This window comes from Calonectris borealis, chromosome 7 (genome assembly GCF_964195595.1).
Source record: "Calonectris borealis chromosome 7, bCalBor7.hap1.2, whole genome shotgun sequence".
NCBI lineage: Eukaryota > Metazoa > Chordata > Aves > Procellariiformes > Procellariidae > Calonectris > Calonectris borealis.
The window spans coordinates 32933798-33054561 of NC_134318.1; the positions used below are offsets into that span (position 1 = coordinate 32933798).

At 42.2% G+C, this 120764-nt stretch overlaps 3 protein-coding genes across 14 annotated transcripts; 2 read left to right on the plus strand and 1 right to left on the minus strand.

Annotated features, from left to right (window-relative positions):
- Positions 1–54586: 54586 nt before the first annotated feature.
- RBM20 (RNA binding motif protein 20) lies at positions 54587–84922 on the plus strand. The gene is made up of 14 exons (XM_075155033.1): positions 54587–54645; positions 60785–61967; positions 63605–63666; positions 63823–63914; positions 64246–64337; positions 68637–68780; positions 69525–69656; positions 71519–71598; positions 72423–73110; positions 75011–75109; positions 76548–77217; positions 79648–79767; positions 80521–80642; positions 84605–84922. Exons 1-14 carry the CDS (start codon positions 54587–54589, stop codon positions 84713–84715), a joined length of 3654 nt encoding a protein of 1217 aa, XP_075011134.1. The 3' UTR covers positions 84716–84922.
- Positions 84923–99362: 14440 nt separating this feature from the next.
- Positions 99363–119288, plus strand: PDCD4 (programmed cell death 4). Of its 8 annotated transcripts, none has more exons than XM_075155039.1 (13): positions 99363–99532; positions 103808–103955; positions 105140–105235; positions 108614–108913; positions 109480–109574; positions 111336–111449; positions 111724–111945; positions 112218–112315; positions 113842–113956; positions 114752–114859; positions 115994–116104; positions 117095–117234; positions 118555–119288. In XM_075155039.1, exons 3-13 carry the CDS (start codon positions 105196–105198, stop codon positions 118613–118615), a joined length of 1404 nt encoding a protein of 467 aa, XP_075011140.1. In that variant the 5' UTR covers positions 99363–99532; positions 103808–103955; positions 105140–105195; the 3' UTR covers positions 118616–119288. The 8 variants fall into 8 exon arrangements, with proteins under 8 accessions (XP_075011140.1, XP_075011142.1, XP_075011136.1 ...); XM_075155035.1 differs by lacking the exon at positions 99363–99532 and adding an exon at positions 102307–102407; XM_075155040.1 differs by lacking the exon at positions 99363–99532 and adding an exon at positions 102418–102490.
- On the minus strand, positions 110438–120362 carry BBIP1 (BBSome interacting protein 1). Of its 5 annotated transcripts, XR_012674352.1 has the most exons (4): positions 120281–120362; positions 119982–120201; positions 119446–119825; positions 110438–111046 (listed from the first exon to the last, which is right to left on the minus strand). XR_012674352.1 is itself a non-coding variant. In XM_075155043.1 (2 exons), the coding sequence occupies exons 1-2, from the start codon at positions 120324–120326 to the stop codon at positions 120047–120049; spliced, it is 201 nt and encodes a 66-aa protein (XP_075011144.1). In that variant the 5' UTR covers positions 120327–120362; the 3' UTR covers positions 119936–120046. The 5 variants fall into 5 exon arrangements, 1 of the variants encoding a protein (XP_075011144.1); XR_012674354.1 differs by lacking the exon at positions 119446–119825 and having other exon boundaries at positions 110438–110853; XR_012674351.1 differs by lacking the exon at positions 119446–119825.
- Between the last annotated feature and the right edge of the window lie 402 nt (positions 120363–120764).

The window sequence follows — 120764 nt, forward strand, 5'->3', positions numbered from 1 at the left end:
TGCTAACCAGTCACTGGGGTGACAAATCACCTTGCTGGTCCTGGAGAGCTGTGTCCCAGTATGGTTTCCATGAGCTAACTAATCCACCACAAGAATGGATTTAGCAGGACAATTTATCAGTGGCGATTTGCGTCGGTATATAATTGGTTAAGGATATAAGCTGAAATTCAAATTTGTACTTAGATATGGTTTTTATTTAAAACAATATCCTACTTAGGATTTCAGTAACATTTTTTACAAATCACTCTTCAGTTGCTCTTTCTGGAGCTCAAATGGTTACGTTATAAATGAAGAACGGATTCAGGAGGTTTCACAGTATTAGTGATTATCTTGTAATGTTTTCCAGATGGCAGAACATGATGTAATCCATACTGCCCAGTTTGTTTCACTGCACTGTATACTCTGCCATACCCAATAAGTAACCAAGAGACTTTAAGAAGCTCATCAGGCTGTTATGACGATAGCTGGTTAATCGAAATGTTCTTTATTACGTTATGAAAACTGCAGATTAACAAATCACTTGTTGGTGAATGCAAGAAGATTGATTGCTACTCAAAGCTCTGTGAGAACTAGATATGCAACTCGGATTATCTTAGCTCAAACTACACTTCGGTGAATGAATTCCATTTTCCTCAGGGCTATGAAGTAGTTTACATCAGTTATAAATGTCTCTAGCAGCACTTTGATTCTTCTTCTTGGAGAAGTGATGGGAATGTTTATTTGTTGTTGTTTGCGTTGACCTGAAAACCACAGCACTAGCATCACTGGTTGTGTGGGTATGGTGGCTAAGGTCAAATTAATTGCAGCTTGCAGTTGCTCATAATTCTGTCAGTGTTCATGCAATAACGTTGTTTACTAACTGGTGCTTTTATTAGGCTGACAGACCATCATTTGAATGGCAAACCCATCAAATTTAAGTAGGCACTTAGCTCAGGATTTTCTCAGCATTAATTGAAGGCGCCAGGGGTACTGCGTTGGGACAGGTGCAGTCTTGCTGTGAAGAGGCAGGATTTGAGGAGTACATGGGGAACGAAAGCTCCCTGAGCATCCTGACATCCAGCTGTGTAGGGTTTCTTACTTGAACCCACGTCCAAGAAGTCTTCAAGGGAGATTAGGGCTGGGGTAGGAGGTTTCAATCTACTGGCAGTTGTCCTGTAGAGTGGGTTTTGTAGGCACTTCTTTAGGCTATCCTACCCTTTGGTTAAGTCCAGAAAAATGGGATGGAGAGAAGAATAACAAAAGAGACATAAATACATGGTATTAACTAGCTTCTGGAAAGGAGAAGAAAATTTCCTGAGTGGGTTTAGTATCTTGTGATTGTCTCATCATCCATGGAGCAGCTGCCCATAGGTTGCCATTGGTAGGACACGGATCTCCGGGCTGGTTATCTGATCTGGCATGGCGGTTTCTACCCTGTCTGTATGCGTTCAGGCAAGGAGAGTTGGACCAGGAGCCGAGACACACTGGAAAGAAGAGCAGTTTCCAACACAGTTATGGTTTTGATGGTTGTGCCATGTTTGCTTGTGTTGCTGTTTTACCCAGCAACTTCCTCATCTGGTTTTTATCAGGCATGGCATTGCTGGGCTGGTAGCTGTTTTTATTTTTCCTTTATCATGTCTCTGGGGAATTCCACAGTTCAGTGTCAAAACATCTCCTTGGAGGGGAGGAGAGAAAGAGGAGAGGTTTACATATGCACCTGTCTCATTTTACAGTTTCCTGATGATCTTCAGTTTGGCTGCTTGTAAGGAGCATTTGTTGTTCGTAGTCACTCAGACCGGGCTCGTTTATTGACTCAAGCTGTCTTTGCTCACTGCGGTATTGCTGGTGATTGATGTGCTTTGCCGTTCTGATTTCTCTGGCTTGTCCTGTGAAACAAAATTAATGACAGTGGCTTTTGGAAATTGAAGAGTAGCAGAGAGCTAATTACATTTTTCATTAAATATTCCTCTGAGTCCAGGGGAAGGGCTGTGATGCTCAGTTTTACACAGCCTCTTTGCCTCTTTCTCTGCGTCTTTTGCAAAGAGTATGTGGCAAATGGGTTCACCAGTGAAATAAGGCCTGGGAGAGGCGACAGAGGAGGGGAAAGAGTCCTGAAAGGATGGTGTTTTCATGCCCTTCTTCCACAGCCCTTCTCCCTTTCCTCTCCTACTCCTCAGCAACTTTTTCTTCAGGTCTTCTCCCAGACAAAATCTTTCTAATCTTCCCGATGCCCTGTCACATCCTGATCTGCCAGATCCCTAGTTTCTTCTCTACCAAACCTTCTTTGGTTTTAACCTTTTTGTGTAAGAATTGGCTAAATCTTGTGTATAAAGCACAAAGAAGAAATATCCATTGCTTTTTCCTGTTTGCAAGAAATACCGTAGAGAATCACAGCAGATTTGACACCTGGAAAGGTTTTTGCTCAAAAATCCAGCCCACTGACTTGGTTTAAGACGGTGGGAATGGAAATTCAGTATTTGTTTGTCTGAGAGAGGCCAGAGATTTTCAGAGTTGATAGAAAGAGAAAACTTTATGTTCTAGAGATGTGACATTTATCAGAGGTCTGAAAATGCGCTATTAACAGTGGCTTTCTAACACTAAAAGGTCTCTACTCCAAAAAAATTTGACTTTGTTGATAGAGGAGGGAGCGACTGTAAAAGACTGTAAAACCTTCCTGGGGAGGAGTAGGGAGCCCTTTCCTGTATTTTAATGAAACTATAAAACGAGTCAAAATCCTGCCTCGAAGCATTTTTGGCGTGCAGAGCACTGCTGTAAGTATGGATTTTGTGTTGGCTCAGCACACAGACCGCAGATCTCGTAGCCGTAAGCGCGAAAGGTCAGGATTGCGTTTAGCCCATAAATATCAACGCTATGATACACTATTAGTCATAGAAACTTGACAAATTTGTTAAGATATTTTGATATATTGGGACAGCTTTTAAAATTCCATCATAGTTTAAAGTGGTACTGCCAGTAGGAAAGTCAGTTGATCAAAATACAGTGTTTTTAAAAGATTTTACTCCTCTTATGCTTTTTGAAAATTTACAGTCCTCTTCTAATTTTAAGAGAAAAAAGTTATCTGTAAGTGCAAAAGCTGGCTATCTAAAAGTAAATTCTTTATGCATAATATGGTTAAAATACTTTCATGTAACTTTTCAGTTGCAGGAGTATTACAAGATCATTTTAGCAGCAATAGGTTAAAAAAATTATTCAGATACAAGTAAGATTTTTTTTTAATGTTGCAAATGTTCCTTTAAAATTCTTAGTTATGTTTTTCTTCAGCCCCCAATTTCTAATGAATCCCAATTAGGCAATTTTTGTTAATCAGTAGTGCAGTACTGTATTTTGTCATTGTTTCCTAGGAGCTAAATCAGCTATGTCAAACTGTAACTTTTATAGGAAAGCTACAGAGGAAACCATAAACCACTTCTCTGGTGTAAATCACTTATTTTGGTCTTTAAATGTCAGGTTGTACATATTAACCTTGCCCTTTTTCTTTTTAAAGGTGGAGGTTTTTATGAAGCAGTCATGTGACATGGTCTGTTCAGCCTTTTGTTCTACTTACAGAAAAAAGAATTTTTGCAGAAATCATAGAACAGGGTATCAAACTGTATTGCTCATTTTTTCCCCATTGATAATAGATAAGATCAAACTGCTAACCACCCAGAAGTCTTGTTCTATGCAGAGCCTCTTTTGAGTAGGTTAGGGGGGAGTGATGGGACACTGCAATGTGGGTGGGAGTCCACACTGCAAAACGGATAATCCACATTGCAAAATGAATAATCACTCATGTTTATCCATCAATCAACAGTAACATACTGTGGCACATCAGACAATTTTACTGTAATTAAATATTTTCTATTTAGATACATTAAACAAAAGTGTCTCACATTTGTTCATATTATAGCTCATTCTTGCTTAGCATATCAGTGTATTTCTGCTCTCAAAGGTGATTGCAAATGGGACAAAATGTCCCATTTTTGTGCTTATTCCTTAGATATGTTGAGCATAGAAATTTAAATCATTAGCTCAAGAAGCTATTACTTTCCAAGAGGTACTGGCTTGTTCTTATTTTAAATTGTTTCACATTCTTGTATATATATGTAGTGCAGAAGGAAAATACATGCTTTCGTCTGTATCCCATCAAGAGGATTGTGTGTCATTGAAAAAACCCTTTTCCAAAAGCAGGAGTTTGTTTTTCTGGCGAAGGAAGTACCTTTGGGCTTAGAATCCCAGATTGGAGACTGGCGGGTCAAATTCTTTATCACTTCTAAACTAAACATATATAATGTGAAAGCTATTTAAGCATGTCTGAATCTCCATGGTGCTATTTTGAATTATGTTTCAGAGCACATATAGGAAAAACCTTGAAAATTTTTTTACATTCAATGATTTTTTTTTTTTTTAAATCAGGCTTGGAAATAATTCATTATTTAAAGTTGTGAATACAAATCTTTTAAATAAGAGGGAATGCACATCCAGGAACAGATTTTATGAAATAATGCTAATTTCATCTGGTTTAGTAGGGATTTTTGTGCTATTCTATATGCTGATACTTTGTCAGATGCGACTAGTTAAGTACTACTGAATAATACCTGTCCTTTCAGTTACTACATACAGATGATTTTCCCGCTTGATTTAATGAAATTTTTGATCTCTCTGCAACTGTTCGATATCTTAGAAACCCACTATACCTGAAGGTTTTGAAAGTCAAATATTAATTATTTTCTAAAGTTTTCTGTTAAATATCAAGGTTATTGGTAGAATTTTCTTTTAGTAAAAATTCTGAGTAAAATGCAAATGGAAAATTTTTTTCTTTTACAATTTTAAAAATCATCCTTCGATAATTCTTATAATGAAAACGTCTTTATGCAACAGTGCGATCTAGTCACGATGCAGAATTCCTAAACTATTACAACTTTGGAAGGTGTTTTTAAAACTTGGTTTCTGATCTTGAATTTAAAAAACATTATAGAAATTTGTGTTATTGTATAGTCTTGAAAAGTCTATCAGTAGTCAGTTTATAGAATCTAGAATATACTATTTTTAAATAAAAGCAAACATTTTCCTTAAAAAAAAAAAAGATAAAGGTTTCTTATGCAAGACAGCCTTGATATGGAAAAAGCTTTGTTCTGCGGTTTTGCAAAGAAATCTGCATGTCTCAGCTAAAAAGCAGACCACCTTTTTATTAATTAAATTGCATATCTCAGAAACAGGTTTATTTAATTTTGTAACGAAATTATAAAACTCTGCGGTGGAGAAAGTGTGGCTCCAGTACCTGCCTATTTGAAATAGATCAAATGAATTGATTAGTAATTGGTAACATCTAGTGGAACCTGGGAGATGATCTTTTTGTCAATGTATTTACTTGATTGTTAATCTACAAACTATAACATAACATCAACTTACAGACTGTCCTGGCCTTAAGTTCTGTTTCAAGCACCCTGTTCCCTTTCAAAAGATAAACTTTCCATAGGCCAGTGCTTATCTGCCTGGCCTCCCGCCTGACGGAGATTTAAGCTATACTGGCTTGGTCAACACATGCAGTTGAATCTTGCTAACTTATGTGAGTGCTCAGCAAGAACATGGGGAATTACTGAACTTCCGTCAGTAAGAGGAAAAGCTCAAAAGCAAAGATAATGAATCAGAAGAGGTAGCGTATTCATTTAACTTGATGCTATTGGTTTGTTATAATTTAAGAGTTAATGATATTTCTTTCCTAGGTCCACAAAAAGGAAGAGAACGTAGGGTTTCGTACTACTCAATCTTTTGTTAGAAGCATTTGTGCCTCCAATGTGTAATATTATTGTGTTGATTAGCAAAGGCAGATGAAGGTCTATGTGTTTTTGTTTTAATTCTTATTGTGAATGGGATGGTGGTGGCATTTGTAAAGAAGACGTCTACTTCTATTGAAAGCATAATGCACAGACACAAGAGAAAGGACTTCAAGGTAGGATTTATTTTTCTTAATTGTTCCTATTGCCCTTGACAAACATGCTTTTTCTCAAACATGATTCAGAGTTGTTGTTCCCAAATGAGTTAAAGCAGATACGGATACCGTTATATGAAGTGCTTAACGTGGTTTGCAAAACAACTAACAATGAGATAACTGTGGAAATGTCCTCTACTGCTTTCAGATGCAGACAGTCTATTTTTGACCTGGAGACCAATATCAAGCCCTGGGTTTTGTCACGTCAGGGGGTGGGCAACGGAGACCTTATCTCTTTTTTTCCTTTGTCGACAACATATCCTTATCCTTCCTGGGTCCTGGGGTGACTGCTTGATAGTGCTGGTATTTAAAACACCTAGATAGGAGAAGTCACGAACTTCTTTTTCTATTTTTAAGGATGCTCATTAAAGTTGCTAGCAAGGCTCAGTGAGCCGCCGGCGTGGGGGACGAGACTGGGGGAGAACGCTGCTAGTGAGACCAGGAAGCCATAGAAAAGCATGCCACCTTCAACAGTGCTTTGTTAAACAGAGTAGTATTAAAAGCATAAATTAGTGTTACATAAGCATAAACAATTTGCAAGTATTAAATGTTTTATACAGTTCTTCATTGATTTATTTATTGTTTTTATTTAATAGGTGTACTTTCAGGAAAAGTGTATTTTTCTAGTGCATTTGGGAAATTTTTAATTAAACAGTTAATTTTTTTGTTTGTTTTTAAGGAGGACCATTGGAATTACATAGTGTTTTATTTAAGGAAAAGTTACTTATGTGCATTTTTTTTTTAAGATTTACTGTTAGATAAGCAGCGAAAACTCAATTATATGCCTTCATAAAGGTAAGGAATTGAAGGAAGCTTCAAAATAGCGAATAGAAGGAGCACATCAAATTCTGTGCAAACCGTTAGAACGTGTAAAGGAGTGCTTAGTCTCTGTTGGAGTCTGGTAGTAGCCAGATTCACTCATGTTATGTTAAATGAACTTTTTGTTTAACCATTTAGTGTCTTGGCTCGACATTGCTCCCTTGCCCCAAGTTCTTGGACCCTGCAGTGTTGAAAGAGCAAAGCAGTTTAACTGCTGAGTTACTATTCTGTCTCTGTTTGTGGGTTAATAATAATGAATTACATAAGTAAGAAACGATATGTTTTAATTGGCTTTATTTATATTGGGATTTAAAACTAGAACAAAGTAATGTTAACAAACTGTAACTCTGTGAAAATTTAAGAAATCTGCAGCTATAAATAATGCACAGTTTTCCAGAAGAAATGATGAGTATTGACTCAAAAGAAAAAAAATCTCGTAAGAGGTTGTGTATAGCTTCTTATTGTTACAGTAATGCTACAGATAAGTATTGGTGGTTTTGGCAAAATGGTAGTTTTTCCTCTGCTTTCAGTCTCTTTCATATAATAAGAACTCTTCCTTTACTGGAGGGGGCAAAGGGAAAGAGAAGAAATGATTTATTCAATATAGGCATTTAACTGGTAAATGGTTCCCTATCTAAAGACACACTTACAAAATTTAAGCAGGACTTTGAAGGAGAAAGTGAAAATGCATGAACTTATGTGTTAACAGAAAAATGAATGCTCTTTAGTGTATTCAGAATGTATAAAAATGTAATTATTAACAATCGTTAAGTTGCCTCTGTCTCTTCAACTTAATCGTACCATGGAAAATATATTACAGGAATATTTTCCTCATGGAAAATATGGAATTTTCTTTTTGTTCAGTGGTTACTGAGGTTTTTTTATGCCATTTGTTGGCATGCTTACTGACATGAACAATCATTGTGTAATCAGCAATAGTGGTGAATTATACCTGAAAAACAAAATTACGGTGGCAAATAATATGTGTTTGAACTTGCGTTAGTGAAGCCTGACAGAAGCTAGTATTTAACACCTGCATCTATATAATCTTATTAGGCAATGGATGCAAATCTCTGAATGAGGAGGAAATACTGCTTTGAACAAAGGAAAACTGAAATTCTTTTGTCCTTCAGTATAAACTCTTAATTGGAAAAAACATGGTTATCACAGTCGCAGTTCACACAGTCCAGTAGCTCATTTATGAGGTCTTCCCTGGACATCTTCAATGTGTTGACTGCTGTATGTCTAAATATTAGACAATATCAGTCTCGTGGGGTTTTGTGTGAACTGATTTAAAATGATTGGAAGGAGTTTTGACTAATGGTAATCTGACTCAGAATATTTCTGTAGCGAATGAAAACAAGTGCTACATGTTGGTATTGAGTAAGATTAAAAAGTAGTTAGAAGAGCTGAACAGACACTCCTTGATAACGTACTTCTTATTTATATCAGTATAGATAATTTCTCAGTTACAGTCTCAGGTGACAAACAGGAATTAAGTTAAAAACACAGAATAAATCACAGCTTAATTATGCCCCTGTTTTTTCTGTAGTGACAAACATCTTCATATCCTTTAGGAAAATGTTGACAGTGTATCTTATTATTTACTCTTATGGTAAACTGTTTCTGTTGCAGTTATCCCCATGAGTGCCACTCCTGTATTAACTACATACGGTCCTAGTGTTAACACGGTTGCGTTAACTAAAAAATCCAAATAGCACACCTCAGTCAGGCCTTGTCCTGGGAGTTTGTAATTCCGGCTACATGGATTTGTTAAATGCTCTTATAAAAATTTTAACTTTAGCAGTATAGACTGCTCTGAAGCGCTGTCTAATCCTATAGATTTCAAGTGTAGATTAATCCCCAGTGACTCCCAGGAATAGATGAGTAGATACGAAAATGTTTACCTGTTAAAAAGTGTACAATCTGTTTTTCAGTGGATTGTATGTGGTTTCTGGTTAGAGATTGGTAGAGTTGCCATATGGAAGTGTTTATCTTTTTTAGTGTCATTCACCTGTCTTGAAACTGTCACAAAAAAAGAAAAAAAGCTTAGAGGGAAAAAGGAAGAAAAAAGAACTATAGTTAAGAATGAGCTGCTTTGGTCCCAGCCAGATCCTCTCTACCTCTCCAGTTAGAGAGTTGGGATTTCTTCTTTCAGTCACTTATCTTCAAGGATTTAAACAGCAAAAATGTTTTATTTGGGTAGTAGAAATGGCTTAACATCTGCAACATATTGGTATTTTCTATGTTAAAATTTGTCATGGTGACTTTTTAAATTTCCCAAAACCCAGCTTTCAGGCTCTTCATGTATCAAACAGGTAATACAGGTCAGCAGAGTATTAGAACTGTGCTGAACATAATAGATTCCTTCAGTGGTATTTTGCTGTCCTTTCACTCGGAGTTTTTTTTCTAAAGCAATGGCCCGTTTTTTCTACTTTTATTTTAGCTGGAGTGAAAGCTATACAAGTTTCTTTTCAGCGGATTTTACCGCTAATCTTCAATGTGGTTTGAGTGTAACGTTTCCCAGTAAATGGAGTGGCAAAGAAAATCTAATAATCTTGTTGCTGATGCAGCATTGTATGTCCGGAGATTGGAGTTGCTAAATTATGAGCTAAACTTTCTAGTGCTGGCAGCGACCTGCTGTAAGCAAACCTGTGAAGGAGTTTAAGCTGCAAATTACTCATTTGCACAATATATCAAATAGCACCTTGATGGGACATGAGGTTTATTTATCTTTTAAAAATACTCTGAAGCCATTGTTAAGGTACACTAATAAAATCAGGAAGGAATTATATTCCTTAGGAATAACTAGCTGTGGAACAGTTCTTTACATGTACCTTTTTACTCTGTGCATGTACATTATAGGCATATAACTAAGCAAATCGTGCAGTTTTAGAAATTCTATTATACCAATAAATATATTCCATCTTATTACCCCCAAAGAACAGCAGGGAGCATGAACTCTTTCCAGGAACATGCGAATACATTTTATATTCCTTTCTGTCTCTTCCATCATATATCACAGTGAGCTTTTACTAAAAATTAATATTTTAGAGACTCCTGTTCAACTCTCTCAGAATTGTACTTGCATGCAAAGTTGCCAAAGGCAGTTGGTTTGGGGTTTTCTGTTTGTTATTTGATAGTCCTGCTGGAGCTTGAAAATTTCCTTTTTAAAATCAGCAGTTCTTTTTCTGAATCTTTGCTTGAGGAAACACGCCAGGGAATCCTCCACATGCTCTCTGATATCTAAGCAAAATAAATGTTAATGTCCAGTATTAAGCTTTGTTAAACAGCCCACAGAATGAATAAACCCTGAATTTCTCAATAAAATGACTAAAGAAAGAATGGGAATCTTGGCTTTGTTGAGCGGGAAAATAATCTCATTGCATTCAGCTAGTGATTTCAAATACTCCTTTATGAGTAACTGACGTGGGGCAATTTGAAGCCCAAGCCCAATTAATTCTCATCGATGGATCTTAAATCTTAGAGCTGTCACATTCATGGAAATTTGTTCACTTATATTTTGGGGCTTGAGAGAAAAACAAAACAAAAATGACCTTGAAATAAACCAACCGACAAACCTGTGGAGGTGTTGGTAACCTTGGCCACTCTCATTGAAAAGTGCCCCCTAAAGAGCCCATGGAATTAGTGATTTTTTTCCTTTGTAGCACAACTGGGACACAGAAACCCCGTTTTCTTTAGCAAGAATGCTTGGACGCCCTCCAATCGAGTGGGAACAAAGAGTTGTCTGTCAGGGTCCCGGGAGCCCCCACATCTGCTTTTTAAAACAGGATGTGGGGAAGGGTAAAAATCCTCTCCATCTGTGACGCTAACATGGCTTTGAGAACACCTGGAATTACTAGACCCGGCATTTGAAGCTTATCGCTGGAGCTGATTTCTGATAGACTAAATGCCTTTAGGGGCCGAGTTTCCGTGTCGCATGGGAGCTTAGTGTTAGGGCAGATTTTCCGCTGGAGGATCTGGACCCTAAAATCTGAACCCAGTCCTCCTTTGGAAAATTGTAAAATAATTTCAACAAATAACTTCTGGGAGACTGTTTAGCCTGTTTTTAGCTTTTACTAAAAAAAAAAAATCAAACAACAACAACAGAAAAAATCCTTTGAGTAATTTTTAGTGCATTTCACTATCCACTCAGAATTTTGTAAGCAAACACATCAAATTTATGCCTTTATTTTTGTTAACTGCTTTCTGTTTAAGTTGATTTCACTTGTGTGAATGTCCAGCAAAGCAGAGAACATTCAGCACACAACCAGGTTCTTTAAGGGAAGTTCCTTATGTGCTCAAGAGAGTATTAAAAAATAGCTGTGCATTTTCAGTAGAGCCTGAAAGCATTTTCTCTGATCAATGTGCAGCGAAAACAGCCCAAGTACGTCATATTATCAGTCAGCTTTTAACAGAATGTAATTCAACAGTTACTCAGATAATTGGCCAGCTGATAAAAAGAAGAAAAAATATTATGTTGGACAATTTCTGGAAGGAAAATGGTTTCTAGACTTCTTCATATTAATTATTCATCTGTCTCTGTTTTCAACTAAAGATACTGTTGGTGAATTCTGCCAACAATTTCAAATAAGTAGTGATGCTTAATTTGATTAAAGCTGTCTTAGGTCTCTGTGTATCATGTCAAAAAGATTTGTTGGGTTTCTATTTTTTTGTTCGTTTCATTTGCAATGGGGAAACAATAATGGGCCACCATGTCCTGGCTCTAACACTTCTAGATTTCAGGAATAGCAATAATATAACTTGTCTGGGCAACCTATAAAAGCTCTGCTTTCTATTTCAAAGATTGTTCGTTTAAATCAGTGGCCTAATTAGCTGCATATTAATAAGTCTAGAATTTCTTAATATAAAAATAAAGAATCTGGTTCAGAATACATGTTACAATATATTTTAAAAGGTAGTCATAATAAAAAAAAAGTGGTTACAGTCATCTTTATTTCTGGAATTTTAAAGTTTGCAGGAAAACCCTGAGATGGGAAGGTTGACAGCCATAATTGTAATTATGTGTTCTTGAAACTAGTAGGTGAGTATGTTAATGACTGCTTTTTGTATTCACTACTCATCATTTATGATAGCACATAATCTTAAAAGTTCATAAACTTGTGTTTGATGTTTTTAATACTGAAAAAAACCCTGCCTGTTAAGGAGGAGATGCAGTACAGATTGAGAGGCAACTGCGTGTGTTAATTCTTGTTTCTTTTTTATGCTAAAATCCCAAATGTTAAGGATGCTCATGGCTTTTTGGGTCAGCTGAGTTTCTACTGTTTTTCTTGAGTACAATTCTGAATGACTTTAAATGTTTTAAAATGTGATTATTTTGGAAGTCAGCTTCGGTTACTAAGAATTTAATCTCTTGTATAATTGTCTTCTTAAAAGAAAATCTTTAAATTGCCTACAAACTACAATAGAGTTAACGTGTCAGCTGGGTTGGTTACATCCTTCTTCACAGAGAAGCCTGCGAAATACTGAAAATATAGCACTGGACATATCTTTATCTGAACTTATGAAGTAGATAATGATAAGATTGTTTGAAGGATTATTTTTAAATTTAAGAAATAGAGAATATTTTAAATGGAAAAACCCTATGAAATTAGGTGGTGGGAGGAAAATCCTGATGACAGAGCATTTGTGTTAATCTGGCTCACAGCTTGCCTTCATTCTTTCTTCTGACAGTCTTAATGCTGTGTAATCCTCCATAATCTAAAACTGGGTATGGACTGCTTTTTCTGTGAAATAAAATATCAGCTAGAGGCTTAAAAAAAAAAAGAAAGAGTAACAGTTAAAAACAAAAAACCCTGTATATAACAGAGGTTTTTCTAATTACTTGGGAGAAAGTATCATCGTTGCTATAACTTTTAGAATAATTTTCCATTACTGTACTGCTGGCAATCTATTTAACATGTAAGAAATTCGTATTTCTGTATTGCTGTTCTGAGAGGTTTGAGTTGCACATACAGCTAGAAGCTGCTGTGCTGTTGACTTGTTGGAAAAAAGGTACAATGAAAATTTCCCTAGACGTTGGCTGTTATAATAGAAACATCTTGTTTAAAAGCCATCTCATTCTTTATGAATGCTCTGAAAGTGAATTGTTTATGTTAGAAACTTGTTTTTAAAAAATAGTAACACCTGGCTTGAATTGACACTTTTTTATCCTTTTCAGTCAAATATTTTCAAAGTAATTTTTTTAGTAATTTTAAAGTATATTTCTGTATATTTCTAAGAGGCACAGTATAACAAAAGTATAGCAAAGATGAAGGATCGTTGAATGGTGGTAAGGAAAAACAATGAATCTCTTGAATAAGGCATTTCATCAATATGTGAGAGTAATTAAAATGTTACATAATTTCTGTTTCTTTGAAGTTAATATATTCATACTAAGGCTGGCAATGAAGTAAATTTTCTTGAAATCCTCGCTGAGCTCAGTAAGTCGTGTTCTGTGCTGTCCAGAGGGTTCAGGGAGCAATTGCAAAAGCATTTTGATGTTATAATTAAATGTCAGTATACTACAATGGTTGAAATGAGCTTTGCATGTCACTCAGACAATTTTTTGATGTGTTTGGCATTAAGATTTTTTTGGGATATATAAAAGGTATATTACATAAATATTGTTAATTACCATTAATCCATATATTATAATACAGAAGTCAACTAATGATTATGTTTAACTATTACAGTGTTTTTAATGTTGCATTTTAAAATATTTAAGGATAGAAACTTTGTTTTCCTTTGCATGCATTTAAATATCTTGAAAGGATTTTAATTTTCTTTCAGTTGTATAGCTGTACTTTTCCTTTATGGAGCCAGTTTTGTTCTTCTAGCTTAGGGGAAAGTGTTCGTCATACAAAAATACTGTAGCGTGTTACCCGTACCCTTTAAAATGGAATGGAAATACAGAGCCATTGCATATATCATGAATTCCCTGTCTAGACACACACACATATCGTACAATCTCTTCTTTCTTCTGTATATGGTGATTTTTTTTTTTTTTTTGGAGATGAGTTTAGGAGGCTTGAACCTAGCTGGCTTTTTTGAAAAATAGAGTTTGTGTTAGATTCCTTTTGATTTTTATATCCAAACCAATTATCAATGCTTTCTTTTCAAGTACTTTTAAGGGATATGCAAAACAAAAATACCTGGGAAATATCTGGTAACTCCTGTAAGATCTGTGAAGAATAATGACTGGAATATAGAGAGGATGAAATTACAGACAATGCAATAATCTACCGTTACACTGCAATAACTAATTAAAAATGTAGTAACTAAGTAAAAGAATGAGGACGTTATCTTTCCCACGATATTTAGGGCAGGAACAGTCTGTCGGTGCTAGGAAAAGAGTGGGCAGTTGCAGTAAACCTGCGGTATTACCCACCTGGCCATAGGCACGTGGCGGGGGACTGCTCGCCCCTGGCTCCGCGGTGGCATCACTCGTGAGGCTGCCGGCGGGGCGGGCAGGCGTCCCACGGCGCGCAGGGCTGCGCCGACAGCCTCATAGCTGGAGCTCTCGCCCTCGGTATTGCTACGGCTGATTGTGTGGGGGCTGAGAGGTCTCGGTGCCGTTCCCATAGGCGCTGTGCACCTCTAACAGGAGGGGTTGCCTTTTTCCTCAAAGACTTTGTTAAGGATTAAAGGGCTTTAGCAAGGATTGTGTGGTTTCGTTGCTCCGCGCGTTGGAAAATGCACTCGTGGCTTACGCGGGTAGTCTGGTTTGAAAGATGAGCTACAAGAGGTTTCCATAATACCGTGAATTAAATAATGCAAGTTGAAGCACAGCAGAGAAATCATAAACACGGAGAGAACAAAGGAGAGGAATAACACCGACAAGTGAACTAGGCACACAGACTAGTTCTGGGAGCACTCAGGTTGCCTTGAGACAATAGTAAACAATTTAATAGTAATTTGCCAATATATATTTGGCCACTGGTAAGGTTCTGCAGTATCTTGCATCCTTTTTCGTTTACATATTGATTAAAAATAGAACATATTACACTCTCTCATGTGAGTGAACTGGGATACTCCCTGAGTGCAGTTTAAAAGATCAGTATTATAATTTAAACCATAGAAAACACAGGTGCAGAGAACATAAATAAGAGTGCACATGCTTTAGCCATTCCATATCATGAACTGCTTAATTATCCTTCTTTGCTTGTAACTGAATATAGCCAAACCAGGCTTGTGTTTATGAACAGCAATGGGTGATATTTCTTACGAGATTCCTTGACGAGATTGCTATATTAGCTGAGACTCTTGCCTGAAAGTAATTTTCTTACCTCCTAGCCAGTCGAGAGCAGTAGACTTTTTTTTTTTTTTTAACAGTCTGATGATAGATGAGACTAGTGTGCTGCACACGGGAATCTTCTTTGTGCTAAGATGTAAATAAATGAGTTGTATAGCAGAGAGTGAAGAAGGCTTGCGCCTTTTTATTTTAAATGAGCATGAAGAGCATTGATGTGGGTCCTTAATGGTAATAGTCAATTCTAAGGAAAAGGCACCTGCCTGGATGCTTCGTGGGGATAGAGAAAGGCCGTCTGTGTTCAGGCCACAGTTTTGAGTGTAAAGCCCTGTTGGTAGTATCTGAAGTTGGTCATTTTTGTTAATTCCTGCACAGCAAACCGATAGGTCTGATTTGGATTCCTAGTGAATAAGCATCTGTATCACAAAGCCTGGTTATTGGTCTCTGCAAAGAGAGACTGCGTTACTTCAACCTCTGGAAGGAGTCAACATTCTCCATCGTATGGGAGCTGCTTGAGTTTACTTTATCCGTTCCTGGCTATGTTGCTGCTATTTGGTGCGTCAGCAGGATCGTGGTGGCCAGTCTATTTCCCAGTAGAGCGAGGACCTCTCTATTTCACCCTTTCTAGACAACCAGGATTTACATGTGGGTTTCAGTGGTCTTCTCAAGATGCTAAAATGGCAGCGTTTTGTCCTGACATGTTGCCCATCTCAGCCAGTCGCAATTGGGGGTTCTCCATAATTCATATAGAATGTGTTGGAAAGACAGGAAATACGAAAGAGGGATGAAAGCCCTGTTGAAACCAGTGGACTTCTGAAGTCAGTGTCAGAATTGCAGTCAACTTGCCTATTAGTAATTAAGAGTGACATTTGAGAAATAACCCCCCCTGCCATCCCAAAAAAGAAGAGAAACATCACCTTTTCTGGAGGTTCACTATGTGGAAGCAACTTACAGGCTTTTACATACTTTTTTCAATTTGGGGAGGAGCTAGGTTTATTCAGGCCAATGTTGTGCTGGAGAGAGGTTTGTAAAGAGGTCACCAAGCTGTTGGGAGAATTACTGTGACATCACTGCGGTTAGTGGATTTGTCACCTCAGGGCACTGGAATGACAATGTGGCTGGTTGATCTCTTCCAGAAGCCTCTGGACTCCAGGAATAAGTTTAAAGGTGGTTGTAGTATGTCATATCATTTACATAACTTATCTATCAGTAACACTTCCCATATTGTCAAATGTGTGTGTGTTTATATATATGTCTGCTGAAAGGGTCAGGTTCAAAGGATAAACTCTGACAGCGATGTGGACTCAATTTGACCTTGTAAAAAGGTAAGTACCTCCACCTTGGTTGTACTGCTTTTCATAAAAGCAAAAGGAAACACATCAGCCATTTCTTCTTCCACTATGCAGGCTGTGCAGGACTTTTCTTGTAAGAAAAAGGAGCAAATCTGATTATATCCCTTGACTTAAGCTTTTGACAACAATCTGTTTTGGTTTTTGTTTGTAAGCATTTTCTGTTGTTAAAAGACTTGACTCACAGTTAGGATAAATGGCTGGAATAACAAGGATTTGGGTCACTGTTGATAGTCAGCAATGTCCGTAAGTGTGGCTTTTCACCAGGCTTCATGCCATATTAATCACAAAGTTTGAGAGCAGTGGTGGGACCTGTCTCCTCGCTGTCGGTCCCCGCAGTCTGTGCGCTGGATGTGTCAGCACAATGCCGCTGGCAGATGGAAGAGTTGCAGTAAATATGCACGGTTATGGTTTAAGTGAAAAAGCTGTGGGAAAGGAAATACATTAATCCATTGCTGCTGTTTTTTCTTTTAAGTAAGCCTCTGTAATAAATTGCAAGTTTTTCCTGGGCTTATCCTTTATATTTCTAGATTCCTTTCTTGAGTGGGGGATGGAGTGGAATAGAAATTGAACTGAAGCATAAAAAAATATTAAAATACAGAAGCAACTGAAAATTAAATTAGGTCGTGCATGTGGAAAGAAATCCTCTCCCATATGGTCTCTTTCATGAACACGCTTCGGGAAATCCTGGTCTAGCAGATCATAAAATATGCACTATGTACATGAGTGCATCGTTTGTTTAGGTGGTGTTGTGGAGGCGATGTTTAGGGAGTGCTTTAAAGCCAGAAAAAAATGGATCCTGGAATCTGGGAAGAGCTAAACTTGATGAGCAATTGAGTAGAGGCTTGCTCTTTGAAAGTATACTAAACATTTGGTCTTTTAATTCTTTGGGTTCTAGATACTTTCTTCCTAGTTAATCAGGAATTTCATGTCTGACCCTCTTTGATTTTTACAGTTTTAAGAACATTTAGCGTATATTTACTCTGACCAAAAAGGAGGGGATGTTGAATATTTTACAAAACTTTTTTTTTAAATTCAAAACTATTAGTATGATTTTGAAAATCCTTTTTTTTCTCAGATGCCTAATTTTCATTTTGATTCTTATGTCATCATTTTGCTATTTTTCCAGTTGTTACAATTTTTATATCCTACAAGGACCAGATATACTAAGAAGGCAATTTCCTGTGCTATACCGATGTGGAGAAAAATCATGTATTTTTCTCTCCCATTTCCCCTTCTCCTTTAGTTGTAAATCATCTTTGAGGTGCATGAAAACTTTCCTCCTTACTTTTAAAAATACGGCGACCCCTGCTCAGTGAGGCAGCGATGCAGGATGCCCGCTGTTCCAGTGCGGTGTCTCCATACAGCTCTGTATTGTCTCCATAGGGTTACGAGGGAGGGGTTTAAGCTCCTGCTCTCTGCGGATGCCACAGCTGCTGTTGGGGTATGTGGCACAGCTGATTTGCCCGTTTGATGTTGATGCGGGTGTTGCTACAAGGGCTGGTGACAAGTGCTGTGCACTGAGGACATGGGTAGCAGGAGTCTAAACTTTCTCTGCAAAAGGGCTGTTAAAACGGAATAAAATGCCTGCTCAAAGATGGGGTGGGAGCGACAGAGCTGCACACAAAGCAGAGCTCAGAGGTAGGCATTGATCCAAGCCTAACCTATCTGCAAACTGTGCCAGTTGCTTTTGGTCCTTGTTGGGATAGATGAAGCCATGGCAGAGCTCTGTGTTGTTACATCTCAACTCATTTCTTGTGCTCAAGCCAGTTTATTTTAAGCTAGCTTAAAATATCCCTGTGCTGCACCGTAGTGGGCAATGTATGCAAAGTCACGTATTTCAGTGGTATCGTTGCAAATTACTTTTCTGTCACATGGAAGCTTTTCAGTGAAAAAAAGATAAATAGAAGTAAATAGTGTAAAACTCTAGCTAAACTGTTGCTGACTCTTAAATACTGGTCTCTTGCTTTCCAGAAATTTTGTGGAAGCTGGAAATACTCTAGGAAAAGGTGGCCAGCTAAGGACACTTGGCTGAATTAAGTCATGGCCTGTGTGGGTTCTGTTGTGTCAGTAATTTCATATCCTCCTAAGAGCTTGCTGATCTTCTTACAAGGGTTTGATGTGAACAAAGTCGGGGCAGAAGCTGATGCAAAATATGTATTACACAGCCAAGTCACGCACAGCGAAATGGGTAAACCCACATGCATTTGTCCTGCGGGTGCCTGCTCATTAGTTAAATGTTATTTTTGTCAGGTCTGTCTTGGTACTTATATATGCATGATCGGTTTTGTTCACCTTCTGGTGGCTCTCCACCATTGAAAATACATTGAAAAAGTGCAAATATTGCCTTAATAAGCTAGCATTCAGAAAAACTGTAGCAGAGCTGATTTTTTTCTTTTTTCCTTTTTTCTTTTTCCTTTTTTAAAATTTTTAATTTTTTTATTTTAATGTCACTGAAGTACATTGTGAGCAGAATAGCTTCAAGTCAACTCTCAAAGCAGCTTTTGTCCCTAAAGAAAAATGCCTTCCAGAGGAAAACTGTGCGCTGGCTAGTGCTAGCTCTAATGCGGGTGGGGCACCTAATTCCCTTGTGAAGGAGAATTTGTAGCTATGTAAACAGGAGGAAATGCAGATGTTTTCCTTGTTCAGATCCGCGCCTCAGATAATGCTGTACTGTGCACCATGTGTGCACTGTGCCATGTGGATCCTGCAATACTCAGAGGGGCTTTCTTTAAATTTTTCAATACGCTGCAGCATTCCAGAGCTGTGGCGACATGGATGCCCATCACAACCTTTCTCCTTCATGCGTCTTTTCTGGTGCTTTACCCGTACCAGATACATAAGCATCTTAGGAACGAAGCTTTTACAGACTAATTTCCCCTGCTGCTTATTTTCTCATGTAGATTTTATTCCTTTTTCTTGCGTGAGTTGTGTTTGTCCGTTGTTAGATAAGAGGTGCAATTTCTTGTGAGCAACCAAGGGACTGCAATATGAAGTTTCATTAATGTTCGTGCAGCTTTCTGCCCCAGTGCATTTTGAGATACAAAATGTGAAGCTCTTCTACTCCACAAGCTAATGGGTTACGTTTCTTCTTAAGTGTTTAATTGTTCTGTTGCTCGTCAAAGTGAGATAGCCCAGATATCTCCCCCCCTACCAGAGTAGGGGAGAAGTTTCCTTGACCTCAAGAAAACAGACTCCTGTTTCTCTCAAGAAAAAGCCTAATGTTTTAGTGGGGCAGTAAACCTTGATTCTGGCCTTTTGGCAGAGTGCTTTGTGAGCAGCGTACCTCATGGAAATGTCTGCTGGCATACATGGAGATTGAGAGGAAAGATAATACTATGTTTCTGAGGCTATTTTAGCATAAGGGGAACAACTTCATCAGCTGGGGGAAAAAAAATCCTCATTCTACTGAATTTTGGAAAATTAGCTTCAACTTAATTACTTAAAAACATTTTTAAAGTACCTTCTGTTGCATCAGGGGAAGAGAACATAGCAATCTTATACCAGCTGTCTTTTTGATAAATGTCCCTACATAGACCAACAGAGGCTGTGACATTCCTCCTACCCCCTCTTGATAATCTGAAAATCTTCTGTGCTGGAGCATCTGCTCCAGGGCAGTAACGTAGGAACGTCAGATAAATTCTGTGTTTCATTCCCTGGTGGATACGTTAGCCAGCAAGTTATACAATAAGCCTGTGTGGAAAAAAGGGGTTACACCAAAACCTAATGGGATATCTTCCCTGGGAATCAGAAAATTAGGAATATATTAATGGCAGTGCGGAAAGATATTGATGACTAGAAGAAATGGGACTGACTCATGACATGATTGCATTATCTAAGAAGGAAATCTTATACTAATCTTCAGAAAGAGTATTGTAAGCCCCCTGCTTAATCCCTGTGTATTGTATCAGAGCCCTACCTCTGCTGCAGTTGAGCTGGAGAACTCCAATCTGCTGGGTGTTCAGTTGTCTGAGGACTCTAAAATCAGTAGCTTTTCTTGAGCTGTCCTGAAATCGGGGGCCTCGTTGCATGAGAGGATTAACCCATCTAAGTTTGGGGATCTTATGCTGTCGCGTTTCCCAGAATACAGCATGTCTCCACCATAGAAGTTTTTATTTCAGCAGATTTTACTGCTTTTTTTATATGAACATGTGGGAATAGCACTATCGTTCTGATCACACCCCAAAAGCAGCAGGAGCTCTGCACGTTCACCTGCATAGCGCGGGACCCCCTTCATCTTTACCAGAGCAAAACTGAACGCTTGAAAATGAGTTTGGGGGACAACAGAGGCAGGAATTTGACATACAGGAGATACAGATTACCCTACAAGTGCAAAGATCATACTGCCAAAAGGGCTTTTAGTCTCTCAGACATCATGAGAGCAGGATAGTCCAAGGAGACGTACAGCAGCCAGTTGAACATCATTTTTAACCAGCCAATTTCAGTTCTTTACTATTGGACTTGTTGATGTGTTTTAGCATGGTCATCAGAGGGCTGTGATGAAGGCTTTTAGCCTTCCTCTGAAGAACTGACCCCTGTTGACAAATATGACGGAAGATTTGTTCATCAGTAAGTGAATGCTCATTGTAATAAATGAAATTCATTATGCTGATTAAGTAGTAGTTGCACCGATCAGTAAGTTCTAACAAAATTAGCACAAAGTGCCCTATTTTTTCCCTTGATGAATCTGATCTGTGAAAGCCTGTTAGCACTCAATCTCTTTCTTATGAGTTACCTCTGCTTTTTTGTAAAGACGTACCTCAGGGCATCAGTGACATCTTGTCCTTGTTCACCTCCCTTGTGCTCTGTTAGTGTTAAGAAGCTCTATAGAGCTCGTGGCATTGCTCTTCAGCTGATTGTTTAAGTGTGCTGGAATGCAAAGTGACCTTCGCTCTTAACTAATGCTATGGAGATCAGTGGAAATGCAGCAGCATATCCCAGCAGTAAATCTGGCATCCTTAATTTCAATTACATGTATTTTTCTAAATCACTTGTGCAACCAGGCTGAAGTTTGGGTTGCATGTGGCTCGATAGTGCAAGTTAATTCTAAAATTATGAACAAATCTTATTTTTCAAAGTCTCCTTCAATTCAAACTGGGTTGACAGGAACACGGATTTTGAAGATATTTAACTGTATCAATAAGCAATTGAATGCAACAGCCCACAAATTAATTAACTTAAAAGATTTTTTTTTTTAACAAACTTGAGACCTGGCACAAGACCTCCATAGCACAAAAGTATGTGAGAATGATGCATAATTATGTTTTTGCACAATACAAAGTGCTTGCCAAGGAGTAGAGAACTATAATCTTCACAGAAGAGGGAGACAGTAAGCTGTTAATGTATTTATTGTCCCAGCTACTAATATGTGCAAACATCAGATTATTTTGAGAGGTACATCCGTATGTGAATGTATGTAATAAATAATTTCTCCCACGTTCCATTCCAGGACAAGATTATTATAATATACTGCATTTGGCACAGAACATGAGATCATTTAAAAGGTAAAGCCAATGCAGAATGTGTCAGCTTGTTTCTTTAAGCAGCGTCCCGTTACGAAAAAACACAGCCTATAATGTGCCATCTGAGCTAACGGGCTTTTTGCTTGCAAACATTTCAGATGTAAAATTTCTGACTGGTCATTTTTTCCTCTCAAACGATCCAAGGGGGAGCTCCCTTCTTGAAAGAGGCGCTGCCTCTGCATCCTCAGCTGCGCTGCAGCTGAGATCTTTGAGTTGCTTTGGCCCTTTTGCTCAGGAGGCTGAGGGTGGAGGAGGTCTCTGCAGAGAAGCCGCAGTTCCTGATGGCTTCAGCAGCACGTGCCTGGGTTCCCAGGGCATCCGGCCTCCAGCTGCAGAGCCAGGAGCCGAGCCAGTGCTTCCACAAATGCGAGACTCGGTCACGCGTTGCCCAGCTCTTTGCTGAAGAGTCAGCAGACCGGCCCCGATAGCCTACCTGCAGCCAGCTCTCCCAGCTTGCCAGATTTGCTGCTTGGTAGTAGAGAACCAGAAGCCTAACCTTGGAGACTGAAGACTACCGTAGTCTGGCAGGAAACCCCAGGAGACCTGCCAGCGTCATCATGCCCAGTACTTTTGCACAGAATATTTTGATTGCAAATGAATTAAGGACTCAGACATCACAGACAACACTTTTAAAGGCATGAGTGTATGATTAAGAGACTTGATTATTTGCCATGGAAATAAATAGAAATCTTGGCTTCAGCAAGTTTTGGAATAACATCAGGATAGTGGTTTTTAATTGCCCTGAGTATCCTAAGGGATGAAGTTGAGGAGGTCGTCGTAATTATTTACATAGTAGATACTAATTCACTGTGTAAAATTATTGACATTAGTATTCATCTAAGCATGACAAGTGATACAGACATTAATTGCTGAAGAATTGTGTCCACCCAAATTACAAATGAGAATGCATCAAGAATAATCTACATGGTGAACTGGAGTTGGTGAGGAACAAGGTGATCATTCTGTTTTGGAAGTCAGATTTCAGATTTGTTTTCTGTGCTTAGAGAATGGATTCCAGGCGAGGCTGTGTACCTGGTTTAGACACAAGATGATCTATGCTTTATTTAACATTAATTCATTATGAAGGGAAGAAAAACAGTAATCTAACTGTTTTGTCTTCAGAAGCTCAAATTCTGTTCGTTAGGCTTATAAAGAAAAGACCAAACTTGTTTTTATTTCTTGTGGTAATTAGTCATAGAGAAATGTTACATTGTTCCCAATCTAGACAATCCAAAATCCAAATTATAACCTTCACCTGTCTTTACTTGTTGACCATCAACTTTATCTATTGACTATAAAGGAAACCAAGGCTAACTATGAATCTAGGCTTATCATATTTGTAGTGTGGTAGGCAATATAATAATGCGGTATTCCCAGGGATTTGAAAAAACCTTGATTTGAAAAAACATGCATTTCCTTCCTCTATCCTTCGTATTATTACTAGATTGAACCATAGAGCAGCTCTTCTGGGCTGAAATGCAGTCACTGTTTAATAGAGCAGAAAAGACCCATCATAAAGCAATTGAACCCTGATTCTGTAAATCACCACCTATGATCAAATTCTTATTGCCCAAACCTTGTTTCCCTTTACAGCTTCCCTCAGCCTCCTACCCAAAGCAGTCAGCAAGGGAGAGGTGGGCCAGGAGACTTCTTCAGGAAGTTCTTTGTGAGTTTGCAGTAGAGACATTGGGAGATGGTCATGGACAGCAGGAAACGAATACAAACATAATGGGTAATAAAGGCAGTAGAGGAGATACTTGAAAATACTGTGCAAAATAAATGGCTTTGCATTTCGTATCTGAATATTTTACAGGGATTTAAAATTATTTGCAGGGTTAATTTGAGGTGAAATAGTACTGAAATTGATAAAACATGAAGTGGTGGATATTCAGTAATGTATTCAGTTCTCAGGTCTGGGTTCTGGACTTCTTTCCACTATCTCTGCAGATGGGCTTGCTTTGTTTTCTGGATAATTTATCTGCTGTCTTTGGGAGGTTTCCTGGGGGGTTTTGGCTCTGCGTGTCTAATTGGCACTTCCCATTTGAAGACCTGAGCAGCATGGAAATCTTGTAAATCTGAGGTCAGCAATTCCCCTGTATGGTTCTGTAGGCACAAGGATTAAACACCACAAAGGTCACTGCTGTGCTGTTCGCTCAGGAGCTTTATGACTGTTAGAGAAGGGTTAAATTTATTTGCCTGTTGGAAAGTAATAAACAGTTGTCACTGATAATAAATTATCTAAACTGCAGGTGGTCTTTGGTAATGGCAAATGCAGACTCTGTGACCTATGTTCAAGGTAGTAAACACTTCAGTACACCTCTGTGCTAGCTGGGCTAAAAATAGCTCCTAACCCCAATGAAATCTACTTCAAGGATTTCTGTACTTAAATAATACTTGTGTTTTACTCTCTGCACTGCAATAGAGAATGAGTAAGATGGGAAGATCAAAATAGGTAAAATCATTATGGACAATAAGAAAAGCCTAGGAGAGGAGTGATTGCAGCAGCTGTGTGCGAAGGCTGATGGGAAGATTTGTATATATTTGTATCTTAGAATTACAGCAGTGCTAGAAGCAAGGAAGCAATTTCCCTGTAACCTCTGTAAAATCTCAATCAGCAAGCCTGTCATTTGCTTTAAATTATTTCTCAGTGTTTAGATTATTTTTATGCTGCAGGATAATTATTTTTATGTGATCATGATTCCAATTAACTGTTAGAAATCTTAGAACTTCTGCATATGGTTATTAACTGTAACTGCAAAACAAAGAAATGCAACAAGCCTTGGAATAGGCAAGCAGTCCTCATTTCCTGGGACATTTCTAGAAGTTGCAGTTATCTGACTTCTGCATTGTTTCAATCTGTATCTAGATTCCCCAGGGCTCAGTTTTGGGGCCGGTCCTGTTCAATATCTTTATCAATGACCTGGATGAGGGGATTCAGTGCTCCCTCAGTAAGTTTGCAGATGACACCAAGTTGGGCGGGAGTGTTGATCTGCTCCTGCAGAGGGACCTGGACAGGCTGGATCGATGGGCCGAGGCCAACTGTATGAGGTTCAACAAGGCCAAGTGCTGGGTCCTGCACTTCGGCCACAACAACCCCAGGCAACGCTACAGGCTTGGGGAAGGGTGGCTGGAAAGCTGCCCAGAGGAAAAGGACCTGGGGGTGCTGGTTGACAGCCGGCTGAACATGAGCCGGCAGTGTGCCCAGGTGGCCAAGAAGGCCAATGGCATCCTGGTCTTTATCAGAAATAGTGTGGCCAGCAGGAGTAGGGAGGTGATCGTGCCCCTGTACTCGGCACTGGTGAGGCCGCACCTCGAATACTGTGTTCAGTTTTGGGCCCCTCGCTAGAAGAAGGACATGGAGGTGCTGGAGCGTGACCAGAGAGGAGGTTGTAGCGAGGTGGGTGTTGGTCTCTTCTCTCAAGTAACAAGCGATAGGACAAGAGGAAATGGCCTCAAGTTGCGCCAGGGGAGGTTTAGATTGGACATCAGGAGAATTTTCTTTGCTGAAAGAGTGGTCAGGCCTTGGAACAGGCTGCCCAGGGAAGTGGTGGAGTCACCATCCCTGGAAGTATTTAAAAGACGTGTAGATGTGGTGCTTAGGGACATGGTTTAGTGGGCATGGTGTGTTGGGTTGATGGTTGGACTTGATGATCTTAGAGGTCTTTTCCAATCTTAATGATTCTATGATTCTGTGATTCTAGATAAGCTTGAATGAGCAATGGACACCTTTGCTTCAGAGCGCTATTTATTTAACTTGTGGAAGGCTTCCTGAAGTCCTGTGGGTACACCTCCTATGCGTGCTAACCCGATTTGTTTAAGAAAATGCCAGTGTCATGGTCCTGCTTATGGCAGATTCGCTCGATTTCTGTGCCTTCCCTCTCTTTGCTCACCTGTAAAAAGTACATTACACTCAATAGTTGACAATCCAAAACTGTAAAACATAATTAAGCAAAATTACTAAAGCACCTTGGAGTTCTTGAATAACGAAAAGACTTTGCAGACGATTGAAACACAAAGGTTAATTTTGGGGAGGCAAGACCAGCAATACAAATCTTTAATGTGGGAAATCCAGACTGAAGTGATTACTCACTCTCTTATGATGTTGCAAGGCAGAGAGGAGCGGGACAGCAAGAAGTTAGTTCTGTGTATGTTTGCATAAGACCTACCAAAACCTCTACGTTTTGCTGTGGCTGCTAGGCACTAAGGGAGGATGAAATATTTTGCCTGGAATCTGTTTTATTATTTCACTGGAAAGTGAAATGCAAGCAAGGATGTTTGCAGAAGGGGTGGGATTCAGTTGCATCTTTCTTCAGCAACATGCTGAGGCTGTCGTTCATCCCCTGGTGGGAGTGGGAAGGAAGAAGGAAAGTTTCTGAAACTCAGCGTGCGGAAGTGCTGACAGTATTTCCAAACAGTGTTTTTTATTTCATCTACATTCTCTATTATGAATTAAAATTTACCGAAGTGTTTGGCCTAACAGACAGGTTTGTCTACTCACAACTCCTTATTCTGAAGGCTCTCTAGCTGCTAGATTGACACTGTGCTCATTCCAGTGCCCAGAAGTGCGTCCACACTGTCCCTTTTAATGAACGGTATAGGATGCCAATAGTTGCTGACAGGTATGTGGTCCCGTGCCCTGTGGATCTCAGTAATCCATGCCTGCATTTATCTACAGAGCTAAGTCATTATATTACAAAAGCAGAAGACACAATAAATGTTAGTTTGTATAGTGTTAATTTAACTTAATTTGGGTCACGTATGCTTTATTATGCCCTGTTCTGAAAGCTTGTATGCACATTTGCTCCAACAAGGACCTGTAAGACAGGTTGTGGGAATAAAATTATTCCTGTGCTTTTATCTCTGCAGGATCAGGCTCTAGGTGTTGAAGTACTCACAAATGGGTTTAAAATAACCCAAAGGGAAGAGGGGAGGTATACTTTTTCTATTGTAAGGTTGACTACGGAGAAGTTTTGATAAGGGTTACTTAAATTATAGTGCTCAGAATAATTTCTCTTCCTGTAACTACTTTGAATAGGGGAATGGAGAGAAAGAAAAAGGTTCCTTACATTCTTTCTTGGATTTATGCTTTTTCAGTGTACCGAGTTAACTTCTTTGCTATGCTCTGCAGCTTGTAACAATCATCTGCTGCCCTTCTTGTGGGAATGTGCAATCCAGTTCTGCTAGCTCTGTCTTGACTCCTGGGAAGCTAAAAACAGCTTGCCCATCCACGTGTAAATGTTACACACTGTGAATTGCCCAGGGGCAAGTGAATCCCTTTTTGCATCTGTTTCTGTGAAAGGTTTGATGTTCCAGGTTATTTATATCCTGGAGTTATTGCCAAATATATGATGTAATTTCCTAACTTGCAGCCTCATGACTACTTGCTGATGTTATTCCATTTCACAAATAGCATGAATGAAATACAAACTTCATACACCTAAAAGAAAACTTGTCTCGTCTGCTTCTCCCACCTGTTGTCTCTCTGTACCCACAGACGATGCTGCTGCCATTGCTGGCTTGAGAGATCACATGGTGAACTGCTCCTCCAAGGACAGTATATATCAGGCTGTAAGAAATATGAAATACCTTTTCTATTTTCTGTTTATATATGTTGTAGGTTCAGGGTGTGGTTACATCCCCCGATGCTGGCACACATAATTTTATCCTTTTCCACATGTATTTCTCTTTGTCCAATGGTCCTGTGTTTCTTGAATTGGCGGGGTCGGGCAATTTTAAATCCACTGCCCTTGTAAAAACAACGATTTTATGGTTTATAGCTGTGTGGCGTGTGCACAGTAGGCTAAGCTGATTGGTAACACCAGGGTTTCCCGTGAAGCTGGTGGGATTGACAGCCACAGCTTGATGATGAAGACAGATGGAAATCTGCTGTGTCTGCAGGCGGTCATGCCCAGCAGGTTTTAAGGCTGCAGCTATGTGAACACCAGTCACACAGCGAAGTCAAGGCCCCAAAGCCCCGGTCCCTGGAACTGGTGGGATACGGAGGAATGAAAACAGCTTTGCCTAAATGCCTTTTATTGTTAAGCTTCTTGGGTTGCTGCTCTGGAGAGCTAATGCAGAGATGCTGATATTAAGACAAGCTGCAATTAGTGCAGTAATCTCATTGAGGTGAGGAGTGAAGTCTAGATATATTTCTCCTTCTTTCCCCAGTGCAGGTTTAACCTGCATCTACTTCACTTCTGTTGTTGACTCATTTGGTGACGACCCATCAGGAAAAACTGCTGTCACTTGACATTGCTTGTCAGGGACGATTGTTACCTCCTCCTATGGGCTGGGCTGGGGCAGGCAGCAGCCGGGGTTAGTCAGTGGTTGTATTTGGTGGTGTATCGTGGTTGTCTCTTCTGAGGCTCTGGGACCTGAATGCCAGTTTTAATCAACATGAAGAAAGTTTCCCTTATTACTCTGTGTCTTTTAAGACAGATAACCAGAAGCGACACTTTTCCCACTGAAGAAGAGGAAAAATTTTGTTTCATACCCATCTCTCATCTGCAAGAACATTTAAAAAAAACCCATTATTCTCATTTTCCTTTACATTTCATATATTTTGTTCAATTCTTCCTTTCCACCAATTTTAAATTAAAAAACTAACCAGGAAAATGTATGTTTAATTTTTTTATATTCGCCTCCTTTTTTAACATACAGATGCACTCACTCTAAGTATGTGACAGTGTGATACAATTAAGTTATTCACCTTTACACATTAACATCCATCCCTTAGTTCCGGTAGCCAGCTTTAGTCTCTCTATCATCATCTAATTTTAGGATTGCAGATTGGGCCTTCTTACCTTTCTACTCCTATCTACACAGGATGTCTGTAGGTGTAGCTAAGAAAAAAATCCTGTTGTTCTTCTTGGTTCTGATCTATAACCAAAAGATAATTGTCAGGAGAAAGGAAAAAAAATATGCAGCAGCTTATAAACTGTTTCCTTAGAAGCCAAAAAAATTCATCCTGATAGTAGAGCCCAAGTACAACTTTGGGCCACATTCCAGGGAGATGCAGAGCGCTCAGCCTGTACCTCAGAAACTGGAAGGCAAAGCCTGTCTGGATGTTATAAGAAGCAAATATGAATTAACATTTAATTTACAAGATTGTGTGCTGTCGCTAAGGCAAATGTTCAAACTGAGCTCAGCTTGCGGTGAACAAATTGATCCCCTATTACAAAACATGTGAGAGAGAAATTGCTCACATGGCACTGACGGGCTGTGGAAGACCAGCAGGAAGGAACTGATATTCTCAGTGATTTTAAGAAATGCATATTGCTGAAACCTTGGGCAACTATTTGTGTGACTAGGGTCGTAGAACTCATGGGATACTTCAACGGCTGAACCAGTGCCCGGTCAGGTTATCTTGACTGAACAGTGGCACTGAGCACTAGATGCAACTCTTGCAAGGAAGCTTGCCCAGCCCCGATGGAAGCAAATTTACATCTGCCTAAGCTAGGGCTCTGTCATCATGCTTTCTGGTCCTTGCCTTGCCATGTGGTGCCCATTCATTTCTCATACTTTCAATTGCACTGCTGGTTACTCATTAAAGAATTAATGAGTAACTCATATCCACTGAGTTTTGACTGCATAAGGACTAGCTTGATAACCAAGTTCTGGAAAAGAATCCATTAAATAAAACCAGAGACCGGTGGGAACTAGTCCGTTGTATGGCAGTGTGTGGGAGGAGAAGGGAAACATATGGAATATTTAAAAATGGGCCATTCAACATACCGGAGATCTGATGCAGCCAATAGTAGCACACTTAGCATTGCTAAAAACAGATAATAATCTTTTAATGCAAAAAACACAGCACACAATACCAGCTGAATCCATTTCAGACGTCACGAACAGGGATGCAGATGAATTGATCAAGGGAGTGAGATTTGGTGGTTGCCTAAGGACCAGTGAACGTGACCTTCTTCCCGTCAAAGGGGTATATGCTGGTTTGTATGGGTAACATGCTGATTTGGTGTTTCGGAAAGGTTGAATTTCATCACTGTGGAAAAAATGTTAGAGCAAAGTTGATTGAGAAGAAAAAAATTAGAAAAGTATAAATTAAATTGGGATTTTGTTAAGAAGTGCTTGCAAAATATCTACTGCACTACTCCCACTCAAATAACAAAAAAAACCCAACTGGGGCGTTCTGGATGGGAAGTTAAAAATAAAACAATAAAATCCATGGTTGATGGAAGAATGTACATGTTTCAGGAGAATGATGCTAGAAAGGAGGGAGACCCAGTACCAGATAAGAACTGTAAAGGGGCTAGCATTGATGCAAAAAAAGGCAGAACTGTTCAATAAATATCTCAATTTCTAATAAATACTTCATTTTCTATTTGGAAAGGAACAGGATAACCTAGTTGTATTGAATGAGGCTGATACAGTACTCTGAAGTCAATACTTAATGAGGATATGGTAATGTTTTTCCTAGTAGAAGTGCACTAAAAATCAATCCGTCTGGTTAGCTGCACCAAAGAATCCGAAGAGTTGGATCTGGAAGTTCCCTGAGATTTTTGTCCTGAGAGGTTAAAAAATCATGGAATATGGGAATAAATCCAGCCTGGTGAAGAAGGCCTAACCATTGAAAAATGATGACTGGGGTGGTCTGTGTAGCTGTAGTGTGGTTAGTCTGATACAAGTAAGGGGCAGTATTACAGGAATTTTTAAGGTGAATACAATTGACAAAGACTAAACCAACAAAAGCTCAGAGGGTAGAATATAATTATTTTGGTCAGCATAATCTTCTGTTGAAAGGAGTTTGCCGAATATTTTTTTCTTTAAGGTTTTTAGTTTTGTTTGATAAGGGTAGATAAACAGATAATAAGATTTCATGTCTGTATTTTGCTTCATACCTCCCAGTCTTTTGATTTTTAGGAAAAAAAACATATTATCAGTATAGCAACTCCTAACTGGATTAAAAAACCCAAAACTTAAAAAACGTCTCAGAACCATTGGCAGTAGTGAATTTCCTTCAAATAGGGATCTTTTCAGGGTGATACCATAGAGACTTGGAAACAGTCTTATTCAGCATTTTCACCAACAGTTTGGAGTAAGTATAGATGCTGTTCACTAGAGGCGTGAAGATTACTGCAGTTTTAAATAATAGGACTGTAACCTCAGTTTGTGTAGCAAGCTGGGTCCTTGTTAACACATTTTAATGCCAAATCCAAAGCAGTAAGTTCAGAAACAGATATTTAAATTGGAATAAAATTCCATTTTAATAGTAAGGGTAATTAGCCACTGCAGCATATCAAAAGGAGACAAAAACCCAAGCAATTCTCCCTCTCTTGACTAACTTAGAGCAAGACTGTGGTGTTCTGCAGGAAGTCTTGCTTTCAGGCAACTGCATGTTACTGGGATAGCTGGGTGAAGCGTCCTAGGCTGTGGCACACAGGGTAATGCAGGGTGGCCCAGCGGCATGTCCAGCCTTGAACTTTACAAAACTGTGATTTTGTGCAGCATTATGAGAGGAGGAGTGGAAAAGGCAGATGAGGCACAGGGTCAGGATTGAACCAAAGCTTGCAAAAGGAGGAAAAGCTTGAGCAAGCATTTTCCAGGTAGAGACAGGAAACTTGAATTGCATTTATGCAGCAGGGAGGCAGTGAAAAGATTAGAAAGGGAGAAGTGGTAAAAAGTAGTATAAATCTCTCATCATCCCCAACTGCTTTGCTCCTTTCTCTACTTTGATTTCTGGCTCATGAGTAAAGATTTTCACTAAAATCCTATTTCTGTTCCTTTTAGAGTCATGGGAACAGCTTCATCACCAGTAGTCAGCACTGAATGCTGGCTCCTCATGCCATGGCATCATATCCTTTTGTGTTGCCCATATCCGTGTCAGAACTAAAACTAAGACAGGTTGGGGATGACCCCATTTGTCTGTCTCGCTAGAGCAAAACAAGCACCGGCTGAGGAATGCTGAGATGTTTGATGGTTCAGGTATGCCGGTCTCCAGGCTCTCAGACAGGGGCTAACTTGCAGTGATTTGTTGTTGCCATAAATAGGGTTGTCCACACGCTAGTGAGCTGCCTGCGATGGGGTGTAATTACAAAGGTCACAAGTCTGTGAGTCTGTCTGGATTTTGTGTGTTCGCTGTTGCAATATCGGAGACTTGTCTATAGTTTCCTCTCGGGCCGAACATCTTTAGGTTCTGTAAAAGCATTTGTATTGGACAAGTGGACGTCACATAAATATTGTGTATGACTCAGCTGTCGTATGTTGTCTTTGATATGGAGGAGACTCATAACTTAATGGAGTGTGAAGAGATGCTTATCTAGCTCATTTTGCTCATACTGAAAGATTAGCTCCTCTGAAGTGAGAGTGTGTACATGTCACCGCTAGGATTTTTGCTTTCTTTTCCTGAACACTTTATCCTACAGTAAGGGTGGAGCAAATGCTCCTCTGGAGTAAATGTGTAAATAGAATACCATACCACAGAGCTTCATTAACTTGTAGTGACTGGGGCCTAAATCCACCAAAGAATTTCAGTATTGCTTATACTGGAAGCAATAGAAGTGGTTATTTGAGTTATTCCACTGGCTTAAACCCGTCAGTAGCCCATTGAACGCTAAACACATGCTTCAGTGGCCTGGAGGAATTAGTGGGTAAGCCAATAACCACACAATTTTAAAATTTTTTTAATTAAAGTGTATTACAGCTTTTTCTTTGGCAAGTTTTCAGCTCTAACCATGGGTGGTAATGCCACTTCAAAGATACTGGAATGTCTTGTGAGGGGATTTTATAAAAAATTGACACAATCTTAAGTTTGTGGGCCTATTAGGGTGTTCAATTCAGCATTTGGGAAGGGAGATACATCTTTGTAAGCTGTGAAACATGAGATCAAAATTAGCAAGGTTCCTCTGTGCTTCACCTAAAGCAAGTTACATTGAGTTGAATGGGAGTCTTGGACTGAAATTACTCCAGTGGTGCAGAGGAGCCTGTGCTTTTGTTGAGGATGTAGATGTTGTGAAGCAGTGGGCTTTGCCCAGGGGCCGGGAGGTGACGCATTTGCTATTGGTAGACCAAACAGGTAAGTTTTAATTCAGAGCTCTTCCTCTTTCTTCTTTTGACAATGCTATGAACATCTAAAGGAAGAAAAGAAGGCATGGGTATGAGTGGCTTAGACGGTAAGTTGGGCAGGCTTAGATGGTGAAACTGCAAGTCCCCTGACCTTCAGAGAACATCACAATTTTACAGAGCACTGCCCCTCAAAACAGGTGAAGCTATCTAGGAGGACCAAGGCAGCCAGTGCTATGTGGTCTGCAGCTACACCAAGTCATAAAAATCATTGTGAGAATGTAGTCTTCTTAATGTATTTTGTGTATGTGTCTCTTAATGTGTGTATTGTATCTGTAGTTGTTTATATTTACATGAAGACATCCATGCCGTCTTTTCTTCCTTTAGATGTTCATAGCATTGTCAAAAGTATTAAGAACCCTGCACCCTTAAAATAACTTCCAGTATTTAAAACTTTGTCTATATAGAACATTTCTGGAGTTCACTTTATCTGCACGCATATTACTGATGTCAACTTTAAGTGGGCTCAGCACTTTCACCGCTCCAAAGATAGACTTCTTGTTACGACAGCTTCAGCAGTTGTTGCCTTTGCTGACATCAGGTGAGTTGTCAAAATGTACTGTTTTTCCCTGTCACTCAATAATTTCCTCTTAACTTTTTTCCTGGGTTCAAGCAAATGAAACTTGACCAGATACTACATTGCATCCAGCTCATCTGCATGGCAGCTGATATTCTAGTGTTAATAGATAGCTTTTTCTTTCCCAGTAAAATGGGTTTCTGCAGTAAATGGCTGCTAGGCCTCCCTGGTGGGTCTTTTAAAAAGTAGAAAAGGTCAAATATGTGTACAGAGTACTTCAAAATTACAAGAGAAATGAATCTACAACATTATTCAGTTGAAGAGAAGTTGTATTGTTTCTAAGCACTTTCACTCACTGCATGCAAGTCCCACGCTGGAACAGAGACGGCACAAGGGCAGTATTGTTTGTGAGTCCTGGTGTAAATCTCTGTCCTTGCTGCCCCAACACCCTGCAGCAACGCAGAGGCAATTGCAATGCTGCAGGCAAATTGCTTTTTGCAAGCAATTCAACTGCTGCTCATGAGAAACAGAACTGCAGTAGCGGTTTGACTGACTTTCATACAAATGAAGCGTGGTCAGAAGACGTTTCTGGTGGGGTTTTGAGTCCCGATGATTTCACACTTCCGCACCACCCTGTGCAGATGCCAGGGTACTGATCTTGAATGCTAGCCCAAAATTCCCAGAGGGCCAGTGCTCGAGTGCTGGATGCAAGTTGTGAGACTTCTGCAGATGGTTGCAAGGTGGTTTTTAAGGCACTTTTGGGAATGTGAGAGCTGGCACCAAAATTGTTTTGGAATGCAGCCCGTCAGAAAGATGTGATATAAAACAGATTTCTGTGTGCTGTTGCAAGTTAGTACAATATTAATCTGGTTTAATTAGTATCATCCAATGTAAAGAGAGATTGTTTTGTGGTTTCTCACTGCTTTTTATGAAAGTCTCTGAAACACAACAAGGCATAACAGTATGTTTGGAGATGAGCTTGATTCATATGCTGTACAGTGTGTGAAGAGAAGGCACTTAAAGGGCTGCCTTCCTCACTGGCATGAATAGTACAATTTCTCTGGAATTACGGCCACTTAACTGACAGTAAACTTGATCAAAAGGCTGGTCTAGCAAACCTTCGTTCATTTTGGGCCTGATCCAAGGACCAGGCAGAGAACTGGAAATACTTCTAGGTGTTCTGGGTCAAACCCTCTATGAAAACCATTTTCTTAGCTCAATTTTTGTGGCTTCATGTGTCTTGTAAACTACTAGGAGCTGACATCCATAGGTGTAAAATGATTTAGCAAATGCACCTTTTGAGAACTGGGACAGGGAGCATTTTAAAGTTTGAAACGGCATCTTTGGTAGAACGGGTTAAATGATCAGCATTTGAGAACTTAAGTGAGATTCAGAGCTTCGCAAAGGCTTGGCAGGAAGAGGATGCCTTTCTGTGGCAGAAAATCTAAATTGAGATAAAATTCTGTGTCCCAGAGTGTCGTCCAAATCACATGCTGCAGCTTGCTTCTCTTTCTGGTAATGCTATTTGACATACTGTCAGCAACACCGAGTATGTTTTTTCCCTTCCTCACCCTGTATGTGTCAACACATTTACAGCTGTGATTAAGAATCCGCTGTTTTACATTTCATATGTTTTTGTATTATATGACACCGAAATAAGCCAGTCTTCATCTGATAGTGCTAAACTGCACGTACATCCCATTGCTTTTCCATAGTAAAAGAGCTCTGAGAATGAACCGTGTGTGAAATGATAGAATCATGTATGTGCACACCTAGGGAAAAGGTTGATGAGAAAGCTGAAGACGAGTGTAGCTGAGCAGGAGTTTACTCCTACAGTATGTTGAAAAATGCCATAAATGTATTCACAAATTCTTTCAAATCTGGAGGGAGGCCGGAGGGTCTCTAACGTGCCAAGTGAAGATTTACTGCCATCTACTGTGCAGCTGAACACTGGTTATGCCTAACATATTTAAAAAAAAATAATAAATCGGGTTAGTGTATGTTTTTTTGAAGGGGGATATGGGTTAGGATTTAAGTTATTATCCCAAACAGGCAGTGGGGTTTGAATTTCTGCTTCAGCGATGGCAGGGCGATGGTGCAGGGCAGAAGCCGGTGCATTAATTTTCAGGCCGTGTGCGTGACAAGCGGCCGGGTACAACCCTGGGCTCTCCCAAACGGGGTTACAGCTACAGATGCCAGGGGTTTCTTTAAAGATGTTGTCCTTCAAGTGCTAGAAGAACCCACAGCTGTTTGTCATGGATCTGACTTTCATTATCTTCATAAGGTAGGTAATTAATCTTAAAAAACCTACTGCAGGTGTTCTCTCTTAGCAGATTTGTTACTAAAAAGACTCTTTCCCAAAGGTAGGGATTCCTTCAAATTTCTGCATGTTTGTTAAGGTAAACGGCAAAACACTGAGTGGGAAATAGTTAGAAAGTGTCTCAGTGCCATGGCAGGGAGGGGAAACCTAGAAAGTAGATTCTTGTGAGTTACTGCCCTCCTACGTGTAACGGGGAGCCTTTTGAACTTCTCTCACACACGTTTTGCCACGGTACGTGACTTGTTACTGCAACATAATTCTCTACTTAGTACATAACTGAACAGGCTTCTGAGCACTTGCATCCTCCAACTGGGGCCACAGGTCCCTTCACACGGGCCAGGAACACAGCCCTTCGGATTACCGAATTCCTGTGCCGCTCCCAGGCCAGCTGCCTCCCTCCTTAAACCTGCTTCAGGCTCTGCCCTGCTTCCTGTCAATGCAGGCTTGTTCCAAAATTTGGAAGATGCAGCGGCCGGTTAGGGTGCCTGTGCCAACTGCTGAATCCATACCAGCTCGCTGCAGTGGCCGGGCAGCAGAGAGAAGCAAGCAGGTGTTCGGATGCGGATGCTGCCATTCAGACTTTCCTTCATTGTGCTTCAAACTTTTGCTAGACAGGTTCTTTGTAATCTAAGAAATGGTCCTCCAGTATTAATGCATCTTTTCTTTACATCAAAACCATGCATTTCTTTTAAGAATTAATGGGGAGGTTGCAGTGAAATGATCAAGGAACTCAGGGTATTGTGAAATCCTTTTCTCTCCCAGGCACAGAAGCCCCCAGTCTTCTTTTCACGTCTTCACCTATTTAGGTGCAATGTGATTTGGGATCAAAACTTAAAACCTAGTTTAATATATAGAAAAAAACCCCATAGGTTTAGATTCTTGCAGTGGAAGGGCAAGAATCATTTACGGAAGAATCAGGAAGGGTTTTTCTACCTTCTGCTTCTTGCAGGATTGTAGTTTCTTCTGAAAAATTCTTATACGTAGGCTTGCAAACGACTCGGTGTAGTGTCTTGCAGCCTTTTGGCAGAGTGAGGAGTTTTAATTTTCTGCTGTTTAATATTCTTCTGCTGTATAGGATCTGTGGTGCTGGTCTTACTACAACTGTGTTCTAGTACAGCTCTATTGCATATAGTTTTTACTGTAAAGGTGCAGTAAATTCTGATAGTAATAATGCTAGTTATATCAGGAAGGAAAACAAACAGTGCTGGCATTAGAGAGGAGTCCTTTTTCATACTTCCAAGACACCATTACAGAGAAGTGAAATTTCTTATTAAACTGTCTGAAAAAAATTGCATCTCTCTCCTCTTACCCTTTCTACCATGTTGCGTAATCATCTATTTATCATCATTTATCTAGCAGTTTGCTACAATTAGAGAAGATTTCCACAAGGATAAAAATGTCTGGTTTCTAACTGAGGCTGTTCCCATCTTTTATAGAGTGTTGTATGATGTGGGTGTGCTCTTTGTAGTCTGGGAAAAATCTGATGGATACTTGTGTGTGCGTGACAGTTGTTAGTTTAATTTCTCCTAATTAATTTATCTGAATGAGGCCTGTATATAGAGCATGTTAAAAAAAAAACACCACTGTTTCTAGAAAACAGATCCTGGGAGACTAATGAAGTATTCAGATCATCATGAAGGATGGTGTGGAAGGATGGATTTTCTGGCTTGCTTTTAAGAGTTCTACTCAGCTTTATCATACTTAAGGCTTTTCACTGAGGTATTGGAGTTCAGTGTGAAAGTAAACAGTAACTATTATGTTATTAATACAGTTTGCTCCTAATCTGTCAAAGGAACATCTCAGGGTGCCTACTGTAAATGAGTTCCTAAGATAATAGTAGGGCTCATGCATTTTCAGGTTATAAGTGAACAAGCTGTACTAGAAATACCACTGTATAATTTTTGCTGGACTACTTAAAATTGTGCTACTTAAAATGGTGCTACTTAAAATTGATGGATATTTTTAACGGCGTTTTGGGTTTTCACATTCGAAACACAGTAGTGTGGAATTCATTCATTTGGGGGGAGGGATCTTGCAGCATCTGCTCATCTTTTCTCCCTCGCTGTGCACCCTGCTGCTCTGAAACCTGTGGTTCCCCGGAGCATATTGGGGTTGCAAGATCCAGATGTAGAAGAGGGACAAGGATTCTTTCCCCAGTGGAATTTGGCTTTTTGGCAAGCGCTATAGGCAGACAGGTGTGGGCAACTTTGGAGCTGGCTTTAGGTCTGTCACTCGATAGGGCTGCTAATGAGCTGTTTTATGCTTCCTTGCTGTAGTGGATGATGTTGTAATTCCGAGGATGGTCTCGGGTTTCCTTTTGGGAGTATTGTCCACAGCTCCTCAAGAGATCGCTGCACAGGATCTTTCATGGAGCTGTAGTTAAATCTTTTCTGATGCTCACATATAGTTACTCTTTTAATAAATCGGAGTGCCCACCCAGATACTGGTATGCTCAAGCATAATGTGCTGAATTATTTTCTTCATGCCTGATGGGAGGGAATTCCACAGCATAATTGGCTGCACAGAACACTGAGCAGGACCAGAGCGCGGGGCAACGCTGTGCCTTGCAAATGGCAAAATGCTCCTTTACAGTCAGATGCACGGTGTGTGAGAGTCTGTAATGAGCCCGTCTGAACGTTTACCAGTGCGAATGTATGGAAGTTTTAGAATTGCAGCCAGTGCCTGTAGTTGAAAACAAGCTAGGGGAGCAATTTAAGGCATCCCAACTGGGTCTTGATCAGTTCATGCAGTGACCTTGTCTTGCAATTTATTTTGAATATGTGTTTGAGAAGCGGTTAAAATGAGGTCTTTCTTTATGTAAATATATTTTTAATTATATTGAAAAATTTTATTCTATCACTGTGGTGTGACATGTTGATCTGCAAATTTTGGACTAAATCTTGTATTGTAAATGCACTGAGGCTCCCATGTGAACATCAACAGCATCTTCTCAGATGTCAAATATGTTACAGCAAATTCCCAGTGGAGGCTAAGTCTGTACTGCTAAGATCAATAAATATTTTATCTTTGGTCGAGATGAACGGTAGATCAAGAATACAGCCTGCAGTGATTTCTGTATTTACCTTTACTTTCCGGTAAGTTGAAAGCCATGACAAAACATACTGGACATTAACTATTTCTTTTTCTCAGAGTTTGAAAACCCGACCAAATATGTGTCATCTCTGAAACGCGGCTTTAGAAATAAATCCAAGATTTTGCACATTAAGTTGAGGGAAACTTTTTTAAATAACCATTTTTCTTAGTTTTTTACCATTTTTCACTCTTACACAACAGTGTTTTAAAGCAGATGCCCAGCTACTTTCAAAGCAATAAACAGTGGTGTTTTGTTTGTAATTTTTTACCTTGGGACAAAGAAAAACAATCAATGAAAAGTTTAAAAGACTTGATGTCTTTTTTAGTGTGTGCAAATATCAGTTAGAAAGTTTTTATGTGAGTAGATAGTTTTCAGCTGGAAAAAAAGGAGAATCCAGTTTATTTGAAATACCCCCAGATCTATCTGTATTTCTAACAGTGTTCCCCAGGTGTCTTCTGTGGGCTTGTTCTTAAGCGTACGAAAAGCTGCTGTGAACTTCTCACGTGCTTTTTCAAATAAAGTAATTATGTTCAGATATGTATTGTTCCTGCATATGATTGTCTGCATCTAACGGGAAGGTGTAATCAGATTCTCTTGCAATTACAAGCTGAGACCAACAGTATGTAAAGGTGAGCACACAGAAGGAGTCTGGCTTCTCTTGATATATACTACAATTTTTAAATGACGTATGAAATATTTTAAGTATCTCTGAGTAGTTGCCCACTGTTCTACTTCTCTGTGATTGTTTGGCCACTTGCTTTTACGGGAGAAGGGAAATACTAGAAGAGGGGATTTGAAGATGGAGGGAAAAGGGGCCTTAGATTTCAACGCAGAGGGCATTGCACTCATGAGGAGGAAGAGGGACAAGTGAGCAAGCGGGCCCCAAAGCTGGCAAAGTGGGAAAGAAAAGAGCATTACCAGTGCTGTGAAGAGTTTGAAAGTGAGGACTAAGAACATAGCCTTCATGCTCCAGGACCTACAGAACCATTTGAAGAGTGGGAACGTATGTGCAGGAGCTCTGTTATGGGTTGAAGGGGTGGGGGCCATGCAAATATTATGAAGAGGTGGGTGTCCCATTAATTGAGATGGGAGATGCATGTTGAAGTTCTAGCTGTAACCTGAATGGAAAAAGACATGGATAGAGAAGCAGCAAAATTTGATCACCAGATGCTGGAGGGGAGAGGAGAGGACCCATAAGGTTAGCAGGGTGGAAAAGAGGACAAGCAGACAAGAGGAGGACCAAGAGCAGGTGAAGCCACAGAAGATCCCTTGTCAGACAAGAGAGATGGTCAGAAGTGTGAGAAGCCGCCAGGAGGTCAGGGGAGATGCACCAGCAGTTTGGTCTTGTCCAGATATTTATTGAAACTATTTTCAGGTCAATTTGGGAATATGCATATAGACCTGATACCGTTTTCTACCTGTTTTCTCTCATACTGTTTATCTCTCTCTTGCACATTATGAATCAATTCATTGGTCTTTCACTCGATCCAGAGAAAGACAAGGAGAAGGCAAGTGCTTGGGCTTTCCACCCCTTCCTTCTCTCCCCCCATTTCCCCCCCTCTTCCCCCCTTCTTTTCCCCTCTTTTTCCCTCTTTCCTTCTTTTTCTTAATACTCTGGAAAAGCTTTATCGCAGAGGGTGACTGAGGCTCCTCTTGGGTTTGTTACATTCTGAAGCCAGACATCCCCATCTAGTGGTTATTCCACCTTCGCTCACCGAGTACCAGTTTGGGGAGAAGGATGCCTTGCACACATGCACAGCAGTAAGACCAGTTGTAGCCCCCCTGTTATCTCAGTGTTTTCCTTGTGGATGTCTTAAACTGCTGTGAGTACAGAATAAAGTACTTACAAACTTTTTCCAAAAGGAAAATTTTTTTACTACTTATAATTTGCATGTGGAAAATAATTTGCTGCTATATTGAGAGGAATTGTTTTACTACTGCTTCTGACACAGCAAATGCACATGAAAATGTTTGTCATTATAACTCTATGTAGAGTGAGAAAACAAAGCAGGGTCAGGTTTGTTTGTTAACAACAAAATGACAAAAAGAATTGGTAACTAGACAGTACTTTGTGAATGAAATTATTTCGTTAAAGTAAAATCATTGGGACCTTGTAGCACGTATAATAACGCAGAATCATATTTCTGCTGCACGTAGCCCTTTGTGCCCTTTCAGAGAGAAACGCTTCTTTTTCTTGTTGGAGTCCTGCTCCCTACAGGTTTCGCCGTAACTCACTGGGTCTTGTCCCATGTTGCTGATGGGCGTTTGGCTGTCAGTCAGGAGCAGTTCAAGGCTGCTGTTTGTCTCAGATTTGTCCTGGTGAGGGCCGTCGTGCAGCCGTACGGCCCTCCCTGGCTGCGAGGGAAATAGTGCCAACAAACGCGGCCAGGCTGTCATGACCTAAGACGGGGAGACATTTTTAGGACCACTTGGGAGTGGAGAGGGAAACAAGAAGGGAAACCCCCCTGTTACGCAAAGGCAAGCTCAAGGCGTGCGCCAGGTTGGTGATGACAAACCCCCGGCTCCTTCCTCGCGGGAAGCTTTATAATGCTTTCTCCACCGTGGGGTCCCCTCCACTCATGGGCAAAGAAGTCTCTCGTGGACTTGACTGCAGGAATGGAGCCAGAGTTTTCTCTCTCTCCTCAGTCTTGGCCTTTTAATTCCTTTTGCTTCTTTTCTTGAAGGCCCTTTTGCTTTCTCTACATAGATACCTATTCAGAGATCACAAGATAACTTGTTGGATCCCTCTCCCTCCCCTGAATTAAAAACTCTCGAGGGCCAGTCGGTATTTGCTTTATGTCAGGTAGGGATAAAGTGTAGCCAGGCTTAGAGCTGCCTGCAGAGTTTTTTGGGGGTACTATGCACAAAGCTTCCCCCATCCGATGCCCAGCGCCTGTCACAGCACCTGGGAATAAGTATTTTCTTGCTGTGTAAACTGAGCGCTGAGTTTCTCCCTCTGAAAATCTGGGTTGGTTCTTAAATGTCTGGGAGAAAATTGCCCGGAGGCAGCTCCTGTTACTGATCAGGGACTGGGGCACAAGGGGAAGGAGAAAGCGGCTGTTTGTCCCTTCTTCTGCTGTGGGGGAACCTCTTCAGAAGGGCCTGGCAGAATACTGGGTGCAGGAGCTGGTATCCGTGCGAGTTGAATCGCTCACCCGTGTTTATTGCTGGAGATGATAGTAAGAGTATTCAGCTGAAATTCTGAGAACTTGCTCCATTTCCACCTTCCTCAAATGAGTATTTTTAACGTGTATTTTATATAGTCATTTTTCATAAGATCTCTTTAGTGGAAGTGTCCTACCCAGGCACTTTCTGTTCCCATAGCAGAAGCAGAACTGGTTCCACATTACATCTGCTTTTTTTTTTTTTTTTTTTTTTAGGCTGTTAATGACTAAAAAGCCATTGGGTGGCAGTATCAGCTAGTGAGCATCTCAATTAGTTGCTGTGCTAAATGCAAAAGTCTGGGTAGGAGAGATTAGAAATGGCAAATTTCTTTAGACGGAAAAAATACATCGGTTTGTATTTGAAGAGGCTGTGTTTAACTCCACACCATACATGTTTTGAAAAATCTTTTAACAATTATAACTACTGAAAAGATATAATGGATTACAACAGGTTTGTAGTTGTAGGTAAGACTTTTCAACCTGAAGTTCTTCTTTTCTGTGCACAAGTTCAACCAGAAAGCGAAGATGTCTCTCTCTGATTTTATGGTCTAAATGCAGTGAAATACCAAAAAACCCAACCAAACAAAAACCCCACCAATAAGAAAATAATGAACTTTCTGATTATATCAGATATAGGAAGGTAGTTACTACCCCTGCAATTACTACCAAGACAGGTGAGTTTTTTTGAAGGACTTGGCAATGAAGAGTTGGCTGGTGTCATTGCTTTGTTGTTGTTAAAGGAATTATTCTGATGCCCAGAGCTCTGACCTGGCCACCTGTTTTTAACCAGGATGGTGACCTTTTTGCTCTAATTTCTTCAAAAGCAGAAGTCTTAATTTGTAATCTCGAGAATTTTTTTTTTTAAAGTCCTTACGAATTGAGAAAAAAATTAATCACATGCTAAGGATAAGAGGAGCCGCCATGCAGGAGCTCTGGGCAGGGCACTGTGAGCCTTTAGGGTGCTTGCACAGGGGCATAAGTGCTGTTTGAGCTTGGTGTTCCTGAGCTGTGCGCACACATCAGGATAACAGTATCTGGGCTTCACATCGTATATTTATTTTCATTTTCCTTTTATTCAGTTAATACAAAGTTCACTTATGTGTTCAGCTTCATGACTGGAAAATAGTATTTGTGATGACCCTCTATTTAATTCTACATTTGGAAGCAGCAGACTTTAAATATCAATGTATTTGTAATGATGTAAAACTTCCAAAACTGACTAAGAGTGCCCTCTTTAGGCTCTATTTCTAGATAAGGTTGTGTTTTCTGTAATAGGAATCGTAGTTATTTTTGTCATGGTATATGGTGAAAGCTCAATTATAGGCATTTTCACAGAACTACTATTCTTTACGTTCATATTGTTAACTCTCAGCACTCAGAATCTTCTAAGTTCAGGCTGGCAAGATTATGAAAGCCGCAGGCAAATTTTAACTTGTTCGTAATATCCTTCACTTCACAAACCCGATCCAAACAGGAACATTTTGTGTAGTACGAAAAAAAGCCTCACGATCACGTTGTTCACATCTTGCTTTCAAATGCACCAGATAATGCCACTTGTTTAAGCTTAGTCACGTCTGGGGGAATGTCAGAAGTCTGCATCACATGAGCTGCTCCTCAGATTTCCCAGCCCGTATCAGCATGTTTTCCTGGGGAGAAGCAGAGTGGAGATGTTATTAAAATGGCTCATCCTGTATGTTAGTATTGATATTTAAATCTCAGGCTTATTCCTGTGATTTTCATGCAGCGTTTCACATTTACATTCACTCTTTTCTTAAGGTGTATGTATCAGACAGAAGAACATATATATCCTAACTAACCACCCTGCTTGCGTTCTTGTTGACATTTTCATTTTCTGCTCAGCCCCCAGACTTACCACTTAGGGCAGCTTTGAGACTGCCTTTAGCTTAATTTTAAATACTTCTATCCTTTCCACTGCATGATGTTTATAGACCTGGTGTTGCTTGTCCTGCTTCCCTCCATGTAGATCAGGAGGCCGGGAGGGCCGTTGGCATGTCCTCACTCGTGCTCCGGGTCAGCAGCCATCCCCTGAGCAAACGTGGCATGCACAGGGGAAGCGCCCGATACAACCTGGCTTTGTTCCCTATTGTCTTCTGCCTTTGTGGTGCTGGTGATAAATGCACCACATACAGAACCTGGAGGTGCTCCGAATTGGGCAGATCATTGAACCTTTCCTTCTCGGCATCAGTTTCTGATGCTCAAGTGCCGCAGTACTCACCATGCCAGCTGTCCAAAAACCTAGAGAGAATGAGAGATGAGGAACCAAAAAGGCTGGCAGCCCCGAAGCTCTGGGCTGTCTTACGCCTTGCTATTGGGAGACTTTTATTCACGACAAAATCTACTCAGCATGTCTGACGCTGCCCCAGGGAAAGGTGCTGGCTCTGTTCCCAGGGACTCTGATCCCATTTCAAGAGTCAAATTGATTGGCGTTGCTTCCCAAGGCCTCAAGTGTCTGCTTTGTCCGTCCCGTCCCCCCAGTCCCTCCCCCGTGGCGCGTATGGAATTGGACGCCCCACATGTGCCCATGTAGAGGAGGGTGTAACTATCTTGTTGACGTTGGCTAATCCAGCCAGGCATGCACAGGGACAGCAGAGTCTGATGCTCACATGTAGCTTGGCAGATGGCACTTGGGACTGGCTGTCTCCATCACACCCCCCAGGGCTGACACACAAGACAGGGAAAGAGCTTTTTTGGGTACCTCTGCATGCTCCCGACAAAACTACTGAAGAGCTGGGCTGTTGTAGCCCCATGTATTGAGCCACACTCATTCCTAGAGCAGAAAATTATGAATCTTTCCTGTGCTGCAAATTAATGACAGCTCTGCAATTTGTACAAAGTTTGTGTGTTGTATTAGGTGAAAATAGCTGAGCAGGTACAAGAGGTGTTGCAGTAAACACCATCCTGCATTGGTGAAGGTCTGGCTGACCATGTCCTTCTTTTCCAGATCTATGGCCAAATGGGACAAAACCCAACTAAATGCTTTGTTACTGAGTTTTCATCAATGACATCTAGGTAGCCCTCTTTAAGTTATCCGTGTCCTAATGCTGGAGTGGGCAGCAGAGCTTATTGTGTGAATTATTCTCTTTCGAACTCCAATGATGCAAAGGAACCCACTCCAGGAATGGAGATACCGGCCTTCAATAGACCTTCAAATCAGGGGGCAAAAGCATCTGAGAGTATTGCTGACACAGAGACCACAGGCCAGGTCACAGCCAGAAGACCCGACTGAAGGCTTACTAAATCTGATGAAAGACTTCAAGACTAACCTGTTATGCTGGACGATTTTAGGTAATCCAATTAGATAATTCAAATCAAGGCACCTATGGAAACTTCTCAAGATCTCATTATAATTGTGCTTAACGCTTCACTGTCTTCAGCTGCTGTCCCATCCACCAGATTGTTTCCCTATGTGATAATGAACCACTGTATTCACTATGGACTACAACAGAAAACCCAGTAGGAATGACAGAAAAGTAGGAAAAACAACATTAAAGCAGGTAACCATCCTCTGCCTGTAGATGGGAACTGTCTGGCAGTAGCGTGGGAGGCCAGCGTTTCTCTGCAGTGAAAGGTCTTTAGCCCCCATTGCACGCATGGGCGACTGGGGATTTACTGTTTCTGTTTAAAATCTAACTATTTTCTCTGCTAAATCATATTTTCTACGGAGCTAAAATACTTGTGTTAAAGTATTTGATTAGCACAGTAGTTGAACCAGCTACAGAGCAAGCGTGGATGGTGGACACACGAGCAAATCCTGCACGCACATGTGAAGTTTTCTGCATGAACTGTAAAGACAGCTTCTTTATCTCTTCTTTCCTGAGGGAAGAAAACACTGCTCTGTTTTACTGCATATGTCATCATAAAAGTTGAGAAGGATGTAGCAAACTCCTCTAAAAGAATTTATTTGATTGTTAGAGAAATGCAGGAATTCTTACAGCAGATCCAACCACAATTCTGTCTGTCTGCCAGCGTTTCGTTTCTTCGGGTATTGTAGAAAGCATAACTATAAAGCTTTGTGGGATATGGAGATAAGCTTCTTCCAACCCCCACCCTGTAGATGGTGGGGTGTAGATGGTTTATGCCAGGAGATTTTCAGGCTCATGTTCCATCCAGACATCAGGATGCGTTGTTTATTCAATAATCTTCTCTGAGTGGGGATGCTCCCATATCTGGAGATCTCTGTCCTTTCTTTTGTTAATTCTGCTGTTTAAATATCTAAATTGATCCGTCACATCCCTGCTTGGCTTGCATTGATGCATTTGACTTTTCAGGATGTTTTCCAAACGACATACTGATGTTTTTTGTAACAGTAATACTATGATCCAGAAGCTCCAGAGATATGGGCAGAATCTGAATTTTTTTGTGCTTGCTGTAATAAAAAGAGATTTTTAATGCATTGAGAGATATCAGAGTCCATAGATTACGCTGGGCAATTTATATGAAAAGATTGACCTCTGCATTAGAAAGTCTTCCCTAAACAATCTCCAAGTAGAGTGTTAGAGAGCAAAATTTCCTGAAAAGCTGCACCACAGGACTTACAGCTCCTCATCAGATGTATTGTTGCCTTTGACTCAATGATTTCTCTCCACGTGTGCCAACTGCTCAGTTAAAATTTGTTCTCAGCTGCATTACTTCGTCTTTGCCTTTTTTTTTTGTTGTTGTGATACAAGTGGTCTGAATGATTTTTTTTTTTTCCTTACCCCTACTAGTACTCAAATACTGCCAGTGAGCCTTTCTAGTCTCACCAGCCCCTGGAAGCATCACACTACCTTAGCAGAGGGCGTCAGGGGGTTGGGAGACCTTGCATGTGCCTGCAAGGTGGGTATTGAGACTAGCACATCGTTCCGACCTGAAAACAATGGAGGGGCTCCCAGCTGAACTTCAAGCAGCTGAGAGGCTTCACTCTCTCTCTCTCAAGTGGATTTACTTTCAAAAGTAACATTATTTTTGGTCGCTTTTAATTAAGGTGGCAAAAAAGCCTGGAAAGGCGCATTATAGCAAATGTTAGCTGTTTTATTCTGAATGGCAGGTCTTTCCTTGGGGGAAAAAGGACTAGCTGCTGATTTGTTTCTCTTTTTTTTTTTTTTTTTTTCCTTTTTGGTTTTTTTTTCCCCCAGCTCAGCAGATAGATGAGGCGAGGACATGCCACAGGAATGAGATGTGCCAGATTGCCTGGAACGCTGTCGTTTTGGGGCAAGTTCTTTCCCTGGGTGTGAAGTGAAACACAAGTATCTGATGACAGATGAAAATGCAGGTTAGGGAAAACCGTAGAGCTGAGAGAGTGAATCTTTTCCCTCTCCAGAGAGATCAGCGAGCGGACAGCCTGCATGCTAGGTAGCGTTTTCTGAAATCAAATCGCCCGTGTTACTTGCCTCGCTTTCCTTCATCATTGGCCCGCTCAGGCTCGGTGGAAAAAATGCAACTCCATCTGCTGACACAGCCCAGTTGGCCGCCCTGCCCGAGCCGCCCGTTGGGCTGGCAGCTGCAGGCAGGGAGGACCCTGCAGCGCTCCGTCGCAAGCCATATGCGGGCAGTGGTGAGGATTAGCTCTGCTCCTGGCCGGAAAGGTCCCAACGTGGTTCCCAGGCTGAACTTGCCATATGCGTCTCACGTGATTTCCTGAGGGTGACATGAAATGGAGAGTTCAGATTCGAGTGAAAGTTGGTTTGTGTTTCTTCATCCTGTTTAATGTAATGCAGGTGCAGAGGAGAGCGTGAGGGCGTCTGTGCCGGGGGGAGATGTGACAGGCTGTAGAAAAGCCCCGTAGGTTTTACTAATTCCTTCTCCTTCCCCTGAATTTTCTGCTGTTTCCTGATGGGAGCTGCATGTGTGAAGGAACACCCTTGGACCGCCTGTTAGGCGCCTTTACCTTTTCAGTCACAGTCTTTGCCATCTCTTAAAGATAGGGCTTTTTTGTTTGGAGAAAAGCCAGAAACTTGAACAGTAGTTTTCTCGTTTGGAGAGGTGGGGGGAGCACTCTGATGTGACACGTAAAGAAGGGAAGAAGGCAAGAAAGAAAATTAGAAAACCTGGATGGAGACCCCTCCGGGCTCCACTTTGTGTGAAGTATTCCAGAATTACGATTTTTTTTTAAAGGTATGAGGTGCGTATTCCCAGGGCAATTTAGTTTGTGGTTTGTCTTAGTGCAAAGTAATTTTGGAAACAGCATCTTCCATAGAAGGAGCATGTCACATATAGAATGCCACTGCTACTGCAGAAGATTTCAGATTAATGCTGTTAACTGCAAAAAGAAAGTTTAACAAGCTCTTGCTGTGTCCCAGGAGGTTAGTAGAGTGGCCAGCTAAACAGCTGTAAGGAGAGTGGTCTGATGGGCTGAAGGGGCTAATGTACCCTAGGCAAAAATAGGAATATTTGGCTTATTTTGATCTCTGGATATGGGAGAACAGCTCATTTATTTCTAAACTGACGTATACTCTGTGGTATGTTAGAAGCAGGGACAGGAAAATAGCATTTTTTGTGTCTATGTTAATTTTTGAGTAATGTGACACATGGGAAGGATCAATAATTTTGACATCCAGATGTAAAATATTTTGGTCTAGGAAGGTGCAAAACTTGGTCTTGAAAAGCTTTGGTTTAACGGGGATGGGTCATCAACCAAGGGAGACCTGCTGAGGTAACTCATCAAATACCGCGTTAAGGATGCGCAGGTTTTGCACTGCCTCTTGCCCTTGCTTCAGAGTCCCAGCAGAGCCGGTGGTGCAGTCAGCGCTCGTATGCATTTGGGGCAGTGGGTTAGCGCTGGACGATGAATTTCCTTTCTGTTGACCATTTCTGAGAAGACTTTAGCAATAACATTAGCCCAAATAACAACAGTGTCTTTCCTCAAAACCTCAACTGTCCTTGGAAGGCAGCAAGTCTGAACGCGGACGAATTGCTCAGGGGTTAAAACATGACGTATTTGAGTGCGCGTTTTAAGAAATTGTTAAAACTTTAGCTGGGTAATGCTTGTTTCCTTCCAGAGCAAGTGTTCAATCTGTAAAAGTCCCTCTCAATCTTCGTTAGTGTGCCGCATTTTTTCCACAGTTTGCCTAATTAGACTGTGACCCTCTCCCCAGTAGGATCCCGTGGCATTACACTCTGCAGAAACAGGACTTTGGTGCCGATACGTGAAGAGACCAAAAACATATGGTGTAAATATCAACCGGTATTGTTTGCCATCCACACTTGCTGCGTGTAATGCAACAAGACCGGCTCCCGGCAGCCACGTGATCCGCCTTCCAGTCCTCCATTTGGGGTGGGGTGGTGTGGGGTTTTTTTCATTCCTAAAGTTGTGACTTTCTGGAAGGAAGCTTGTAAATAGTCGGGGCGCAGAGAGCAGGTAGAATGTCAGTGGGCTGTTACCGGGAGGCATGTACGCAACGCTGACATCGGCTCCTGGCCGCGCTTCCTCCGCACCAGCTCGCTGCTCCCGGCAGCCCTATATGTTGCAAGAAGGTAGGATCGCGTCGTGCCACCCGCGTCCTCCCACCGTCGTGCTGAAATGCCTGTCTACCCCGACTCCAGCAAGGAGGGACGCTAATCTGCCAAGCGGACTATCTTAGCGATCTTTAAAATTTAATTTTAAAGTACAGCTCCTTCGGTAGCGAAGGGAAAAGGCAGGCATGCGCAGCTCTGGCGGTAACAGCTAACTGGGATTTCAAATTAATGATACGATCTGGTTTGTGCAGTGGCTTCTTATAGTGCTTAGCTTTTTTGTAATACCAGGGCTTTTATACTTTAAAAGACATTCCATACCGAATTGTATCCTATTGATTTGCCATGGTTAACCACCCTGTAATAAGCCTCATAGTCCGTGTGAGTAGACACAAAGCAGAATTATATTAGTGTTGTTTACAACTAGTGGGCACAGAATTATTTGCAAAACGTGAAAGAAGTCAAAATACCAAAATATTTCAAAGACGGTTGAATTTGGAAATGCTTTCATTAGACTATGAATAGCGTTCCTTGGAATAAAAAAAAAGAATCGGAGCAACATTATTAGGGTTTTTTGTTTTGTCTGTTTGTTTGTTTGGGTTTTTTTTTTCATAGCTGATATTTTATACTTCAAGACAGCTTTTTATTTCAGAAGTAAAGCCTGGGAAATGAATAAGTTAATTTTAAAGAAAATAATTATATATTTTTTTGAAGAACCAATAGCGGTCACAACTTTCTTAGACATCTTTTCACACAGAGAACTGAATCTGAGTCCCAGCGTGTTTCAAGATTAAAAGATACATCAGTAACACAAGGTGTAGCACCTATTATGCAGGCCAGCGGAATGAATTACAACCTATTTTTCCTTAGTTGCATAAGCTACTTAGACATATAGACCACAGCTACTGAGCAGGGCATGTGCATTATAGTAAAAATGAACACAACCAGCAAGCAAAAATTAAGAGGAAATAACGCATTGCTTAACCAAAAAGTAGTGGCCAGCCGTCTGCATTGCCAGTTTTGTCAGCCAGGACTGGGCAAATGCCCAGCTGAGTGTCGTGGATGGGTTAATATCTTCACACTTTTTCCTTCCTCACAGCTGCCACATGCAGTGCTCTGAAACTTGATATTTTTCATCAAAAACTGATTCTTATTTTCAGTCTTAGTATACTAATCAATTTTACCATGCAGAGCTTGGAGCATATTAACTGCCAGTTACTCCTAATTAATACTGAAGGCAGACAAAAAGGGAGAATAAAATAATTGATGTTATTTAATATAAAATGCCTCTCCCAGTTTTGTTTCCTTTGTGGAAAACTTTTTTGGTCCCTGTTCAAGATTTAAGCACTGGCCTGTTTTATGTTTTATTTCACAAGGTTGATTGAATGGCAGTTTATTATTCAAGACAACAAATTAAACTTCTCAAAGCCAAAGAGTTCCAGCAGTTCTGGCACAGGCTGTTTTCTGCCAGAAGGAACACGCTCAGGTCTGATTCATACCAACTGTTGCCCTTTAACATAAGAAAAATAAATAAAACCTCCTATATATCTTTCAAGATTCACATTAAAATTTCTTTAGCATAGAAATTGGGATGCATTAAAGAAAAAAGTGAGCAACATTCGTTGCAAAATAGATAATGAAAGCGTCTAGGCCAAAATATACTGTGTATTACTTCCATGTAACACTACGAATATTATGGCCTAGTATTAAAAGCTGATTTCAAAGAGATCATGAAAAGAGAGCAGTCGTCTTTGATGTTTTGTGTTTAAATTAAATATAACTGAAGAGGGATACAGGAGCACTGCTTTTGCTACAGTGAGATCAGGAAAGGCTTTGCAGCACGCTTCAGTAACGGCTGAATTAGATCTAGGCTTCATAAGATTCGTGTATAATTTATGTATACCAGTAATCTGTGTGGGTATGTAAACAATAGGAATTTATGACATTTATGTGCTTTTAAAATATACATAAAAGGAAAACTGAAAAATAGGCGTAAGCATATAGTTATGTAATATATATCTTAGGAAATCTGCAGAGGTTCTGGTTTTCTATCAGAAAGCTGATTAAAAAATAAGTGAAGCTTGCTTTTTTTTTTTAAAAATTTATTACTTCAAATTGCCTACTTTTAAATATCAGCGGTAAAGAGAAAGCAAATCATATTGGCCACTTTAGATAGGAGCTATTCCAGTGTTTCTCCTTGTGCACTCTTGTGCTATGGTGATTGGTAACACATAGCGTTTAAACGGCTTTTAGAGGTGGTGGTGATACTACATTAATTATGAATTATGAAACGTCCTGGGTGACGTTGAGTCGCAAGCCATCGCTTTTCAGCTGACCTAGGGTACAAACAGAAGAGCTCACATTTGCGCGCGATTTCTGTAGCCTTGTGCTATTACGATTATGAATGCTGACTAGTTTTCTCATGGAGACTTAACTTGCTAATATGCTTTTTCATTAAACTTTTCAAATATATCATTGGGACTAATATTTAAAAATAAAAGGATAAAAAAGGTGAGTTTAATATTTTTGGTTTTTCTCCACAATGGCAATCCTTTGTTTGAGCACAAATGAAGCTACTTAGAAATAAAAATCCATCTTAGTACTTTACCCTTTCCACAGTTATATGTCATTTTCTTGTCTACAAACTGAAGATATTACCTTTGTAAAAAGGCTTGTATATTGTCTTATATTACTGTGAAATAGGAATGGTTTATTCAAATGAGGAATTATCTGCCTACCACATTATGCTTCCTACTTTCAACACACAAATGAAAACGGCTGTGCCTCCAGGCAGTGCGAGATATTGATACACTCAAACTTACTGTTTTTGTAGTGGTTAACAATACCATGCGGAAAACACATTAGCAGAAGGTGCGTGAGATATTACTGTAATATCTTTTCTAGTAAGTACTATATGCCAGGGATTATTTTTCAATTGGGCATTTGTCTATGTGCTCGTGTAAAAAGCCTTTGAAGGGTTTCTGACTTTTTTTTTTTTTTAAAGCTGCATTTTCTTTTTTTCCTTAAGTTATAATAAGCTTTCCTTTCTCCCCAGATTTCTTTTCTTTTCAAGGGGAGGCTGGGAGCAGCGCTGCAAGCACCGAGCCGTGCGGCAGAGCAGCAGACACTGTCCCTGAAGCAGGGGTGCATTTGCTGGAGCCGCTCGCCCCGTTCCCGCCGGGGTTACCTAGCTCTGCCAACGCTAATCCCAGCCTCTTCGCTCACCCTATGGATTTACATTACCGTGCACACCACCTTTTCCCCTTCTCTTCCCCTCCCAAAAGGCTTCCTGTGCTCCTCTGCCTCCAGGCAAGCCCCAGGGCTGTGCCCTTCTCCGCCTGGGGCAGGAGCAGGAGGGGGCTCCGGGCATGACAGCGCTGTCGTCTGCACAGGGTCCGCGATGACGAGGGATGATGAGGTTATTGCGGACCCCCAACATCCCTTCGTACAGGAGCCCTGCTGGGGCGCTGGTTGGCAGGGATAATGTGGCCTGGGAGCTTTGCACCCTAAAGGGTATTTGAAGCCTAGATGATAAGAGCTGTTGCAGGAAGGGTGCTGGGGAGGCAGGCGCGGGCAGCGTCGCGCTGCCAGATGTCACGGCATGCCCTGAAAGCTCAAAAAAACTATGACACAATTTCTGTGCTAATTTAGATCTTTGCAACATGTTGCAGAGGGCACTGATCTGGCGCTATAGCTATTTCTGACAGTTTTTAGCATACATTTAAAAAACAGTTTTTTAAATACATTTCTTTAACTTCAGTAAATAAAGAATTACGTTTCCTTGGGAAGCAGTTGCAGATAGATGGTTGCAGTATAGCTAAAGGAATTTATATGGCTGCCTATTGAAATGTAAAATGTAGACCAGTGTTCCTGTGTGCACGATAATCCTCAGAGACCTCCTTGACATGTGTGGCACATCATCAAAACCAAACAACATTTAAATGTCACAGAACAACACAATAACTTTCCCACCTTCTGAAAATCATTACCTATAACCTTGGTTTTAGGTGGTATGTTCGCTAAACTACATCCCTTATTTGAAAGGAGTGGAACTTCGCCAAATTAAATATTTATGGAGAGATGCGTTGCATGAGGGAAGGCAGAAATAAGCCCAGTATACAATCTGGCGTTCCATGCAATATAAGAAACATATTTCCAGGGTGAAATGTACACTGAATAACAGGGGGAGGAAGTGTGATGGCCAGTGCAGGCTTTGGCGGTACCTGGTTTTGTTGTTCTCACGCTGTAAATGCAGGTTGTTGTCTATGGCACTGGATTCAGCATTTGAAAGTGGCTAAAGCAAAGAGAAGCAAATGTTGCTGTAAAGAAACCAGAACATATAGTTGATTTTAAGCAACAATCCAAAACAACTCTCCCAGAACTATAGAGCAAGAGTTGTTAATAAGAAATCAGTCTCACCGGAGATGATCCACCCTTTTATTCTTGCAACTGCGAATAGGACAGTTGCTTTTTTTTAGCAGAAGTGACTGTCAGGGAGGAAAGCGTGGTCTCTTCAGCACGCAAAGCAGAGCTGCGAGGTGGATAAAATGTCCTTGAATTACTAGTGTTTGGAGAGAAAATGGAAGGTGCATCGCGCTTCCCTTCTTGGGAACAGTCTTCAGTCTATTTGACACTTTCATTGATGACTGGGGTGAACAAAGCATCCATTAAATCTGCAGCTAGTGCCAAGAGGAGAGGATTTACAAGTGCTCTGGAGCCAGCACAGGAATCCAGAGTAATCCTGACAAACCGGATCTGACATAACCTGGATGCAATATTGTTGAGGACAATATGAAATGGTGATATGAGGAATCCATTGGATAGTCAAAAGGAGAAAGGACTGAGCTAGCCTTTCCTGTCTGGGAAGTCAGACCAGCTGAGCTCCAGAGATCCCTCCCAACCAATGTCTCCGGGCAGTAGCTCTTCAGGAAAGGGGCTGGGTTAACAGGGGACCACGGGGCTGGGCTGTTATGAAGAAAAGCAATCATACTGGGCATTACGAACAAATGCAACACAACGTTGTGTTGCAACACATTACGAACAAATGCAACAAAATGTGCAGAGAAAGGAGCTCGGATGGTTGTAGAGAAGATTTGATAGCAGCTGCAGGAAGGTAAGAGAAACACTTCTCGGTGTACGTGGGAAGACTGGTTTATGCTGTTAGCAGAGAGCCACCATAGGCTTTAAGAGGAGCTTTATAAGACTAAGGGGAGTTGAGCAATTAATTGTCCCTGGAGGTCGTGAAATCTCCACCAAAGAAGGTTCCTCAGAGCAGATTAAATAAATATGTCAGGAGTGGTTGAGTTCAGCTTGGTCCCACTTCAGGAGCTGGTCTAACCATCCTCCTAACATCACTTCCAATTTTATTTCTGTGATCACAGCCATTATCCAAGACATTGTGTTCGCCCATTTATCTTGTCCCTTTCCCAGTGGAAATTGTCTGACTTCTCTGCATATAAACAAAGGCAGAGAACATTTTGGCTAAAAGTTTCAAATGAGCAAAAAGGACTCTCGGTAGGAGGCAGGCACTTAACTCCTCTCAGCTTTGTAAACCTCGAGTTTAGCAGCTCTGTGGTAACATTTTACGTTTCATCTTCCAGCTTACTGTTAGGTTGGATGATTGTCCGGATAATAGAGTTCACCATTGCCAAACGTATGCAAAACTCACTTGGCAAACCACGTGTGTACATTGGCTGATGTTTTATTTTACTCCCTCAATAGTATAATGGAGGGCTTTAGAAATCATTATTTGGGATAAGAAGGGTTTTACTTGCAGCTTATAAACGTATTAAAGTAGCTTAAGGTTTGTAGTGCTCCCCATCATTAACTGAACTTACTGTGAAACATGATCTCTTTTTTTATCAATTCTAACCAGAACTGAGCAAAAAAAGTGCTCAGCAGCAGATGATTTCAGAGCTTAAATTATAAAGGTGGAGGGGTTTTCTCCTTTCAGCAGACTTTCCAAGCTTTTCTGACCAAGAAAGTAATTTCACTAAAACCCAAAGAAAATACTTTGTGGAGCTGAAGAGAAAGAAAACAGTTATTTCGATTCGGCCAGATGCAGTCTAGAGTATAGGAAAAAGTTCCCGGGTCCATTTTTTAACCAAGGCACCAGTCTTTATTGACGTAAGTGCTGGGTTTATTCGACAAGCAAAAATGAACGTAAACCCTGTATTCTTAATGGGATCAGCAAAACAGCATAACATAAAATACTGTTATAATAATTAATTATTCTGATAATTAATACACATTGTTGAGATTGCTGAACTTTGTCTTTACTTCTACCAGTGTTTGAAATACGACTTTGCAGTTCCCTTGAATTCAAGAGGCCGAATTGTGTCCTCACATAAAAACATGTAATCTCACTGAACTACTGTCAAATGGTGCATTTTTATTTGAAGACTAGGTTTACCCCTAATATCTTATCAACTTCATCTATGTAACATTTGATTTGTTTATTTTAAAGGTTGTTTTATTTGCTCTTTTAGTACAGCAGCAATTGTTTTGGATGAGTTTAGAGAAGGCAGCCCCATGTGTTTTGAATAGATGATACATTACAGGGAAGGGATGTTCACACTACTGCATAACAGAATATAGTTGATTTTGTGCTTGGATAATTAGGAAATGGTTCTCTTTGATGTGTTCAAGAGTCCTGAATTTAACGTTTGCTAACTGTTAGAAAAATTGGTTCAGAAACAGCTTTAATGGATGAAAAAACAGCATGATACTGCAAATATGGTCTCACATCTAACACTGTGCTAATGCAGAGTAGTCATACATCTAGGATACTTGCGTACCTTAATATCCTTGGCCATTTTAATTCTGAAATCAACACAATAATACAGACAGCTTGGAAAAATTTGCACATTTTGGAACAAAAAATATTAAAAATTTATCTTTCAAAGATTTTGACAGGTAGATGTAATTACATGTAAAGGCAAATGTTTCGTGGGGGAGGGAATGCAAAAATCTTAGAAGACATGCAAGGTTAATGGAAAGTGCAAGAAAACAAATTCTGCACCGCTATGAATTAGTATTTTTTTTTTAAGTATTCAAATTCACACCCTATGCAGCATTTCAAATATTTGTGAGTATATTTCCTAAATAAATAGTTGCAGATAAGATCATAACTTTATTAGTTCAGATTTTTTAATTTATTTCTTAATTTTGAAAGGTGCTGGGCAGCACTTTAAAATCCTTAATTTTGTCATTGAAAATCAGGCTCCAGGTTGTCAATCTGTTTTAATAGGCATGTTTTGTGTTCAGCCTTTTCAGCACTCTTGTAGACAGGATTACTCAAATAATCCATCCATCTAGATACTTTACCTCCGACACTGTGTGTTGCTCGCTGTTCCTGGATGCTAAAAGCATAATAAGGATTACAGGGGTAGCAGATGGGCTGAATTGATTTATAGCAATATAGCCTTGCCAGTGTTTGCAGTCTCATTGTGAGTATTGCAATAGTTGATGCATATCTTCAACTCCTGTCTTTCAGAGCTGTGCGAAGACTTGCCTGTTTTATGGCTTTCTTTGTGGAAACTGTGCGGCAGCACTCCTGCCTGTCCTTACTTTGGTAAAGAAAGACCATTTCTGGCTTTCCTGCTTGTGCAAAGAGACTGCTGGTGTAGCCTAGCTGTACAACTAATGTTAAATAAATAAACGAAGAGGACAACTTCTGTTTATTTTTTACATCGCTGACCTTATAATTGGGAATGTTTTGCGTGGAATAGAGCTAACTTTGGGTGACGCAGGCTAATTCCCTGGGCACTCAATGGGGAATGAGAGGTTCATTCAGCTGCTTTGAATCATCTTGCGGCAGAGACCCCCCACGAGCAGGCGGGGGCTGCGTTTTGGTAACCTGAGGACAAGCTGGGGTGGGAGGTGTGTGTGTACGAGTGGTGAATGGCCTCCACAAACTGCCTTAGCTGAGTGCTATCTTCACTTTGTGTTTGCAGTTTCCAGTAGTTTAGTAAATCTGTAGCAGGATTATTTACAAAATGATGTTATCAAATACATAAATATTATGATTGTAGAACAGAAAGAGGGAAAGAAATTTTCAAAGCTGTGCACGCTGGTCCCATGTATCTCTTACATCCTGTATTTCATAACAGAACAGAAATCCTCAAATTTGGGTGTCGCTCTAAAAGATGCTTTATACACAGCTCTTCTCCCAACCTCTCATCTGCGTATCTGCTTTTCCCACTGACCCGTGAACAAGCCCTTCCTTCTTTGCCTTTGTTACATGATAAAATATTCTGTTTCTGCTGTGGGAGGATAAAGCGCACAACCCAAAACACCTTGAAATCTGGAAATTCATAACAGACAGCTGGATTTTGAAGCTGTGGCTGTTCCCAAAACTATTGGTGCAACCCTCCTCACTAATTCTGTCCTTCCGTGAGCAGCTTGGGAGACTGCAGCTTCTCCTTACGGCATTCGTTTTTCTGCAGGTAAGGCTCCCTGCAGCCTCCCAGCCCTCCCCACTGCTGGCTTGCAGTCCAGGGATGAAGCTGGCAGGCGCAGGGAGCAGAGTGCTGCCCCGCTCCGCAGCAGGGCCTGAAAGCTCTTGGCCTCAGCGGGCGGGAGGCAGCCCACCATGCAGCTGTGCAGGGCACTCCTGCCCTTGCCTTCCCCGTGCCCAGCTGCAGAGCTCAGAAATGATTGCAGAACTGGGGAGCAGCAAGCGCCCCAGGCATGCCCAGCCAGGGGTGCTCTGGCAGGGCACTACTTATGTGCTGGGGGATTTCTTAGAGACAGTGCTCCAAAGTTGATCAAAACACGAGGAGGCTGAGGGAGCTTCAGGGCTTGTGGCAGCATCAAATGAGGTGGTTTCACTGGAAAGAGTGAGCCTGTCCCCGCGTTCAGCAGGTAGCCGCCAGAGTTGGGAAGCAGCTGCAGCTGTCGGGATATGCACGCTGCTGCGTAGGCTTGCAGCATGGTGAAATTAGATTGCTGGGAACAGGAGTCATTTGCAGCTCCTGAGCCTGAAAACATCGTATGCTGGCTGCTGGCTTTTCTTTTTATTTTAAGACCACCAGGCAGTTCTTATTTGCATGCTCTATAAAACTTTTTAAAAGAGTTTTGCAGCTTACTTAGAATACAAAAGGTATAACCAGCTATAAAATGAAACAGTTGTCAGGACTGTGGCAAGTCCCACGCAGCACATCATAAGCCAGGACGCTCCAGGTGCTGGTGGCACAGTACAGCCCGGGCACAGGGTCGTGCCACGTCCCCAGGTGGTGATGACAGTGTGCGATCCTCTGCTCACTGAGCCCCTCGCACCCCACGGGGCTCCTTGGTAGCTTTTGTGGGTCCTCAGGATCTCATGGGCTGGAGTTTCTGAGAGCCTCCGTGTTGTTTTGACTGTACTTGTGCTCTGACTCTCATCCATAATCAAATTTACAGCAAACTGCGGTATAAGTGCAAGTCAGAGAGTAAGCGATGGAAACCACACGGGAAAACAAAAGGCACCTCAGCTCTGAAGTGCACTGGTGTCAGCTTGTGCTGGCAGGGAGTCTTGTCATTACATAATGATGCACTTATCCAAACGGCGTTTTGTATTTTGGGAGACAGATGTGCCTTGCAGTTGCTAGTGGAAGTTAAAAGTTAAATATGAAACCCATTCATTTTCTCTTAGTCATACTTTGGATTTAAGCAGATGTTTTCCTAATTTGTGGTTTTCAAATGTAGCATGCTGACAAGACATTTATCATTAACTACAACTTCATCCATGCAGTTTAGCAAATTGGCCGATTATTAACAGTGAGGGTTGCATGGCAGTTGATGCATAGCTCCTGCTGCTTTAAAAGGCCTAAATTGAAACTCAATACATTTTTACAGTATAAATTAATTGAGCTTTGGACCACATCCCTGTTATTTGAGTGCTCTCTGCTCTAATTTTCAGAATGAACAGCCATTTGTAATGCGCTGAGTAGCTGTGCCGTCTGTGAGCAGAGGCTCCTGGTGGTGGAAAAAGTGATGGCTAACATTTTTCTGGTAGGGGCATGAAAATGGCTGATGGTATCCAAGTGTAGGCAGCATGACATACGGAGGGAGCGTGGCTGTGGGACGGTGTACGTACATGCGGACCAGGCTGGCTCTGCCACAGATGATGCAGGAGGCATCCTGGAAGGGTGCAGGGAGGCAGTAAAAGCAGGGTGGGTGCAGCTGCCTGGAAGCTAGTGCTGCCTAATATTTTCTATTATAACATTTCTCTTGCTTTTAACTTTGATAGACTTTACCTGTTTTGATTTATTTTTTCCTGTTTTATGTTTTCAGGGTTTGACGGGATGGGGGGAGGAGGGTTGGTGGTGGTGCTGTGAACTGGTGAGATGTCCCAAAGGTGCTTCCCAAAACCAGGAACCACCATATGCCTGACAATATCATCTCCTATTTTCCCAACTCTGGAATTCAAGCAGGCAATTTAGTCATTGTTTATTCATCCCATGTACGAGACTTGAAGGAAAACACTCAATGCCCCTCTAATTTCTAGAAAGTATAAAGACCTTGATATTCACCAGCTGGCACTGCAGAAATTTTGCCTTGCATTCCAGATGAACTGGGAAAACTCTTCAGGATAGCTTGTTTGTAGTTGCTCCAGCTTCTGGCAAATCAGTCACTTTTTTTCCTGCTCTGTATTTGCATCTGCACAACAGGGAAACGATATACCTTGTTACAGAACAGGCTGCCATGCTGATTAATTAAATGAGAACTGTAAACAATTAAAAAAAAATTAACGTGATGTATTTCATCTTGGTTTATGCAGCCAGATGTGCTAGGTGTGAAGTACCTATGGGGCTGGCTTTACAGTCCCATTTGATGTCCTTTTCGTCACATCCCTCTGCTCTGTGGGAACAGGGAGTAATGGTAGTGTCACAAAGTCAGTCAGGAACGGTGATGTCTCAACAGAGAGGCCAGAGGTTGCATAAAATGCAGAAAGAGGGAAAAAACGTAGATTTGGGGCTGTGTTGCCACTGTTCCTGGCCTGCATTAGAGGTGTGAGTCCTAGGGGTTTTAGAGATCTTTGGCATAGTTGTCTCCCTAGTAACTTTTTGATCGAAAGGGATGTGGCAGTTGGATGTTGAAGGGAAGATGACGGGTTATGGTTGCATTGTCAATCACCACCTTGCTTTCCCTGGGTTTAGATAAGCTAAGGCTCCAGAAGCGGCTGTGTGTCCTATGCCAAGCTTTAGCGGGAGGCGAGCACAGGCAGACGTCGGGCGAATTCGGCTAACCCAGATCCTGATCCTTTGCAGCGCTGCCAAACTCCTGGAGAAGAGTCCGTTCTCTGTCGGCGCCCCGAGCCCCCTGCTGCCCTCGCCGGCGAGCCTGCAGCTGGCGCAGCTCCAGGCGCAGCTCACGCTCCACAGGCTGAAGTTGGCTCAGACCGCCGTCACCAACAACCCGGCCGCTGCCACCGTTCTCAACCAGGTGCTCTCCAAAGTGGCCATGTCCCAGCCGCTCTTCAACCAGCTGAGGCACCCCACCGTGATGAACGCCCCGCAGGGCCACGCCGCAGGGCCGCCGCAGGGGCCCGGCATCGCCGGCACGAGGTTCCCCTCCGGCAGCATTGCCTTTCCCACCCAGAGCCCGGCCTTAGCTGCGCCGGGGGGAGGCCTGGGGCCCGTCCAGGCCCAGACCCCCAACGCCATCGTCATGAGTCCCTTCGGAGGCGTCATGGCTCCCACCTCCAGCCAGCAGCCCGTGGTGGTGGGTCTCAACAAGGCGGGTGCCTCCACCTCCACTGCCGCGGGGGGCTTTTACGAGTACAACAAGCAAAACGCCGCCAGCACCGCCGCCCCTCAGGCGTACGCCTCGGAGGGGGACCAGCCCAGCCAGCACGGCTTCCTGGCCGGCGGGGCCCACGCGGCCTCCTCGGCGGTGGGGCCGCACTACGAGGGTCACTTCGGTGCTCCCAGCCAGCTGCAGCACGAGGCGGCGGCGGCCTTTCCCAAGGAGGCCTACGGGGCGGCGGCACAGCACGGGGCAGCGCGGGCCTTCCCCAGCGACCCGCACGCGGGCTCCCATCCGAAAGGAGATCCCGGCCCCGTCTTGCATGGCAGCGGTACAAGCAACCAGTGGGAAAATATCCCTAATTTCCCCAGCCAAAACAAGCCTGACCTCGTGCCCGGCGACAGCCTGTGGCCGTCAGCGAGCCAGCAGCAGTATGAAATAAGAAACGAGCTCTACGACCCCGAAGAGCCAACACCTGACACAAAGTTCAGCACGGCCGCCCCCCCCGCGTTCAGCCGCCTCAACCACAGCAAGCAGAGCTTCGGCAGCCCTCGCATGAGGCAGAAGGAGGAGCGGAGCGGCGGCGCGCCCGACCTGCCCACCCGCTCCCTGCCGCCACACCAGCTGGGTGACCTCCGCGGCGCGGCCCCCCTCCACTTCCCCCACGTCTGCGCCTTGTGCGACAAGAAGATCTTCGATCTGAAGGTGAGTGGCTTTAAGGTCCCCCCGGGGCACGGTTCGGACCCTTGAACGGGCGGCCTGGGGATTGATCTGGCCACCGGCTCCTGCCACCCCTTGCCACCCACGTCCATCGCCGCGGAGGTGCCCTGAGAGAAGCGGAAACAAAGGGCCATAGTTTCGCTTAGGGTGTCGTACATCTGTTTCATGGCAATTACTGGGGTTTCAAGATCTGGTTTTGTTCCACATCTCACTGTGAAAGGCGGTGAGAATACGGCGCTGGCGTGAGAAACGTGAGGTCCGGGCTGGGGTTGCAGCTCATCTCATGGGCCCAAAGCAAGGGGAGGAAGAGCTTGAAGCTGATCCCCTGCTTCTCAAGCTGGTGTTGTAACCGCACGTCTGCGGTTTCACCTGCCTCTCCCTTTCTCTTTGCGTTTCTGATCCCAAAGGCTTCCCCCTAACAGCCTTGTGGGAGCAGCTTGCTTAAACAAAACAGTGCATTTTGATAAAATGATTTTAATAATTCCTGTGTTGGGTTCTCTTCCTCCTTCTAGTAGCTCTGAGGAAAATTTAGGACTCAGGGTCCCCAGCGACTTTGGCCTGGAAGCAAGAAGCTGCTCAGCACGTGTAGTGCAGACCACGCTCCCACTTCTCTGCTCATGCTGCCAAGGGAGCTCCAAATTCAACCTCACCCTCAAGAAGAAGCTTCCCAGTTGCCCAGAGAGCCTGTGTGCTAGATCATGTTATATAGGTCAGGTCTGGAGAAGCCTCTGAGCCCCACAGCCCTACGTAGGCGCTGGCTGGCGTTGTTCTGGCCTCCTGGTGAGCCCCGCTTAACAAGTCCTCACGGCCTTTTCCATCGCATCACAGGACTGGCACCTAACTGCAAAGGCATCTGTTTTCATGCTGATGGTAGCCTGACAAAAACGTTACAACAGCATGTATGTAGGAAAGAAGAGAGCCAGCAAATGAAATAGTACCTAATACTTACACCTCCCAGGCTTTTGAGAAATTTGAATATGTTTTCATGTTTCCCTTTTACTCTTTGAGCAGCCGCTTGCAAAAGGGTTTGCTGTGGTTACTGCAGCTACAGGACTGGCCTGAAGTAGCCCCTGTCTAGGGCATGCTGAGCATTTCTTTTTTCCATTAAACATTTTTAAAGGGCAGGAAAAATGTTATTACGGTGAGTTTCAGTTGATCTGTTTGTTGGTGTTTAATACACTGCCTCGTTTGGATCATAGAAGTGTAAATAGCTAAATGTACTTTGACAAATTTTGCGTGTCTATTGAAATGAATAAGTGCTGTCCTGGCTGCCCTGTGTACTGAGCACCTTTGTTATGGACATTGCAGGAGTTGAAGGTGCTCAGCGCCTTGCAGGATGAGTTCTTCAGCAACAGTGAAGTAACAGAATTAATAGAAATATACAGGATTTAAAAACTAATACAGAGAAGCTCTCCTTTTGTAAAGTAACTGATAATTTAACTTACAAATAACAAATCAGTAAATGCATTGGATGAAGGTGCGCTTGGCTCCAGCATCACACAGTTTGATCTTCAGCATCTCAGTATTGTTTTTAGAATAAGGTAAACTGAATGGAGAAGCAATCTCTTGTAAATTTGTCTCAGGAGTTTTCCTATGTTTATCATCTCTTTGTTTCAACGTAGGACTGGGATCAGCACATTAAGGGAAGTCTTCACATCCAAAAATGTATGGCTTTTTCAGATAAGTAAGTATTATTTTAGAAACACTCTTCCAACTGAATTTCTAACAGAGCATCCCTTACTTCAGTGGCTTTGCACCGGGAACTTACTGTCTAATAATTATGCTTTAATATTTATGGCACATTATGCATGCTCCTAAAGTTCTTTTCTTTCTTTTCCAGCACTGCTATCCGGTGTGTGTTAAGCTCAGCAGATGGAACATTGCATTTATCACCAAATAATGCAGCAGTTTTCAATCCATCTAGTATTGAAGGTGAATGGTTGTATGTGCAATAGTTAAAAACAGTTTTTTTTAATTGAAAGGGAAGTCAGTCTCTGGGGAAAAGTGGACATTTTAAATGAAATGTGATACAAGTTAGAGGTTGTGCACAGAAAGGCTGAAAGCCAATACTGTGCCTTTCAAAGTATAAATTTATTTTTCTTTCAGACAATGACTTGTTTTCACAGTACAACGAAACAGTGTATAATTTGGTGTAGAGACTATGAAATTAATTATTATGTAAGTGGGGCATTGCTTACTGAGCACACTAATGCAATTAATATGAGTCAAGATTTTCATGAAATGTGTGTAATCCATTATTTAGATTATCCACCAAATGTCGGCTCATCTTTTATCACTACGTCAGCAAGATCCTTTGGCCAGCCAGGTCCTACATTTACTTCTCCTCCATCAGGGGTAAGAGTGAGTACCTAAGCAAATTGATCTCCGTGTCGAGATTCTTGTAAAAGCCACTTCTACTTCCTGGAATTAAAACCATGAAGGCTTCCTTTTAGACAATAATCTGAATATTCAGTCTGTAACTTCAACTTCCCTGCAGCTCTTTTATGCTTTTGATTTTGGCCAAATCAGAACTTGATTGTAGGTTTTTTTCCCAGTGCTAAAGGTTGTTTGCTTGTTAGAGAGGGAGGGGGGTAGATGGTTTTGTGTGTATCCCGTTGACTTTTTTCCCCCCATCTTCTGAGTCTTTTTGACCCAGGAAGGTCAGCTTCAGCTTGGAATGAAGATTTGGATTAGTTTTCACTTACTCTTGAGTATTGATCCCAGCAAGCAGTCTGCCATCTCTCCAGTTATTTATTTGTAGCAATTGCTCTCTGCCTCTCCCATGCTGGGGTCCTTCTCCCAGGTAGCAATAGTGGCAAAGGTAGAGGCTGCAGCATCGCTAACGGTTACTCACCTGGGGGTCCCAGATAAATTCATTATACTGGACTAGCTTTTCCTTTGTTTATTTTAGTATACTATTTATATCATCTGCTGCTACTGGTAACCTTTCAGCAAGTTTGCTTTGGTGTACAGCCTTCCATGGTTTAGGTTTATTAGTCCCCCCAGCATTCAACACAGGTCCCCAGTTATATTGCTCTAATGTGCACTTGAATTCCTAGCCCAATAATCAAAAAATGCCAGAAAAAAAAGATAACATTTCAAGTGGTTTTTACACTGACAAAGCAGAAAGATTTTAAAAGGGAAAAAAAAAAAGAAAAGAAAAAAAAGGCAAATAAAAGCAAATCATATACATAATGGAAATACAAAGTTGTTAGGGTTAAAAAGAAGCTAAACATACATTGGAAAGCTACGATTAAAGCTGGAGGCATCAAGGACTCATGTTAGGGCGTTCATGGAATAGCAGCAGTAATCCAGGGGTTCAAGTTTTCACCTTGTTAGCTTTTGCATATGTATCCTGATGTGGTCTCAGACACTCTGGAAAGGCAGGCTGAGTTGTGTCCCTGTGCCACTCCAGTTCGCATCGGGCATTGCTTACAGAAACGTCACCCAGATTTGTTTATCTGACCAATTTTCTACTGTATAGTTTTGCTGTGACAGAGGTTATTTGAAGGGGGTTTATCTTCTGCCTGTCACAGACACTGTGTGTGCACGGGAGCAAAGAGCAGAGCTGCTCATGACGGCTGCCTCCAAGGTCAGAGGTGGAGTAGCAGCGGGTGCGTAGGAATGTTCCTTTTCATCATGTCTGTCAACCTTGCAACAAATGAAATTACTGCTAATGCCAGTATCATTTCTCCTTAGAATCTGTCACTATTTATCATTTAAGCTGCCTGCAGAAGTCCTCCTTCTGAATGACCTGCAATACTATGAGAGATAAAAGAAACAATAACTTTGATTTTCCTGGACACCGTAAATCCTCTTTTTCTTCAGAAGCTCATCGGGTGGACAGGGAGCTATATTAGAGTTGTTAAGATTGAGTTTGCCAGCTGTCATTCACCCCGCAACCCAGGTGGCTTGTAATTTATTACACCTTTGCACAGTAGTATTCACTTTCAGCTAAGCTGCTGCCATTTAACTGAGCAGTGGGAGATTATACTTGACCCTGCATGTAATCATAAACAAAGTGTTCGGATTTCTGGAAGAGCTTGCTCTGTGCTATCCATCTTCAAATAACTCTGTCCCTCTTCAAAAGGCCAATACAGTGCTACAACTCTTCACTCGGGCATGGAGAGCCATTAGCACTGGAGGGATTGGACTGTCAGTTTCTTATTATCGTTAGAAAAGATTCATGTGAAGCTCAAGAAAGGGATAAAGAATTTGAAGAGAAAAAAAAATGAAAAAAAAAAGCTGTAATCAAAAAATATCCAAATTGGATTGGTGAAATAATATGGCAAATGGTATGAGGTGCATTTCACTGTTGTGCATCAAATTATTTTTGTAGTAGTTGTCCAACTGCATTGGTAAACCCCTGTAGACATCGGTTGCAAAGAAAGTTAACTTAAGAGTCTTATTGAAAATTACATTCAACACTTGACACACAACAGCTCCTCTAACTTCCTGACTGTGGATATGGAAAGTGTATCTTCCTTTTCTGGCTATGATTTACAGCTCTATTTAATGAATGGATCCAATTTAACTGCAATCAGTTGACAAGATTTTGCTTGGTACAGCCCATCGACTTCTGGTATGAGTATGTTACTACTTCTTAATCATTAATTACAGCAGATTTATGGCATAGCATTTTAATGTAAGCCATTGCCAATTGTGGGGGGGTGGTAATATCTTACAGTCATTTAATTTAACGTACTGCTGAGTGCGTGTCCGAACACGGGCTCTGGAGCCTATGTAGAGAACAGCTAAGTCCCATAGACTAGTCCCATAGACTCTTAACATACCATCTCTTAACAGATCTAACAAAACAAACTGAAGGTGCCAGGTGACCTGGGGTGTTCCTACACTGGGACTGCATTTGCTGTCAGGAAAGTTTCCTTTTCCTCTGCTGTCTGTAGTTGTATTCTTCTGTTGTGTGCTACATGCTGCCTTGCCAGATGCATGCAGCCATCACTACCTTTTCTATTCAAGTAGAGTTGAGTTGCTTCATCTTTTTCAGGATCAGGTCTTTGTTATTTTTCTGCTAGAGAAAATATCTTACTTCTGAACTTCGGCACTTGTTTGACTTACCTGGGCAGGCCCTCTAAGATGCAAGCTAAATAGCAGATCACTTATAATACAGGGTCTTGCTGCAGCAAAAATACACAAATGTTTAAGTGGTGAAGCCTGGAGGGAAGGTAATGGGATGAAGGTGTAAATAAGATAACATTAGCTCTGTAACTTGTGAACTTGCTGACAAGCCAAACATTTGTGATGGCTCTGGTGAACTTGATCCCGCAAGATTATATGATTTGCATCTTCCCTTGAATGGCACAATTTTAACTGAAGGTAGAGTTACTTCTTCGGTAAAATCTTAACAGCAGAGGTCATAAACAGGGAAGTAGTCTGGGAAAGCTTAATCCTGTGTAAGCGATGTTTTGCATGTCATTAGCCGGGGTGAATTATGTTCTTCTTTGAGTATACCCTCATGCCTCTTCGCAGGAGTGCAGAGCCTGCTTTCCATGTCAGGGAGATGGGCAGCTCTTTGGGAACTGCCGCTGCACTCCAAAATAGACTTCCACCCTTGGGAAGCGATTACCGCACTGGGGGCTGCGTGCCTGTGCCAGCCCAATTTGGGAGCTCTGCCTCTCTGTGTGTTCAGTGGTTGCTATGCCCCCAGGAGAAGAGTCCCTCCTACTGCGTGTTGTTGCAATGAGAGGGGAAAGTAGTAGGTTTTCCAACCTAAGGTACAGCTGTGTGTTCTCTCACAAGTTAAATGGGGTCACTTTTACCCCCTGCCCAGTCTGTTCCACCAGGGCAGAAAGAGGATTTAAATTCAGCCCTTGCTATCCTGAACACCTCTGTAGTCACCTAAACTGATTTCTAACGTCCATAAATTCAGCAGGGACTGCAGTGAGCATCTGTTTCAATTTCTAGGCACCACCAGCACCACATATATGGGCGTTTATAGAATACCTGAAAATACTAATTTTTTGTGCATTGCTTGCAAATTACCTACTAAGGGCCATTTACTCAGCAATAGTGCATGGTGCCTTCGTGTGCAGGGAAGGCACAGAGCCCCCAGTGGGACAGACAGATGCAGACGGGGTGAGGAAGGCTGTCTGACTTGGCAGAGGTTGTGCTGGCGTACCAGATGGGTACCGGCCCTGCAGGGAGCTCGTCAGGAAGGGCTGAGACCTCCCCATGGCAGGGGCACGCTCCGTCTCCAAACACCAAGGGACCTCCAAACTCTTGCTGGTGCTGAGTACAGTGCAGTGGCCTGTGCCCGTGCAGCCCAGTCCTCTGCTGTGACATGCTGGGGAGCTGAAGCCCTGGAGTCCATAAGGTTTGAGGTGGCAAGTTACCTTTTGCAGCAATATCATTAATCCTGTTTGAACAAGAGCATCTCTTCTAGAAATTCTCACTGGACTTTGTAATGTCCAGGGGTGGAGACTCCATTGCAAGCTGCACTGCAGTTAAACATTTCCCTTCCCATTTGTATTTCTAAGCCAGGATGTTAAAATATAAGGTTTTGAAGAAGGATATTTGTTCTTAGTAACAGGTATGCAGAACAGAACATTTCATTTTTTGCAGAAATGCAAGGTCTTATCTAGTGGATGGAATATCTAAGATATAAACATCGTTTTGAGTTGTTTTTTTCCCCAGTTTTCCCAGAGGAAATCTACACTGGGTCGAGTTGTTCACATCTGTAACCTCCCTGAGGGAAGCTGCACAGAGAATGATGTCATTAACCTGGGCCTCCCGTTTGGGAAGGTCACCAACTATATCCTCATGAAATCCACTAATCAGGTACTGTGCATTTGGGGTTACCAATATAGACGATCTTCTGTCATCTATTAGCATAAAGACATATTGACATGAAGACAGAATCTTTGGGGAAAATCTCTTTTTTTGTAATAGAAACTTAAAGATATGAAGTCTGCTCTCAAAGTAAAAAAAATTGGTGTTCACAGAATGAGGTGATGGCATGAACATGACCACTGCCTCATAGATCTTGTTAAAAAACCCCAGAAATCTCAATGAAGAAGCATTGTAAAACTGTACTCTTAAAAATAATAATAATAATTTTTAAAAAAAGTTAATAACTTGGCCGCCTTCTCTCAGCCATTTGTTAGGGTTACTTTCAGACTTCTCTTGCACAAACAATCTTGGGACCAGTGCATGCTGCAGCATTGCAGTTCTGCATCCTATCAGCACCATGGTGTAGAAGCACCAGTGAGGAAGCGAGGGAAAGGTGATGTTTTCATATATCGAGAAAGATTAGATTCCAGTCATTTAGTTTTTAACTAAACTGACTTCTAAAGTTGCATATCGGCTTTAATAGCTGGGTTGAAACCATTATTTGCAGTTAAAAGGAAGCTGAGCAATGGACTGAGTGTTACTATTTCAGCTCCAGGGCTGGAAAGCTACCCAGTTCTGTACTATCAAGACATGAGAAGAATCCAAACAAAAATTATTGTGCTGCCTTTTCTTTCTTATACTTTGTATTTTTAATTATGAAGTAGATTTTAAAGCTCTCCCCATTTGTGCTAGGCCTTTCTGGAAATGGCTTACAGTGAAGCAGCGCAAGCCATGGTGCAGTACTACAAAGAAAAACCTGCTATGATAAATGATGACAAGTTACTTATTAGGATGTCTAAAAGATACAAGGAATTGCAGCTGAAGGTAAGATAGTCATTCCTGATCGGATTTCCTGAGTTTTCATGGCACATTTAGATAATCTTTGCTGATTACTGATTTCTAATTAATGCTTTAATATTATGGAAAAAGAAATTAAGAAAGATAAATTAATGAATGTATGTTAATGATCTTTTATACTTAGCTGCTTTCTCTTGTTCTAAATTTTAACTCTTGGAAGAGATCCCATTTTCTCTGGTCCTCTCATACCATTATTTCAAAAATCCCTTCTGAGCTTCCTTCTGAGTGGTCTCCCCACTTTGCTTGGTCTCACAAAGGTCTAAAACACAGCCATGTGTAAGATACAGCATGTCAGCAAAAATAAGACGGTCCTATCCTTCTAGTCAGGCATTAAGCCTGAAGCAATGCTTTTCGCTGCTTGCATGCTTGAGCCATAGTACAATCTCTATACCAAGCAATGATGGCAGGGCTAAACATCACACTGATTTCTTTTTCTTTCTTGTGAATGAAATTCAAATTAAATTAAAAAGCAAGATTTTTTTATTTTTTCCATAGAGTCAGAACAGAGCAATAGTCTTTGGACCTTCAGTAGAGAGTGTAACACTTCTGATGCGAACACCTGAATGATGTCCAAAAATCAGTGCTCTTGTGAGCATATTTATGGAAGCTTATGTACTGCCATGTGTAATGCTAAGAGAGTATTTTTTTTCATGGAGGCTTGGACTGGAACTGGCAATGCAGAGCTGAAAAGCTTCATATGATATTATCTAACACAGCACAAAGTTGTTTTATAAAATAAATCTGTAATGTTCCAAGTTAAGAGGTTAAGGGGCCTTTTTATGAGCCTTGAGGAAAAACAAGTAACTCAGATGGTTTGGTTTGACCTTTGGAAAAGTCTCTTTCTCTCCTGTATGTGTAGAATAGTTTAAGGAGACTTAAAGGAGTTGCCAGAATTCCGTAAACTAGAGCAGTCTTTCTTAATGTGGTACGGTGAAGGGGTTCAGATGTAAGGTAGCAGAGATTGTGCATCTTAACATAGAGGCAGAACAGGAATTACCGGGGAGAGTGTGGGAGTTTGCCTAGATTTCAGGAAAATTTTCAGCCTTTCCAATGGCAGTTTTTCAGGTCATGGAATTATTTTTCTCTGCATGAGCAAAAGCCCTTTCTCTTTTTTAAAAACAAACAAACAAACAAAAGTGCAACATGGAAGGGGGAATATGCATGAGATATTTGCCACTACACACTGCTCTGAGTTCCTGCATGATTATGTTGCTCAGCTGTGCATGCTCCAAGTGTTTAATGAATTGCATGCACTCCAGCCTGGAGTAGTGCATCTTTTGTAAATAATCTTGAATCTCAAGTAATCAACACTTCCTGTACGCATCTTTCTTGTACTTAGCTTTTCTGACGCTCTTGTGTCCAAACATAGTCTTTTAGAGCTATACTCCAGAATAAGCCAAACTCTGAGATGAAGAGAAGGCAGTTCATTTCTAGAGGGTCAGAGATAGGCTGCTATACATATTTAATTCAGATATTAGAAAAATTATCTGGTTTGTTTCGTCTTGCATCCAATTCCTAGAAAGTACTCTGCAGTGAATGTGTATCAGGGAAGGACAAGCTGGTTTTCAAAGCCTGTTACAGCAGCCAAGTATGAAGAGACAGTGCTACGATGTAATGGAGCAAATTTTCCATTTGTATCATTTTACTGCTTTGATCGTGTTGTTGAGATACCAGCTGCAGAGAAGACTGTAACCACAACACTGAAACCAAATATTTCTCAGTAGTAGTATAATTAAATGATGCATGGATGCTGTTTCTTGAAGGACAAATCACCTATATTAGCTGGGACAGTAGTGCAGCATGCTAAACAGTGTCTTTGTCTTATTTAGAAACCAGGTAAGAACGTGGCTGCTATCATCCAGGACATCCACTCGCAGAGGGAGAGGGACCTACTGCGTGAAGCGGACAGGTAAAGTTTCTTCGTAGTTTGGAATTGGGACCTGGATAAGTCTGTAAACCTGCAGCTAGAAAAAGCATTATCTGTGTGCTTCCCTCTCTTATCTCATTTGCTTTCTTAATTTGGGTTTCACTTCAAATCACTGTAAAAATATAAGTGGTACAATAGTAGATACACAGGGCCTATATAATGAGATCAGTTGAAACTGTGCATGTTATGAAAATAAATGAACTCTTTCCTACTGATGATGATGACTCAGAAAATATGCCTGGCATGTGAAGAACACACAAATGAAGCTGCTTCCCTCTCCTCCCCCTTGAGTGAAAAGCATAAAGGCTGGGGGTGCTGCAAGACCTAGTGGGAAGGAGCGGTTCAGATCAAAATGTATTTGGGTATGTTTCTGATCTGCCTGACTTCTGGTCCTTCCAGCAAAAATGGAGAGGAATCACAGTCCTAAAACATCTCTTTTAAACAGATGACCTTTGTCACTTTTGTCTCAGAGTTGCCCTAGATGACTGAGTATTAAGGGTACAGACATTAGGGTCATTGTAAAGGTATTAACATACTATAAACTTTTAATGCTAAGCCCCTATGAGACACTTTTAAGAATGAACGAATATGTTCTTGACAGATCTGTGGGGATTTAGTTAAGCTCTGTGGATACGACACTGCCTTTTCTCTTGTTCACTGTGTTTGCAGCTGTGCAGTGCATGTCTGTGAAAGGCCTGGGGTCTCAGGTTCGCAGGCACCAGAGCAGTCCCCATGCGTTTCCAGTGTACAAGAACTTGGTAGATCACAGCGGGTCAGCCAGTTACAGCTGCCTTTTCCCTTTGCAGCAGGTATGGCACGGAGAGGCCCCGCTCTCGCAGCCCCATAAGCCGCTCCCTGTCGCCCCGATCCCACACTCCCAGCTTTACTTCCTGCAGTTCACCCCACAGCCCGATGGGGACCAGCAGGACCGACTGGGGAAATGGGAGAGAGTCATGGGATCAGTCCCCGTATTCTCGACGGGAAGAGGAAAGAGACAGCAGAGAATGGCGAGAGAACGGGGACGAGAAGAGGGACAGGACTGACACTTGGGTACACGAGAGGAAACATTATTCCCGACAGCTGGACAAGTTTGATTTGGATGAACGGATTGAAGGAGGCAGAGGGCACAGGGAAAAATATTTAAGGACTGGTTCCCCTGGCTCCCTTCACCCTTTATCTGGCTATAAGAACAGGGAAGATGACTATTACCGAAAAACCTCTAAGTCAAAATCTGACAAGTTTCAGAGGCAGCTGCAGGATTTACCTGGGAGATCTAAGAGAAAGGAAGAGGCAAAGTTAAGGGAACGCAGGCATTCTTACAGCGAGGACGCTGCCAGGGAGGAGGCAGCTGAACAGAAGCACAGCAAAGCGTCTGAGGGCTCCAGGCAAAAACAAAGTGATAAGAATAAGGTGAAGAAAGCTGAAAAAGACCAAGAGGAAGATGCTGCTGCTGAAGGCAGTGATGTGAAGGAAACCAAACCTCCCGAAAATGAGGTAAATAGAGATCTCAAACTGTATGTAAGAAGAAGGTAAATGCTGAAGTAATAGATTTTCTGAAATATTTTAAATCAGTTGTTGTGGGTATGGTGCTAGTGACATGCAATGTTTTGCCATGATAAAATCAGGGCATATGGTCCTAGAAGAGATCTTGGGAGGTCATCTTGTCCACGTCTTTGCCCAGATCATGCAGATCTATTACACTGTTGCAGTGTTGGGTACATGGACATTGTCTTTCCGTGTCAAGGACAGAACCTCTGGGTAACCAGTGAGGGGAAGGGGACAGACAAAACACAACAAAACACAGTGGCAATCTGCTGTTTGCATGCAGGTTGTGTGTGCAGGGGCAATTGCCTTAGTGCTCTCTCTTCTACGTCTGTGCAGAATACCCCATAGCGGCTCTCTCTGCATCCATCACCTCCTTCACTGCCTGTGATGTGGATTGAGTTACCTGGGGATTAAGTGGTATTTTACAGGGATGCACAATATTTGTAGGACAATACAGGGAACTGGTTGTTATACTGCTAAAATGGGGAATGAACTTTTAATGAGGAACATTTTCTTTTTGGTCAACTCAGCAAAGCAATTGGTTTCTATTTATCATATGTCCCTACCCTCAGCTGAGGCAGGGATAATTCACACCACTCCCTTCAATGTGCTGGCAGGAATCTCTTCCCATGGCAGAACCACCGAATCAGCTCACCTGTAAAATTATGGGATCTCTGGAGAAATCCTCCCAGTTGGTGAAGTGGCAGCATTTGTGGGTTTGATTCTCCACTGGGAAAAAGTGGAGAGGGAACAGATCAGGATGCCTCATTCGCTCAGTCCCAGTACAGCCCATGCTCATATCCCCACCCTATGGGGATCTTGTTACTGGCTCTTGGCCACCTTGCCTCCCCCAGTCCCCTCTGGTGATACACTGCTGCCATCCACCCCTGGGGACACTGCACAGGAGGCTGCAGAGCTGCTTTGCTAACCAAGGGTCCGTCTCTTGCTTGTGACTTTGTGCTGCCAGGGCCATCTTCGGTTGTTTTTAGTTGACCTTGCGTTCGTTCTTCTCATGTGGGGGCAAGGTTGGTGGAAATCTCTAGATCTTGTAACTCAGCTAGTCCCTGTAACAGGCAGCAGCACTACCTCATGCCATAGATATGTGTGTCTGTACCACCTTTTGTCATCTTTCTCCGTTGGCTGGTATTTCACTGTGATGGATTGTTCCTTGGGAGGAGATGTCAGAGAGAAATGTCAGACAGCATCCTAAATCACCAGTGTTGCACTCTCCTTTGCATGTTTTTAAAGTTATTTTAAAGTTGCTTTGTTAAAAGCACACTCCTCCAGGGACTACTGCTAATAATTTATTTTGAAAGGAAGAAATAGGTTTGAATGTCTTGAACTCACACTTCTGCTTCGCCCCTCTTTTCCCAACTGCCAGGTAGTACTGTGGTTTTTTTCTTCCAAAGTATGAACTGTGCAAGCAGTTGCATTCTTGACTGATCTTATATCAATAAACAAAACAGTTGAGGTCTTTTGCAGAGTTTTAACACTACTACTCTCCTTACCATGTTTGAGCCAACATAACAGATGTGGGTAGAGGACAGAATAGTGGAGGCTGGAAATTTTAACGAATTCACATTCTCCCCCACCTGTCTTCTAGCCAATTCTATGATGTAAATTACATGTCTCTAATTTTGTTTAAATTTCTTTTTCTTAATTCTTATTTGTGCAGCTTTGCTAATGGAATCCAATTCTTGGGTCTTTTCCCACAGCCCAGTTGACTTGCATAAACTTTAGAAATAAAGAATGTGACCTTGTGGTGACTTTGCTTCCCTAAACCCAGAATAGAAACATAATAGAACACCACTGCGTGTTGCCATACATGTATATGTTGTATTCATTTTAGCTTGGAAAAGAGGAGCAAGTTCCAGAGAAGAGCTCACCTTCAGTTAATAAACAAGGAAAAGAATCTGGAGAGATTCTGGAAAACACAAGAAAAGAGAAGGTCGGTGACATGTTGTTGGTGCAGCTTCCATGACAAAATGAGTGAAACCGCAGGTTTGGTAGCACATTCTTTCAACTGAAATATTAAACCCCCATGGAAAGGCTTGTAAAGGGGCTATAGAAGGGGGTTGTCTAAATTAACTTGCCTTATCTTGACCTCTGCTTTAAGGGATAGCTTTTCCTTAAGTCTCCAGAACTCTTTTTTTAGTTGCTCTTTGCCCATGTACATCATTGCTTCACATGCATCGCCCTTGGCACTGACAACTGTAAGTAATGTATGCCCAAGTGAACTGTGTAACTTTGTGAACCGTGCCCAAAAATAGGAGATGTGGTCAGGTGGAGAAGAAGGGGTCTAATGATGAAAACTTTTCAGAACATTGGCCTTAGATGGACTACGGATAGTAGCCTCTTCTAATTGTTTCTGGTTTTAATTAAATAATGTCTTTACAGCACCCCTACTACAGCATCGCAGTCAGGGACAGCAATGTCCTTGGAATTCCTCCAGCTTCATATCTGTAGGGTCATGGGTTGATGGTCAGATATGGAAGCTATTGATATCTGTTGCTGTAGAAAACTGATCTCCTGGCAAGAACAGTGTCAACTCCCAGAGTTTTCGTTCTGTCTTAGGATTCTAGGAGGGGAAGTGTGGGAATGGCCAAACAGGAGGAGAATACAGATTATTAATAGATCATGTGTACACGATGAGTCTGGGAGTTGAAATCTAAGCTGCAAGTGTGTCTTAAAAGTAACGTATACCTTATAATTACTTATAAATACTTCTGAAGTCCAATATTAGTATCTGAGTCCTGTAAGTCTATAACTGCACGTATGGGGTATTTCAGATTATGTACCTTGGCGTATAACTGTAAAACTGATTTTTCTTAAGGTCTAGGCCAATCTCTACCAACACAGTCCCTGGCAGAGGGCTCTTGCTGGTGGAAGGAAATTACTACGGAAGGTAGCCACGTTTTGTTAGTCACCGTAGGAATTTAAAGGACCTAGTCCAGCAAAGTGAAAGCCACAGTGGCTAGACTGGGGTTCAGTATATTCTCATTGTGCTGCCTATTTCTCGCCACTCTGGGACGGAGATTGAAGAAGGGGAGAGGTTCATTTCCTTGGAGATCACATAGTAGAGTCAGTTGCATAATAAACTATAACAGGTTGTGCCTTGTTCCACTGCTTACAGAAAAGTAAGGAGCAGGAGATGGAGAGACTGTAATCCCCAAGGAAGTTTATGTGATAATTAAAAAGAGATCGCTTGTCCTTGTGCATAAGGTTTAAAAAACACCAAGGCATATCGTTCTTAGAAACTAAGATATAAAAGGGGTTAGGCATGGCCAGGTCAAAGTTCTTCCTGGTTACTGATGTTCAAAGCCCACTTTTTAACAGTGGTGATCTATAATCACTGATCTCTCAAATGTTTTACATCTTTGTGACAGGACCGAGACTGGGAGAGTGGAAGTGAGATAGAAGGTGAGACCTGGTATCCTGCTAACATGGAGGAATTAGTGACAGTAGATGAAGTGGGAGAAGATGATTTAATTATGGAGCCAGATATAACTGAGCTTGAAGAAATAGTACCAGTTGATCAAAAAAATAAAACTGCTTCAGAAATGTGTCCCTGTATGTCAGCCATGTTAGAACTGAAAAATGATCACAGCCGCTTAACCAGGAGTGAAGACAGTTTTTCCCATAAAGCTTTAGAAACAAACTTCAGATCAGCAAAGGGCAGTATAGCTTCTAGCGGCTGTCAGGATGGTGATGAAGATGATGATAATGATGATGCTGTAACTGAAGCATCAAGTCTAAATCTGGACCCGGAGCAGAAGCCAGAGGAATTGCAAGAAGACCAATCTGCTAAGGAGTCTGATCCCCAGCAGAAGGAAGGAAAAATTGATAAGAGCTCTGACACTCGCTTAGAGCCTGAAGATCACCGTACACCTTCTGTTCATCTGAAAGAAGAGACTCTCCAGCTCCCTGATACATTTATAGATGATTACAAACAGATGGGATCACAAGGAGCTGAGAGCAGAGAAGTTATGGAAATGCTTGTTAAAAACGCTAGTGAAGAAACAAGACACGGAAGCCAAGAGTGTCCAGAGGCCAAGGGTAACTACTGTTTTTTTTCTTTTCAGCCCACAAGAGCCTTGCATGTTTTCTCTGACAGTAGACTGAAATTTATTGCTAACAAGAATAAATGTTGCTAATAGTATCAAGACTTGTCCTTGGAGCAGCTCAGTAAAAGAACCCCAGTGCCTTTCGCCAAGCTAAACCATTAGAGGCTCTTAGCTGAATAGTGTAAAGGAAATATGATAAGCAGCTCGCAAGCTTTCTGAAAGGCATAAGCTGCTATAATTGTCATGTCAAGGTTCACATGAGTTTAGCTAAACTCTTTCAGTGCCCTGCTAAATTTATTTTGAATTGTCAATGAAATGAGTGACAGTCTCTGAAGGTCAACAGAAAAGTATCTGTAATGTCTGGCTGGCTCCTGAACAAGGTGGGTATTCTTACACACTGTACTGAAGCGTTAGTAACATGGAAAACATCCGTAGATTGTTACTTCTCAGTCCCAGTTCACGCAAATACATGCCTTTTGTCAGGACTTGCCTTATCATCTCCTGTTATCTGCCGCATGCTGCCTTTAATATAACTGATAGGACATGCTGTGAGAAAATGCCAATAAATGTAATCATAGCTGCCTATTAATATTTTAGCTATCAGGAAAAAAAAGATCTTGAGTGTCTGAAAGTGAGTTCCTTGTCACACTTTCAAATAAAACTTGAGCGAATGGGCTCTGTATAATGAGGGGGAGTGGAAAACAACATAGAGCATGTTGGCCAGGAATGCTCTTTTTTGTTGCTGCCAAAGTCCATGTGATGGAGAAGGGTTTGTGAACAGAAGTTGCTGGAAGATTTTTGAGGGTGCAATTTTCTAGCAGAAGATACTGGAACATTTAATGTGAATGTCTGATTTTGAACTAACTTCTTCCTCCAGGACAGATTTGAAACTTGCTCAGTTTTCAATACTTACCTGTTTGGCCTGAAGACTCTTTGCCAGGCTTTGCATATTTGGAGATACCACTACCATGCAAACTCCCTGGGACTGGGAATGGCAAGGTTGGCTCCCCTGGGCTGCCATGGTCAGCCAGACGACGAAAGAGTTGGGTATCCCAAGAGCATAGTTACTTTGGTGTTTTCAGCATCTCAGCTTCCAACTTGCCAGCAGGGAGCCTGGAAGCTCCAGGGAAGCTTCTGCTTCCCAAGTTTCTGCCATGGACTTGGTATCTAGGATCTGCAGTGCAAGGCTCTAGGCTCTCTGCAAATGCAGCTGCCAGCCCAGAAATCAACTTAAGTGGGACTTAAGTTGCCACAAAGGCCCTGGGTGTCTTCAGAAGAGCTAACTGAAGCTTGCGGGTTTTCCAGGATCTCTGCTGCAGATTTGGAAACCTGGGATGGGCTTAAAATTAACTTGAAAGCCAACCAGTCAGGATTTTGTATTATTTTCTTTTAAATCATGTAATAGACATATTTAAAACAATGAAGAAAAATTCATTCTCATAGCCAGAAATTGCAGATCTTTGAATTACAGACTTGACAGACAGGAAGGGTTTGGTCTGGGCAAAAATATATTTGTTTTATGAGAAAATATATCCCTTATCTAGGTGAAATTTGCAATGCAGTAGAAATTTTGTCAGGGTAAGGGAACTAGTTCTTTGACGTAAGAACTGAAGAATAGGAATCAGACCAGTTTATCTGTAATTCTGTTGCTCTATGATAACGAATTTATCTTTTTTCAAATAAAAGCAATTCACATGTTGGGAAGGGAGAGCATCTGTTCCTTTGACTGGCTTTATCTGCCTCAGCAAATCAATCCACTGTTTTCCACACCTTGAATCTCCTGCCTGTGTCCATTAATGTCAGTCAGCAGGGACCAACCATCCCATCCCTACCAGCCAGGAACCAAAATCTTCAAGTGGCCAAGAGCCATAAAGCAGAAACTATCCCTTGGAGAGCTGAGGATGGGAGAACCATGGCTCCAGGGAGAAGATGACAATGGTGCTGCAGGGATCCTACCAGAGGAAGGTTTGCTCTGCCCATGCAGCTCCTTAGGCAGTTTGGGGATTTGCTCTCAGCAGGTCCTGCTGGCCCCCCCTTTCTCAGCAGGCCCTGTGTTAGCCCAGCTCCGTCACTGGTCATGCAATACCATACGCAGTTACAGAGCTGCAGTCAGCCCATGCTTGTGCCAGAGGCACGTGTAATGTTATAGATCTATTTAGAGGTTAAAATATGAAAAGAAAAAACATAATGAAAGTGAAACTAGAAATAGAAGAATGGTCTAGTGGAAGAAATAGAGGTGACTGCACAGTGTAGTGTAGCTGTTGGAGTTGCATTGGGTAGGCCTCTGATTTGAATGGAGAAGCATTTTTACCAGATTTTACTTCATTTATAGATCCACCCAGAAAGTGTTCCCAAGAAGTTTACAAATGTCTCTTTAAACTAATAAACTGTTTTCATTCAATACGTTTATTCATTTGTTAAGCAAATTCTAGGTACCTGGAAATGAGATCTCTGGAATACCCGGAGGTAGAGTCTAAAAGAAGGCACTCTCCGCCAGGCTGGGAACAAGAGGACGTCTTCACCGAACTCAGCATTCCCCTGGGTATGTTCGGATGCCCAGGCCGCCCTCGGCCTGCAATACCGCCCACTGCAATACTAGAGCTTACAACAAGATGTCACTTTAAGGCTACTTGCTATATTTATTTTTTAGAACAGATGTGAGGAGAGTGAAGAAACAGGGTATATGACAGAGGGGTAGCTGTTGAAAGAAACGGGCTTGTGATTATAGATGGTTGCTAATTTCATTCCAGATGAATGGCAAAAGATAGCTGTTAATGTCACTGATGAGCTAAAATAAGTTCCCTTGGACTATATATGAAATACGTATGAAAAATACTTAATAATTTAAAAGTTTTTGTCATAAAAGTATTGATTATACTTTCAGTATAAGCAAAAGGACTGGTTTTACTGTGTAAACACTGATCATGAGTAAATCACCTGGAAGAAGTACATCCTAAAGAGCAACATGTGTAACCTAAGCATGAATTTACTGCTAATAAGTACTATGGTTGTTCTAGCCCTTGAGGTTACACAGTCAAGTTTCCAGTCAATATTATGCACAAGAAGGTACATTTTCATATCTAAGAGAGAAGTGGAAGGTGTATTTGCAATGCACAGGATTTTAAACTGCAGCTCAGTATCGCAAAATTAGGGAAATCAGAGAAGTGAATCCAGGATTCAGTCTTCATATCTATGTCATTTAACTAAACTGCAATTTTTTTCTTTGAAAACAAGTTTATTGTGAAGGGGAAGGGTTTCAACTGACATTTTAATGTAATTCAGAATTTCTCAATAGGTGTGGAATTTGTGGTGCCTAGAACTGGGTTTTACTGCAAGCTCTGTGGACTCTTCTACACAAATGAAGAGACAGCAAAGACAAGTCACTGCAGAAGTACTGTTCACTACAAAAATCTTCAGGTATAAATACACTTGTAGCTAGCTAGCAACTAGCTCATGGGGTGGACTGTGCATAAGACAGATGATGCTACAAAAAATTAGGTTTTATTCTGTGGACAGAATTCAGATGAAGTGAAAATTAGATAAGCAAAACTTTTCAGTAGTTCCAAGTGTTAGCACACTAATTTCTCACTCCCAGATCCTTGAAATCGACTTCTGCATCATAAATAAAACGGGGCCAGGTGATAATTTGATCTTCTCATCTACATTTGGTCCTTGTTACTAGCACAGCGTGCAACTCGGATCTTTAATTCTCTGTTCTTGAGGGTCTCAGATGCTTCTATCACTGGGAGTGAGCCCAGCAGCAGCCTTTCTTACTTCTTAATTTCAGGAGCATTAAACATGCCACTTGTTTAATAATGTTGCCAGACTTATTTTTGCATTAGCCTGAATTTCTGCAGCGTGTTTCAGCACGCAGTACTTTGTGACGCACCGGCTCTCCGAGGCATTTCCTGTGACCCACTGAAATCACCTCCCTGTGCTACAGAACAGCACGGCGGTTCAGTCACGCAGAACACCACTATTGAATAATTTCTATAAGGATATGCAGAAGCATGTAATTACTTGTATGGTTTCCATAAGAATATACCATAAGCATATCAGCACTTGATTACAGCACACAGAGACCACGGGTGCTTGCAGTTCAATCAAAAGACCCTACCTTTATCACTTTTCAGATGCACAGTTGATAGTATCAGTCATGATAGCATGAGCATTAACTGCCCTGTGCTGAGGACTCCTCAGAGGAGGTAGCCTTGCCTCTCATCTCCTTGAGCCCCTGCCTGTGTGCAGGGTGTGTACACTGCAGAAGACACTTCCGTTGCCGTTCGCATACTCTTAGCAAAAGTCATGAAAGAGCAAAGCAAACTGCTCCTTCTTTCTCTGTTCTTTCCCTCTGCCCATAGTAAATGCTGGAGCTTTGCTTCTCTTCAAGCAATTGCTGTCTTTGCCTAGCTGGCTAGTAGGCATTGGCTCTTCTAGTGACGCTCAGGGTCAAATAATTTCTCTGGGAGAATTTTCTTCTTGACTTCCCTGAAGTTACGTAGCTGTGATCATACAAAAGCCTCTGGCTTTGAAAGACTGTGCCTGCAGAGCTGTGATGCTTGCTAATAATGGATCCTCCAAGTGTAAGCTTGAAAAACAGGTGCCCAGTTTGCATGCCTTTTTTTGCTTCATACAAAAAAATCCAGAGGTGGCACCACTCAGCGCAGGCTGTGTATCCCATGCGAGTCTGTCCCAAAGAAACTCGTGCTAAAGCAAAGATTGCTACTCCAGCCCTGGCCCCTGGCAACTGGTCCCATAGGAAGAAAAGGAATTTTTTTCATTTTCTAAGTTACTTTGTTAATGTCACAGAAAAAAAGGTCCAACTAAAACAGAGTCAGTGTGAAAAAAAACTTTTTTTCTCCCCATTAAGACATTTCACATGAACACTGTGGTAGGTATCTAACACTGACTTGAGGTAAAAGAACAAAGACCACAAAAACTGTTAAAATCAAATATGTCAAATATAGTAATGAAAACAGACTGTTCTGTTGAGCCATACCTCTTATCTTACTAAATGGAGGAAGTAAATGTCTCATCCAACTTTTGCCCACCTAAGTGGAAACTCAGCAAATTTTAAATAATTGTTCTGTATTACTAGAACCCTTTTAGTTGCAGTAATACTTATTTATGCACTCTGCAAGTCAGTCGTCTTCTATGATGATGCAATTTAGTGAGTGTATCCGCCAACATAAGAACTATGGACTCTAACATTTACTGTATGTGAAGCTATGGGACAGCTGCTGCAGACTGTCTTTCTGTTGTCTTGCCTACATGACAAATACCATGGTCCAGTGTCAACGACATTGTCCCAAATGCTGTCATGGCTATGACTCTTTTATAGTTGATTTACTACTTGTCGTCTTTCATGTGATCTCCTTGGAGCCACCTCCAAAATGTATGTTCAGTGTTTGGATTTGAATGCAAAACTAACAGTTCGTTCACTAGTTTTCTTCCAAAAGCCTTGCTTAGATGATAACGATTTTGGCTTGAAGTAAAATAGTCAGCTTCGTCTGAGTATGGTGCCCCTTGAAGAACAGCAATCGCTGAAAAAAATTCAACTGTTTCTTTGTCAGCCTTGCAGACTTTTTGTAATTTTCCATTTCTTCAGCTTAATAAATTATTTTCCTAGGTTGTATTTATATTTACGGATCCACTGCATTTTCCATGTCCAAAAAAATCCATCATTTGGCCATCCCTCCCACCACTACCACAAAAAGCTGTCAGATTCATCTGGTGTAAGCTACCTTGGCAACTCAGTGCAGCATTTTATCCTGTTTTCCACTGGCTTTATGCAGTATTCATCAAAACTTGTATTTAAATGAAAAAATATTTTTTCCTTGACTGTCATTTTGCTATAAATTAATCTGAATGTCTGGTCTGTGAACTTCAAAACTGATATTTGTAATACTCATGATAGCTGACACCATCAGCTAAAGGTGGGGGATAAACCTCAGTCTTATTTTGGTGGGTAATCATTAAAACAAAAATGCATGGGTTATCTGATCCAATGACAAGCGTTAGTGATTTATTACAGTTCATGGAGTACAGATCACTTCTCCCAGCCTTTATGGACCCTATATCTCTGTATACTACTGTAACATTTACTCTGGCTTTCTGCCATATGGAATTTTGTACCCAGGGATCAAGACTGAGAGTTGTGTAATTTCCACAGCCAAATCTCTATATTCAGAGTAAGAAGGATGCAGTCGTCATTTTGTCACAGGTGTGCCCATTCATTACCATTACTGAGTCCCTTTCAGATGTACCTCTTAAATCCAAAACTTATATTTACGTGAGACAACCTGGCAGTCCTAACACAGCCCTTAGTTTTTTTATATCCATTTCTCATTTCACCTCTTCCCCATGGATGCCAAAGTGTAAACTGTACTCTGGGGGAATCCTGCAAGTAGATAAAATTTTGCAGTGATGTGAGATGGTCTTTTCAAAACAAATCAGAATGAATAATCAGCTAGAAAAGAGAATTTTATGATGCTAATAATGTGCAGGTCAGTTATTCTTGCATGTGGTATACGTATAAGTCATTAACAAGAACATCTCTACATTATTACGTGGGAATTTCCCATGTGTCTCTCTACACTAGCTGCTGCTGAAGAAGCTTCTTTCCATCCATTTCTAGGTCTGTTGACCTTGAATAAATACTTCGAGCACCACCTTCAGACCCACACTAGTTCATCGTCCATTTTGTATGCAGCTCTGCCAACTTAAGAGCACTGCCAAAGGGCTGAAAGCCTCACTGCCATGTCTGTATTTTTAAATCACACTGAGTACTTAAAGCACTGAAAGGCTTCATCTTAGAGAAACACAATAAATATAAATACTCTAGCCAAGACTGCTAAATTGTGTTAATTATTACTGAGTTTGATTATTCCTTTAAAACAAATGTTCTTGTGCAAAAGGTATATCTCTGAATGGACGTGCTGAAAATGTAATATATATGCTTTAGATTGTGACTCAGAAACTGCATCTGTTTTCTGACACACCGGTCTTACACGAGCATAATTCAGTTCACTCAGGGGAGTTCCTGCTCTATAGCATATGGGAGTGGAGAGTTTGCAAGGAGAAAAGGTGAGGTCTAGTTACACAGACTGATGGGGAGTCATGGTCCTCCTGGTTCTGTCAACAGTTCTGCTTGTGGCACAGAGAGAATCACTGAACTTCTGAGGCTCTCCACGTATTGAGGTAGTTTGGCTGACACAGCTACATTTCCTGGCTTGAATTTTCACCAAAATGGGGCTTCTATGTGTTTTCTTCCCTTTTGAGATGCTGGGAGATTGTGTGAGCTCTGAAAAGGCATAAAGCATCCCATATTGAATATTTTCAGTTTTGGTAACTGTGCTTTGTTTTTGATGTGATTGCAGAAGTATCTATCCCAGCTTGCGGAAGAGAGTCTGAAAATGAAGGAAGAAGGCAGCCATCTGCCTCAGGATGACACTGGCATTGTCCCTCACTTTGCGAAGAAAAAACTATGATGCGGATGAACTGGAAGAGCTATAATGAGTGAATGCTGATTGTTTATTTTTTTTATTTTTACGATATAACTGTCAATTTGCACTGTACAGAGGAGGGGAAATAAAGAGCATGTTCCATGCATCTATGCCCAGAGTGCCATTAAAAACCAAAATGCCTGAAACTGTTTCCCACGGTGAAGCAATGCTGGCATATCTGTAAGAAGTGGAGCAATTCTTTCTCACACTCTATGTGCAGGGAGTGGTTTCCTAGATTAAATCAGAATTCTCAGGGATTCTTAAAGTTTTAATTCTGATGTGACACATCAGGTCAGGTGGAGTATTTAGAAGCACTCAGCATCCTCCAGTGGACGCTGGAAAGAAAGGAGATGTGACTATAAATAGGCTTTAATGTTGCTTAAAATTTCTTCAGCCATTTCACTCATTGTGAGAAGTACGATTTGCATAGGACATCTAAAGCCATTGTGCTAAAACTAGTCAGTAGATGGCATAATATAAACCCCATCAGCATCCACCTCCATGTGTCTTAGAGCTTGGTGAAACGATAAAATGTTTGTTCGTTAAGCGCTGACTGTACATTGACTGTGCTGTATGAATGCAGAGGGAGCCACAGTCTGTCCCAGGGACCTTATAGCCTGAACCCAGCACAGCGAGAGCAATTCGAATGCACGTGCTGACAGCTAACCTGCTCTGGTTTTCAGCATTTTCCATGGTGTGATCAGGATGTTCTCCAGGTACCGTTGTGTTTGAAACTCTTCTTTTTGATAATTCTAAAGGGTGTCAACTTTGAGTCTTACAGACTCTCACGAGAGGCTTTTTAAAGTGCCACGTGTTCGGACCATGTCTCTTTTAGACATTTTATTCAAGATCCTTGCTCTTGGGGTCTTTTTGTTTTCTTCCAAGCTTGCTTTTCCTCATCTTGGCAACGTTGAATTTTCCTGGTTTTCATGGAAAGATGCCAGACTTTTAATATTGTTTTTGTATTTTATTTCCCTGAATTTTTTAAGGCGAATACAACTGATGGCTCACAGAGTGCTGCACTGAGAACACAGGATGCACCAGCAGCTCTGGCATTATTATGAGCTATTGTTTCTGCACAGTCGTTGCTTAGTATTTTGCAGAGTCCCTTTGAAATGCACTGTACAAGTTTCTGGTTCATTTCAATAGGGCTTTGTGTAGTAAAGTGAATACGTACGCAAACCATTGCCAGAATTGATCCCAGAGTTATGCTTTTATAAAATGCCCCACGCAATCTAGACAGATGGGGATTTGCAGACGTATTTCCATTCTTTGCCTGACTCTAATATTCATCACGGTATGTTCTGTAAAAATTGCTGGTGCTGGATGTCCTGTTTAGATGTTGTGTGAGGAAATAGTTTCCCAGAAGGTTCTAGCCATCCCTAAGAACGACATGGATGTCGCAAAATATTGCAGAGTAGCTAAATTGCCAAAACCGCTTCCACCAAAGTATTCGTTCCATTATTTCTTGTGCCAGCAGCGATGCCTGTTCTCTGAAGTACCCTGTAGCCAGGCAGTGTGTCTCAGAGGTACCTGGTGGTGTTGCCTGAAGCCCTGTTCCATTTCACGGCCTGTGCTTTCCACTAGTTTTTACCAGAGGTGGGTTCAGATTTCATATTTGGAATTCCTGCTTCTCGCAAGTTGAGGGATTCTTTGCATCCCAGATTCAGACGTGGCCTATCCAAAAGACAAGGGGAAATGAAAAACATTACAGCCTAAATCCTCCTTTGTCCAGACTTGAGGTATGTTAAGATGGGTCACTCTGTCATTTAAAAGAGCTTTTTTTTGTTTTTCCCTATGGAAAAAAAAAATAATATTGCAAACCAGGTATTTTTCCTTCAAGGGTTGGGTTTTCCTTTGACACTCTGTTTTTCACATTGCAGTGAAATTTGAGCACAGGGCTGTTAGGGCGAGAGCTTGTATTGCAAGCTGTAAGATTACGAAAATAGCAGTAAAGATTGTGCAATTGTCTTCTAAAGCACAGCTCTCAAGCTGGTCAGGTATCATCTGAATATGAAGTTCCCTTCATGCCCTTCAGCACAATCTGAGCACAAGGGAAGGAAATCACTACAAATGCAAGCATCAAATCTTTGAAGCTAACCCTGCTATCAAACTGGGGCTCTCACCGGCCTAATAGGAGCTTGTTAGACCATGTGGTTAGGCTTAATTGGATGTGAGACATAGCTGACTGTATATCAAAGTCATGTGCCTCCAGCAACTTTATCCCCAGGTAACCTCAAATGAGAAAAGTATCACTGTTATTATTCTTTATTTGTATTGCAGTAGAAGCTACGGGTCCACTGCCTTTATTATAGGCACGGCACAAATCCACAACAAAGACTTTCCCAGGCCAAAGAGCTTTAAATCAGACTTTCCAAAAACAGACAACAGGTGGATACAGGCAGGCAGGGAAAGCAGTAGGTAACCATGAGACTTTGACTGGCAGCAGAAGAATAATTAAAATGAGTGTTTACCCAGGGGCTTATTTTTGGATTTACGGGAGACGATTCAAGCTACTTTCCCCCTCCTCTGGTTCTGAACCAGGTTCACTCCCATTATTCACAGCTTGCATATTTAACCTCCATTGTTTTCCTGGCCAGCTGCATTTGACACGCGAAATCCCTTCTTGAGAGAGTGGGCCTTGGTATCCTTCAGTCCCCGATCGCTTAAGTTTCAGTCTCCATCCAGGGCTCCAAAAGCTGGAGTCTTGACTAAGGCTCACCAGGAACTGTCCTGGCTCCAGATACCTTGTTTAGGTCATGGATACAGGTCCTTGCTTGCCACTGAGGAAGGAGGAGGCTCCAGATGGCATCTCTGCCCTATGTGGTTTCCTCTTCTGGAGGTAGATGACTCAGGTGAGCGATGCAGGTGCAGTGCCCAGCCCCGCAGACGTGATCAGACCCAGACATTTGTAGAGGTTTGGACACCCCGTCCCTTTGGGCTCTGTCCTGACACAACAGCAAAATCCTGGGTACAGCCAAACGGGCAATTCCCCTTCTGAGGGGGTCCTTTCTCCCCCTAAAACTCAACATTTGAAAGCAGTTCAAAGCAATCCCAAGTCTCAACTAGCTCCTAACCATCCCATGGGTTTTTCATCCCATCAGTTTTCAGCCTGGTGCACTTTGAGAACTCGGAGATAATCTCCTTCCCTCTCCAATGGGAGATGGCAATGCTGGCAGGCACTTAACTCCTCAACTTCTCTCTACCTATTCTGCTGAGGAAGAAGGCCACTGTAGGCAGCCGCTTACCTTTCTCGGCTTATGTAAAAATGTGTTGTTTCTTTTGATTTATTATATTTAAAATCTTGACTGTTTTTTAGTTGGCATAATTCATCATCACTATAATCCACGCTGTTTATTAATACATATATATATATATAGCACAAAGCAGGCTCAGGTCTAGCCAAAGAAATACTGATATTTAAAAAGGAGCTTCCTTAATATATACAAACCATTTCAACACATCTCAACCAAAGATTGCACTTTTTTAATAGGGACTATGTTTTTCATATTTGTGAAATATGTATTGATCTCAAATGTCAATCTGCAACTTACTTTCTTTGAAGTAAAAAATAAAAGAATTAAACATTTGCCCCGTAAGATTAGACAAAGTTTCATATTGGCTTTAACACTAAATTAGTGTTAGGCTGGTTATATTCAGGGTTTTTCTATTCTCTAAGGATTAAGGCTGTGATATGTTGAATTATACTTGAACTGGACCAGATGTACTATTTATTGAGCTTATATAATCTTGTTAATTTAAGTTTTGGCTTGTAAACAGTTGGAATTTGTTAGTACTTGTTTAATTACGTAGGAACTGTCACCAATATTAACTGATCTGTGTAACTGATTGCAAAGTGTTTCAATTTGTGTTTCTTAAAAAGAAAGATTTTAATAAAGAGAATTATAAAGCATATACATTGATGGGCAATTGTCCCAGCAACATGCTTCTAGCTTCCCAGGGGATCTGTTAAAAACCAAAATGAATAAAAGATAGTTTGGGAGGTAAGAAGGAAGCAGGAGGCCAAACTGTTTGCTTTTAAATATAATTTCTAGAAGTTGTGATTCTTACCAGGTAGCTCCTGCCGTACAGATCACAAGTGATTGCCGTCATCTGGTGCTGAAGTTGAAGTGAACACATCTCAGCTGTTCACTCTGTAATTATTATTAATTGTTATTACCCACTCCGTCCCTCTAGATATAGCCTCACTTCCCTTTTTCTCTTTATTTCTGAATGAACCGCGCAAGCTATCTGTCCCCACTGGCTTTTCTCTGTCTCCATCCAGGTTGCCTTCTCATCCTTTTGAAAGCTCCGTATAAAATCGTCCCCAGCCAAGCACCTTCTCCACCTCATCTCAACCTAAGTCCCTGTTTGTCCATTTACCCTGCTTCCCTTGTGCTCTCCCTCTGCCTTTGCTGATTTTTCTTCTTTTCAGCAGACTGTACTCCCCGGTGCCCTCCCAGCTCCACAGGGACCTTTCCCACTCCCTGTCCTTCTCCCTGGCTCACCTCCATCACCAGGAACTGGAGCTCCTGGGAGGAAATACCCAACCTCAGTCAGGGTGATGTAAAGACGTGCTTGTACTAAATATTTAAAGAACGCAATGAGGACAAAAGCCGAGGGGAAACTTCACCGCCAGCTTTGATGAATTCACTCAGCAGAAAACACTGGGAGGGAAACTGAGACAAGGCGATGTCCAGTCCATGTGCAAGGCAGGGCATGGGGCACCATCAGAGCATGAGCTATGCCTCCCACCACCGCTGAGGGAGGGAAATGGGTCTGTCCGCCCCACTGAATGGCCGGGAAAATGGGCCATGGGCAAAAGGACTGGCACATGGCTTTTCTGACTCCCCAATTCATTAAATCAGTGCTTTAGCATCTTTTAAGTAACTGTTTTGCAGCTGAGGCACACGTGTGATCTATTTTAAGCACAACTGGTTTCGGTTCTTCTGTCCTGGATGTACTGAAAGCTTCATACGTGTGATTTTGATACCATCTCATCACAGCTATCAATCTGTCTCACTCTAGAAATCAGGCAAATCAATTTTGTAAGTGTTAACTTGGCATCATATATCCGTAACAAAAAAAATCCAAACTGTGGCGTTCAGAACGTAGTGAGTTTCCAGTCCAGATTCCAGATCACACTTCATTTTCTTGATGGAAAGGGGAACTCAGGTGTGAAAGACTTCACAAGTGAACACCGGCCCCTACCCAAATACCAGCTTGGTCTTTTGACACAAGGCTGTGACCAGTCTCACCTGGACAGCCAGGCTGTAACCCAGCCGTCCTGCCTGACCGGCAGAGCAGACCAGGTCAAGGCTGTCCAAAACCATGAGCCCTCCCTGGGAAGCTGATGAGGAGGGAGGGCAGGGGAGTGCGGGGAGCTGGGGACGGTGCTGCCTGCTCTGGATCAGGCCGCGGTGGGGCTCAGTGGGTGGACACGCTGCCCTGACGCAAGCGGGGCCGGACTGATGGGCAGCTTGCTGCAGCACGAAGCAGCCTCCCTCCGCCTGCTTTTCAGCGCCGATGCAGCCTGGGACTCGGCCGTGTTTGTGCAGGTGGCAGCGAGGGCAGCCCGAGAGAACAGGTTTGCCTTTGCTTACTTTTCTACACCCAACTCCGCCAGTCCCCGCTTATCTGTGTCAATATGTTGAGCACTCCTCATGTGCTTGGCTTGCCTGATGCAACACCGCAACGTGAAGAAGAATGGGAGTACGCGGTACATATTCCTGGAGGAAAAGTTCCCCCCGTTGTAGAGAAGAGGGGGACTGGACAAGGACCAGGGGTTCTCCCTACAACATCTTAGTGGTACTGGGTAATGCAGCGGTGAAACAAAATGCACAATGCACAATGCAATTTCCCATGCACAACAGGAATATCCGTAAGGATCAGTCTTCCCATTGCAGGGCCCGAGCTGGCCTTACTGACCTGGTGGCCAGGAATCCCCTCCACCTCCCCTGGCACGTCACACCTCCCCTCCGCTTGCCTTCAGCGAAGCTACGGTGCGTTACAGCCCTGGCAATCTGGCCTCAGTCTTTATGAAACACACTGTCCTGTACTAACCTAATATATTCACAGCACTATGGAAACAAGACTCCCCAGATGCTGAAGTGAAAGAAGCAGAGGTAGTTTCCATCTCTTCCTTCCTCACTGTCCCCTTTTACTGCCAACATGAGGCTCAGAGGGCCCTACTGGGTGTCCCAGGGACTTGGGGAGAGGACAGGGGAGAATTCGGGCCACCAGGATCCATCTTCCACGCTGTGAAGATGGTTTTCTTAGGGCTCATCTGCACACAATTGCATCAGCCTACTGCAGGGTGAGATGTCTAATCAGATACCCAAGGTGATTAAAGCCAGTGAGCTCTCTCCTTTCAGTTCACATCGGGCTTATTCTAGTTAAACGGCCGTCTGTCGGGACCAGCTACCTGAAGTAGCTTCATTTAGACTTAAATAGGAGCATACGTCAATTTTTAGTTAACTGGGTCAGATCTGAATGAGTGGGCATGTCCAAAAGCTTTTTGTGAACTAGAAAGCTGCGTAGGGCAGGCTGAATCCAGCCTATTAAATGTTTAAATAATTGCCAGGCAGAGGCTTGGCCAATAGTCCTCAAGGTAAGACAGTAAGTATCAGCAGCACAGCCCTGGGTTGGGAGGCAGCGTTTCCAGCCCGATTTCTTCCTGGTGCCTTAGAAACGAAGGTCCCTGTTCATAAGCTGTCTTCCCCTTATTCCTGACCCTTGTTTGAGGACATGGATATGAGTTCCACCTTCCTTAAACACAGTCTTGGTGTCTTTGGAGGACACAGGAAGCCTGTTTTGTTTGTTTCTTCTCTGGCTGGGCTGTGTTTGCATTGCAGCTAGTTTATCTTCGCCAGATAGCAACGTGTTCTTGGCAGCAAGCTTTCACCTTGAGCTCAGGGGTGTAGCCACACTGTGTTTTGCACACCTGTGGTGGGGAACTAGGAAAAATTTGCTTGTTTGTATCACCGCCGAGATGTTAAAACCAGTTTCACAGCAGTGCTATGAGCGCTTTGTGGAGGTCCCAGCTCCCAAGATGTGGGCGTGTTGGAGGGCAGCGTGTGTGCATGAGCGTGCATGAGCAAGACTGCTGCTGCCTTGCATGGACTTTAGCATTAAGCAGCTGGCAATCGGATGTACTTTGCCAACATTACAATCACAAGTAATATTGCGTTGGTGTGTGCCCAAGTTGACCTTATTTACCTGTTCACTATTACTTCCCGTAACACTCTGTCTGTAGGTATGAGCTGTGGCGGCGAGCTTGCTGAGCCACTGGCTGCACTGAGACATGCAGGGGGACTGGCATCGGTGTCCCCCGAGGTGCCCTTGCCACTAAGTGCAGGGTCTCTGGAAACAAGGCAGACCTTAAACAGGCACACTCATAGCAGATCTGGCTGAGTAAAAAGAAAGTACACTGAGACCAAAAGGAAGAGCAGCCCAGGTCTGTCCTGATGCTAATGGGGACCAGCACTGCTCCGGCTGGGCTATTCCAGTGCCCGTTTCCATCTGATTGCTGTTGGGAAAGATTAACTCAGTTAGGCAGGATATGCCAAGAGATCAGCAAGGCAGCCAGGATGCTGTAAATGATCCCAGAAGCCTTCTCGTTCCTTTTCTCTCACAAATTAGCCTGGTAGGGGGTGAGGGTGGGGGACAAGGGGTATTTAGTGAGGCAGGGTAGGGATTTGGACCTTCCCCTCCTGCGCCCGGCACAGAAGGAAGCCCAACTGCTGCAGCGGCGCATGGAGACCTGGCAGTGCCTTGTGTGACGGATGCCGGGCTGTGTATGAAATGGACCCAAGAGGTCGGAAATAAATTGGTAGGACTGTGTTCGTGGGTATTTCCCACCAGCAAGCTGATGTCCCTGTGGCTGCTCGTTCGTAGGCTGTGTGTTATCTGCTCCTCTGCTTTTCTCTTCCTGCAAAGGCTGATTCACAAGCTGCTGCTGTTCAACCATCAGCATGTCTCTTCCCAAACCCCCTCTGTGGGGTCTGATCCCAAAACCAGCGGCGAGACTCTGGTTGAATCAAGGGCTACTTGAGCCTTAAGGTAAGTAAAATACCTGTTTAAAACAGCATCAGATGCAAGCAGTGCCTAGCAGTGTGAGAAAGCCTGGGCTCTGCCAGCCCAGCGAATTGAGAAAAAAACCTGAACTGAAAGAAACCCGTCAGAAACATGGTTTGGGTACGTTCACCCGAGGGGCTGCTCCATCTCTTTGCACTCAGGGCATGTTCACACCATAGCAAGGAATGGCATGAACTCACTTTCATGAATTATTTCTTCTCAGCCAAGCAAAGTGGGAAGTAAATTATGTTTGCTGAAACCACCACGCAGGTGGTCTGAGCGGGTGGACGTTAGCTCAGAAGGAGCAGGGGAGGTGCGTGCCCCGGGAGTTAGCGTGGGTCAGCTGATACACGGTAACTAGCACCGCTGTGGTATCTTGATTGCCTCTGATTGTGTGAACACGCCTGAAGATGCTAGACGGTATAAAGCAGAGCAGTGCTTATGAGGTTTTTGAAGCTCACATCGGCTCTTACTTGGTCCTGGAGGCTTTCAGCAAAGACCACCCACTGAAACGAAGAAGAATCATCTTCCTGAAATGCAATGGACCAAGACATGTATTCAACCTCATTCAATGCCTTTCTATGATCTTGTGGAACCTTTGAATTCCTCTTTACCTACAAGAGGTTTACTACAGTGCAAAATAAGCTCCCGGAGCAAAAAGATGCTCCTTTCTAAGGGGATATGGGTCGTTGAGGCTCCAGGTCTTCCGTCTTTAAAGATTAATGCTTCAAGGTGAGTTGTCATAGGTTGCTAAAATAATCTTTTCCCACCGCTTTCCTCATGTCAGCATTTCTAGAGCTCCAGTGCGTTGCGGCTGCTGCTGTTATGTAAGGATTTATGAATGGCTGCAAAGTTCAAAGGCATATTGGCAACCCCAAGTCCCGAAAAGCCAGGAGTCAGCCCAAGCCCTGCCCCGTTTCCCAAGAAGAAGTTGTTTGCCAACTATTTCTTTTCCCAACTTTTTTTTATTATTAGCCAGCAAACTTTAGGATCTCTTTATTCACCTCCCAGTTTTTTGAGCATTTCGGTTGCAGTAGTTTCATGTTTTCAAATCTTTCATCCACAACCTTGAGGGCTAGGGACATACTTTGTTTATAAATGAAAGCTACAATTCCCTTGTTTCAAGGAGCTGGCATTTTAGGATGTATTCCCCCAAAGCATAAAAGTTGTGATAAAATCACAGGAATTGCCAGCAGTGCACAGAGTCTCCTCTGTTTGGAGGAGGAGGCGTTGGACTGCAGTGAGCTGCAGGCATCACTAGCTACTGTCGTGTTAGTGAGTCAAATAAAAATAACATTGTGGTTAAACATCAGCTCTGCAGGCCTAACTCAAGAAGATAACCTCATCTCTTTCTAGCTGCAGTGCTTCACAAAAGCGCTGCCTTTGTAATCCTCCGGATTAATGTTCACACTCAGGCTCTCTGCCCCAGACGGCCCCTGCACCCCTGGCAGAGCGCATTTAAAAGTATAAAGCCCTCCCCGGGATGCAGAGGAGGCTGGTGCCAGCCAGGCACCTCCTGGGACACGAGGCTGCGGCTGCTTCCAAACCGGGAGCACTTCAGCCCAAGCGATCTTCCTTTCTTCCCTCTCGTTCGTCTTCACTGTTGCTTTAATTTCAGCTTCGTGCCGCCTTCCACGTAGCCCCCCTCGGCCTGAATCAGATCCCTATTGTCTGTGTTGTCAACACAGCTGTTTAAATCCCTTCCCCCAAATACCCCTGCTTTCCAGAAAGCTCCTGCCTGCAAGGGCCGGGCGCTATTCTGAGTTTGCGGCTTTTTGTCAGGTCCTGGGCTGAGCCCAGATTCCTGTTTGGACCAGCGTGAGGTCAAAATGGAGACGAACTCAGGAAAATCCTCCACTTCAGCAAAGGCTGATGCTCACGGACGGCATGCTGGTGGCGGCTGCAGCGCGCCAGCCTGAGACTGACGGGCAATGCAGAGTGATGCGAATGATTAGCGTTATTAAAAATGCTTTGCAATTATACAGCACCTTTTCATCTAAAGATTTCAAAGCTTCGTAGCACTCACACAAAGTTACTTATTATCCCTGGCGTTTAGCAGAGTCAGGAAATGAAGGAAAGCAGCTAAGTGACTCGCCTTAGGTCATGCAGTAAGTCGGCGTCAGAGGTGGGAACTCGGCCCCGAAGTGCTGACTCCACGGCTCATGCCCCAACGCGAGGACACACCTCACCTTCTCCTGTGCCCGGCCAGCTCCTTGGGGGGTGCAGAGATGGGGGAGCGCTCAGCCCCCCTGGAGGGTCAGCACAGCCCGGGCAGTGCTCAGGAGGTGCCTGGCTGGGAGCAGCACCCGCCGTTCCCAAGCCCTGCTCCTTCGCCCCGGAGCCCCGTGCACACCGCCGAGGGGCTGCTGTGGGATCTGTTGTGCCTGAGGCTGCAGTCCAGCTTGCCACGGCACAGTGTGGCCGAGTCCAGGGCACCCAGCAACCTGGAGGGCCTGGAGGGCAAGGTGTGCTGTGGTGTGTCCCTGGGCTGAGCATCACTTCTGCAGCCCCCATCTCCAGCACGCTCCCTCCAGCCCGCTGGCCGTACGCAGGCAGGAAGACTACAAGGACCTTCCTTGACAGGGGACATCTCTAGAGACACGTCAACCTTGACACCCCAGAACACGCTATGCAGGACCTGGTGAGGACCAGAGGTGGTTTTGCTTATATCAGCACTGCAGCCAGGCTGCTACTCTCCCACTAGCCGAGCCCTGGCTACAGGGAAGGTGCGGCAGCACTGACTCCCTCCAGACCAGGTGGTCCAAGCCTGCCAAGGAGCCTCGATATACGTGCAGGCACCTGCCAGGAGATCAGAAATACATTTCTAAGATGTTACGCTCTTTGGCTGGCTGAGCCGGCTGTGCTGCGGGATGCACTGGGTGCCAAACCTCTGTGCCTTGCAGCAAGAGAGCTGAAAACATCAAGCCCTTGTACACCGACACTTCTCTGACTTCTGTCCAGCGCTGGGACTTTGGGACAGTGTGTCCGCAGGGAGGAAAGCCAGAAGGAGGGACTGAAGAGGACGAGTGAGAGGAGAGAGAGATTAAAAAAAAGGCAGATGTGAAACAGGGTGAAGAGAGGCAGGTAGACCTCTAGACCTCACTGGCCAGGAGAAGGCCTTGGCTGAGTCTCCTCGCCCTGCTGAGGTAAAACACCTTTTTGGTGTTTACCACAAAAGGTGACTTGCACCGTTATATTTTTAAGGTAAAAAAATTATTTCTAAAAGGAGCAACTAATCTACTTCTGCTCTTCCAGTGTGTTGCTTATTTTTACCCTAGAAATATCAGGAAAATCTACTTTGGTCAAGTTTTTTCTGGGAGACTTGAGATGCTTCAGATTTTTTAATGATGAAAGTACCCCACTTAAAATATTATATCTGTGTGATCAAGGCAGGCATGACTGATACAGCTTCAGACTTCCAAGGGGCATATTTTAAATAAATAGCAGGACCTAATCCATATAGTCAGCTTTCCTTTGGAGCTTGGGGATTTACATGTCTAAATTTTACTGGGGTGAGACTCCGGGACTGGGGATAAAACTGTAGTTAATTAAACATAACTTCAGTGGGGATAAAACTCATGAAAGGGGAAAACCTTGAAGGCAGAGACTGCAGTTGAATGTATTTCAACCTCAGAAATGATACTGAGAATAAGCAGTCATTACAAGGAATCATTTTAAAAAGCAAAATAACCTATTGGCTATAAAAGCTATGTCTCAAAAGTGAGTCGGAGTTTTGTCTTTTACAGGATATTAATAAAAACGGGAAAATGTTTTTCCCGGCTGAAGAAAAGGGAAGGAGAAAGAGAGATTACATAGGATAGAGATTGATGTGTAGTAGGTAAGTGCAAAACCCAAACTCATACTTTGCCTTAACTTTCATCGAGCATGAGGATGTTAATCATGTGGCTGCAGATGAGAAGGATAATGCGAGGGGGTATGGAAATGTTCACGGCCAGGACAGAAGCAAATCTCAGGGCTCCTTCCTGCAGTGAAGGCAGAGGAACGGGCTAATCCGCATGCCAGAGCTCTGGAAGAACTGGCCCGATGCCTTTAACAGGTCCCTCAGTCAGGGACAGGAGCACAGTGAGTCTGTACAGAAGAAGTGAACTGATCTGGACAAGAACAGGCATGAAGGTTTCAGCTTAATAGTATATGGAAAGCTTCAGAACAAATGGTGAAGGAAAGCTAGCAAAAGAGAGGGAGGTAAATGGCATGAGATTAAATGGGTTTATCAAACCCATTTATCTTTCTTGGGTAAGGCAAGCTGCAAGCCATTTGCTTAGTGAAGGAAATGGGGTGGATCTCATCTATCTGGACTTAAATTGCACATTTCATATGGTGCCATGTGGAAAGTCTTAAGAAAAGGGAGAAGTGATTTAGCAGAAGGTAAAGACCTGCTGTGAGAGCCGCGCACGGCTGTCAGGCTGGAGGGCAGTTACCGGGGGAGTGTTAAACATCACTCCTGGAGATCTGGCAAAGGGCTTTTGTAAATGAGCTTGGCACTAATGTTAGTGAAGAACTGGTGAAATTGCTGATGACAGAAAATACGAAGCAACCTCAGGACAAAGGAGGCTTGAGATATTACACAGAGAAAAGTAGTCAGCAGCAGAAAGTGGCGGTCACAGGCACAAATGACCAAACCCTTTCCTACAAGCTAGCTGGCAGCTCACGGTTCAATCACCGAAGTGTGAGCCAGCACGGTGGAAACATGAAGCGAGAAATGCAATCCTGGAAGGCAGCAGGAAAGGTGCAGCCCGGGCTGCAGCGAAGGCGGGGGTGTGCTCGAGGAGAGGCTATCTCACTTCATTTTGCAAAGTGAATGCTGAGAGCAGGAGGGCTTCTCCCAGGAAAGGAGAGGGAAGAACTGATGGTGCTAAGGGCCAGTGCTGGTACAGAATAAATGATCAAAAAGAGGCATCAGACATTTTGGTTAGAAGATTGTTACTAACCATTTGACAACGTGGTTCTGGAACAGCCTCCCCACTGCAGTCGTGCATGCAAAATACTAGATCGCTTTGAGGACGGAACTTGATAAGTTTATGAAAGGGATTATATCACACGATGCCTGTGATAGGAGACGTGGTAGCACAGAAGTTCCTGCCAGTCCTATGCACAAAGGTAAATATTCTGTAACCCTCTGTCAACATAAATATGGAGCATGTGATTATACACACACAAAAAGCAGGCACATGATTTATTAATCACAGGACCTCAGCTTGTCAAATAATAATTACAAGGCAATAACACACCTTGTTTTAATAAATGGCTCCCTAAGATTTTCTCCCACAGTAAACCAGTAAAAAAGGACAATTATTCTGAGGTAAAGGCGGTATTTCATGTTTCTGGTTGTTAAGAGTTTAAATGAACTCACTGTCTGGAACTCTTAAATCAAGTACTCGCGTTTTTCTGCACATTTCACAAGTTCAGCCCTTTCCAGTAAAGCACCTTTTCAGATGTGTGATTGCCTTTTGTTAAGGCAAGAATGAACAGATGACAACTGCAGCACAGAGGAGACATGCCTGGAACAGTTTTACAAAGCAAACCCAATTCTAACGCTTCTGCCAGAAGGGCGTACTCAGAAATGTGAAGAGGGAAGGATTTTTGTGCAATGTGAGGGGCAAGTCCTGGAAAGCCACGATAGAAACAGGCAAGCTGTGGTTCGGGAAAGTGTTTATCCAAAGCCATCGCCGTGGGTGACACTTCAGTTTCCACGCTCAGGCAAACGTGAGCCGATTCCCCTCCACCTCCCAAGGGTGCCCAGCCTCGACAGGCGCTGCACATGCAGGTCTGCAGCACAGCCCCGTTCCCAGCTCACAGACGGAGCTGCAGGAGGATGTTCAAAAGCAGCTCTAATTACTGAGCATTAAAAAAAGCGAAGGCGTGTTTTAGTACCCTTTCAACCTGGAGCTGACGCTGCCTGATGAAGAATGGGATTGCTGTGTTTGCAGTTCATTTTATGAAGGCACCTTTGCAGAAGATGCAAAAATAACAGTAGGCTGAAGAAAAAGAAAGCAGAAGACCAAGAGGCAGGCAACTGAACAGAGCAGATTGATTTAACAGATACGATACATTTTTGCTGTCTGCATTACGTGTGGAAATTTATATTCCAAGTGACACAGTAACAGACTCGATTGTAATCAAACAGAACTGCCGAGGTGTCAGGAGCACAGATGCTGCCTTTCGAAAATATTTAAAACAGAAAGTAAAACTTTGAAAAATCCGCAGAGGGGAGCGTAACGAAAATGCTCTTCGATGTTTCAATCCCAGCACAACTTCTCTCTGCTTTTCACTGCTCTCTCTGGTGCTGGAGGTCGGATGACCTATGTGAGTCACCCCAGCTCCAGCTCAGATAAACCTTGATGAAAAGCGAAGGCTGGCAGCAAACTGGCCGAGGCAGCCTGGAGACACGCGGTGTCTATTGTGCACTAGACATCGGACGGGGGGAAGGGCTGCTCCACGCGTTTTGGGGAACTTCAGCCAATGGATTCCTCCCCTGGGTGTTACGGGAGGGCTTGGCCAGCATGTGAGAAAGGGAGGGGAGAGTTTGAAAACAACCCAGCAGGCTCTACGGAAGGAAGGCGGCTAGAAAGTGGCCTGCTCGCCTCTGTGCAAACATTTTGCTCCAGGTGATCGGCGGCGTTAGGGGTGGAAGCGCAGGAGGGGCCTGGTAGCTGCCGGCGGGTCCCCGCTTGGCGCGGGTCGGCGTGGCGGAGGTCCTGGGCACAGGTAACCCTGCGATGCAGGTGTCGGGGAACGGGCGTTGAGCTGCGCAGCCTGCACAGCTTGCCTGGAGCTGAAAACTGGCCAGAAATGGTTGGAAAGAGGGTTTTTTTCTATGGGGGGAGGAATTCTGCTCTTTTGCTTTGATGGGGATTTTGGTGGCATGTTTGCTATTAATATGGCTGGGGTAGGGAGCAAGCAGGTCGCTACAGCTCAGAGATTAGCATGTGATCAGCTGTCTTTTAAATATTACAGGAGGTTTTGAGGTTAGAAAGGCAAGAAGAGGTGATATCTTTTAGCAGACCGGTTGATACAATGGAAAAATACAAATAATCTTTCATGCACATCAGTCCATTTTCAGGTCACAGTGTTTTAGAAATCAGAAAGTATGTGCAGTCAAATCTAGACGAGATTTTCAGTGATTGACAACGCAGCTGCTAATAGAGACATTCAACGGAAGAAAGAAAAAACACACCATTTTCTTGTCTGGAGGGGTGCTGGATGGTTCAGGGGTTTTCATCTTCTTTTGATTACTGACCCAGCTTTTGGGGCTCTTGAAAGTGATCCAGTCCTAAATTTTACCAGAAAATCCTCTAGCAATTTTCTATGCTGCTTTAAAACGTGTAACTGGCATGATGCACTGGTGTGGTATTTTGTGGCATCTCCTCTTGTGCAGGTTCTGGTTACTGTTTCAGTTTCTCTGCCACCTCTTTCCTCCTCACTGCCAAATCTCTTTAAAGCCCCTCTTCTGTCTTACAGGGGAAGCTGAATTCCATGATCTATGTTAATAGCTAGGATTTATTTTCCAAATCTCGGTGATGACACTGTAGTTGTTTGCCTGGTACGTGCTAGTCATCGGAGGCGCAAAGAGCAAACTAGAAATTATTTTTTGATTGATGGGGAAACAACATCTTTTGAGGCTGCCTTTAGGTTGCATGTGAAAAAAGTCTTGTGTGAGCATGCTGAATTGTCCTGACTTGAAAATGTCTGCAACTTAGTATCTTCATGAACAAGAAAGATTTTCTTTCTGTCATTTGTCTGATGGGGAAAGTGTTTATCATTAAAAATACAGAGATGGTGCTGCACAGCCTTTTAACAGATTGCTGTTCATTTAATTCTTAAACTTAGTTTTGATGATTCATGCAGAGCTGGGCCAGTAAATGAATTCAGAGGCTCTTATACAAGGAAAGTTTGGCTCTTACTTCAGTCAAAAGCACACTGATTTGGAGTAGAATTATACTGGAAAAATATGTAAAAATATTACAAAAGTCAAGTCATAATCTATTAACTGAGGAGGATTCTCTTGCTGGCAGCTGAAAAATCCTGCAATGCAAAAGTACTAAAGCAGAAGGGATCTGTATTTTCTTTCCTCATAGCACTGGACTGCTATTGCTTGGGCTCTCCGGAGTGACGAATTACAGAGAGAAAACAAAGGGTTAGCTGAGATTTTAGGAGAGACTGTGAATGAAGGCAAAATACATGACAATGAAAGGAGACTATCGTCTCTAATTAGGTGTCTGGCCTCAGGCAGTGCATAGAGAATAAACAGGGTAAATGTAAACTAAAATAAGGTAGAAAGTTTGGAAGGTTGTGGATGCACAGCGTTAAGAGTTTTGGCAGCGGAGAAGGTGGCTGCAGCACCTTTTACCTGTCGGATTGCCTGAACAGTAGGAATCCTATCTGCCAACTCTGAGGCAATTGTGGTGTTTCCCAGTCCTCCTGCCAGAATCTCTTAAAACTACTGCCCTGTAACACCCAATGCTGAGGAGAAGGTAGAGGGGTCTTGCACAAAGAGGGAGCAAAAAGTCTGAAATCCCCATGTTAGCCGAGAGCAACACAAAGAAGAGGTAATACATTATTTTTCTGATGGTTTTGCTTCAGAAAAAAAAAAAAAATTGATTTCTAATTGAAGGAGGAGGACACGATGTTGAAGAGGAGCCAGGCACAGCTGTCAAGGTTTCCACGGCTGCCTGTGCTGCTAGTCTTCCCGGTCAGGCTCTGTAACTGGACCTGCAAACACCCATCCATCCCCTCTCAGGGTCTCTGGGTGTAACCCTTCTCCCACACCCCGGGTTTTGTCGTTTCAGAGCTAACCTAAACCCTGTCAAAGGTATTGCTAGTTGACACTGACGCTCCTGAACATTAAGAACTCAGGAGGCGATGGCGTGGTGCACTTTTGTGAGGGGACTGGGGCACGTTAGATGGGGAAATGGATGTTGCTGGCCTGGTGTGCGCGTCACAGCCCCAAAGGACACCTCTTCACGCACCTGCACAGACAGCATAAACCAGCTCTATTTTCACCACCAGGCCAGACCTCCCAAGCGGGCCGGCCCACGCCAGAGGGCCTGCGGGACAGGGCTTGAGCCGGAGGGAGCCAAGCCGCTGCAAGCGCTGCGTGGAGGAGTCTCTCTGACTCCCTCACGCAGAGAGGCGTTTCCTTCACCTCCCCCCGTGAACGCCGCGCCGGTCGCTGGGCGCAGCCGGCCGGGCCGCGGCCACCAGCCGCCGCACAACGGGACGTCCCCTCACGGGCCGCGCCACGGCGGGCCGCGGGCCCAACCGCCCGGCCCCCCTCTCCTCCCCTCCCCGCACGAATGGCTCCTTCCCGCTCCCTCCCCGCTGACGCCCCCGAGATGGTTTCGCCCTCCCCCCTTCTCCCCCCCCCATTTCCTGACGGCTGAACACCCTCCCGTCCCCACCCACCGGCATCCCCGCCTGCCGATTGGCTGCGGCGGCGGGCGGGAGCTAGCCAATCCGTGGCGCCGCTGGCGGCCGTGTCGCTGGGGGGAAGAAAACAAAAACAAGCAGGCAGGGGCGCGCGCGCGGCCGAGGGGGCGGGGCCGAGCGGCGGGAGCGGAGCGGCCGGGCCCGCGGACCGCCGGTAACGGCCCCGGGGGCGGCGTGTGAGGGGTGGCGGCCCGGCCCGGCCTCCTCCCTGCGGGCGCGGCGCGGCGGCTCTGCAGGGTGCGTGGGGGTGGCCAGGCCGCGGGGCGGTTGGCGCCGTGAGGAGCTGCTCCCCCTGGCTGAGCCCCTGGCCAGCCCGCCGCGCTCTCGCTGCCCCGCCGCGCCCGGTCCCTCGGCGGTGTCGGCCGGGCTTGGCCGCGCAGCGAGCCCCGCGTCGCCGCCTCCAGCGGTGGCGGCGTTGCTGAGGGCACATCCCGTGAGGTGCGGGTGCTTCGCGGGCGGGCCGGGCCGGGTCAACGGATGCCAGGCCCGGGCCGCCGTGCGAGCGTGTGGCGGCGGGGCCCTGCGCCGGCCGTGCTCCCACCGGCCCTCAGCCCTCCGACACGCCTTTTCTTCAGGCCGGGCTCGCTCCGCCGTTGATTTCCTCCAGCGGCACGGGTTTTGTAGGGGTAGCTAAACCTTACCTGGTTATTCTGCGTGTGGCGGCAGAACGACAGCTGGTGTTTGCAGGTCTCCAAAGCCTTGGTGATGGGGAGCCTTTGCTTAAAGTTAGAAGAGAAAAATCGTGTAAGCTGTGTGGAAGTTCCTCAGGGATGTTTTGCATAGACGTAAGGTCTTGAGAAGTTTTGGAAGCTTTCTTCTGCAGTGTGTGTTGTTCCTAAATGTTAATTTGCCACTACTTACCTGCTGGGGTAGAATTGCCTATTTAGATAAAGTACAGGCAGTGGTGGTGAGTACAGAGAGCTGAGCATATTTTATTGGTGGTTTTCAGTGACTTAGGAAATACCCTCGTCTGCTGAACTACTTTAAAAGTACTGTTCACATCACTGATTAGTCTTAAGATCTCTCACAGCATTCTTGTTTTGGAAATGCTTAAATTTACTTCTGTCCATTTTGTTCCCGTATTGTCTCTTCTAACATAAAATTTTGAGGTTATTTATTCTGATGGTTTTAATGCAGGTTTTCAGATTGTGTTCTGTGGTTGATTGGTAGTACTGTGTGGTATAACTGCAAAATTTTTTTTGATAGAGTCATAAATACCATCATCTTGAAGCTCCAGCAGACCTGTTGGCTTGAGTTAATGAGAGGGTGCATTGCTAAACTGAGAGTATATCTCCTGATCAGTATGACAACATGAATTGTAAAGCTCAGTTATTCCATCATCCTCGTTACAAACAAAGCAGGGTGCTGAATCTCAAAAAGACAGCATGTGAAGGTTGTGTTGTTATTTATTACGAAACCATAAGTGGAGAATTTCAACTAGGGTCCTAGATGGAAAAAGTATTTCTCCACTTGAAATATAGGACTTGATGACAAATGATGAAAGTCCTGATTGTGATTTAATACAGGTTTTGTCCTTTGTCTTCTTTTTCAAAGAGGTGGACGACTGATGGAACATTCCACTAGGAAGAATAAAACTGTTCTTACAAGGTAGTTTGCTTAGATTAGACTGAGATCCATACAAAAAAATCTCTCAACCAACAGTGACTGGGAACACTTGAGAACTCCTGAATGATTGATTGAGGTAACTCAGAAAAAATGTTTAAAAAATGGTGTGGGGCAGGGAGGACTTCTTATTACACAAAGCTGTTAACTGTTTGGGTTAATATGAGGAAATGCAAGATCATGACAGCTTGATACTGTGCCCTAGACCAGAGTTTCTTTATTGCTAACGGTCTGTGTTGAATCATTTGCAGTTAATAAGTCTGTGGTAGGCAAGTGGGCATAAGAGGGGAGAACGAGGGAAGAGGAAAAGGGGAAGGGAGTGCTGTCGTTTGGTGTCACAATCTTGCCACTCAACGGTAAGCTGTTTCAGGGCAGCAAAGGATGAGAAAGTGGTAAAAAGAGCCACTGAATTCTTACAGGGCAGGCACAAATACCAGTAATATTCACAGGACTAGAAAGTGATTTGTGAAAATCTTGCAGGTGAAAAAGCGTATGGGGAATTCTGGAGCTGCTCAATTTTTTGTGTACGTGAAGGAAAGATGGATGATGCCATTTATTTCACAGTGACATGGGGTGGTTTGTAGAATCGCAGCTGCTAGGAAGAGCGAGAAAGAGAGAGTAACAGAAGAAGAGAATTGTTCAACTTTATCCCGTGCAGATTGAATGGTGGTTGTAAGGAGTGTTTGAAGGGTGCAGAAGCACAGAGGAGAAAGCTTGACAGCTGTGTGTACACATACAGGAAAACATACAGACTATGTCCTTGAGGGGAGGAACAAAAAATAGGTTGTCTTCTAAGGGCTGTCTGAACTTGATAAATTGGTACCATTTTATCAGCATAGTTCACCTGAAGAACATTTCTCTTGTGGATGCAATTATAACATTGATATTGTACGCTCATATAGATAACCACTTTGCGGAATAGGACAGTCTAAGTTGATAGAGGTGGCTTTTATCAACTAAAAAAAGCTGCATGCATAGGGCTTTTACCCTTAAAATAACGGCTTTTATCCTTGTGCCTCCTTTATCCGCAACAGAACTGACAACTGCTAAGACATCAAGGCTTAGATAGATGTGTTTGAGGGTGGTGCTGTCTCATGTTACACCGTTTACCTTCCCAGGAACTTTTCAGTGGTTACTGATAGTTAATTATAACTTTAAAAACCCTATTTTTGTGTTGTATTTTGTGAGTGAAGCCTTTGCAGCTTTTTACTTAAGATTTGGTCTAGTGCTTTTCTTGCCCTAAGCTTCTCTGTTTCTTTTTAGGCCTCGGAGGGAAAACGTTAAGACTTTACGTTTCCAGTCAGTTCTGTTAAGCAACTATGGAAATAGAAAAGGAGCACATTTATGTTATGCCAACAGGTAAGTAATATATTCAGTATTTTTTTACTTAAAATTGCTTAGCTGACCTGAAGTGTTCTCTGTAAAAAAACTGTATTACTTGTTAATTTTTTAACAGTTCTGGTTTAAAAAAAAAAAAACAAACTTCCAAAAACTTACAGAATAGTTCTTTCAAGTATCTATCATAGTATCCTGCTTGATTACATTTATTTTGAAATTTGTTAAAATCATAAAGTTAACATTTCTTTAACTTACTTAATAATAGTGATTCCAGACTCCTTACCATCTGACTTCCAGTAGTGCTGGTGTGAAGAAAAGAATAAGTTAAAAAGTAAAATGTGTAGGTGCATTTGAGAGGTACAAATTCTGGTTAGCTTAAAATTAGAGGAAACAAATGATGAAAGGCTTGACTGGAAGTGGGCTGGCATGGGAAAACTTTACTGAATATGTGTTAGAGACTGCCCTGAAATTGACTGTTTTGTCCATATCACAAACATGTTTTATGATGCTTAGTCAAGTTAACACGGTTTCCTGTTGTTTTCTGTGTCTTCCAAAGGTTGTGACGATCTGCACTGACCTTTTTATACCAAAGAGTTTTTGTAGGTTTTAAATGTTTTTCAGAAAAAAACGTATATATGTTAAAATGGTATGCAATGCAGTTGAAGTGGCAACATGCTCCATATGACCTCTTACCTTAAACCAGAACTAGTTTAATGTAGAAGATACATTGCTTCTCAGCATTTTAGAATTGTATTTGGATAATAGGTGGGAAACTGCTAAGTATCTAAATTGACTTGATTTGGTCAAATGAAATTTGTGTGTAGGTAAGTACTTTCTGAATGCTTTGTTAATTAAGGTAGCACCATAAAAGCACAGATTTTAAGTGTGCCTTCTAGGCTTAATAGCAGGATAATAAGATCAATTTGGATAACTTTTTAATATATAGTAAGCAAAGTCTTAAAGATTATAGAACACTGTTATTGCTTATATATGTGTATGTATATGTTATATGATGTAAAAATGAGAAGCTGAAAGGAAGATGTGCATCATTTTGTATGTACTTTTTATAAAGCTATTTTATTTTAGAAAATTATTGAAAACTAGTATCTCTGTTTAACCTATTTTTTCAGCCTAACTAGGTAACTAATAGTGGAGGGACAGTTGGTCATAGTATTACGGAGAAAGAGGTTGAAGCTGGAAGTGACAGTGTTATATAAAAAATAGTTTAGTTATGCAGTGAGAAATACTTAGTCTTACGGGTTGGATGTTTCCTGTGAGGATTTCCTTTAATCTTGAACCTGAGATCAGGATTGTGTAAGGAGGTTGGACTGTAGCCTCCTCTTTTATCCTTAGTCATCAGATTCAGGACTGTCTTGTGTTAATTAATTGTTGGCCATTTTCTTTGAAAACTGAGAAAGAAATAAGTGGTCATTGAAGAGTGTAGTTCCTGGACAGCCGGATTGCAGGTCTAAACTGGAGAAATTCATGGGAGAGTGGGCATGAAGAAGAATTTAAATTCGGTTATCTTGAGATGAGCTGGTTGTGCTGATGGGGTCTCCCTGGGGAATGTGAGGAAGGAAACCTGTTCTGTTTGGTTTCTCTTTTTTTCCCCTCTGCTAGCTTTATGCAAATCTCTCATTGTTTTATTAAAATATTAGACAAACTGAGAAAGCATCTTGTGGGAATCTTTTCCTGGACGTGATGCATGCTTTTCTTTTTTAGCTTGCAAGCATAAAAGGAATGCTTTTGTGGGAGTAATGAGTGGAAAGATGAAGCTTAGATTGGAATGGCTGCATTATTGTTCAGCTATAGCATTCACATCTGTGAACGCTAGTATCTAAATGTTATTTCTTTGATCACGAAGGAAGCAGTTGCATCAAACTTTCTTCATTTTGTAGTGTAGTGTCCTCTTTGATATGGGTAAATACTTTGAGGTTGGAAGTGTTTTATTAGCACACTTAGCTTTCAAAACAATTTTTCATGAACCTGTTTTGAATTTAAAAATATAGTTCTGAAGTATTGCCAAATGAACGTTGCTAATTAGAATGTATTGGAATGGTGAAGTAATACATTCAGCTAAGTTCAAATACAAATTTAAAATACTCTTCACATTCTGGGTTTATGGCAGTGAACTTCTCCGTAAAGCAGGCTTGGCACAGCTGGAAAAGCAGCTTCTTTTGTGTGCCTCATCATTGTACTTCTAGGGTTGGGGCTATAGGTTGTATCTTTGAGACTTCACTGAATCCTCAAGAAAAGAAGGGCTGTGTAACAGACAGCTGAGGCTCTGCTCTTCCCTCTGTGTGTGTTTTTTCCAATTTGCAGGGATTCTCAGGGTACTAACTGGAATGTAAATAGTTCCCCAGATGTTTTTTTTTTATCTTTATGGGTTAAGAAGGGGAAGAAGAAATGATGAAGGCTTTTGCTCTTAATGCTCTCCATAAGACATTCTGCTGAACCATACAGCTTAGGTGGGGCACATCCTAACTCTGTGAAATAAAAGACTTTAGATCCAAATTTTAAATGTGCGTTAACTTCCCAAAAGAGTGAAATTATTGCACTTCTCTGTGTCAGACGTTTACAGATCCTTAAGTTGTGAGAGGGTTTTTTGTTGGGTATGAAACAAAGCTAGTTACCTATTGTATAGGATTATGCTGGGGAATAAACCATGGCCATTTTGGTTTGACAGAAGCCACAGTGAGGGGCAATCCATAGAGAAGAAGAGAGATCACGCTCTTTCAAAAGACTGACTTTATTCTATGAGTCGTCATTACCGAAATCCCCAGCCTTTGTATTAAATGGCTTTCTTTCCCCCCCCTATAACTTTAAAAACAAAAAATAAGAGTGATGTAGTTTTTGTATTCTTGTAAGTCTGAATCATTCATTTTCCAGCTGGTGAACTGTTTGAAATTCCTTGAATGAGGGAAATGTTGGTTGATGATTTAGGAAATTAATTTCACTTTGACTAGTCTGTTAATATTAGTGAATTCTTACAGAGTTTAGTGTATTGGCAGTTTTGTTTGTTTCTAAATCAAGAGATGAGTGGGTGGAGTGAGAACTAGGCACTTAGATCTTATGCACTGAGGAGTTCTGATAGTTTTTGTTTAACAAGGGTGGGGTTTTCTGTGGTTTACCTGTTTATAAATGGTTTATTCATTTGCTTTCCAGCTCTTGACATATGCTCTGTTTAGATTGTGGATAGTTTGTGCAGGGGAATAAGGAACTCCTTATTACTGTGATGTGTAGACATATTCTAAAGCCAACATCATTTGCCTTAACACTGTTGGAAATAAGAGTTCTATTTAATGTTGTAATCCTTTTTAAATGCAATGTGTTTTGGTATTTTAACATAAAACTGTTTAAAACTGTAACACATTTTTTTTGCTCTGTCTCCTTTTCAAGAACTTGAGAATCTAAGTGATGCTCCATTTTCCGGTGATGAAGAAAATGGTGGGTCTGAGGAACGAAAGACTGAAATCAATGGAAATTGGATTCCTGCAACTTCAATTACTGAAGCCAAAATAAATGCTAAAGCAAAGAGACGGTTGAGGAAAAATTCTTCTAGAGATTCTGGGAGAGGAGACTCTGTTAGTGACAATGGAGAGACACTGAAGATTGGAGTAGTTGTACCAACGAGCCCAAAGGGGAAACTCCTGGACAGGCGATCCCGGTCTGGAAAGGGAAGGGGTCTACCAAAGAAAGGTTGGTGTAGCTTAGTGAAGAGCGTAGCGTGATAAAGACTCTGTCCAACACATAGAGTAATTTTTTTTCACTGGGAATCGTTTTCATAAGCCACAGTCTCTGTGCAGGCATTTGGTTCTTTGTGTTAGATAGTAGGTGGCAATAGGACCTAATAGTAGGTGGCATTCTTACCAGAAAATTTTATGTGTATCATCAATTAACTTCTGTCTTTAAGGTAAGTACCTTTTCTTAGCAAATTTAATACACAAATTGAAGTGTTGGTGGTTCACAGGACTGTTATTAATGCAAACTTAAAGCACGGTTATATTTGAAAGTACAGTTTCAACCTTCAGTAATTCTTGTGCAGTTTCATACTGCTTCTAGTATCTTACTGGAAAGTGATGAAAAGACTGGTTGCTAAAGTGGGAACATGCCATACAAACACACCCTTTTCAGCATATATCGTTAGAGTCAGGAGGTGGGCACAAGCAGTGATACATCACTCTTAAGTGAAAGAATGTTGGGCTGAACTCAGAAGTATTCTTTGTAAACTGGTGGTCCTTGCTTACTGTCCCATATTTTGCCAGGTGGAGCAGGTGGTAAAGGAGTTTGGGGAACACCAGGTCAAGTGTATGATGTGGAAGAAGTAGATATTAAGGATCCCAATTATGATGATGACCAGGTAGGCAAATAATTTCTTTGCAGTGTTGGTTTTTATTTCCTTTATTGATTTCAATTGCTGTGATGCTTATATTAATGAAAGTTTGACCTAGTGAGTTATGTGAATGTCAGCCTGGCTGTACTAAATGCTCATTTTTATGTTCAAGAATGGATTTTTGGCTAGTTAAAGACAACCGGTGTAGAAGTGTTGCAGTGTAACACTCACAGATCTTACCCCATGAGCTCTCTTTCTGTGCCTGACTAGGCAGCACCCTTTTCCCAGGTGTGTTCTTTCGCTGCTGGTTCTCATGGAGGTGAATGTTGCAATGCTGCTCTATATTGCAAACAGGCACCATGTTAAAAATGCAACACAGACTTTCTCAAGTTCGGAGTTTTGTCTGGGACAGTATCCTCTATGGATTTTTCTCTTCCCTGGATTCCCAACCCTCCCAATGTCTTGCATCTACTTGGTATAAATGCTTCAAACTAGTGCAAACTTGATAGCCTGGGTATTTTGTTTGCATGTATTTATTTACGACATGCTGTGGAAGATCTTACCTTACAGCCATATTATCAGGGGGGAAAAAAGCAAAGCTCGTTGGGCAAAGGGTGCTTTATAACACTAAATCACTGAGGAAAGGAAACACTGATTGCAAACACAGATTACTAAAGTCTCTGAGATCAATACAACTGTGAAACCGTAAATAAATTCTGTATAACATAAGCAGAGCGATGTACCCTTTGAGCAGAGGCTGTTTGTTGTAGCCATAGCTGCTGAGAGGATGGTGTGTGGGAATATCAGAACCTTCTTCCAGTATCAGTTTTTTCCCTGCAATTCAACACTTTACATTAGCAGAGATAGCTATTAAAGATGAAGCTGATGAGTGCATAAAAACAAGTTTAATGAAGAATGAATATTGCACAGAACTTCTGTATGCTTAACTTTTCCAAGGTTGTAAATGGAGATTGATGTGATGGAAGGATAGGCTTTTGGACTTCTGCTATACTTCTTGATCATGGAAAGCTTCTTTCCAATAAGCATTAGTTGGAAAACTTCATTGTTCAGATTTCTGTGATCTGTAGTATTGCTCTGAATGTTACTTCTGTAGTCTGTGAGAAGTAGGAAGCTGAATTACGATGGGGAGATCTGGTTGTGCTGGAACTCTGCAGGACCAGGTTATACAGGAGGCAGTTGCTGTGTGATTCTTTTTTCCCCTCAGGGAATGTCTTCGCTCACAAATATTCTGAAAATGCTTTTTCTCTGATTTGTACATGCTATCGCCTGTCTGGTCACGCAGTCACTAAGGAAGAGGGAAAACAGGCAGGCTTGCTGTCAGGGACCGGAGTGCCACTTGCAGGGAAAGGTGCTGAAAGTTAAATCTTGTGCTGTGGCACAGCTAACTGCTGGGCTGGGAGAGGAGTTTCTGTCGCTTTCCCTTCAGTACATGGTACATAAATACTTGATCTCTGTGTTAATGTGGTGTCAGCAGAATCCTAGGAACAGAGTTTGGAGTGCTCACCTTCGTTTAACAGTAAATTCTGCCTTCAGTTGAATTCAGCTAACAGTAAATTCAGAATATAAGCAGCATGACATTTAGCCAGCATTGTCCACACTTTAACAGTAGAGACATAATCTGATGTCTTGTGGCAGAATACTGACTACCAAGACTAAAGCATTAAGGATTTAAAAGATATATTTTGATGCTGTTAGCACTGCATAAGATGTAAGAAGAGACAGTACTGTTTATAAAAGGGTATATGCTTTTGTTGTATTTTGAAATAGGAGAACTGCGTCTATGAAACAGTAGTTTTACCTCTGGATGAAAGAGCATTTGAAAAAACTTTAACACCAATCATACAGGAGTATTTTGAACATGGAGATACTAACGAAGTTTCGGTATGTCGCATGCCTTTTTACTACTTTATTTTAGGGAGCAAACCTGTAGCATACAAGGGAATCCAACTGCTAGATATAAATGAGTGTATAGAGATGTTGGCAAGAAATGTGCAATAAGAATACCTAAGCAGTTCTATTCATTACATGAGTAGAAGCATATATGTAAATATATAAATGTAAGCATACAAATATTTATGTATTTGTAATATAGTTATAGAATATATAATAAGAATTATGAGATCTTAATCTGTTTTGTTTTTCAAATCTTATTTAGGAGATGCTGAAGGATTTAAACCTTGGTGAAATGAAATACAGTGTGCCAGTGCTGGCCGTTTCCTTGGCATTAGAGGGGAAGGCTAGTCACAGGGAAATGACATCTAAGCTTATCTCCGACCTTTGCGGGACAGTAGTAAGCAAAACTGATGTGGAAAAATCATTTGATAGACTGCTTAAAGAACTACCTGAATTGGTGTTGGATTCTCCTAGGGCACCACAGGTATATTTATAAAGTTTTATGCTAGTAGTCAAAAGCTTTTTCTTTTAAATTGTGGCTAAAATTGATGAAGTAAACTGAAATAGACTCTGTATTTTGAAAAGCATCTATGGATTGTCTTTCTGTCTGTAATCCCCTACCAATTTCCCAGGCTGTGTTTTTACTTTGAGATGGCTCATTTAAATAAAATCTGAAAACCAAGCACGTTATAATTGTCTACTTAGAATTACTTTGAAATTCAACATTTAATTAAAAATGCTTCTGTTTTGTTGCAGTTGGTGGGCCAGTTTATTGCTAGAGCTGTTGGAGATGGGATTCTAAGCAGTACCTACATAGATAGCTACAAAGGCACTGTGGATTGCGTCCAAGCTCGGTAACTTTCTTGCTTTCTATATAGCTACAGTTTTCTATTCCAAATACCAAAGATGATGGTCAGGAATTTAGGACTTCAGGATAAATCATGTGGTTCTCTATCACTTCTTACTTTTTAATTTAAAATGATAAAAAAGAAACCCACAAAGTCTGCAACTACAACAACAAAACCCAGAATGACTCGGGTCAGAGGAGAAATACAGAAAGTGCCTAAAAAATGTATTAATACATTTGAGTTCAGTTTGTCAGGTTTCTTGTCCAGCTTATGTTAGGGTGAAAAAAAATAAGCTGAAAGAAGTGATTATAGAAGGTTTTGTCTTTAGAAAAAGCTTTAATGTGATTAAAGAGTAAATATAGCATCAGGACAGCTGCTGTAAATATGCTGTGAAATACACAAGGGATTAACTGTTTTGCCTTATAAAGGTTTGAAGCTTGTGCAGTGCTTTCCCAGACTTTCTCTGTAATGCTTTATTCATCAAGAAGTATAATTGTTTTCCATGTCAGGGTGAGAAGTTTGAAGGAGCAATCTCTGACAAAGAGGGATATTTTAAATAACTAGTCATGTTTTATTATTTTTCCCCCATGAGTGAATGTTTCAGGCTTGATATGGAGGTCCTGAACTCTTGTAGCTTCTAAAAGTACCATTTGTAATGATTATAGTTGGATATTTCTAGAAGGAAGGCAAATGCTTAGCTGCCTAACTTGAGGGTTCAAATTGTGAAAATTGCCTGTCAGTTACAGAAATGTCTCCTGTGATTTGAAGGATTGTAGCCTGCACACTGCACATCTGGGATGCTTTGCTGCCTTTGCTATTTCTTGGCCAGTCTTAGCTGCTCGTTAAGTCTTGGTGAATAGAGTTATTGTTATTGGCTAGCCCCCAGTATGAGGACTGGGATAACTGTTCCTTCTTTAGCTGGATGGTGCTTAACTGGATCTGAGACTTCTTTTTTTCCACCTTACTTCCTTTTTCATTCTTTTCTCAACAAACTGGCAAGCTTCCCTAGTTCACACCATCTTTTTGCAGCTACATGTTTGCCTTCTGAAGTGCTGTTTTGGCTTAAATTCTCAAGGTTTCATAATTCTTTAGACCCAAACAGAAAATAATATTTCAGCAGAAAAGCTGTTCTTCAGTGTGGAAGCAACTCAGGCCTCTCTTGTTTGAGATACACATGCCAAGCTGCATTCTTGGAGGAGCCCGGATACAATCCATCTCTGCAGACGAAAATATTAAGTTCAATCTTGTGAGGATGTTCCAGGTTCTGCATTGATGATACAGATCTGCTACCATCACAGGATTGTTACCTGTCCTAAGCATGCTATAACCAAAAATGTAAAGGTGGCACAAAGAGAACGTGGGGAGCTAGCTTGCTGGCTTCTTGATCCGTATGTCCCCATGGAGTTGCTAACCCTGACCTCTTCCCAATCCCTGGTTGCTTTGCCCAAAGAGGAATGGCAGTGGGGGAAGTTACGGATGCCTTTTAATGAAGTTCTATAATAACTTTTTAAAACACTAACTTTGCTTTCTAGAGCTGCGCTGGACCGAGCTACCGTGTTGCTGAGTATGACAAAGGGTGGAAAGCGTATAGACAACGTATGGGGGTCAGGAGGTGGCCAGCAGTCTGTCAAACACCTTGTTAAAGAGGTAACTGACTTCTCTCTAGAGTTTAATGTTTGTCTAAGCTTGTTTGGGATGGAGTGAAGAGATACACATATCTTGTAGCAAAATGATGTCTTGAGTGTTGGTTTTGGGGTTTTTAATATAATTTATTTATACAAAGTAGTTTTTAAAAACTGATATAGGTAACTGTTGATTTTGTAGTATTTGTCAGCGGTGGGAACATGCTAGTACAATATTCTGTATGCAAGTATACATTTATTTTTGCTTTAAGCAACACTTTTAAGCACTTGGGTTTTTAAGAGCTTACATTATAAAATGGTGAAGTAATTAGAAGAGCCAAAATGCAACTGGCTAAACTAGATAAACTATTACTATTTTTTGGCATCACTGATTAAAAGCACAGTAATAACTGAAAAGAGGAAGAAATGGGAATGTTTAGAAATCTATGCTATGAAGTAGGCAGGTTTAAAGGAAAAGGTCATGTTATAATTTCTAGGTTTTGAGTGTATCAGATGATAGGAGGAGTTGTTCAGGGAAGAAGATAAACTTAATCATACCCATATTAACCTTTTATGGCGATACGCAGTTTATAAAGCAATGTTTTTGGTGCTTGTGTGTCTGTATTACACCATGGATGGGTATTTGGCTTACACTGTGTTTCAGGTTGTGATAATGTCTCAATTTAATTACACTTATAAAACACTACCAGCAAGTTTCAGGAACTAGCTTGCTGCTGGGTTGATTGCAGATTATCAAAACAGTTGACAGCTTTTATATCTAACTAGTGTTGGGCTTTTTGTTTGTTTTAAAATTCAATAGATTGATATGTTGCTGAAAGAGTATTTGCTTTCCGGAGATGTGCTGGAAGCTGAACGTTGCCTTCAGGAACTGGAAGTACCCCATTTTCACCATGAACTTGTATATGAAGTAAGGAGAAATCAGAGTCCCTTTAATAATTGCTAGTAATAGCAACAGGTTTGGTTTTGTTTTGATGTGGGCATGCAAATAATATAACTGGAATCTGAAGCTCAGGTTGCTAGTTCTGATGTTATTTGAATAACTAAGTTGTTTCATGTAAAGTTAATGGTTTGTGTGCTCATTTGTGTGCATGATGTGCAACAAGTAAACTGCTGCTAACTCTGGGAAGATCCAGCATTAATTTTTGTTTGTTGGGTAAATAGCCAAATTCAGATTATTATAGATTCCTGAAAAATAAGAACTCAATTTATTTTCTGCTGAGGAATAGCAGCAAAGCCCCGTGCTTTGTTTTGATGTTATTTCCTTTTAGTTTAGATGTTATTTCCTTTTAGTTTAGATGTTATTTCCTTTTAGTTTAGATGTTATTTCCTTTTAGTTTAGATATCTGGGTATTCTAATGTGTGTTACCTGTTTTTGTTAAGTTACAGAGCTTCCTTTTCAGGGTGGAATTGTTCCTTCTAGCACATTTGTAAAAGCTCTGAGATATTTCAGAACCAGACTGTACGAGAGAAAGATCCTCTTTTTGCTGTATCTGGGAGACTGTTCCCATTTGTACTCTTTTACCTGCCAAACTGGGAAGTGGTTGTTTACCAATAAAGCTGAACACCCACAATCTACAATTTTCTCTTCAGTAAATTGACTCCTTTTAGAAAATTCCTTCACGATAGAAAAACAGAATCCTTTTAGTTGATGGGGGTTTTGGAGATTTGTAGATTTAAAACTTGTAAGTTCTTCTAAAATCACAGCTACAGAAAACCGTAATACAAAATTAATTTCACAAAATTAATTAATTGCCATCTGTACTGCAGCAACCATATGGATATAGTCATGTATCTCTCAAACCAGAGCCAGAAAGGCAATGCTTTTCACTCTGTCTAGTCCTTTCTGGTTTTTCATACCTTTTATCTTTATCCAAATAACTTCTCATCAGTTTTTCTTTTCAAATAATAATGCTATACTGAAATTGTGAGTGCATGTAACAAATGGACTTGTCTCCCCAGAAAATGCGTAATAACGCACTCCTTTTCACACCTCGTGTGCTTCCACAACATGTACCTGAACCACTTGCATGCTTTGTTTTAGGCTGTTGTGATGGTTTTGGAGTCAACTGGAGAAAAGACCTTTAAAATGATACTGGATTTGTTGAAATCTCTCTGGAGGTCTTCTGTCATTACTATGGACCAAATGAAAAGAGTAAGTATGGCATTTAGAGAATTTTGGGTAAGGTCTTCCAAAATTTGTATAGTTTTTTACCTTCTTTTAAGTACTACTTGTAGTCTATTGCTGACTGCTACTCTTTTTTAAATTCTCCATGGTCACTCTGTATCCCACACAAATACTCTGTCACTGATGTATGTACAATACTTGTCATGTACTGGAAGAAGTACAAATGAATTCTGAGCAGTAGTTCTGTGAGGTACAGAATATTTGAATCTTCAGTCAAAGATTTCCAACTGCTTTTATGCAATTAAATGGTTAGAACTAATAATTTAAAATGCTGCAATATAGCTTCATTTTTCTTAAATATAATTTTTCGTTTTATCCAGTAGTTCTTCATAACTGAAGAACAATAAGAACCCACTTAATTACAAATGTCAATTAGAACAGTATATAGAAGCTAATATTTTACACAGTTGGAATCATCCATGGCTTTGCTTCGAGGTATGGCCATAGGACAGCTGTTCTGTCCGAGGGCAAACTGGGTACCACACAAAGACTTGTGTCAAAATTTACCCAGCCATACTGCTGGCGGGAAGTGATGGTGTCATTTCTGGTTGTCACCAGTGTTTCCCTTACTGCATAAACTGTTGTGGTGGAGATTTGTGGCCACATTTTGTTCATTTACATGGAAGAAAAATTAACTGTCCTTGTGTTACTACCCATGGGATAGCAGCCAGGCTAACATACACATTCTGTACTGTCTGGATTTCTGGCTTCTAAAGTTAAAAATTCAGCTGGTGTTTTTATGTAGATAGGTAGTTATGTCATACCATGGTATTGGCTGGTATTCTGTCTTGCTTTTCCACTGACTTGCAGCTGCTCTGCTTTAGGTTTGATGAAACTGTCCATAGTATACGTGAAACTATATTGAAAAATAAATTCTCTGAGTGCAAAAAGGTATTTAAAAAAATTGTAATAAAATCATAGAATAACCAGATCATTATTTGATTTCTTATGTTGCAGGGCTATGAACGAGTTTACTGTGAAATCCCAGATATTAACCTGGATGTGCCACACTCCTATTCTGTGCTTGAGCGGTTTGTAGAGGAATGCTTTCAGGCTGGAATAATCTCCAAACCACTGAGAGACCTCTGTCCTTCAAGGTACTTGTTTTGTTGTAGATGGGTGAAGGCACTGCTTTTTGTCCCCATGTAGGTAACAGAAAGCAGGATCTTATGAGCAAAGTATTACAGATTAGAACTGGAAACTATGGAGGATGGAGAAACAGAGGGTTGGACTGGTAAAAAGTTTACTAAGAAGCTGCACTGATGTGAAACCTGTTATGTGGAGGCTGGGATAAATACTTGAGGAAAGTAAGCCTCCGGTGAGTCCCAGACAGCACACTCGTGTGCCCTCCAGAGGGTGAAGGCCTGCCTCGCCTCTGTTTTGCTGAGATCAGTGCAGTACTGAGATGGAAGATTCAGGTGTCACAATGATCCACGTAGGTGACAGTGGGGAAAAAAACCTGAAAAAAAATTTGCTTAAAGAAATGGTTTAAACATACCAAGGGGCATGAATAGAGTTCTAAGACAATACAACCAATTCTAATGTTTATGTCAAAAGGAATAGGACGCTTATGTGGAATAATCCCTACACAGCTGATCCCTTTGTATCTGTCTGTCATGGTTTATATAGTGCTTTTGGTTTGTTATCATTTACTTATTCATAGCATAAATAATGCTGTTTGAACTGTAGCTGGTCAGCATTCTGTTCTCTCCTTACTGGTCACAATACAATTAAAAAGTTTCATTTCCTGTGGGGAATACATGCAAATTTTTAAATATGTTGTTAAAACTATTATTTGCAATTTTATGCATTGGGAATACTATTTATTAAACAGATCTTTTCCAGTTTGGGTGTTTCGTTAGGCTTCTTAAACAATCTTGACAGCTTGAATAAATTTGGATTTTGAAATGTTGGAGGCTGTTTTTGATAAAGACACTATTTGTGGACTTCAGACTTAAAATTGAGTTTGTGTGTATCTTGGTATCAAATGTCTTGCAGATTTGGGGCGTGGGAGGGTTGAAAGTCATCACTGCCACAAAAGCTTGATTATACTTCAGTTACCATTAATATGTTGAGAGGCATTTTTGACTTATGTACTTCAGTTTTGGGTAGAGAACCCCCATTCCTAGGCTTTCAAACTAGGATCTTTTGCAAGTGTGAACATTAAAAGGTGAGCAAAGTAGAAAGCACTTGACAATGCAAATTTTGAAAAGCTTCTTGCAAATAAACCTAGATGTAAGATTCAGATGGATTTTAAGCAATTTATCAGTCATCAAGAATGTCAGCTAATCTTGCTGAGCTTGCACACCTTGTATTTGACTCCCAAGACCAAGAGAAGATTCTTCTCAGAGATAGGTAAGAAAAAACAAGCGATGCTACTTTGAATTACTGAAAAGATACTTTCTACTTTCTTACAGGGGCAGAAAGCGTTTTGTGAGTGAAGGAGATGGCGGTCGTCTTAAGCTAGAAAGCTACTGAATGTGAGAACCAATTCCTGAAGCCTTAAAAGTTTAAAGGGAAAATAGGTATCTATATATATACAAACACGCACATGCTTTTTGGGTGTGTGTATGTATATATGTATACACATATATAATATACCAAAATTTTAAGAGTTGCTTAGCACAGTTCATATTTTTTTAAAAGCACATGTTTTGGGTACAAATCATTTTTTTAAATAGTTTTATAAATTTCAGAAAGAAAACAACTTTCTTTGGGCATATAGTAGAACAACTGGCCACTCTGCTGTGGTGGTGCCTTCAAATAAGCTATCTTTTTAAGTGCCATATGTTTATGACCTAATCATTCCATGTTTGCATTGATGTCTGACTGCCGCTCTTTCTTTCAAGGACAGTGTTGTCATCATAAAATCACTGGTTTATACAAAGCTTTATAGAAGGGTCAAGTTAAGCTGCTGTGATCCCATTTCCATTGCTGCTGAAGAAATACTGTGCTTTGGGAGGAAAAATAGCTGTTTCTTTGTTTTAAAGAGCCCAAGAAAATGGAGTTGGGTCATAAGATTAATTCATCTGTTCCAGGGGAGAACACTGGTTGGTTTTTGCCCCCATGTACCAACTTGTCTTTTTTTTTTTTATGTAACTGGAAAAGTGAAAAGTTCTGGTAAAGCATATTAAAAATATTTTTTTGTGAAGCTCTCCTTTCTGCCTCCTTCTTTTTTTAAAAAGAACAAATTTAACTGTGTTCAAATCTCTGAAGTGTGTGCAATTAAGCTGTACATCTAACACCGCCCTTTTGTATTACAATATGCAGAAGAGCACTGAGTAATTAAACTCATGGTGAGTATTTACCAAATGTGTTTTTGAAAACAAATGACTTGTGTAGGAGTGTCCAGGCTGGCCCCGAGATCGTTTGAACGTGCCTATAGAGCGCAGCTTTGCCAAGCCCTTTCTCACGAATAAGATGGCTCTAGGGAAGACTCTTACAGCCACACCGTGGAGCCCCTCCTGCTCCCTTAAGTTTTTCAGTTTTGTGCCAAGATTCCAGGTGTCAGAAATGCTGGGAATAGCCGTTACGGGGCTCCAGGAGACAAGCGCCGCAGCACTGGAGCGGCTCCGGTAAGCCGTGACCAGACCGGCGGGGTTGTGCGACTCGCCTCCTCGCGCTGTCCGGCTGGGCCTGTCCCTAGAGCGGCGCCCAGGGGTTGTGTTACCTGTCGGATTCGGCAAGCCTAAAGACATTTAAAACCTCGCCCTGAAAGCGACACGTGGAACTCTCACAGAAAAACGCCATAAAGGAGCCTCCCGCCTCCCCCTCCCCAATCCAGCAGCACCTCCTGCGTTCTCGGCCAGCCTTTAATTCGCAAGCTCCGTTACAAAGCGGGTACCTCCGAGTGGCGGGGGCGGCCACCGCAAGGCACGGTCCCCAGGGTTCCCCCGCCCCTCCTCGGGGCTAGGGCCGGGGCGGCGGTGCCTCCTCAGGCGGCCGCGCCGCCTCCAGCGCCGCCCGCTGCAGCTTCTCCAGCTTCTCCAGCGACACCGACTTGAGGGGCAGCACCTTGGGCTTGCACAGCACCATGGCGGCCGCGTCCTCCACCGACAGCTGCCCTGCAGGGGGAGAGAAGCGCCGTGTGTGAGCGCCGGGGCGGAGCCGGGCCGGCTGCCGGGGCGCGCCCGCCGCCGATACCTTGCTTGGGCAGCACCTCCCGGAACGCGGCCTTCCCCTCCGGCATGGCGGCTCCCGGACGGCGGCGCGCAGGCGCAATGCCCTGGCACGGCCCATGCGGGCATGCGCGGTGCTGAGAGGGAAGGCGCGCCTCCGCGAAGAAAACTACAGTTCCCTGCATGCACTGCGCAGCGCCTCGCCCACACACCGGGCACTGAGGCCGTCTCCAGTACCCCGGTGCATGTTGGGAATTGTAGTCCTCCTTCGGGGGAAAAGGCGTTGGCCGCCCAACTCCACGGTGGGACTTGTAGTCCTTTGCATGGCGCGGAGCACGCCGGGAACTGTAGTTGCTGTGTTGGGGCGGCCGCACAGTTGCGCCCCGGGTGGGACGGGAGCGGCTCCCCCCAGCAGCGGGGCCGGGCTGCCGGCTTCCCGCCAGCCCCCGCGGGGACCGGCGGGGCGGCGTCCTGCGTAGGCAGCGGGTGGCAGGACGCGGAGCTCGGCT

Coding starts and splice junctions, on each gene's coding strand:
- BBIP1 (XM_075155043.1), bottom strand. CDS start 120,326: ATGCCGGAGGGGAAGGCCGCGTTCCGGGAGGTGCTGCCCAAGCAAG. Junction 120,202..120,280: donor GGAGGTGCTGCCCAAGCAAG/GTATCGGCGGCG, acceptor CTCCCCCTGCAG/GGCAGCTGTCGGTGGAGGAC.
- RBM20 (XM_075155033.1), top strand. CDS start 54,587: ATGTGCAGAGAAAGGAGCTCGGATGGTTGTAGAGAAGATTTGATAGCA. Junction 63,915..64,245: donor CAATCCATCTAGTATTGAAG/GTGAATGGTTGT, acceptor TCCATTATTTAG/ATTATCCACCAAATGTCGGC. Junction 79,768..80,520: donor CGAACTCAGCATTCCCCTGG/GTATGTTCGGAT, acceptor ATTTCTCAATAG/GTGTGGAATTTGTGGTGCCT.
- PDCD4 (XM_075155039.1), top strand. CDS start 105,196: ATGGAAATAGAAAAGGAGCACATTTATGTTATGCCAACAG. Junction 108,914..109,479: donor AAGGGGTCTACCAAAGAAAG/GTTGGTGTAGCT, acceptor ATATTTTGCCAG/GTGGAGCAGGTGGTAAAGGA. Junction 109,575..111,335: donor CCAATTATGATGATGACCAG/GTAGGCAAATAA, acceptor ATTTTGAAATAG/GAGAACTGCGTCTATGAAAC.